This window comes from Sciurus carolinensis, chromosome 3 (assembly GCF_902686445.1).
Source record: "Sciurus carolinensis chromosome 3, mSciCar1.2, whole genome shotgun sequence".
Taxonomy (NCBI): Eukaryota; Metazoa; Chordata; class Mammalia; order Rodentia; family Sciuridae; genus Sciurus; species Sciurus carolinensis.
Window position 1 is genome coordinate 11,639,821 of NC_062215.1, and position 143,604 is coordinate 11,783,424.

The 143,604-nt window shown below is 48.4% G+C and overlaps 1 protein-coding gene across 1 annotated transcript; it reads left to right on the top strand.

Moving 5' to 3' along the window:
- The first annotated feature begins 24,015 nt into the window (after positions 1-24,015).
- Rgs9 (regulator of G protein signaling 9) lies at positions 24,016-94,059 on the top strand. The gene is made up of 19 exons (XM_047546231.1): positions 24,016-24,195; positions 36,964-37,060; positions 41,048-41,098; positions 42,688-42,794; positions 42,987-43,038; positions 43,297-43,355; positions 44,821-44,897; positions 49,405-49,486; positions 56,723-56,785; positions 64,944-64,973; positions 65,831-65,892; positions 67,647-67,760; positions 68,813-68,928; positions 72,450-72,537; positions 73,956-74,094; positions 75,986-76,071; positions 78,242-78,359; positions 91,963-92,444; positions 93,788-94,059. Exons 1-19 carry the CDS (start codon positions 24,139-24,141, stop codon positions 93,930-93,932), a joined length of 2,025 nt encoding a protein of 674 aa, XP_047402187.1. The 5' UTR covers positions 24,016-24,138; the 3' UTR covers positions 93,933-94,059.
- The last annotated feature ends 49,545 nt before the right edge of the window (positions 94,060-143,604 follow it).

Here is a 143,604-nt window from a genome sequence, read left to right on the forward strand (position 1 = left end):
GGACAGAAATTAGGTTCTTTATTTGTAACAATGGTGGTGCTGGGTCCATCAGAAGCATTCAGTCAAATCTCTGTCAGGAAGGTTGTCTCGCTGAGTTTTTCTACCAGCTTTCTGGCTGGTCCCTAAAGGCCACATTGTGACAACAGTAACTTCTGTCAGTTATCACTCTCACCCCAGTTGTCACCCTTCCTATTATTGCCTTCAAGATCTTTTTTTTTTTTTTTTGTGGTGCTGGGGATCGAACCCAGGGCCTTATGCTTGCAAGGCAAGCCCTCTACCAACTGAGCTATATCCCCAGCCCTGCCTTCAAGATCTTGTCTGTTTCACATTTGTTATTTTCATTTGATCTTTGCAACCACCCTTTTAAATAGATGGGTCATGTATTAACTTTTTTTCTCTTAATGGATGAAAATACTGAGGTTCAGAGAGGTCGAATGACTGGCTTGAGGTCACACAGTTGACATCTTCTATTGCTCAACTTCATTGAGGCGGGGAAAACCACTGGACTCATTAAGACCACATGTTAAAAGAACTTGGTGAGTGGAGGCCTCATGCAAGGTTACATGGTATTGCAATAAACTGCAATAAATAGTTACTGTATGATTGGAACAGTGAAATCAGAGGGGTAATCTGGAAACCTCTGGATTTGGTTGAGGGGAGCTAGAGAGCTGGATGCATTGAGGGGGCTCCAGATGCAGATGTGTGACCGGCAGCAGGAAGTGGCTCTGAGCAGGGTGGGAAGGACCGAGTTCACGGGAGGAAAGACTTTGGCTCTCACCATAGTTCCCTGAGTGCACCTGGGAGCTCTTGCCTCCCTCCCTTTGCTTATGCTGTGCCCTCATCCTGGGAAGCCCTTCCACACTCACCAGAGCTCAAGGTTATATTTCCAGTGACACTTCCTGGACATTCCTGCGCATATGTTCCAGCAGCAGGGCACAACGGAAATTTTTCTCTTCCAAAATAGGCTGCTTCTTTTGCATTTCCTGTTTCAGACACTGATACCAATATTTGATCAGCAGGAAACCTTGGAGTCATGTTCTCTTGCCCTCCTCAAATCCTATCCAGTTCCCAAGTCCCCTTCTCCTGTGCTTCTAGAGACCACCCCTGCCTCCCTGGCCTGCTGCTTCTGCCTGGGCCTTGGCTACATCCTGCTTGCTGTTCTGCCATCTCTGCATGTCCTCTTTGCTACCACCTACGATCTTGCAAAACAAGGCAAATTGTGATGGTCTCCTTTCCCCGAGAGCTTGCTATTGCCCCTAGAATGACCCTAAGACCTCCTGTGTCCTACACCCATTGCTCTTCCCACCCACACAAGGCCCTTTTATACCCTCACGCTTTTGCACATGCCTCCCTTGGTCTGGAATGCCCCCTTTCTCTGTGGTAGAGACGATATAGCCTCACCAAACATTCTATGTGCCTTGGGTCATGAGTGGAGGTGGTATGCCTATGTGTGTGTGTGTTTTCCAGGTTGAAGTCTTGTGAGTGCTCCATGTTTTTCACTCTTTCCCTGCACAGAAATCAGGAATGCATGGGATGGAATGAGAGGAACTGCAGCTGGTAGCAGCCCAGATTGCTGAGTCACTAGGTCAAGGGAGGGACCTGGGCATTGCTCAACTTGAATTACTGTATGCGGTAAACCTTTGTTACTGCAGCATGACCCAGTCTTTCCTGACTAATACACTCTCATTTTCTGCCAGTTAAAAGCTTCATCTTTTAAGTCCCAGCTTAAATGCTAACTCCTTCTTAAAAGCCTTCAGAACCAACCCATCCCTAGTCAGAATCAATCCCTTTCCTTTTTGTTTTCACAGTATGTATAACAACTCGTGTCTGTTTCACCCTCAATGCTTATTACTATGGTTGATTATGTACATGCAGGGTTAGTGACACAGAATGATTGTGAATACCAGAGTCAGACTGGGTTCCTGTCTCTGCCATTTATCAGCATTGGGACCTTCACTGAGTTGCTTAATCTTCTGGGAACTTGGTTCATCTTTGTCCCCCCCAGTACCCACCAGAGTACCTGATATGATAATTAACTGATAATTAATTGTTCAATAGCACCTGTTGGCCAGTCTCTGTTTTGTCTTGCAGATGGAAGTACCAGTAAAAGATATGCAGAACCAGAAATGGGGATCAAAATGCAACACTAGGAAATCAGGGCTTTTTACAACCTAACAGGTGAACTAGCCTATGACCCCGGTGAGGCCTGCAATAGGCTACAGTTTTCTTCTACGAATTAATTCCAGCTGCTGGGATGGAACTCTGAAAGGGAGGAAGGTATTAGATGCTACCTCTTTAAACCACTTTCCCTGAAGTCATTGTTTTTATGTATCTATCCAGATGATTTTATGATTTTGTTTTTTTCCCACTATTGTGATAAATTGCTTTGATTGATTTGTAGAATATTAAATCACCCTTGCATTCCTGGAATAAACCCTAGATGGAAGTTTGATTATATCTGCTGATATTTTATTTAGGATTTTGCATCTATACTCACAAATGAAAATTTTTTTTCTCTTCTCCTGACACCAACCAGTTTTCAGATTCAACAACAGCAACTAGGCACCCTGTAATTCCATCCAATCCTGACCCTGATTACCTGGAGTCAGCATCAGTTCCAATGGATTTAAGGGCTCCGTCCCACAAGACTGCCATCGCTTCAGATGCCAGTCACAAGTCCTGACCACTTGCACTTCTGAGCAACTGGCCATAAATTAGGGATTCCCATTCCTTCTCTTCAGGTTCCATAATTTGCTGGAACAACTCACAGGACTCAGGAAAGTGCTTTTCTTAATGTTACTGGTTTATCAAAGAACACAAGTCAGGGGGCTGGGGAGATAGCTCAGTTGGTAGAGCGCTTGCCTCGCAAGCACAAGGCCCTGGGTTCAATCCCCAGCACTGCAACAACAACAACAACAACAAAGAATACAACTCAGAAATGACCAACTTGAAGAGATGCAGAGGGCAAAGCATGGGGGAGGGGGCACAGAGCTTCTGTGCCCTCTCTGGGTCCATCGCCTTCCCAGCACCTTGACGGGTTTCCTAACCTGGAAACTTTCAGAGTCCCTTTATTTAGGGGTTTTTATGTCATCACACAGCCATGACTGACTAAATCATTGGCCAGAGGTGATTACCTCAGTCTCCGGCCTTCACCCTTCTCTCCTCCCTGGAGGTCAGGAAGAGGCCTGATAGAACTGTCTAATCATGCCTAGGTTGTTCTGGTGGCCCCCACGCCCCATGCTGACTACCCAGAGGCCTCTAAATAGCTTGCAGAAGTCACTCTTGTCTCTGTGAAGATTCCAAGAGCTTTCGGAGTTCTTAGAACCAAGGGGAACTCAGGACAGAGACCGACTATTTTTTGTTATGCCACATAGACTGGTCTGTGATTTTTCCTTCTTGCAATCCCAGTCCAGTTTCTACTTCTTCTTCTTTGCTATTGGGATTATATTGGCCGCATACAAAGAGTTAGGAAGGATACGTGGATTTTTCTATTCTCTGGGAGAGTTTGTGCAAGATTGTTGTTATTCTTTAAATACTGGGAAGAATTAATTGGTGAAACCATCAAGTTCTTAAATAATAGATTCAGTATTTATTGCATATTGGATAGTATGATTTTCTATTTCTTCTAGTCCATTTTGGAAAGTTACATTTCTCAAGAAATTTGTCCACTTCATTCACATTGCCAAAACGAAAAAAAAAAATTGTTTATTTCTTGAGGCGCTAGGGCAAGTTGTCAATTTTTTAATGTAGAGACAACATTCTTTCTTTTTGATGTCTGTAGGGTCTACAGTGACATCCTTTCGAATACTGGAATTTTGTGTTTTCTATTTTTGTTGATTGGTATTGCTAGGAATTTATGCATTTAAACAATATTTTCAAAGAACCAATTTTTTATTTTTTTAGCTTTCCCTAATGTATATTCATTTTCTTTTCTTTCTCTTTCTTTCTTTTTCTTTCTCCTTCCTTCCTTCTTTCTTTCGATTAATTGTACACAAATGGGGTACAACTGTTGTTTCTCTGGTTGTACATGAAGTAGAGTAGCACCATTTGTGTAATCATACATGTACACAGGGAAATGATGTTTGTCTCATTCTGTTATTTTTCTTCCCCCCCACCATCTCTCCACCCCTCTTTTTCCTCTGTACAATCCATCCTTCCTCCATTTGTATATTCATTTTCTGTTTCACTGATTTGTAATCTTTATTATTTTCTTCCTTCTATTTTCCTTAGATTTATTTTTCTCTTCTTTTGTTTTTAATATAGAACAAACCATTTTCAGCCTTTCCATTTTTGTAAGGTTATAAATTTCCCTGTATGCCTGACATTAGCTATATCCCATGAATTTTCATGTAATGTCCTTTTTTTTTGGCACTGGGGATCAAACCCAGGGGTGCTTAACCACTAAGCCACATCCCCAGCCCTTTTTATTTTTTATTTTGAGATAGGGTCTCCCTAAGTTTCTTAGGGCCTTGCTAAGTTACTGAGGCTGGCTTTTTTTTTTTTAGGAGGAATAAAAGTCTATTTGGGGGCTCATGGTTTCAGCGGTCTCAGGCCATAGATGGCCGCCCCCATTGCTCTGGGCTGCAGCAAGGCAGAGCACTGTGGTGGAAGAGTGTGGTGAAGGAGAGCAGCTTAGGACATTCAGCAGGAAGCAGAGAGAGACAGCTTTACTCAACAAGGACAAAGTATATATCCCAAAGGCACAGCCCAGGGACCCACTGAGGCTGGCTTTGAGCTTGTGAGCCTCTGGTCTCAGCCTCCTGAGTTGCTGGGATCACAGGCGTGTGCCAGTGCACGTGGTGTGTATGTGAACGGAAATATCAGATTCACTCACAAAAGAAAACCTGTATTGGTCAATACGTTTTCACAAACAGAATGTGGTACATATATTTTAAAACATAAAATTCTGGGGCCAGGGATGTAGTTCTAGTGAGCACTTGCCTAGTATGCATTAGGCCCTGGGTTGGATCCCCGGCACAGCAAAACAAACAAACAAATAAAATAAAAATGAAATAAAATTCTGTTAAAAGAAGATGAATTTTGTATCCCATAAACACAATACTGTACACTCAGATGGCTTCCTGCAGAAGCGTGTGGCTTCATACCATGTGGCCTTCATCCAGAGACCTCCCGACAGCTCTGGCTGTGACCTGGTTTCTTTCTTCTTGCCAAGATGCCCCCTGGACTCAGTTCAGCTCTGCTCAGGCGAACCCAGCCAGGGTCTCCCAGGCAGCTTTCTGGCTTCCTTCCTTCTGGAGGGACGTTCTTCCTCATGCTCCCCCACTGGGAACAACGTGCGTCTCTTTCTGTTTGTTGTTACCGGAGTTGGTCTGGAGCCCTGGTGTCCAGGCTGCTCTAAGAAGAGGCCTGGGCACAGGAGCAGGGCCTCCCTGTGACCACACCGTTTGTCAGCTGTGCTCTGGCCTCCTGCGGAGATGAGGACTGAAAGGCTCCTGACAGTGACGGCTGATCTGGCAACCAGAGCTTGCACTGTGTTTGGGAGGGAAGGCGGAACACTGAAATTGGAGCAGCCGCCATTTGCGTTAGGTTCTCTGCTGGAGTCTCTGTGCAGTGTCTTGTCTGTCTTCACAACATCCGAGGAAAGTACTGTTATTGTCCAATTTTGAATAAGGAAGTGGAGGTTCCGAGAGGTAATGTGCCTATGGATACCCAGCTGGTCAGTGCGGGGAGGCCTTGCCTCAGGTCTAACTCCAGGGCTGGCGCGGCGTCAGTGAGTAGCTCACTGCTGAAACTCTGCGCCTCGGCTGCTCCTGTTGCCCCTGGAATTGCAGGAGCTGGACAGGATCAGAGAGCTTGTCCAGCCAAGCCCCTTGTTTCTGATGAGGAGACCCAGACTTGGAGCAGGTAAGTGACCTGACCAAGGTCACACTGTGATGACAGGCAGGCCTGTCCTCACCCTCAGGTCTCTGGATTCCCTTCTCTTACTGTTGGCTGTCATTGCAGGACTGCTCTCCTACTATGGGGGACTTTGGCCCTTCTGTGTACCTGATCAATATTTTGGTCTCTGTATCCCCTTTCTCTTTCCCAGAAAGGTGCCAATCACATTTCACCTTGGACACCCAATGTGATGACTGCTTCTCTGACTCTCAAGCTGGAGCACTCAGCTCCGACCACGACCTTCTTTTGCTAGCTGTGTGTTTTTTCCCACCTCCTCTGCATTTTGTGAGAGACGAGACTGAAGGTGGTAGCCTTGACTCGCAGCCAGTCTTCCTCTGACACTGACTTTCCGAGTCTGCCCAGCAGCGCTGCACTCCAGGTCATCCCAGGCTGGGTGTGGACATGAGGCACTGCAGCTACTCTGGAATGACACTGGCTGTCACCTTCTTCAGGGTGATGATGTCTCCCCCACTTTGCTGGCACTGGCTGAGGCTGCAGTGCTGAGGCCATCGAGGGTGACTGTTCATAAAGCCTTCCTGTGAAGAACCAACCAAGCCAGAATGTCTTGGTCTTTGCTTATGTAGCAGGTTATTCTGCACAACAGTACTTTTCATGCCTTGACAAGAGTTCATAGAGGTAGCACAAAGAAAATGGTACTGGGATGGTTAATTTTGTACATCAACTTGACTGGGCAAAGGGATGCCCAGGTAGTTGGTAGAAAATTACTCGCAGGTGTGCCTGAGAGGGTGTTTCACGAAGAGATTAGCATTTGAATCCGTAGACTGAGTAAAGACAGGTCTGCCTCACCAACGTGAGTGGGCATTGTCCAATCAGTAGAGGGGACAGGTGGAACAAAACATGAAGAAAAGGTGAATTCTCTCTCCTTGAGCTGCCCTTGGACATCAGAGTTCCTGGTTCTTGGACCTTTGGACTCCAGGACATAACCATTGATAACCCCTTTCCCTGGCACCCATTATGAGGCCTTCAGCCTGAGACTGAATTACACCTGTGCCCTTGCTGGTTCTCTGGTTTGTAGGTGGCATATCATGGGAATCCTCAGTCTCCATAATCACACAAACCAATTCCCCAAATAAATCTCTTCTTTTATATCCCTATATGTCCTATTGGTTTTGTTTCTCTGGAGGATCATAAGATACTTCCTCTTTGTATCAGTGGGAAAAGCATTCAATATCTATCATATTTCAAATATCATATTTTACAACAATAACCAGACTATATACACATATACATATGAAAAAGAAAACTTTTGTGAAATAATATTTGTGATGCACTTAATTACATGTATTATATTCTAATCCATTTTATTTCACTAAAAAAAGTACTGGCCTCTACCCACCGAATTAATTTCAGGACCCCTGTTTATTATGGGCAGTATGAAAACACTGCACTATTGTGCTTGTCTACTTTTTTAAAAAATAGGACTAAAAAGCAATCTGAAAACCATATCAGACCTCCGGCACAATCCCGCAAGTACTTTTTACACCAGTCACAACAAATATTTACAAGCCTTCATGGGCTTGTCCCAGCTCCGAATTCACATGTTGAAGCCTACCTCCCAGTAACTTAGAATGTGACTGTATTTAGAGACAGAACCTTTTAAACAAAGTGATTAAGTTAAAATAAGGTTGTCAGGGTGGGCCCTAATCCAGCATGACCAGTGTCCTTATAAGCAGAGGAAACAGGAGACACCAAACATGTACACAGACCATGGGGAGACCATGTGAGGACCCAGTGAGAAGGCAGCCACTGCTAGCCAAGGAGGAAAGCCTCAAGAGACCAAACTTGATGACACCTTGACCTTGGACTCTGAGCCTACTGAACCGTGAGAAAATAAACTTCTATTGGCATTTTGTTATGACAGTCCTTACCAGTGAATACAGTGCTACTAGCCTTTGCTTATGGTCATGCTGTCCCCTCTTGGCATCCTCTCCACCTCCAGACACCCAGTTCTGCATGCACGCTTGGCCCCATGTGAGCTGGTCATCAGAGACCTTGCCGTACTACCCATGCCCACATGGAAGCCACTCCAAACAAACCAGGCTTCTCCAAAGGTGAGCAGTCCCCACCCCTCTGCCTTTGCTACCAAGGCTCCCTCTGCTGGAAGTCCCATCTCATCTTCTGAAGTTGGTAATTATCTCTTCAGCTTTTGGGGCTCACCCCAAAAGTCTTTCCTGAGCTGCTTCTGCCCAGAGCCAAAAACTTCTACTTTGCACAGAGTTTCCTTAGTAGGACTGAGACTATTGACCTAGGAAGCACTGCTTTCAAGGTTGGTCCTTGGCTGGGATTTAGGAGCTTAAATTTCTGGAGGGTTCCTTGAGTACCTGATACCAGTGGCTCACTCTGGTTAGACTGTTAGTGCAAACTTTGTGGAATATGTTGAATATCTGCTTTCCTTCTGGGAATCTGAAGGGAAGCGGACCTCCTGATACATGCTATGCAGAGGCTCTTTATACAACCAGTCCCCAAAGAAAATGCTGGAAACTATTTACAGTGAACTTTCCTGATAAACTTTTCAAACTCATCATGCTGGAAGAATGAAATATGTCCTGTTTGAGTCCACTTTTGGAAGCTTGCACCTGGTGGCTTCCAGCTTGCTCCATGTGCCTTATCTCTTCGTTAATTTTGTTTTGAATTCTTTCACTGTAACAAATGACAGTCACGAGGATGGCTATATGCTGAATAGTACAAGCACACTTCTTGAGCCTGGGGTGGAATATCCAACACACTGTCCCATGTCGTACCATATGCCTGCATACAGATTTCTTGCGTTAACACCTTTCTTTTTTATTTTAAAATTTGTTTATTTTGGTATTGGGGATTGAACCCAGGAGCACTTAACCACTGAGCCACATCCCCAGCCCTTTTTTATTTCATTCAGAGACAGGGTCTCCTGAGTTGCTCAGGGCCTTGCTAAATTGCTGAAGCTGGCTTTGAACTCTCGAATCTCCTGCCTCAGCCTTCTGAGCCCCTGGGGTTACAGGCGTGTGCCACTCACCTTGAACATTTCAATGCTGTACTTTATGTATCCCTAATCACATTGTTACAAAGGGTGTTTGTCTTATTCACCTTTGTCAGTCCTGGTTAAGCATGACACTTAGTTCTATCGCCAGAGGGATTTCTCAGGTGGCTTATCTAAACATTTAGGATCACAAATATTAGGCTTCAGAAGCTACACATGTAACCCATTGCCACAGAAGGATATGAGAACAGGAACCAGATATCCAGCAGGGCAAAAATGGGTATTTCCTTTCTAGTGAAGTTCTTGTGGCTATTCATAAAGTTATCTTTCTCTAAGTGATGGCTTAGATGCGAGGAGATGAGCTCCATATTAGGCAAATGTATAAATCAGCCTAGCTTTAAAGTCTCATTCTCGCAGGAGACTCTGTGTGTGTATATATATATTTTTTTGTTCCAACTATATGGACATGGCTGCCAGGGTCCCAGTCGTTATAAGAATCACCACCAAGAGGTCAACCCATGGCTATGACTTCCTACCAGAAATAATACTTCTTCCAACCAGATGCGGTTGATCAATCTGGGTCACTTGTACCATAAGGACAATTCATGGCAACTACATTGACATATCACCTTAATAGGTTACCAAGGGAACTGAAGAAAGTAATGGTAGCCAGCTTCCAAGATGTTTCCCAATGACCCCTGGATCCTGTATTCATGCCTTATCCCTCTCAGTAGGGCCAACCTATGGAATCACTAGGCTTTTTGGGGAAAATGATGTAAGAATTCTGAGGCTGTCATAAAAGGTACTAGTTTCTACCTCAGTCTATTTTATCACTTGTTCCAGCAGAAGTCAGTGCCATGTTGTGCGGAAATAAGCAATCCCGAGAGGCCCATGCAGTAGGAACTGAGGCATTTGCCAACAGCCATGCAAGTGTATCATCTTGGAAGTGGGTCCTCTATCCAGATCCAAGCCTTCAGAGGCATGCAGTTTCTGAGCAGGCTGGACTAAGCTTCTGACCTCAGATCTGACTTTCTCAGGGCCTATTCTACAGCTTAAGACTCTGGCTTCAATTTTTTGTTCTTGATTCTTGGAAATAGTGGTTTTCTTCTAGGATCTTCACAATTCTATGAAGATTTCCTTTACAAACCCAGTATTTCTACTTGGCCAACCTCACAGTTTTTTTTTTTTTTTTTTTTTCCATTAATTACTTCCACTGTTTTATAAATAACTGCATATTGGTAATGTTTGCTCAACAATGAAACATTATTTACTGTCTACGATGTATGTTAAGAGGAAGGGCAAGGAGGATTGACTTTATTTCCTTTACACTGCTTGTGGTACTTTTTCTTGAATGCTCACAGAACTGAAACTATCCTTACTGAAATCTGGTTAGATCATTTCTAAAAAGTAGATCTGAAATGTCTTTTAGTGCCCAGGTGACTGATTTATTTACATCAGCATTCCCTACAATGTGTTCTTGGGAAAAACATGTCGTTGAGATATTAATAGGGTGTTACTTAAAGGTCTCTGGTCAAAATGCTTGACAAACACCAGACTAAACGAAGTTAAGTGAGTACTATTACTGCTGGCCTTCACATAACAATTTACTATTGTCACTAAGTGAGTTAAGAAATTATAGTTCACATCCCAAACTTACTAGTCTCTCATTCCCCCCCACAGGAACACAGTGGTAAAGCTTGTTTATACACAACGTTCCCCAAATCTCATACGATAGTGTCAGAGGCATATCGGTTTCACAAATGAACACAGACCCACTGTCCAATCACATACGGTGGGACAGGAGGGCAGAAATGATCCTCATTTAAAAACCGAGGACGCCCAAGTTCAAAGAGATTGTGCAGTCAGCACTTGCAACAAGAGGCTTCGCTGGTAGAGAAAGAACCCAGGCAAGTATTCCAAGACTTTGCCTTCCACTTCTCTTGGTAAGAGATCTTGACTTTGTCTTCACCCTTCCGTCCCATAGGGAGAGCACTACGACCCCCTTTCTACCTATCCTCTTCCAAGGTGCGCTGTTCCTTCCCCCGCATCTTTCCAGGCTCAAAATCCTCTTCGGTTGACCTAGGTCATCTTTCTGGCCACAATTAAATACTAAAGTGCTTTTTTTTTTTTTTAAGTGGGCAAGGCAGCCCGTCTCAGATACACAAAAAATGAACCCTAAACCACATACTTTTTAAATTGAAGGATCATCATTATTTTCTGCGAGGGGTTATAAAAAGGAAAAGGGCGCAGAGTTTGGGGAACTGGAGGGCCGACCCCTCGCACCCCGGCGCCCTGGGCTTCCAGGTGACGCTCGCTGTCGCCCCGCAACCCCGCTGCGCGTGGGTCCGCGGGGAAGGCGCCGCCGCAGCTCCAGGGCCGGCTGCTGGGTCCACACCCACCCAGCAAACCCTCCAGTGCGGGGAACAAGCGCCTGGGAGAAAGCAAACAAGACCTCCTACCCAACACGGCGAACCGGTGCGGAGGCGGAGCCGGAAGTAGGCCCCGGCGGAAACTCCCCCCCCCGACGCCTCTTTCCTCTCTAGGATACGGGAGGTTTCCACATCTCTATGGTCCAGGATCTACCGCGGCGCTTTGGCGGAAAGAAAAGGGGCAGAGAAAGCAAGGGCGTGGGTCTGTCTTTCCTGGGACCTCTTCCTATCCCTTCCTACCCGTGCGCAGTTGACAGCAGCAGAGGATCAGAAATTGCTCCTATCACGATTTTTAAAAATGAAGATGCAGGAATGCAACAGGCCACCCCCAAATTCAACGGTTTTCTAATCTTTTTTTTTCTCTTACTGTGTATGCGAATATACATTTTTTAAAAATTGAGGCGAAGTCTAACTTTCGTACAACCATAGAGCTGAAATGGTCTTATAAAAAAGGTCTCACATGTGAAGCATCTTTTGAATTTGAACCCAGATGGTGCCAGATCACTGCTCTGGTCTCTTTCACGGACCCTGCCTCTTGTCCCCTAATACCACAGGCACGGACAGCACACCTGTTCTTACACTCACCCCGGCGCCCCAACTGGCTTATTTGTTAATTCAAAGGTTCAAGTTAGCCAACTTTTACATGCTCTCTTATTTTTATTTTCTGTTCTAAAATGAGGAAAAACTCTGAAAATACAAAAAAAGACCCAATTTAGCAAAGTTAGACGTCTTAAACTATGCATAGCATCCCACCCAAAAAAGAGTGATGAAATTAGTTCATTCTGGGCAAGCGGTATATAAAAATAAGCAGTCCTGTTGAGGAACTCGGTGCTTTATATCAAAAGTCATTTGTTGGGTTTACATTGTGACTCATGGGATACCAACTGTGGAAGATTTACTCTAAGTAAATGATGCAACAGAAAGGAGAAGCTGCATCTCTGAAGCAATTCTACAATGGACAACTGTTGATTTTGCTTGCCCAACATGTCACTTTTCCTTTTCCTGACTTTTGACCCTAGGATTTTTCTATGGGAAACTGGCTAGCACACAGTGCACTTTGGGGTTGGCACATGACTCAGGCTGGGTCAGTAAAACACACGGTCAGGAGCAGGCTGCAAGTGCCCCAATCCTGGCTCTGCTGCTTAACAGATGCAGGAACTTTCACTCGTTGTTAGCTTCTCCGAGCCTCCAGTATACTCACGTGTTGAATGGAGTTATGGTTTGGTTGTGAGGTGTCCCCAAAGCTACATGTGAGACAATGCAAGAAGGTTTGGAGGAGAAATTATTGGGCTATTGCCCTAACCTTAATTAATCAATGGATTAATCCTTGATGGGATTAACTGAGTGGTAACTGGAGGCAGGTGGGGTGTAGCTGGAGGAAATGGCTCACTGGGGGCATTGCTATATTTTGTATCTGAAGAGTGGAGACTCTGCTTTCTGATCACCTTGTGAACTGCTTCCCTCTGCCACACTCTTTCTCCATGATGTCACACTCTTCCTCCTCAAGCCCCAAGGAATGGAGCCAACCTTCCATGGACTAAGACCTCTGAAACCATTAGCCCTCAAATAGAGTTTTGCTCCTCTACAATTGTTCTAGTTGGGTCTTTTAGTCATAGCAGCAAAAAAGCTGACTAACACAAATAGGCACATTAGTAAGAGACACCTACCTCATATAGCTGTAGTGAAGACTGAAAGAGTTTTTTTGTTTTGGCATTGGAGATTGAACTCAGGGGTACTTAACCATTGAGCCATAGCCCCAACCCTTTTTATCTTTTTATTTTAAGACAGGGTCTCACTAACTTGCTATGGCCTGGCTAAGTTGCTGAGGCTGGCCTCGAACTTGCAATCCTCCTGCCTCAGACTCTTGAGTCGCTGGGATTATAGGTGTGAGCCACTGCACCTGGCCTATTATTGTTTCTTACCTCCAGGGCTCTGGTCAATATTTCCTGTTTCTGGCAATTTCTTATCAAATTGCTTTTCTTTACTCTTCTTTTTTCCTTCCACATATTGCAATATCAATTACTCCATTATCCTAGGAATTCAATTTAATCTTCCTTTCCTACTGGAAAACCCTGAGAGCAGGACTGTGTCTTATCCACCTTGGGTGCTGAACACAGATCCTGCTCCAAAAATAATGCTTAATAAATGTTTGTTGAAGGGCTGGGGAGATAGCTCAGCTGGTAGAGTGCTTGCCTTGCAAGCACAAGGCCCTGAGTTCGATCCCCAGTACCGCAATTAAAAAAAAAAAAAAAGTTTGTTGAACAAACTGAATACTGTCTAATACAGCAGAGAAAGTTGGATGTAACAAATCCTGATGATTACAGAAAAGGTGACCAGAAAGAACCACATGAAACTAGAAAATTTTCTTGCAAAAACTTCTTGAACCATAGGGATTGCAGACTCCAGACCTTCTTAGCCCTGGACTTGTTCCCATATGTGGTCAGATGATTTCTAGAAGCAGACTCATACCTAAGGCCCACTTTCTGAATTACTGCTTCCCTTTTCTGCCATATAGCTCATCTCTTCCAATGTGGATTGGCAGCAGAGAGAACTATTCTCTCCAGAGCCATCAAATCTACTACACCAGGAGGTCTGCAAGCCCAGTTATCCAGGTGCACAACTTCACACATGCATGGCAAAGTGGAGAGCGGTCTTAAGATCAGCAAGACACTTGGAAAGGAAAGGCTCCATAGTGGGTGCGTGGAGGCGGGGGTCAGGCTAGCTTGGAAACCCTTTCTAGTTGGTGACTCTTTGGCTTCTGATGATATTGGCAGGTGATATTGACATCTGTTTCTCTGCCATACAAAACTCCCCTGGGGCCACACCCAACTGAGACTTAAAAACTTTTTAGAGTTTCAAGAGATAGACAGGAGCATTAGTTTACAAATGAATATAGCGTAGATCTCATTTACAACTTTAGACCATGAACATCAGGGCTACGGACACCCCCAGAACCCCCAGTTCTCTGTTCCTTGAGATAACCTGTTTGGTTTATGGAACAATTCTAGCTGCTAGAAAGCTTTTGCACTGAGTCCTAATTGGTCTTTATTTATTTTTGTGTTGCTGGGGACTGAACCCTGGGGAGCTCTACCATGAGCTACATTCCCAGTCCTTTTTATTTTGCATTTTGAGACAGTTTTTTGCCAAGTGGCTGAGGCTGGCCTTGAATTTGTGATCCTTCTGTCTCAGTCTCCCGAGAGGCTGGGAGGCCTGGAGGTTTTAGGATAATGAAGATGGGTCAGTGGATGCTGAACAGGACTGGAGGCTGGGCTTAGAGGGCAAGTGATGGGAGTCCAAGTAGAGGACTAAAGTGAAACAGATGCAAAGATCAGTGGCAGACAGGGAGGAGGTCAAAGGCTTGTGAGACTCGGGAGTTTTCTAGGTGGCCCACTAGGACCATGAGATCACCCAGGAGCATAAGAGGAGGACATGGGCAAGGTGCCACTTTCCGGGGGGGAATTCTGGAGGAAGACAAATGAGAGGAAGGAGGACTGGGTGTGGTGGAGTCAGTGCATGAGCCTCCAGGGGGAAGTGTTCGGTGAGAGCAGAAGGATGATAGCAGAGGTGGCCTTGGCAAGCGTGGGGGGCTCCTAACGCCGGCCTAGAAGTCAGAGCAGAGCAACCTGCCTGTAGTGGGGGACAAGCCCAGGTGAACTTCAGAAGATCTGGTGGAACGTTCTATGAGGACTGAGAGGACCGTTCATGAAGAATGCTCTTGAGGAGAGGGTGGCGGTGGGAGGGGAGATGGGTGAGGGGCTGGTGGAGTAGGACTGGGCTGGGCGACTGGGAGAAAGTTACACAGGTCCCGGCGTCTTGCAGCCAGCTTGCTGGAGCTGACTGAGTGCACCTGTTCTCAGCTCCACTACGGCGACTGTGGTCAGCGGTGTCCCACTGCTAGAAGTAGCTACACCGCAGAAATCTGCAATGTCACAAATCACATCCACTCCTTGCTCCAAACAAAATGTGGAACGAACCCCAGAAATAACTGCTTAGAAGTCCCTGGCTTCCCCCGCCCTGGACGAAGCTCACTGACTAGGCGGGGCTGAGACAGGTGACAGAGATCCACAGCTGGAAGTTGAGGGTGGGAGACAGCTCCTGCCTGGGAAGGGAGGTTCTCCTCGGATGGTGGGCGCCACTTGGCCAGGGGTTTGAAGCAGAGGAGGCAGAGATGGGGTTTTGTTTGTTGAAAATATGGAGGAGGGAATTTTCAACAGAACACCAGCAAGAGAAAAGAACTGCAGGTGGGGAAATTCACCCCTGCTAGCGACAAGCAAATACCAAGCCTTGCTAGAAACCAGGAGTCTTCTTGTTTTTTTTTTTTTTTTTTTAATTGTTTAATTTTTTTATTGGAAAACAAATATACAACTTGGAATGGATTTGAGGCAAATTGTGCCATAAGCAGATTTTCTTTAAGTGGCTAAACAAAGTTTAAAAAGCAAGTAACAATAAAAGAAAATGTTTCTGGTACAAGACCAGCAGTACAAAAAAATAGTGTACGAGTACCTGGATAATACACCCGTTTTGCCATAGTGCAACTTTTAAGTACATATTGTTGACTGTCCATAGTCCACGCAGAGTTAAAACTGCACACTTCAACAACAACATGCTGACAAGTCCTAAAGAAAACTACTTTTTTAAAAAAGGCATAACCCAGATGTTCCCTCATTTGACCAACTCCATCTAAAGTTTGGATGTGCAGAAGGGCTTAGATATATCCAGAGTAAGCCACATGCAACATGTTACTTGATCAATTTTCTAAAATAAGGTTTCAGGACAATGACAGTAAGATAAGGGAAGAAAACATGGAGGAATGAAGTCCTAATTACTATACATGCATATTTTTTTAGGAGTCTTCTTGTTGAGATGCGGTGACCCTGTGCTGGGAAAATCAGACTGGGCCAGACCAGGAGAGAAAGAGCTCCATGCGGGAGGCAGGGGGAGGCACTGAAGATGTCTGAGCAAGGGAGGGGCGGCACAGCAGGCCTCCAGAAAATGAGTTCTCTGGGATCGTACTTTTGGAAAACTGAGATAAAATTCACATACCGTGAAACTCACCCCTTTAAAGTGCCCAGTTCAGTGGTTTGGGTCTATTCCGAGGGTTATATAGCCGTCATCACGTCTAATTCCAGAATGTTCAAGAAGCAGCCCCATACCTGTTAGCAGGTCCCCCAGTCCTTCCTCTCCTAAGAGTTTGTACTATTTTTGGCGGTGGGGGTGGTGGTGCACTGGGGATTGAACTCAGGGGCACTCAACCACTGAGCCACATCCCCAGCCCTGTTTTGTATTTTACTTAGAGACAGGGTCTCGCTGAGTGGCTTAGCGCCTCACTGTTGCTGAGGCTGGCTTTGAACTCACGATCCCCCTGCCTCAGCCTCCTGAGCTGCTGGGATTTCAGGTGTGAGCCACTGTGCCCGGCTGGGGTTAATGTTTTTATTCTCTTTGCATCTCTTGTATGTCATTTTCCTGTACCTGGCCAGACAGTTCCATTCTTGGAAAAACCAAGGGAAAAAGTCAGAAGGGGCAGAAACTTTGGAAAATCCCTTGCTTTGGAAAGCCAGAGGTATGACATTGGTTCTCTGCTGTTCTTGGCTCCTTAGAAAGATGGCGGCAGATGGGCCTGGGGTTTCAGCCATGGTGCTCGAGCAGGCCCCTCCCAGGACAGGGAGGAACATCTGCGGTTCACCAAGGAAGGCCAGCCCCAGGAAGAGCTCGGGGGTCAGTGTCAAGAGAGTGCTCAGCTGCTGTGCCTCCTGTCTAAGTATGATTTGCAGGGTGGGTGTGTTAGGCAGAAGAAGGGGGTTTTGATAAGATGAATACAAATGGGGTGTACCAAGTAGCAAATTTTCCTGGGGTCTTTATCCTGAAGTGGGTTCCTCTTGCCCACCCCCCACTCCCATCCCTCTCTGATGCCAGCGGCAGAAATGGTTGGGGTATGTCACTGGTCTGTGACATGGCACCCCCTTCCAGGGTGACTGCTGTAAGTCCAGAGGTACTCACTTTGTAGGGATCACGAAATCTCACTCTGTTACCCTTTAGAGCTCATTGAGTTTTTTTAAAATTCTTTTTAGAATATTGAAATAATGGGGTTTTAAAACAGGAGGGGGATTTCACCATTTATCAAGAGAAAAACCATTTACTAGAGAAAAACGAGAGAATCAAAGAGTTAGGTGACTTGATCAAAGTCACCCATCCAACCAATCCATAGGACAGAAAGCAGACCAGTGATTGTGTAGGAATAGAGAGGAAGGAGTCAAAAAGAGCTTGAGGACACTTTAGGGGGTAATGGATGTATTCCCTATGTTGATCTGGATTGAATGTATTGTTTTATATGGGTGTGTATAAACTTACAGAAAGGTGCACTCTGTTTATTGTATACCAGTTATATCATTTTTTTGTGGTTGGTACTGGGGGTTGAATCCAGGGGTGCTCTATCACTGAGATACATCTCCAGCCTTTTTAATTTTCTTTGTTTTTACACAGAGTCTTGCTAAGTCACCCAGGCTTGTCCTTGAACTTATGGTCCTCCTGTCTCAGCCTCCTGAGTTGCTTGCGCCACCACCAATTGTACCTTGATAAAGCTGAACTTAAAAAAATTATATTGTAAAAAACTACCCACCTTTGCAGAGGCAGAGTGGGGATGAGGACTCACGCTTTGCATCTTGAAGCCTTTACACTCCCCCTTGACCTCAGGGCCACCTTAAATCCAAAGCCTTTTTCAAGTTGTAAAAATACCTTTCCCACAGTGCTATTTAAAAAGAATTCTATACTTCCAAATTTTCTATAATGAAAAATAATTATACCCTTTTGGAAAAGTAGCAGATGCCATTCAACCTTTCCAACGTGACTTGGCCCGTGAAGAGACGGAAGTGCACACTGCTGAGCTGGGAGGCAAGGAGGGATGGCCAGGCCTGATTTCATTCTCTGTTGCTACGCTTGTCTTCAGCAATGCTTCCAAAAGCTATCGTCTCTGAATGCATCCAGTTCATTTAGTTTAGGATAAGGAAGATCACAGGGACAGCGTTTTTATTACAGGATCGTGTTTTGTGGTGGTTGCCACTAGGCTAAAATAATTTCTGAATAACTCCTGGGTGAGGAAGAGGCAGGAAACCTTCCAGAAAGTGCAATTCCTTTATTACCCTCTACATAATCAAGCATTGCGAGGCACCAGGTGTGGCGGGCTTCTGGAGGGCTAAAATAGTTTCTCTGGGGAGAAGGTGGAACTAGAGAGAAGGGTGGGTGTAGTTAGCTCTACCACCGTTTCATTGAGCTCTAGCTGATCAGCGAGCTGGCCCCTCATGCTCACTTTACGGGACATAAAACCCTGTGACTTTCCTACCAGAAGTGTTCATGAGCCATTACCTCTCTAACTGGAGCTGGGAAGAAACATTCAGCATCTGAGAGAGTTTTTCCCCCTCTGTGTGTCTTATTTATTAGAATTTCTGGTGGGGACTGTTTCTGCCATGCTGCTTGACAAGGTCCAAGCAAGGGGAAGGACTTGGCAAGGTCCCCATTCCAGGAAATTGCCTGTCACCTCTCCTAGGAATTGGGTGTTTTCTTATAATTATCATACTTATAACTATGCAACTGCAAAACATATTCCCTGGGTTGTTGTGATAAGACTTTAACCTCAATGAGTCTGCGGAGCTTGGAGGAGGATGAGGAGTGCTTTAAAAAATGTACCAACATCACACATAATAAGTCTGAGGGTACAGAGGGTGAGGAGTTCTCCAGAAAACTAGTTACAGGAATCGCTTGCTCCTATGCTGACCACACCTGCCCCAGTTAATGCTTGACCAGCAAACCAGCCTGACGAACAGGAGACTTGTTGTCCCCAAGTACAAGGACCACCCTACTTAGCTTACTAGATTGGGGGACGTTTGTGCTAGCCACCTAGAGGGAAACAAGCGAATGAGAATAAGGACCCACCTCCCACAGATCTGCCTCTTCCCTGTACAGGAGTGTACCACGAAAATGGTGAACTAACAATTAATATTAATGGTAAATAGACAAATGTCCAACGTTTGTCCTTCCTTCAAAGGTTTGGACGTCAAGGGCCACCCTGGAAATGTAGGACTAAAGAACAAAGAAACAGCATATGCAAACAAGTAGAAAAATATTATCTCAAGATCAAATGCCTTCATTGCATGTTAACTGGTTATGAGTAGTTTATGCTGGCTTAGGTCTCATATGTATTATAGTAGGTAGAAGATAAATCAATAACATAAAGAACATTAGGATAAAAATCAAGCACTCACACTGATTGTTCGGCAGTCAACAACCTAGCTTAGTTTTACCTGAGCTTGTTTAGGTAATAGAGTAGACCTTTAAGGTTAAATCAAAAACATAATAACATGAGCTAAAGATTAGTGCATGTTTTGCTTAGCAGTTTGGTAAAATTAGCTTAAAACAAAATAGAGTCATTATGCTGACAATAGGTCTGACACCGAAGGGTAAATAAAGGCCAGTAGGGTGAAAAGAGGAAAATACCTTTCACTGTAATATGCTCAGGTGAGTAACTTTAAGTAAATATAGAAAGTTGACCTTAATGTACCCGCTCTGTGTTAGACACCTGCCAGAAAGTGTGGTTAATGACAAATCTTGTGGTAATTTCTCTATAACTTGCCATAACTTGTATCTTGCTTAATCCTGCTTTACTTAATCCTATAAAAGAAGAGCTAAAATAAAATCCGAGCAGCACTCGCTTCAAGTTGCTCCAGGGGATCCTGTGGTTCCTCTGGGCCGACTCCACCCATCCTCCTGCGAACCTGCGAGTTGCTGGGGCTGCTCCCAGCAAATTTCAAATGTCATGTATTCTTGCGATGACTTCAAACAAGCCAGCGTTATATGAGTGTAAATGGGGGAACAGTATGTCCAGTGGCCAGGGAGTCAGGAGACTCTGATACCATTTCTGTCTAAGTCAGGGAGATGGCTGTTCATGGAGGTGTGGACAGTGTGTCATGGGGTTGTCCAAAGGGCCTGGGGACACAGCACCAGTGGGACACAGGACGAACAGAACGCAGGACATCTCTCGCATCCGCACCATAATAGATATTTAACCCTGTGTCCTGCCTTTTCACAATTTGCCTCCCCTGTGTCCCTTCGCCCCCCAAATCCTTTGCACTTTGCTGCCTGACTTCATGCTCCCTAGGGCTGGCCCTAAAAGACTGGGGCACCTGGGCTTCGTTGCCCTCTGGATCCAGGTCAGGGCTGGACCAAGGAAGGCACCCATGGGAGGGCAGGATGAGAGGCCGATGGCTATTTATTTCCCCAGCTTCCTTTCTGGCAATGGCCGTGCCCTTCCAGGAAGGCCACCAGGGCTCCCCCTCTGCCTCCCTGTGGGTTTGGGAAACGGCAATGGCTTCTCGAAGCTGCTCCCCTCTGGACACATCTGCAGCTCCCGAGGCTCCTTCATGGAAGTCTCTGCCTGAAAGTGGATCTGACACTTCCCTCACGTGGGAATGAACTGAGGTTTCTCCTAGCCTGAGGGGGCTCGAGGGTGGCGAGGGTGGTCTTAAGCTTTAGAGCCCGGCACCTGGCACGGTGGACAGTCGGGATGTTTGATTGAGATGCTCCCGGGTTTTAAAGGGCCTGGCTGCTTCTGGTGGATGACACATCGTTGTACCACGACCAGGTTTTATTCTGTGGGGACAAGGTCCAGAAGTGCGCTGATCGCGGCATGTCCTATTCGGGCAGTGTGACTCCACTTCAGGTCCTGAGTCACACTCTTTTTTGATGATGTTGAGGACACCAAGGACAACAGTGACAATGACGATAATGGCACGTGTGCTCATCTGAGTCACAGGCCTGGAGTGAGCTCTGTGCCCCTCTGCCTTACTGCCAGGCGAAGCTTATGGAGGCCTCATTTATACATAAAGACGTGCTCTGGTTTTAATAGTAGAGTTGAATTGAGTTTTGAGGGGCAAATTTAAATTTACCTGTGTAGGTAAATTTGCTCCTGTCAAGACACAGGACATTGCTATCACTCTAGCAAGTTCTCTCATGGCCTTCCTGTTGACCACCATTGTGTTCTGGTGTCCAGGGAACTCCCTGTGCCCCACCTTCCAGACAGTCTCATCCCCGCCTCTGCCCCTTTTCTGGTTGCTGTTGTCTGTGGGGTACCTTCACGTGCCCTCTCACCTGGTTGGCTCCCCATCTTCCTTCGAGACCCCTCCTCCAGGAAGCCTCCCTGATCTTGTCCTCTACTCAGGCTGGGTCAGGTCCTCTTCTACAAAGCCCTGTATTTCGTCTTCTGGATTCCCATCAGATTTTGTTTTATGCCATTTTTGTGCATGTATTCTTTCTCCCCTATGACACAGAGCTCCTTGGTGAGGACCGGGTCAAATTCTGCTTTAAATTCCAAGCACAAGGCCTGGCACACAATATGTTTGCTGTTAAATATGTGAATTATTTATGTCCCCACCCCACTCCCAGGACACTACCCAAACCTTTAACACTATATTACACACTGGGTCCTTTTAGTTGCAAGAAGAGACTCAGATAGGTAGACACCTTTGGCACTGGGAAGGCTCTGACCCAGCTAAGCCCAGGGGCCCTTTCCTCCTGGTGCCTCTGTTGCTCTCTGCCTCTTTGTTTACTTCCCTTTTCTTTTCTTCTTCTTTGGTAATTTATTTTTTATGTTTTTATTTTTTTTGTACCAGGGATTGAACCCAGGGGCACTTCACCATTGAGCTACATCCCCAGCCCTTTTTATGTTGAGACAGAGTCTCTCTAAGTTGCCTAGGGCCTTACTAAATTGCTGAACTTGGCCTTGAACTGGAGGTCCCTGAGGTCCTGCCTTGATCTCATGCCCGGCTGCTTGCCTTTTCTGATCGGCTCCTTCTACTCATCTTTCATTTCTGCTGCCTCCTAACTTCAGCTTGCATCTTGCTTCAGCTTCCTCTGGCCCTGGCTTTACATCTATCTGACTTGAATTGACATTTGTAAGGGAGATAATCTAGCAAGTTCATCTAAGTTTTTAGAATCTACCTCAGAGTCACATCATGGGCCAGGAACTGGGCTCTGGGTTACATGTCCAGCATCCCTGGTCCAATGAGATAAGGGTGGGTCTCACAAAACATGGTTTCTTGAAGCACAGAGCACCATAGAGGAAGAGGTGGGAAGGTCAGAGAGGCCTTCTGAGATCCCTCCTATCCTATTACTGAGCAAAACTCCTTGTATTTCTACCCCTCTTTGCTCCTGAATAATTTGTTTTCTCTCATCCTTCCTATTGGGAAAGTCACTTATCTTCTCTCTGTTTAGGATTTGTAGGATTGCGTATTGAAAATGGAAGGAACCTCAGGGGTTAGGCTTGCGTGTGGTCTGTATATCACCAGGCCAAAAGGCCAACAGGTGCTGCATGAACATACTTCTCAGAGGTCTGGTGTGGGTGGCAGGATCTCTAATCCTGCACACAGATAGACCCCTGCAGGGTCCAGGTCTTCTGCATCGGGGGCTCTGAATCAGGAGTTACCGAAAAAGCTCCAGAGGGAACAAACCACAAACCCCTTGAAATTGTCTGCAAACCTGAGTCAGCATTGCGTGTGCGCACGTAAGTGAGAGAATGTCTATAGTGCTCATCAGATTATTAAGGTAAATATTTCCCAAAAGGAAAAAAAATATGGATAACAACCCCTACTTTAAAAGGACATTGACTGACTGTGCCTTCCTAAGGTAGATCTCTACTTTCTTCCAAGTTTAACATTTTATTGTTACACTAAATGTCCACCCAGCCAGTATAAATAGGAGAAAGTGCTTTGTATGACAAAGTTGAAGGGTCTGGATTATCTAGGGATTTCAAACTTTCATTTTTCTAGAGATGGAAACACTAAGATAATTATGTGTCAGTTTAGGTCTGTCAATTGTAACAAGTGTCCCACTCTGGGTAGGGCTGTTGATAATGCAGGAAACCATGAATGTCTAGGGAGAGAGGATATATGGGAAATCTCTATGTTACACCTTTCTGCTCAATCTTGTGGTGAAGCTAAAAATGTTCTACAAATTAAAAGTTTATTAAAAATGGAACAAACAAAACAGCCTTACACTAAGAATCAAAGAAGTAAAATATAATTTTCCCAAGGCTAGACAACTGGCCCAGTAGCCACTACAGCCTTCCTCTCCCTTCTTATTTCTATATTTTAGCCAACATTTTTAGAAATTCCTCTGTTATTTGGTGTCAAGAAGTCATCACCTCTGATCTTTTTATCTGCACAAACATTTATTTAGGGCCAAGCACTGCATCACACACTTCTCCATTAAGAGGTAGGGGAATCTTTCTGTTGGATATTATTACCCCATTTAAAATTTTTTACTTTTTACCTTAGGAAATTGATTCTTGGAAATTTAAAGAAGTCGCGCACCGCTGCCTAGCTGCTTAGGGGCAACACTGGTATAGGAAAGCCTGTGTTCCCACTCCGCTTTATTGGTGATGATTTTCTCTCACTTTTGTACATAACTCCGCCCAGGTTAAAAGGCTCTTTGGGACAGATCCCCAGCTGTCACGTCCCTGACTTGCAGGTCTCACCTGAGGCTCCGCGGGGTACAGGTAGGGCGGGACGCCGCCCCCTGGTGGCAGGTGCGCGCCCTCGCAGCGCATGCTAATGAGTCCGCGGCGCCGCTCGCTGATTGGCTGGCGCGGATTCCAGCTGCTTTGCAAGTCGGCGGGTGCGAGGGAGAGTCGAGGGGCCTCAGGCGGCAGCCAGAGCTCTGCGCGCTCCCCGCCCCGCGCATCGCGGTCGACGCCCAGGCTGGGCGGGCCAGGCTGGCTTCCGAACTTGGGGCTTTCCCTCTTCTCTCCCATTTGTGTGGTGGTGGTAGATCCATCCAGGGTCCAGGATGACGATCCGACACCAGGGCCAGCAGTACAGGCCGAGGATGGCATTTCTCCAAAAGGTAAGCTGGGGCACCCACACCTGGGCCCCGGCAGGTGGGCGGGGTCGGAGTCTGGGGAGAGTCCGAGGACAGGCTGTGCAGGAGCTGGCTTTTCTTTTCCGCGGTTCGCGCGGCTTGGTTGTATTAGATGACTTATTTGCTTTGTGTGTTGCTTTTAAAGACTGTAATAATTAGGGTTTCCTGTAAACTCTTTGTAGTGGAGAATCTGCAGCCAGTTCTGATGGTCCACCGGAGGCTGGAAACAACCTGTTACTCGAGGCAGTTGAGCTGAGGCTGTGTGAGGTTTCAGACAGCCTGCCGATATTGTTGTAAGCCATCCAGATGACAAATTAACATTTTTGGGGGCCGTGTTTTTCTGATCCTAACTGCAGTATTATAAAATAAGTGTGTTTGTGTGTACGCGTAGACCATGAACATGATGTGATCGGTAGGATCTGTTTACAGTGTGCAGAGAGCCCTCGTGTGAAGATGGGCACTCGAATATCCCTCTGATTGTGCTGACAGCAGAACCAGAACCTGCTCCCGTCTGTTGTAAATGCTTTCTTAGACCAAGTGACCAGGCACAGGGTGTCCATTCTGGAAAGCACTTGGAGAGTGATGTGTTTGGGGATGAAGTGGTTCATTTTGTCCTGGGCTTTTGAGATAGCAAGTGTGGGAGGAGATCTACAGAGGATTAGATCCCAGGTCACCTGTCTGCCCTTCTGAAGCCGGTCTGCAGCCACTTTTCGCAGCGTGGTGGCCATCCTCTTAGGCTTATCCTGTTGAGTAGAATTAGCTGAATGCTTTGTGACAACCTGGGCCCTGCCCTGAGCCCCAGGAGCTAAGCCAATTGGTGTAGTCAGTGACCAACTGTTTTGATTTGCTAAAGGTGTTAAAACCTGGACCAGCCTGGGCACTCCCAGGACCATTGTCACACTTTGTCCACTGAGTGTGGCAGAATGTTGTCCTGCCTGAAAGAACCAAAGAACCAATATCACAGAGGCTCATTCCTCAAAGCCAAAGCAACTGCCCAAGCCTAGTGTCTGAGAGCCTCACCCCATCTTCCAGGTTTTATGCCAGGACTGCTTCTCCCAGGCAGGACAGCTCTGGCTTGGAGACTCAGAGGATAATTTTCTGGAGATAACTCAGCTTGCTTATCGAATCTTGGGTATTCTTTTCCATCAGGATGGAAGAGAATCTAGTAGATTCTTCTCTCTTTACCCGGCGCTTTGCTCTCCAGCCTCCCCTTCTCTACCTCTGCCTCCCCTCCCACCCCAGAGTCTTTTACCTCCTCCCCATCCCCCCACCTCCGCCCTAGTCACACCTTCCTCCACCCTGGCCTCTGCTCTCCCCCTTCCCACTCCACGCACCCCTCCTCCATGGCTTTCTGCATACAACCACTGTTTTTCTTTCCCAAACCAACAGTGACCTCTCTCACCTGAAACCCTAGCTGGCTTCCCACACTCACAGGATTCCGTCCAGCCTTCTCAGCCTGACCACTCATGACTCTGCTCTCGCCCGGCTCCATCCTATCTCCCTGGTTTTCCCTTCCCCTGCCTTCCTCCTCCAGGAGTGGACGAACGGCATTTGGAAGAGAACAGCCCCAGGTACTTAGGGGCTCTTGCTCAGTGATGTCCTCCTCTCCTCTCTGGGAGTCTGTCCTGTGCCCTTTCCTGTACCGGCCTCCTCTAAGTCCCGTCTCCCTCTGCCAGCCTCCCTCTCCTCCTCTTCTCATGCCCCACTCTCGGCCCCTCCTCTGTGAAGGTGGGTTCTGTTGACCCTCGAGCGGAGCGACTTCCTTCTCTGTGCCTGCAGACCCTGCCCCACCTCCAGTATTTATTTTTCTTTGTCCCATGCCATCAACAACCCTGTGTGCTGCATATTCTGAGCCCCTTGGTCACATCACAGAGCTCCTAGAGCAGAAGCAGGTGACAAAAGTAGGACAGGCCTCAGGAGCCTGTGCCAGGGGATTCTTAGAAATTCACCAGCCTGGGCACACCAGGACAGTTGTCACACTCTGTCCACCTTCTGGAGGTGATGGCTAGCCTTCCAGAGAAGCCTAGAGGAAAGGATTGTACCCCTGGGTGCAGGTGTCATTCCCCACTGCTTCAACACAGGTCCTGTGCTCCTGGCAGGGGACTTACATACATCATCTCATCTGTTCCATCGGACATTGGACAGTTCTAGCGAGGAGGAAGCTGAGACTCAGAGAAGTTAAGCCACCTGCCAGTCATACAGTCACAAAGTGATGGAACCAGGAAAAAATACGGGAGTGGCCACCATCTGTCCCCAAAGTGATAGGATGCTATGAAATTTCCCATGATGTAGGACAGAGTGGCAGCTGTGGGAAGGCCTGGTGCAATGTGTCTGGGGGACACAGAGCTGAGAACTGAAGGATACACAGGAGGAAGTTCCAAGCAGAGAGAAAGATGTTCCAGGCAAAGGAAATAGCATGTGCCAAAGCAGAGAAGCTTGTGAACACCGGTGGGTTGGAGGGCGTGTTGTTCTGTAATAGATGGAGTGTGAAGTAGAGGAGAGAGGGAGCGTGGAAAGGTAGGGGGGATGAGGGGGTCAAAATCTGCCCTTGGAAACTTTTAAAAAAATTTTTTATTTATTTTTATTTTTACAGACTGCATTTTGATTCATTGTGCACAAAGGGGGTACAACTTTTCGTTTCTATGGTTGTGCACAATGTAGAGTCACACCATTCATATAATCATACATGTTCATAGGGTCATGATGTCTGTCTCACTTCACTGTCTTTCCTTCCCGCCCCCTCCCCTCCCCTCATTTCCCTGTACACAATCCGAAGTTCCTCCATTCTTCTCTCACGCCCCCTCCACTGTTATGTATCATCATCCACTTAACAGAGAAAACATTCAGCCTTTGGTTCTTGGGGACTGGCTTATCTCACTTAGCATAATATTCTCTAACTCCATCTATTTACCTGCAAATGCCATAATTTTATTCTTCTTTATGGTTGAATAATATTCCTTGTGTATACATACCGGTTTCTTCATCCATTCCTTCATCTATTGAAGGACGTCTAGGTTGGTTCCACAATCTACCTATTGCGAATTGAGCTGCTATGGACATTGATGTGCCTGCGTTAGTGTAGAATGCTGATTTTAAGTCCTTTGGGTATAAACCCTTGGAAACTTTTGAAGGAAGTTTGCTTTTTGATAGGTTTGCAAATTAAGACCCCTGGTGTGAGTGAGAGGCGTGGATGAGATGTCTTCTTTTTCCTGAGCTAGGAGAGTTCACTCAAGGGGTCCTGTGCCTCCCTCAACTCCAGCCATCTAGGACAGGGTGGCTTCTCACACTGGGGAGAGTGGAGCCAGTCAAGGACCCTTCCCTCTGCGATTCCTAAGGCCCTTGCATTTGTGTGTTCATCTCAAGCTCCATGCCAGGGAGACATGCCCATCAACCCAGACGCTGCCCACCTGTGAGGCCTGGGCTGGTTTAGGACGTGGTAGACAGAGATGGAGAGCCAGCCTGCTCAGGGGCTTTGCTGGGGGCTTAGCTGATGGCACACAGGGACCATGAGCAGAGCTGAGTGGACCCTGTGGCTCCAGCATCCACGGGCTTTAGCTCTGGTGTTGGGACATATCCCTCTGGGATTCCTGGATCACCATCCCAGCTGGTTCCAGTTTCTGGAATTCACCATGGGACTGACTGTTTTTGGAGAAAGAAAGAAGCTTTCTGTTAGATGACTTGACTTCCCTGTGTGGCTTCTGACCTTCCTTCCTTCCTTCCTTCCTTCCTCCTTCCCTCCCTCTCTTTCTTTCTTTTTTCTTTTCTTTCCTTCTTTTCTTCTTTGCTTGGGAAGGAGGAATATTGGCTATTTTGCTGAAGAAGGAGGCACGCTGCGCCACCTGGGAAGAGAGTGGGATCGCTTGCTCGTGACCTTCTTTCCTTCAGTGCAGATAATGGGGCACTGATGTCCTAGGTGTTGAGGACACCGAGGAGGTTAGAGTCTACGGAAATTAGGAGAGAATTACATGCACCACAGCAGACACTGTTGGGGGCTCCACCAAGGCGTAGAGGTCAGCACCACCTGGAGGATGGGAATCGTAAGGGGACTTGCAACTGAATTGAGTCAGGAAAAACTCGTTTTTTTTTTTTTTTTTTTTTTTTGGTGGGGGGTGGCTGGGAAGATGAGTGACATTTTAGGCAGATACAAAACACAAATGTGTGAAATAGCCTGTTGGTTTGGGGGACTGCTCAGGGTTCGGGACAGCTGACCCAGAGAGGGCAGAGAAGTGTTTGGGCTTGATGGACAGCAGAGCTGGTAGGTAAGAGGGGCCCAGAACTGAAGGGCTTCTTATGACACGCTGAGGATTTGATGCTTTCTGTGCTTAACTAGAAGCTGTCTGGTGGAACCCGGGATGAATATGATGAGGTGATTTACATGCCAGAAGGATGATGCTGATGAGAGAGTATGAGGCTGCTCAACTCTGGATGTACCTTTGAAAATGTCAATATCAGGTCCTTAGAGTTTTGGATTACCCTGGCCTGGGGTGGGGCTCAAGCTTTGGCCTTTTTGGTACTGGGGATGAACACAGGGACACTTCACAACTGAGCGACACCCCCAGTCCTTTTTATTACTTTTTATTTTGAGACAGATTTTTGCTCAGTTGCTTAGGGCCTCACTAAGTTGCCGAATCTGATTTTGAACTCATGATCCTCCTGTTTCAGCCTCTCTGGGATTACAGGTATATACCACTGCACCCTGCAAGCACTGGTCTTTTTAAGAAAGCTTCCCAGGTAGTCTGAAGTGCAGCTGAGATGATACCCCTTGGGCACATTTGGCAACGTCTAGATGCATTTTGGGTTATTACAACTGCGGATTTCATTGGCATCTAGTGGATAGAGACCAGGGATGCCAATGTCCAAGAGTGCACGGGATGACCCCCCTGCAAAGAGGGATCCTGCTTAAAATGTTGGTGGGGTGTGGTTGAGAGCCCCTGGGCCAGGGGACACACGGGAGGCTGGAGACAGGTGCCAGTGAAGAGGCAGAACCTGACAGTCCAGGAGCGGGTAAGAAGGTGTCCCACTGAGGCAGGATTGAGTGGGAAGAAAAGAGATGTGTGGGATACAAAAGCAGCAGCAGAAGTCGCCCATCGCTGTTCTTGGTTGGGATCATCACACAGGGGCTAGGGCACGGTGCAGGTGTCTCCAAGACGCTGGGTGAGCGGACCACTGGTTGCCTGTACTCCTTGTGCTGGGCTTATTAGAAAGAGAAAACCTTAGCCAGGCGCGGTGGCACACACCTGTAATCCCAGCGGCTCGGGAGGCTGAGGCAGGAGGATTGCAAGTTCAGAGCCAGCCTCAGCAACAGTGAGGCACTAAGCAACTCAGTGAGACCCTGTCTCTAAATAAAATACAAAATAGGGCTGGGGATGTGGCTCAGTGCCCCTGAGTTCAATCCCGCTGGTACCCTGCCCCCCCCAAAAAAGAAAGAGCACACCCTCCTGTTAGAACCTGTGTTGTGAGGTCACTTCCCCATCTCAGTATGGGGAAGTCATGATTATCATGGTTCCCCTGGGAACCTTCTCCAGCTTAAAGGAAAATTCCAGCCCTTGAGATATTCTGCAGTGAGTGACAGCTTCTTAATTCGAGGAGCCGCGTGGGTGTGGTGGGTGGGATGTCAAAGCCATCGTTTCTGATCCCTTCATGATGTTAGGGTCCCCAGCACACCTGCAGTCACGCATCTAAGAGAGGAACTGTGGGGCTGACATCTCCCCCTCCGCCCCCCACGCCCAACGCAGGGTCAGACAGGGCTCAGGGGTCGTCTGATTATGTGGCATTTATGTGTTGCCTGGGAACAGGATGGGGCTGATTCTTCATCTCCTGAGGAGCCGGGAGCTGATGTGGCTGGGAACAGGGGCACTGATGTTCGAGGGTAGGGATGGCCATGGCTTGCTCTCTCATCTCCAGTGGGATATCCACAGGACACAGGAGGCTGGTGTGAAAGTTTGCAGCAGTTTGGAGCCGAAAGACAAGGAAGGGGTTCTTACTCTCTGAACAACATGGAAAATAGCTGAGTCTGTCATCTCTGTGAGGGGATGGAAGAGAGTCTGTATTAGTCAGCTCAGGTTGCCATAACAAAGCAACCCGGGCTGGGTGGCTTAAACAATAGAAATTAATTTTCTCACAATTCTGGAGGCTGGAAGTCTGAGCTCAAGGTGTGGTAGGGTTCTTTTATGTGGAGGCCTTGCTCCTTGGTCTACTTTCTCTTCTTGCTGAGTCTTCACCTCATCTCTCCTGCTAGTGTCTCCAAACCTTTATTGGATTAGGGCCATCCGTAGGACCTCCTTTCACCTTACTTACCCATTGAGAGACCCTTTGTCCCCAAACAGTCATATTGAGGTACTGGGGGGGGTAAGGATTTCACCACATGAACTTGCTGGGGCAGTGGGTGGAGACACAATTCAGTGTATAACACTGAATTAAGTTAGAATCCTGCTATTTCCTGAACAGGTGATTGGAGAGACCCCTCAGAAGAATTTGCATCCAGAAAAGTCGGAGGAAAATTGATTGGAATCCTAGTGGGTTGAGCTCCCTCAAAATGTTTCTGAGGTCCATGTGAGGCCCCCCTCCCACACGGCTTCTTCTCTCTGTTAAGGGTGACATACCTGCCGAAAGAAATCTGACTCCTCTCATTGTGTTTTTAAAATAACTCTCATTATTCCTCCTCTGAAGGTTATTTTCGAACTCCTTGTAACAATTGTTTTTAATGCAAAGACAAAGAATCAAATCTGACTTTCTCTGGAGAAACTCAGGTTTCTAACTTATAAGGTGGGATTCTATGTGGGCCCGGTATTTCCACGAAATGCTGTCATTTCACCTAATAAAAATATTTAACAGGAACACAGCCTTCCTTCTGGCAGTTAATGTGGGGAAGGGGAGTCTTGGGCTTTGATATTAGAAAGTCTGGGACTTCTTGGAATATCACATAAATCCGGGACTCGCGGTTGGCTAGTAACTCTGAGAAGGGTCACTTCTGCAGCCCTCAGATTTAATGGGCTTCCAGTCTGCTGTCTCCGCTGTCCATCCCCAGGAGCAGCAGCCTCCCAACTGCTCTGCAGACCCGCCTGTCTCTTTGCTTCTCTGTCTGCTGCTACCCCGCAAGGCAGACCCATGACTTGGGACTGTGCCAAGCTCTGACCTTACAGAAGGCTAAGGGCTGTAACTTCCAGCGGATCTGAAACGAACATCCTCTGTTCCAGACAATTCCGTGAGCCAGGAAGGTGTCTGTGCAGATGAAGCCTGCAGTCAGTCTTGCTCAGGGAGAACCTGATGCTGCCCGGGTCTTGCTGGGCTGGCTGAGTCACTGAGTGTGTGCCTGGGAACAGTCTTAACTGTGCACCTGATCTCAGCCCATTTCCTTGAGATTGTGGCTCAAATGCAAATGCTGGTTTTGCATTGAAGGCTGAACTAGTACATCCTACCCTTCAGCCTTGATTTGGGACCTTGTCCCAAGTTCCTGGAAAGGTGGAAGCCTTCTAGGTACGGGAGTAGGCTGCACAGGGAGAATGTTTGCAATTCAGGGCTTCCTGGGATGACCTTTACCTTCAATCCAGCTGGGTCAGTCTCTCCTTTTAAATTTTAATTTCAATTTCATTTTATTGTGGTAAGGCCACGTAGCATGAGAACTACCCTTTGAAGAAATTTTAAATGTACAGTACAGTATGATTAAGTACAAGTATTATATTGTACAGCAGATTCCCAGAACTTATTTGTCGTGACTGAAATTTTTATATCCATTGATTAGCAAGTTCTCATTCCCTCGCCCGACAGCCCCTGGCAACCACCATTCTGGGAATTTGCCCGTTTAAGAAACGTCATAAAGTGGAACCAGGAGGCCTTTGTCCCTCTGGGTCGGGCTCATTTCACCTACTAGGACGACCTCGCGGTTCACGCGTAGTGTGTATGGTGGAATGTTCTTCTTATGTGTCTCTATCTGTCCACGTTGTCTTTGTCCCTTTGTCTGCGGACACTTAGGTGGTTTGTGAACAATGTTGCAGTGAACCCCGGGGTGGGGGTGGGCAGACCTTTCTTCTGGTCCTGATTTCAGCTCTTTGGGATCTAAGCCCAGAGGCAGGATTGTTGGATCTTTCTGTTACCTTGGAGGTGCATCCGAACTGCTTCCCACAGTGGTGGCCTCAGCTTCCCTCCCACCCACGGTGGACGGGGGTTCCCAGATCTTCTCTTCACCTGTCTGCCTGGAAGCTCAGGCCTCTCCACACCGCCCCTCCCTCGGAGGGCAGCCCGGCTGTCCAGCTTCTCACCTCCACATGCTCTTCTGGGGTCACCGGACCATCCTCCTTTCATGGCTATTATGCCCATCGGTGCCTTCTTATTTCTTGGCGTATATTTTAGTCTGTACTTGAAATCTCATAAATCCTTATTTCAGGCACAGCTTGGTCCTACATGCTTTGAGTACTTCATTTCATTTAATCTTCACAACATCCCGATGATATTGTAGGTGCTATCGTAATCTCCCTTCGACCTGAATGAGTCTTAGTGGAATTTACCTGAGGCCTCTAGCTTCTAAACCTGGGCAGAGATTTGAACTGAGCTCTCTCTGCATCCAGATCCCTCCCCCACCTTTAAAGGCATTTTATTTATTTATTTGCAGCACTGAGGATTCAACTCAGGGGCATTTTACCTCTGGGTGACATCTCCAGCCCTTTTTATTTTTTATTTGCTCTTTTTTAGATATCCATGATGGTGTATTTTGATATACATACATACATATATGTATACATAATATGTATTATTCATGGAGTTTAACTTCCTCCTCTTGTGGTTCTACATGATGTGGAGACCCCTCATTTTATATTAGTTAACTCTATTTGTTTTCAAGACAGGGTCTCCTTATGTTGCTCAGGCTGGTCTCAAACTCCTGGGCTTAAGCGGTCTTCCACCACGGCCTCCTGAGTGCTGAGACTGCAGGTTTGCCACCATGCCTGCTCTCTGGATCTTCACGTACCTGTCTGCAGCCCTCTGAGGACTGCGAGTGTGCCTTCCACCTTGCTCTGTCCCCCACAGTGCGGGGCACTGCGTACGTGCTCAAGTACCTGTTTTTGGTTGAGTAGCAGAGCAGGGTTTTTATTCCTAGGCATCTGGACACAGCTGCACAGGGAAGTTTCAAAAATACACTCATCATATGAATGCTACTCATGTTTGCTTTGCGATGGGATCTTGCTAATTTGCCCACGCTGGCCTCAAACTGGTAATCCTCCCTCCTCAGCCTCCTGGGTAGCTGGGATTACAGACATCTGTCTCTGTGCTGGGTCTGCTACTGTAACAATCGTAACACTGACATATGTGTCTCCTTATGAAGTATCTATCTTTATGCTTACACTGGTTGAGCATCCTTAACACAAAAATCAGAAACCCCAAATGCTTCAGAAATATTTTGAGCACCAGCATGATGCCGCAAGAGGAAAAGTCCACCCTGAAACTTGTTTCATGCACAAAATTATTAAAATACCATATAAAATCCCCTTCAGGTATTTGGATAGGGTGTGAATGTGCCCCGTATATACAGTTTTGTGTATGAGGCGTAAATGAAACCTAAGTGAATTTCATGTGTGTGTTTACCTGGGTCCCATCCCTAAGACATGGCATGTATGTGCCAACATTCTGAAATTCAAAATAAAAAGAGATCTGAAATCCCAAACGCTTCTGGTCCCAAGCATTTGGATAAGAGATAGTCAACCTATCTTTATGCATATATAATATATATTTCTCCTTATAAAATGTTCTTATGTAGTTAATCAGATTCTAAGGGATTATAAAATCGTATCCACGAGTGGGATATGTATTATGTATATTTTTATGGTGGAGGAAGGAGATTCAGAGGGGTCACTGTGTTGTCCCAATCCTTCAGTTAAGAGAAGAAACTCCCCTGGGGGTGCAGGACCCTGGGGTTCCTTCTCTCTGGATTGCAAGCACCTTCGAGCAATAATAGGCCCTCATTCCTTGTAATGGGCCGTATGGTGTTGGGGTGCTCTTTTATTAAATGACAGGAGAATAATGACTCTATAACCAAATCAGTTAAATTGAGGGGAAGCAGGTCCATGAGGAGCTGTTCTACTTCGGGTAATGGCCAGGATGTGGACAGGCTGGTCCGAGGCACAGCCCTCCCTGCGGCTATGTCCAGCTGTGCTGGTGCCCAGCCTCAAGAGAGCTCTGGGCCCAGGGCAGGCAGGCAGTTCCTTGTTCCCACTTGCTGGCTCCGGTTCTGAGCCTCTGCGCCTGCTGGGACCCCCACCTACCCTCCTGCCCCGCTTCCTGCTCACCTCCGGAGGATTCGCCTGGGGAATGCCGCCCTCGCCCCCTGCTGCGGGTGCTGCTGATTCCGTGGCCTCACCTTCATAATCGCGTTTCCCGAGCTGTCCTGTCTTCCTGGTGCTGTAGGCCTCCTTATCCGTGGTTTCGCTTTATTGGTTGTTTTCCCAGTAGCGGGATTGAACTGAGATTTCACTTCATTCCATTTGATATGCACAATCGACCTTGGTCTGAAAGAACTAATGGAAAATTCCTATTTTGAGAGAAAAGAGAAAGAGTGAGAGCACTCACATAGCTATTAGTGGATTGTTACAGTTGTTATTAATCTCTTGCTGCATCTAATTCATATATTAAACTTAATCACAGGTGGGTAGGTATAGGAAAAACCATAGTGTACATGGGGTCTGGTACCACCTGCGGTGTCGGGCATCCCTGTGGAACGTGTCCTCTGTGGGTAGGGAGGATGACGGTCCTGGGCCATGTGCTCTTGGGCTTGGGGACCAGACCTGCTTACCTTTGGATTCTCAGAGTCAGCCATGGCTGTGCCTGGGTGTTGAAGAACTAGGACCATTGCCAAGCTCATCTGGGGCAGGGGGTGTGGACATTCTATTATTCATGGGGACTCCCTGAGGAATGTCATATCTGTAACCTCTGCAGGCAAGGCTTTGTCAACCTTGGTTACAAAGTACAAGAGAAACACCCAGGTTCTCTCTCTTGAATAGTGTGGAGCATCCAGTTTCCTTTAAAATATCCTCCAGTTGATTTTATTTCCATTTAATCTTTTCAAGTGGAAGATCTTTTTTGATAGTAAAAAAAGTTTAAATGATGCTGAAGATAATCAGAGCTGTCCTTCTGACTGACCGATGTCTTGGTTGGAAGAAGTTACTGATTTTCTTGGGCTCCCACCCTCTCCTGAATGTTTATGACCTGTAATTCCTGGTTTTGACCCTGGTCCTTCCCAGCTTGGGGCAGCCACTTCCAGTCCCCTGTCAGACACTGTGGTATCTCAGGGGTCCTTCACAACTCGCACACCAAAGCCAAAGCATGTGCTTCTGGAAGGTGTTCCTTTTCCTCCTTACCCCTGCCCTTCCTTGTTTGGCCTTGCTGGAGTAGAACCAGGGCCTCGCTCCTGCTCACCAAGTGCTCTACCACCAAGCCATCCCCAGTCCTTCTGCATTTTCCATTTTGCTGACTGGCCACTCCTGTCCTTTAAGTCATGACCTTGGCTTTGTTCTCTGCCACTTTCACTGAACGGCTCGGTCGCTCACAAATGCAGCTAATGCTCACTTCACGAGGGTTCTGAGAGTCCTGCCTCCTTCCATCTCGGCCGCTGCTTTCACTGACTTATTAATTCATGCCTCGGCTGTTTATCGAGTGCCCTCTGTGTGCCAGGCACTCTTCCAGGCACTTGGAATACAGTGGCAAGCGACAGCAGACTAAGGACAGGTGCTTAAGGAGCTCACTTTCCAAGAACAAGGGATAGGCACAATAAATGATTTAATAAATAGGCAAGTCACTTTGCAAGTTAGATGGTGAGCTCTCGAGGAGCAAGTGGGGGATCAAGAGAGCCAACGGTGGAACTCAGGGTTGCAGCTCTGAGTGGGATGGTCAGGGTGGACCTCCTGGGGACATCAGAGGAGAAAGAGTGAGATGAGTAGATCTTTTGGGAAGGCTGGTTCAGGCAGTGGGAATAACAGTCAGAACAAAGGCCCTGTGGCAGCCCGGGAGCATGCTTGACATTGTTGGAAACAGTAAGGTGACCAGTGTGGAACGAGCCCCTGGGGAATGGTAGGACAAGAGTCAGAGAGGAAAGGACATCCCAACCACATAGACCAGCAGGGCAACCTTGTCATTCACTCCAAGAGAAACGGCCATGGCATTGAAATGGCCAAGCAGCGAGGTCCATGGATTACCCTGATTGAACTGGAAGGCTCGCCTGGCTGCTTTTCCAAGAAGAGACCAATTGGCAGGTGGCAGGGTGGAAGCCTATTATTTTATGCCTGGACCGTCGCAGTAATTCGAATGGATCACCCCACTTTTGTCCACCTTGGGAAGTGTCTTCACATCTCAATGTTCTTCCCTCTGTCATGGTCACATTTCCAGAATGCTCTCTGGCAATTGCTGCTTGGATAACACCCCCACGTGAGTGGCATGTGAGGCCCGCTGTGATTTGTCCTGCCCCTGTTCCCTGTCCCTGTCGCTCATGGGACACTCCTGTCCTCCGTGCTCTCACTTTCTCTCCAGCAAAAGCCATTTGTGTGAAGGCCCATCTGTTCCTAAAAGCCTCCCAGAAGCTCCAAGTCAGAGCAAAGCCCCGGCCCTCCAGCCGGGAAGGTATCTGCATCTGTGGGTGCCTGTGTTAAAGCTGCTCCGTGCCCTCCAGGATCCTGGGCCAGATTGGAAGCCTCAGGTCCTCCTTTGTGTCTTTGGATCCTACTTGATGCCACGAGAAGCTTCTGAAATGACTTCTCCTATTCTGTCTTGCAGATTGAAGCACTTGTGAAGGACATGCAGAACCCAGAGACGGGGGTCAAAATGCAGAACCAAAGGGTCCTGGTCACCAGTGTCCCTCACGCCATGACAGGTGATATAATTCATGACCTAATCTTGGCCTGGAACAGACCCCACCAGGGGTTGGCAGACTCAGTCACGCAGGCTAACTGTGGCCCTCAGCTGTATGTGTAAATAAAGTTTTATCGGAACACATCATGTCCATTCACCTGCACCTTGTCTACAACCACTTTTACACTACAGTGACAGAGTTAAAGTACACAGCTATGCAGAGACCATATTATGACCCACAGAGCTGAGGTATTTACTGTCTTGCCCTTTACAGAATAAGTTTTCTGATTCCTAGATTACAGTTTTCCTCTCCAGAAGGGTTAGAGAAGAAAGGGGAAAGGACTCCGTGGGTCACGTGAAGCCATGGCTCCCAGGAGGTCATTGCAGAAAGCTTCACATCAGTTTTGTGTTTGCTAGCTGTTGGTTTTATTTTAATGAAATCAGCAGGAACAAAAAAGTGCCATTTGGCAGAAAAAAACAATGACTTCTGTCTTGCTCACCCTTCCCTACCTTCTAATTCATACTCGGACCTTCTGAAGTGTCCCACAGGGATGGAGCCGCTGTCCCCTCTGTATGTGAGTTCCAGGGCCTGCGGAGCGTTGCAGGATATTGCATTGGAGGATCTGGGCAGGAGGGAGGCCTGGACCAGTAGAATAGTGCCTTTCGGCTACTCTGTTCCCTGTGCTTGATGACCTTGGCTTTGCAGAGATGAGTAGGTGTCACACTAAGGCTTGATGCCCGAGGAAGCACAAACCCGGGACTTGCCACCCTGCCGTGCTCAATGTGAGCCCTGGCTCCACCTGCCACCTGGTTGTGCATGTTTCACTCAAGTGCCCACTCTCGTCTCTCCTTTCAGATGGCTTGGAAGAGGGGTGCCCCCGCCAGCCTGTGTCATTCAGGTTTTCTTGGTGCAAGCAACAGAAGATGGAAACCTGGCTTGTTGGGGGGAAAGGGGAAGTGATTGGAATACCCCAGGGCAGCTCGGGGAGAAGAGGAAATAGGTGGGAAAGTGGGAACCAGAGCAGCTCTGGGCATCCAAAGAGCAGAGACCAATGGGCATGCTTTCCAGGGCATCTCTGCTCTTCCCCATCATTAAAGGGGCAGCAGTGGCTGTTGTTCTTAGCCTCTCCCTGACCCTAGCCTCTCCCTGCTTCCGGTTGTCATGAACAATATCTGGCTTGAATTTATTAATTCTGAACTGGGGGTGAGGGTACTTCAAGGAGAGGCATCTTGTCTTGCTCATCCGGGTACTCTCAATGCTTAGCAAGGCCATGGTTAAGAAAGCTTTATCCATGTGTCCATCGATCCTGGTCCTCCTGTTATGGGGCACAACTTAAGAACAGACCAATCACCACTGAGGAGTCCAAATTTGAGAGTCTTTATTAAGCTGGCCGGCTGACTGTCTCACACAATGCCCCCCCAAAATGGCTATTGGGAGAACAGCCCCAACCATAGAGTTGTAGGGGTTCTTATACCAAAAAATCACATCAATCATAAGTGTCTGTTGCTATGATTTGAAATTACAAACTAACATCCTGAGATCATCGACAGAAGTGGAAGTGGGTCAAAATGACCCTTACCTAGGTACAAACTAAAAGAATGGTTACTAACGTCCACACAATCACTGTTCACACGGTACATTGTTTAGGAGCAATAGGAATCAAAAGAGAACAATTTTTGTTCTCAAAAGAATTGTCATTTTGTATTGCTAAACATGTCATGCTAAGTAACTGATGGTGGGGACAGAGGTGGGGTGTTCCCATGGGAGAAGCTTATTTCCTACATAACATGGAGTCTCAGAGCAAAATGGAGTCTGTTCAGTCATTTCCCTATAACATTCTCATGGAGCCAGATCTGTCAGCCCATCACAGAGCTTTTGCAAAGGACCCTGACACAGAGTCAGGCCCCCAGAGGTTAGATCCTTCAAGTGCCCTGCCAGCCCTGTAGCCCTAGTTTGTTATCTTGTTCGAAAGCAGTAGTAACCAACCTTGTCTGAGAATGAAATGAGACAGTGCTGTGCGAGGGCCCAGCAAGTGGCGGATACTTGGTGGGTGGGCCCAGCTCTGGCACTTTCCTGCGCCGTGTCTGTTAGCACTTGCAATAAAGTTCCCTTCTGCATGGGACCATGGAGACACAAAACATGTCAGTAACTGGTCCCTACGTCACTAAGTTTGTTCATGAGTGAGCTTGGATTCGGGTCTGGCTCTTGGACTCCAAAGTCCCTTTTATCCACCGTAGGTGTCAGTAGGTCTTCCCTTCCTTACACGTGGGCACGCTTGGTTTCCTGAATTGTGTTAGGCAGTCACCCACCCTGTCGTGTTTTCCCGTGTTCCTCCTGCGGGGTAAATTCCAACATGTGGAAACGGAATGCAGGAAGGAGTCCTAGTCCTGCTATATAGTAGCGCCAATGGCAGCAAATGGCCATCCAGCTTCCTGGGTAGAGCTGACCTGGGGCTTCCTGGAGCAAAGGCGCTAGCAGCAGTGTGATCAGTCGGAGGCTGGTGGTGCCATAATCTCATTGGGTCTATTTTGGGAAGCAGTGAAGAGGATGAGAAGCCTAGGCTCTTGGTGGAGAGAGCTGATCAGTCTGACGTTGGCCCCGTCTGCCTCTCTGGCTGCACATCACCATGTAGCCTTAAAACAGAGGCTTCAGGGGAACAGCGACATGTCCAGCCTAGGATTTTAAGTAGGATTTTAGATGAAGACTTTTTGCTAGTAAACAGTCAACCAGGGGTGAATCAAAGCTCAGAGTCACAGCAGGGGACGTACTGAATGCTGTAGTGGCAGTTTGTGGGCACTGATCGAGAAAATGGCTGGACATTGGTGACCCAGGTTGGGGACGTAAAGGGAAGAGATACAGGTTGTGTGCACCCAGCCACAGTGAGGGCTGTGTTATCTGGAGATGAGCCCAGGAAGTAAGTGAGTGGACCACATGGGCCTCCCTGGAAGGCTCCAGAAATGTCTCTCCCCTGCCTCGGAGGAGAGAAGCGTCACTTATGACTGTCCAGCCACAAGGAGGCAAGCAGTGGTGTCTCCAGCTCTGGCCCTCTTCTTTGGTGTGTTTTGTGCTGGTTCCCATGCAGGCGGGGACCCTGCATGGCCTTTGGAAAGCAAAGGAGTCGGTCGGAAAACGTGGCCTTTGGTGTTTGAGAGAGGACCTCGGAGTGAGCTCCCTTCCCCACGGGGAGCATTCTCAGCTTGTGGGGCCAGAGAGCCCACACTGAGGACCAGGCTTAGAGCTTCCGTGGGTCCTGAGGGTGGAACCAGCCTGCCTCGGCCATAGATAAGTCTGAGCCCTTGGGGGCACGTCCCCTCCTGGCTCCTCTCGCCCCTGCCGGCCTCTTACACTTCCTCTTGCGAGTCCTCGCGCTGCGTTTTCCCCATGCCAGCCCGTAGGGTCTGCAGCAAGAGTACGAATGGAGGCCTCGTACTGTGGACCAAAGACACAAATCAACCTGTCGCTGAAAGAGGTTCCCCTCTCCCACCCTGATAAAGCACCTCCCTGATAACCCAAATGTTGGGTGGAAATTGAGAGTTTTCTGCCTCCTCCACCTTGTGGGGTGGAAGAGCCAGCTGTGACTTCGGCCCCCCTTCTCTTCCCATCTTTGGTTCTGTTTTACTTCCTTGTGTCCAGGCTCCATCCAGGGCCCCTCCAACAGCTGACCTGGGGTCCATTTTGCTTTTCCAGCGTTCAGTCTCAGTCTGTTTGCTGTCTGGTTGACGAATGGAGGGCCGTGCCCAGGTTTTTTAAGGTAAAAGATAAGTACAACGACAGAGGTTAACCGTGAGTGTGCGAAGGGCAGGTGAGGCTGCAGATCTGCAGCAGTCGGATTGTGATAGCCCTGGACTGCAGGTTTCAGAGTTGGACTGGACGTGCAAGTGGGGTGGGGGACCATCACAGCTGAGCCAAAAGGGACTGGTCAGGCAACCTCACAGAAGAGGCCGCCATGGCCTTCCAAGGATGGGTCAGGAGGCTGTGACAATGACCGGATACTTCTCTGCTTTGCAGGAGGCGATGTTCTACAGTGGATCATCCAACGCCTCTGGATCTCCAGCCTGGGTGAGGGTTCGTCTTGCCCTCAGTTGTGGCAGACTGCGTGCCCACTGCACCGCGGGGGAAATGAAATGGAGGCTTTGCCCGTCTCTTAAGAAACATACACCTTAGCTGGACATGGTAGCACACGCCTGTAATCCCAGCAGCTTGGGAGACTGAGACAGGATGATCTCAAGTTCAGAGTCAACCTCAGCAATTTAGTGAGGCCCTAAGCAACTTAGAGAGACCCTGTCTCAAAATAAAAAATGAAAAGGGGCAGGGATGTGGCTCAGTGGGTAAGCACCTGTGGGTTCTATCCCTTGTAAAATTGGAGAGACATCACTTCCATGCATAAAATAACCAGAAGCAAAATGATAATTTAGGGACAAAATAGTTCTTACATACAAGATATGTAAATAGTGGGAAGCTGGGAAGATCTAGAAAGGCTTCCCAGAGCAGGTGCTACATGCCCCTGGTCTGGAAAGAAGTGATGCTGATGAATTGGAGGAGAGCTAAGAGGATCTTCCTGGAAGGGGAGCCTAGCAGCAGCAATGGTGGAGGAACAGAACAACCAGGAAATGGAGGGGTGTTGAGTGGGACTCGGGAGTGGTGACATTAGCTTGCTCTGGAGGGTGGTGACAGGGTGGGAGTTCACTTAGCAAGTTTGCAGATTCCGAGTTACCTGAAGATAAGGGAGAGGAAGCCATGGGCAGCTTTTGAGCCTGGCAGTGTATCTGATAAGTATACTCAAGTTGGGATTTTGGGGAGTAATTCGAAGGGTGGATTGGAGCTGAAAGAATCTGGGGACCAGATTTCACCCTAGAAAAAAGGCTGTTGATAAAAGAAGGAATGAAAACTCAGGGTCTGGTATGTGGGAGGGAGTGGGACTTGCAGAGTGAGGGCTGGAGAGGAAGTCATCCCAAGTCTCGAAGGATAATATGGGATGCAGGTTGGGGTCCTGGGCAGGGCGGTCCTGGAGGCTGGAGGGATACATTCCCCTCGGGAGGACAAAAAGCTACCTGCTTCTATTGGTGTTTCTGAGAAAGAGTCAGGAAAGCGTTCGTTTGATTGATGTCAACCCAGAAACAAACTTTTGCCTCCAAAACAACTGAAGTGGGGTGGGAATTAAAATGAGGCGGGTAGAAGTGGAAGGATCTGGACCTGGGATGCAGGTGAGTTGCTCTTGACAGTGAATGTGCTCCCCTCCCCCTCTTCTCTTTGATTGAGGAAGTGTCTGTTGGTCAAGCAGAGACATTTATAACCACTCACGTGGCTTTTTCTAGATCCAAGGAACCTAGAGATGCTTCTCCAGGGCTCAACCATCGTCCCCAAGTCCCCTGAAGCAGGCCACCTGGTACCTCTTAACACCCAGGTTCAGTTCTTCCCAGCCAGACTTACTGAGTTGTCCTGCGGACAGGACCTGGGGATCCTCTTGGCATGTTCCCCAGCCGGTGCTTGTCCAGAGTCAAGTTCAGGAACCACTGTCCCACTCCTCAGATGCAGCTCTGTGAGGACAGGGCTCTCTCCTGGAATTTGGGGTGCCGTGAGGGGGTGGGACAATGAGCTCTGCCGTTAAGCCCTGCTTGTGACATTGCATCTGAATGGCTTCTCTCCAGAGGCACAGAACTTGGGGAACTTCATTGTCAAGTATGGCTACATTTACCCTCTGCAAGACCCCAAGAATCTCATTCTCAAGCCTGACAGCAGTCTTTACAGATTTCAGGTGAGATTTGGCCTTGACATTGGGTGTTCATGGGACTGAACTTATTTGAAAAGATACTTGGTTGGCCTCATGTCCTCACAGTCAGGAATGTAGAAGTGGCGGAGGGTTAGGGTTAGGGTTAGGGGGATAAGGTGGTTTTGTTTGTACCCAGTGGTGAAGTGTGGTTTCCCTGCTTCTTTTTTTTTTTGGTAGACGCCGTATTTCTGGCCCACACAGCAGTGGCCGGCTGAAGACACAGATTATGGTAAACACTTCACCCCCACCTTTGCCTTGGGGTGTCCTTGACACGCTGCTTATTTACTTGCAGCATTCTGTGACATTTGTCGTTATCACGACTTTCAGTGAGCTCACATCTGTACTGGGAGTGTCCCCCGGGGGCAGGGACTGGGTCGGCTGAATGTCCTCTCCAGCACTCTGAACACCGCAGCCTCACACAGAGGAGGCTGCCAAGGGAGTTTTGAAATATGGTGGTGATGGAAAATGTCATTGTTTTCTTTTCTAGCCATCTATCTAGCCAAGAGAAATATCAAGAAGAAAGGAATTTTAGAAGAATATGAAAAGGTACAGAAATATAGAACTCTACTCAAGTAGAGCTCGTTATAATTGAGTGGAATACAGTACTAAGCTTTTTCCTCCTCTTCCTCACATTACTACATCCATCTGTACCCTCACGATCCATCCATTAATCCATCCATCCATCCCCCCATCCACCCATCTACTTGCCTGCCCATCCAATCATCTTTCTACCCACCCATCCATTCATCCACCCATCCCATCACCCATCCACCCATCTATATACTCACCCATCCGTTCATCTATCTACCCATACCTATTCATTCATCCACCCACCTCCATTCCCCACCCATCCATTCATCCATCCCCCCCTCTCCATCCATCCATTCATTCATCCATCCACCCATCCTTTCATCCACCCATCCCACCATCCATCCACCCATCCATCTACTCACCCATCCATTTATCTACCTATACACCCACCATTCACCTTCCCACCCTCCCACCCATTCATCCAATTCATCCATCCATTTATTTGTTTAGAAGCAGCTCAATGAAGTGAAGTCTTCCCATATGGAACTTCAGTTTCTTCTGCTATAATTCAGGCCCTTGACTGAGTGGCCACTGGGCACATGGGGACTACCCCCTTCATTTTGCTTATCCTGAGACAATATGACTTAATTAATTATATATAATGGACAGCCCTTGATTAGAACATTTGGATCCGAGTTTATGATGTGAAAACAGTAGTGTAGACTTTTCTTTTAGGTTGGGTGAGTCAGATTTCCCCCAGAACACACCCTAGTCTTTAAAAGGCTAACACTTCTGGCATAGGGCAACAATCTTCCTGTTATAATTCTTTAGAAATTATATATATATATAATATATATAATATATATTATATATATAATATGTAAATATAATACATAATTATATATATATATAAATATATATATTTAAAATATATATTTAAATATAAATATAAGTATATATATTTAACATATATATATATTTTAAATGGTCAACATCATATCAATGCTAGGGCTTATCTTTGTGGATTTTTTTGATATTCCATTGTGAAATATTGAGTCTCCATATTCTTCCCCTTCCCCAGGTTTCTTTCTAACAGATTTGGATCACATTTATTTTTAAAAATTTTTTATTTGTTTAAGTTATTTATACATGAGAGTACAATGCACTTTGATACATCGTATACAATGGAGCATAATTTCTCATTCTTCTTCTTGTACGTGGTGCAGAATCCCACGGATCGTATAGTTATATATGTACACAGGGTAATAATGTCTGATTCATTCTTGGGTCATGTTTAGTTTAAACAAAACCCAACCCAACTGAGAACAGCAAGGCCTGTTGTGGAAGCTTTTGCGAATCCCCTGGAATGAGCCTGACAGCTGGCCTGCGGTCCCAGGGAGCCCGGTGCTATCCTCCTTGGTTTGGGGATGTTTGCCCTGTTGCACGGGCTCACTGTTCTCATTTTCTTTTCCTTCTCTAGGAAAATTACAATTTCTTGAACAAAAAAATCAACTACAAGTGGGACTTTGTCATTATGCAGGCCAAAGAACAGTACAGGTGAGAGGAAGTTCGCATCTGACCTCCAGGCGTCTCTCTGCCCTCCTCGCTTCTGTGTTTCCTTTCATGAAAATAAACCTCTATTGGGCATTTAAGTGCTGAACGCTGGGCTAAGCATAGGGAGTAAAAGGTAGCAGCCTGGTGGGCCCGGCAGATGGGAGGTTGTGAAACTGCTGTCCCCATGAAGGCCACGGGCGGGAGTTTGCAGAGCGAGCTGCAGAAATGGCGTTCCACCCCATAGCTGCAGACACTGTGTCCAGGCAGAGGATGATGATGGGGACCGGAGAGCACAGGTGGGTGGGAGGAAGACAGAACTGGAGGCTGGAGGCAGTTCCTGTGGCAGGAGCAGAGGGTAAGGTGTGGAGAGGGCGGAGGTTGGCGAGACACTGGAGATGTTAGCAGGAGCGGGTGGTGAGCAGGCTTTGCACTGAGGGCCACCGGGCGCTGGAGGGGGACTTTAAGCAGGAGATGGGACGTAATCAGGTTTGCAAGCTAGAACTATCCCTGGGCCCCTCGAAGGTCTGGACTTGCTGGAGCGTGGTTGGCTGCAGGGTGCAGAGCTGAATTCCACGCAGCAGCCCAGGCCTCGGAACAGCGATGAGCATTGTTAAATGGCAGCCCTGGTACGGGCTCCCATGTGCCTCTTGTCCACCTAAGAATCAGAGCTGAAAGTTCCCTGGAGGGCTCTGCCTTGTCAGGGACAGCCAGGTGGACATGCTGGGCACAGTGAGTGGTGGAGGGGCGTTTTCATCAGGACGGGCTTAGACTATTATAACAAACAGCCCCAACTCTTCAGAGGCTGGAGCCCGCAGGTTCGTTTCTGTTCATGTCCACCGTGGCTCAGCTGGGGTCTTGACATGCCCTCCCTCGGTGCAGGACCCACTCGGAAGGGGCAGCGCCCTCTGGGCCTGTGCGTTGCTGGAGTAGGGAAGGGAGAGCCTGTGCAGATCAAAGTGACACCTGTCACTGGCGCTCACCTTTCAGTGAGCAAAACTGCTCAGATTCAGGGGCCAGTGAGTGGGGACATACAGTCCTGAGAAGAGGGAGGGCCAAGGAATATCTGGTGACCTGAACTCATGATTGTCAAAATGTGTGAGTCTGTTGGCCCAGGCTCACTCAGCCCCGTAGGTCTGGGTCCTGGGAAGTCTAGACTTATCCAGTGCTTGACTGCGTGGTAGAGACCTGATTTTATGATGAAGCCTAGGAATTGGAATGACCATTAGCATTGTCGCATGAGAGAGCCAATCCAGGAAAAAGTACGCAGCCTTATGGTAGAATGGCTTTGTTGGCCCCAGGGGCCTTCACCAGAGAGCTGTCACTGTTTAGACACAAACATGTCTCAACCTGGGTGCATCTGAGATAAAACAACGTAGGAACAGCTTTCTAATCTGTCACCACTAATATTTGTTTTCAAGACTTTGGTGAGGTCTTGGTTGTTGCCTCATCTTACGCTGGCGTGGGGGAAGGCACAGAATATTAATTGTCCCCCCTCACCCCTACAGGTGGGGAAACTGAGCTTACAGAGGTTATGAGGAGCTGGCTAAGGCTCTTGGGGAGGTCATGCAGTGGTAGAATCTGAGCTAGTAGGACTTAATTCCATCCAGTGCACCAGCTCTGCCCTCGGAGTGGCTTCTGTCCCTCCAGCCCCTGCATACCTTCCTGCACCTCTCAGCTTTGAGCAAGACAGTCCCAGCTACCCCGAGGACCACCAGCCCTGATGTAAGCCTTCCAGGGAGCTGGAGGTGCCCTCGTGGCTTGGGGTTATTCTCAGTAGCACCTCCAGCCACCCTGCAGGCCCTGGATAAAGCTCTGCACACCCAGATTCCAGCATTCATCATTCTCTGCATCCTTCATTTCTAGGTACCGTGGAAGGAGGCTCTTCTCCCCGGAGGCTGGCTTTCCCCCACTCCTCATGGCTTAACTCCAAGTCTGCTTCTGACTTCAGATTTAGGGTCTCACCTTAGAACTGTGTGGTCTGTGTAGGTTGGCATGCGAGGTGGTCACTTTGTGATGTAGGCTGAGCCCTCTCTTCCGAGTTCCAGACCCAGCGTCCAGCTGCCTAGTCAAGAATTCATTCTTGCCAATCCTCAAACCCAAGTCGTCCGTATTTGAATGTGTCTTCCTCTCACTTGCCAAACTGCTTCCTCTCATGTTACCCACTTCTGTATGAGGAACCTTCATCCACCCCACTCCTTCCAGAAAATGCCTAATGTCCACTTTTCTGTCCAGTTGCCTCCTCTAGAAGAATTCCTTGAGCTGAATGACTCCTGTCTGCCTCCACTGCCCCTACCCTAGTAGGACAAAACTCACCATCAGCTGGACCACGGCTATAGTCTCCCTTCTCTTGGTCTCTTGGATCTGCCCCTCCCCCCAGCACCTCTTTTGGTGCTGGAGAAGCAACCTGGGCCTCACACACTCTAGGCAAGTGCTCTGTCCACTGAGCTACACCCCCAGCCTTGTTCTCATTCTTGAAACCCAGATGGGATCATGTCATTTGACCTTTCCCTTAAGCTGCCAGAGAACTCTCACTTCAAATGTCTCTTCCTCAAAGAGGTTTTTCTGATTAGCAGTTACTCAGCTCATGCTAAACCAAGCAGCTCAAAACTGCAACATTTATTTTATTGTCTTTGTGATTCCCATAGGTCAGGAATTCAGGAAGGACATTACTGGGTGACTCCTCTTCGGTCAAATGGCCAGAATTGGGGTCTAGCTGTCGTTTCCAGCTGTCGTTCCCTGCTCTCGTTCCATAGCCTCTGGTCTCTGTGTGGTCATCTGAGCTACTCACAGCATGGCAGTGTTGGAGCAGTGGATTGCTTACAGGTGGTGGAAGCTTCCAGAGCTTCCAGTCCAGTGAGGAGGGTGGTGGCTGTCTCATCTTTTGTGGTCCAGCCTCAGCTATTATACAGCACCATGCCTACCTGACACACTATGTTGGTCAGAGCCATTGCAAAACCCACCTGGCTTCATGGGGAAGGGATGTAGATGCTTTTGTCTTTGAAAGGAGTATCAAAAATTGTACACATATTTAAAAATCACCACAGAGACCACCCTGATTCTACACTGTATTACCCAAATGTTTCCTTGTAGTATATCATGTAGTTTGCAACCCTGTATCTGTTTCTTTACCCTTTGTGTAATCTTTAGACCAAAAGCTACTCAAAAGCTGAGACTCTGGCTCAACAGCATTCTCCCAGAGCTGGGTACATGGTGGTAGATCAACAAATACATGTACGAGTGAATGAATGATGAGGCAAAATGCTGTTGCTAAAGAAAAATCCTAATGTGACCAACTGAAATCATTCCTAGTTTGCTGCCTCCCTTGGACTCCATCTATCTCCACTCTCCTCCATTAATATCAATCACAGAAAAGCAGATGAGCAAAGCCAGAAAGGACCATGAGTGTAAGTCAGAGACTGTTTCTAGAACCGTCCAGCATCACAGAAACCCCATAGTGCCGCTGGCTGTTTGGGGCCATCCTCCCAAGGACAGGAGCTAGTTAACCTGGTAGAAAATCTAGTTAGGTTGTCAAGGGGAAGTGGGGGAGACACTGTTTATATTTAATTTCCAGAAGAGGTTGGCAAAACAGCCCGCTGGAATGGCGCTGCTCACCCATCTGGATCTCTGGATGCTATTGTGTTGCGCACAGCACATTCACAGGGAAATAAATCTGCAGGCTCCGACGTGGAGAGGGCACATGCGTCATCTCACATCGCCTGGAAAACAAGCAGTAATGGATGTGAGCATAGCTCACCGCGGAAATGGGAGCGGGTAGGGCCCCCGGCGCTAACGAGAGCTCCTTTGCTCCTGACTGACGGAGGAAAGCCCAGCCGTGCTACCTATCCGCCATGGGAAAGGAGGGGACTGAGAGGGAAGAGGGAAATGACTAGCCTTTCCCAATCCCAAGCTGAGTTCAGGAAAAGCCTGAGTTCTTCTGAGTGATCAAAAAGAACAGATCAGTCGGGAGGAAAGAGGACTCTTCCAGGCCAGCCTTTCCCCTGGTTGCTGCCAGCTTGTCCAGATGGTGACCATATTCTTTACCAAAGCAGGGACCCTGTAAGATGCAGGGGGTCCCTGGCGGCCCAGATGCTCGTGTGAAGTCCGTTTGATTCTAGGGCTGGTTATGGCAACAAGGTCCATCTGATTCCAGGCCAGTGCCGTCGGGGAGAGCTGGACCCGGGCCTGACTCTGGGTTCAAGTCCCACTTCGGTTACGTGCTGACGGGCTGGTCCTGGTTGGCTGTTCGACTCTTCTTTCCTTCAGTTCCTTGCATTATGAAGCCAGAAAAAGTCACTGAGAGTATCAACCAGAATCAAACGAGTTCGTACGTGTAAAAGTGGTTCGAATGCCCGAGTGTGAGATTAGTGTTTGCTATGTTTATCGTCATTGTGGCACATGTGACTTATTTGCACAAATCAGGTCAGCAGACCAGGACATCAAGTACATGGGACATCACGGACTATAAGATGTAAAGTATTACTGGCCTTAAACTTGGCTTCTGGTTTTCCAGGGCTGGAAAGGAAAGGAACAAGGCAGACAGGTATGCGCTGGATTGCCAGGAGAAGGCCTACTGGCTGGTGCACCGGTGCCCGGTGAGTACCGTTCCCCGTCTCCTGCCAGGGGCCTCACCCTCTCTCTGCCCTCATCATGCTCCTCCCTACCCTGGGTTGGGAATTGGGTCGCCAGGAGGAGCTGCTTAGAGTTGGGTGAGCCTCCAGGTGCCACCTGGCTCGAAGAAGACATGGCCTCTGTCGGGGGGGCGGGGTGGTAGGTAGCAAGGGACTTGAATGAATGTGTCTCTTGCGAGGGCTGGGGAATTTTCTTTTTTTGTTTAGGGTACCATACCCTGGAGAAGGAGTAGGAGAAGAGAAACTTAGAACCTAGGTCCCAAAGCAGAAATCTAAAATTCTCCGAGACTGGAAACTGCACAGCCAACACCATCCTGGGTGTCTCAGCTCCCTCTCCTCCTGCCTTAGATCCAGGCCCCAGCAGCTGAGATGGGACAAGAGAAGCAGTCAGGGTGTGCTAAGTCTGTCCTTGCTGGAGCACTTTGCTTTCTTGGCTTGGGACTTCCAGCGACCCACAGAAACAAACTGTCCATAACTCCTGTAACTGGGAAATGGTAGCCTCACCCCCCAGGCAGAAAGAGCAGCCTGACTGTCACCTGCTGGGGTTAGTTCTGGTGCCTCGTGCCCTCCTGGGTCAAGCTCAGGTGCTCCTTCTGGGTGGGAAATGTGAAAGGGATTCTGGAAAGTCAAGAGCTCAGAACAGATGTTCTCCCTCCTCCCCTGTCGGTTTCCTGGCCTGCCGCTGGGTATCAGGAGATTTTAGAATTGCAAAGTGACTTGGGTCAGGCATGGTGCCAAAGGTTATGGATTTTTTTTTTTTTAACATCAACATCATCATATTTTAGATGTTTTGCTTAAATTTTTTTTCTACATTTAAAACCTCTTTCCTTTAAGGTGCTCCGTCTGTAGGGGTGTGGGTTTGGCTGTTGTGTTGCTGAACTTAAGTTCCTGGGGTTTATCCCGCGGCAGCTGGTATGGTTTTGCTTTGTTTTGGGGACCTTCTCTAGAGAACCAGTTTGCAGATGGCTGGCACAGGCCCCTGGGGACTGGGTGAGCACAGGGTTCTGGAGACCAAGACACCAAGGACATGCCTCCTCACGGGTGGCTTAGGAGTGCGATTGTTGTAGGAACTGCAATGGCAGATGTGCCTTAGCTTGCTAAGGTGTCCCCATGTCCAGCGGCACCTGGAGGAGGGAGCCCTGCTCCTTGCAGGGTGGAGAATGATTTCTGTTGTACATGCAGTGACTCCATGATGTAAGATTGCTAATGTCTATATTTCTTGCAAAGCGACAGCCTGGCAGTGCATGTAATCTGTCCAGGATCCCTCTCCTCCCCTGTGTCTGCATCCAAAAAGTCTATGGGAAACCAAGTGAATAATAGATCACGTAGTTTCTCACCAATTCTCCTGGAGTAAGCCCTCAACCTCCATCAGGCAAATGGCTGAGCTGAGTGGTTCTTTGCAGCATGACCCAGAAGAACATAAATATGACATAAATATGTGGCATGTCTATATAACCACCCCCACCCCTCCCCCACTTCTACCACCTTGCCGACTGTCCCCACTTACCTTCCTCGGTTCCCCCTCTTTCTCCACCACCACCCTCACCACAGTTGTCATTGTCATTGATGTCATCATCAGCCCTGATCTGATCCGAGCTGGGTGCTGTGCTAAGTGTTGTGCATTCACTCTCTGCTTTAATCCTTGCCGCCGTGTGTGGAAGGCAGCTTTCTTTCCCATTCTACTGAGAAACGGGCTGAGGCTCAGGGGGGTTGCTAATTTTCCCATAGCTACGCAGCTCATGAGTGCCAGAGGCTTGGAACCCACACAGCTGTCAGCGGATCCTCCCTCTTGGTCCGGATGCCCCTTTGCCTCTCATGACAATGTCACATGCTATTTGTATGCATTTTGGTGTTTTGTAACCTCCTTGGTCATGGGAATGCTGCCTGAGTTTCTGCTGCTCCAAGAAGCATAATGCCCGGGGTTCACATGTGCCCCGTTTCTTGTTCTTCTTCTTCTTCTTTTCTTCCTCCTCCTCCTCTTCTTCTTCTTCTTCTTCCCCTTCCTTCTTCCTCTTCCTCTTCTTCTTTTCTTTTTTTTTTATTGTAAACAAATGGGATACATGTTGTTTCTCTGTTTGTACATGGAGTCAAGGCATACCATTTGTGTAATCATAAATTCACATAGGTAATGTTGTTTGATTCATTCTGTTATTTTTTCCCTTCCCCCCCACCCCTCCCACCCCTCTTTTCCCTCTATACAGTCCTTCCTTCCTCCATTCTTGCCCCACTCCTTAACCCTAACCCTAAACCTAACCCTAACCCTAACGCTAACTCCTCCCACCCCCCATTATATGTCCTCATCCGCTTATCAGAGAAATCATTCTTCCTTTGGTTTTTTGAGATTGGCTTATCTCACTTAGCATGATATTCTCCAGTTTCATCCATTTGCCTGCTTCTTTTCTTTTCTTCTCTTCTTCTTCTTCTTCTTCTTCTTCTTCCTCCTCCTCCTCCTCCTCTTCTTCCTCCTCCTCCTCCTCCTCCTCCTCCTCCTCCTCCTCCTCCTCCTCCTCCTCCTCCTCCTCCTCTTCCTCCTCCTCCTCCTCTTCCTCCTCCTCCTCCTCTTCCTCCTCCTCTTCCTCCTCCTCCTCCTCCTTCTTCTTCTTATTATTGGTACCAAGGTTGGGATCCAGAAGTGCTTAACCACTGAGCCACATCCCCAGCCCTATTTTTTTTTTTGGATTTTATTTGGAGACGGGGTTTCACTAAGTTGCTTACAGCCTTGCTCAATTGGTATGGCTGGCTTTGAACTTGTGATCCTCTTGCCTCAACCTCCCAAGCTGCTGGGATTACAGGTGTGCACTACCACACTACCACACTAACCACGCCTGGTTTCTCTTCGACGGACCAAGTTTGGAGTGTGACTCTGAGGTACTTGGAGCAGTCCTAAAACACCCCGGTTGCAAAACTACTCTTCACATCTGATCTCCCTCAGTGCCGCTGCCTGGGGCTGAAACTGGGCCAGTCGTCAAAGATGTGGCCGCAGTGCCTCGGGCCTGCCCTCCTCGGCTCCACCTCCTCAATGGCTTGCGTGGAGTAGACAGTTTTAGTCTGAGGAGCATCTCAGTCCAGAGCAGAGCAATCTGTCTGACAAGCCCAGGGAGCCGGGGATCCTAGAGTCTGTCAAGACTGTCTCCAGGAGACCCAAACAAGCATCAGTTCAGTGGGACAAAAGCCAGCCACAGCAGACTAAGCATCTGGCTCCGAGGATGTTGAGCAGGCTTTCTGCAGACCGACCATAGCCACCTGTTGAAGAGTGTGACGCGGCCACTCGTTCATGAATCTGTGGAACCCTCACTGGGTCCCACCTCTGTGACAGGGAAGGAGTGAGGTGCTGGGCAGACAACAGCAAAGCCATTGAGCACCTGCTGTGTACACGCATGCAGCTGTCGGCACAGGTGGTCTCCTTCACAACTGGCCACCATGCTGTGGAGCGGGAGTATCATCACCCCATTACTCAGATGAAGAAGTCAAGGCTTCGTTCAGTCTGCTCAGGACTGGGATGTGAATCCATGTCTGTGGGATGGCAAAGCCCCGCAGGCTGCTACTGTCTGTGCCCTTCTCTATCCACTCAAGGACCTCAAACTCCTAGTCGCTGTCACACGGGTGGGTAGCCTTCTTCTAGAGAGGAGACCCAAGAGCCAAGGAGGCACAGCAAGCGGTGATTGAGTTAAGGGAAGGGGGAGGAAGGTCTGTGGATGCTCCATCAGGAATGGCATTGTTGGCAGAGGCCACCGTCAGACCTGGGAGATGGTAGTTGAGTCTGATCCCAATTCCTGTTCAGAGCCCAAACGTCACCCATGAGTCAGCCTCCTCGCGTAAAGGAAAATGATGTTCCTCTTTTGTTTTTCACTCGGATGGAGTGAAGGATAGAGATGAACACGATGAAATGCAGGTAGAGTTCTAAATGCACACAGAGAGAAAATGTTCTTGCAACCAGTCATTTGGAGGGCCTCCCCGGATATCTTTGCCATGCCGCCCGTGTGTCTTGAGGCTAGTTCGTCACTCAGGACTGGTTTGTGGACCGAGGCTTCTTTCTGGGGGTGCAGGCCCTACATCAAGTGGCCACCTGTGTGAGTTTCAGGTGAACTGACCCTTGTTTCAACCACATGCCCAGACACTTGCCTGCTAGAAAAGGGGCTGTCTGCCCTCCGTTTCCCAATGAGGTTGGGCTGAATACCCATGAGGGGGAATGCAAAATAAATCGAGGCATTTCCAACATCACGATGGTGATGGAACATTATGAAGCCACTCACATGACATTTTCAAAGGCCATTCAGTGACCTACAAACATGATCTGACAGATCACGTTGTACTATAAAAACAGTATGGAACGCTCCATATACTCAGGTCCTTATCTTCGAAAAATCAACACGTACTTTGTGAACGTCCAGTCTATGCCAGGTGCTTATTAGGCGATGGGGATATTTGGATTGTGAGCCAGAAGAGACATGGCCCATGACCTCGAGGAACTTATTACAGTCTGGCGGAGAGACAAAGACTAAAACTATTATATAAATGAGTGAGTAATGTACAGAACGCCCCGGCAGCTCGTGGGAGGCAGGGACCCTGCAGCAGATCGGGGTTAGGGAACACCTCTCCGTGGGAGTGACGTTCAAGGCAAGATGAGCTTGCAGCAGACTTCTCTAACCCTTGAACCTAAAACTCTCTCCCTTTTCCAGTTTCATCCCGTGTTTTATTTTGTTTATGTAAATAATTTGGCTTTTCTCTCCCATGCATCAAAATGCTTTAGGAAAGAGAGCGATGACCAGTGAAGGAGAGGAATACCGGAGAAGGGCCAAGAGTGACATGGTGGAGGGTCACCAAGCAGCACACTTCAACTCGGATGCTCAGAAGCAGTTGCTGCAAATGCAAAAGTCCCTCCCCGAACTTGGTCCCCAGGCACTTAGCAAATTGCCTCTTTTGTTCATGCCCAAGGGATGTAGCTGGGGTGGCAAACCCCGGTGTTCACAGGTTAAAGCCGGGGAGGCTCACACGTCTCCAGGGACCTCTGCACGTGGCACCCGGGCGGAAGGCATCTGTGTGCCTCCTTGTCTGCAGGCGACATACTGCAGGGGCTTATGGGTTGCCCTTATTTCTTGACACTGAGAGTCAGCTCTGACGTATCGTCACTCACTCTCCCTGAAGCTGCATCAGCAGCTCTGGTGACCATCACGGCGGACCAAAGACGGCTCCCTGAAGAACGAGTGAGTGAGCGAGTGAACGGATGAGTGAACGGAGCGAGCAAATGAACGAGGCTCAGCGTCTCCCACACCAGCAAAGGCAGAAAGGCAGCCCCCGGGGGCGTTTGAAAGCAAGGTGCTGGGTGGGACCACCCGCAGGAACAAGTGAGACAAAGGAGGCTGCTGCCCAGGAGAGGCTAAGAAGGGGCAGGAGCTGGGGCGGCAGGACGGCCAGAGGAAAGCGTCTGGATGTCTGGTGGAACTGGCGAGGGAAGCTGAGGGGACTGGACCTGGATGGGCTGGTGGCGTAAGAAAGTCCGGAGGTGGTGGCAGGTCTGACTGGCTGCCCCACCCAGGCCCTCGAGGCACCCCCACGGCAGATGAAGGGGGCGATTCTTAGACCCATTTCAAGGTGTTCTGATGGCCACGCTCCCCTCTCCCCTTCCCCATAGTGAGGGCCGCTTTATGCCTCTGTATTGTCCCTTCGGGCCACTTGTCACAACTGCAATTTGTTTTTTGGGTGATTAATTACTGTGTGGCTTCTATCCCCAGGACCTCTGCAGATGCCCCCAAACCAGGGATCTCACGTCCATTCCCCGGCTCCTCAGGGCTGGACACAGCGTCCAGCACAGAGGAAGGGCCTTGTGATTGTTGTGGATGGAGGTCCCCAGGGTTCCCTTCCCTGCCCTCCTCCCCACCGTTTCCTGTCTCTGTCTCTGTCTCTCTCTCTCTCTCTCTCTTTTGCCTAGGCTGTTGGCCCAGCATTTGCCTCCATGGTAGCCTGCTAGGCTGGACCGCCAGATTTAGCCAATTAATCACAGGGTGTATGATTAAATTTGAATTTCAGATAAATAGCACATAATTTTTATATAAAATATATTTTACATCAAAACGTATTTCTTGGAAAATCTATTTGCTGTTTTCAGCATAGATATACAATAAGTATAAAAAGAAGGGGACTTCAATCATTTGCTGTTTGCTTGAAATTAACTGGGCATCCTAGGTTTTAACCTGGCAACCCTACCCCAAGCTAAGAGTGTTCTTGATCTCAGAGGAGGCTGAATCTGATGGAGGAAAAGCTCAGTGGCTTCCCAACCCTCTCCTTCAGTGTAGGCAGCCTGGTTGATAACATGTGCTGAGTACTTTGTGGGTGCCTGGCCCCAAACCTGCATAGAAGCGAAGACCTGGATTGCTGACCTCAAGGAGTTGAGAGAGGCCAAGTGAGACAGGCTGCGGAGTTGGGTTACCTGGTGGAAAAAGGAGCTGGCAAGGATGGCAGATCCAGCTTTGGGCCACATCTTTACATACAGGATCTTAAAATGAACACAGTCCCTAGCTCAGTGACAGTAGCCCTTTGCTGACAGCGTCACATCCCACCTTGTTAAATCCTCCTGAGAACCTTCCAGGTAGGAGGCATCCCCTCCGTCTCAGATGGATCAGTGAGTGCAGAGAGAAGTGGGTTCCAAGATCTTTGGCACAGCTGGGAAGCAGCAGAACTAGGATCGGAACCCAGAGGTGCCTGACTGAAGCCGGGACCCTCGTAAAGCAGGGCTGCGTTACTGCTCTTCCCTGCCCGAGACGGAAAGTAGAGTGTGGAAGCAGCCAGGAGTCCCGCGTATTGATCGCTGCGAACTCTGACTGGGCTTGATCGTTACCTATCGACCAAGGATTGTTACCTATCCATCCATCTACCCATTCGTTCCACTATGGTGCTGGAGATGCCATCCGTCTGTCTACCTGTCCATCCACCCACACACCCCTTCTTCTGTTGACCCATTCGTCCGCCCACCCACTGGCCCATCCGTCCTTCCTTCTTCTCCCTTGGGCTCTGGGGGTGCTGAGGTGGCAGAAGAGGCTCTCTGGCCACCCGAAGGCTTCACACACCCACGTGTCTCCCCTGCACTTTGCCACAAGCCCCCCTCAGCTCAGCCTCAGAGTTGGCAGCGTGGTCAAGACCCTAACTTAATTAGGAATGGGGGACTTCCTGTAGTGATGCTTTCCTTGTTTTTATTCCATTCAGCCGGGAATGAACAACGTGCTGGACTATGGCCTGGACCGCGTGACCAATCCGAATGAAGTCAAGGTAAACCAGGTACGCGTCTGCTGCATCGTGGGTGGGCCGAGGCCAGGTTCTGAGGCAGGGCAGGTGTCCACACGTCCGTTCCTACCTGTTGGGGCAGTGCCATCTTCCCTTTGAGACCCATGTCTCTGGGGCACCAGGGTCCAGGGAGAGGGGAGGTGTGGCCAGGGTCCTGGGTAAATGGAGGTGACACTTGGAGAGAGGAGAGGGTGCAGAGTATGGGTCAGAGCAGGTGGCAACTAGATGACTGGTTTTCCATCTTTTGTGAGTTACTTTCCCCTTTGAAAATCTGCTGAGAATCATGAACAACCCTGCCCGAAGAGGCACAGACAGACATTTTCCACACACACTTTCTGTTTGGTGACCCCAAGAAATCTATAGATCCCTGGCTCAAACCCCTTAAATCCCTTGTGGATTTAAACCTTAAGGTCCACATGACCGGGACTAGAATGTCACAATTTCTTTCCTATCCTAGTGGGGAATCTTCCAGAGGATCTCACCTTTTTAAAAAGACCGTTTCTGACATAATGGACGGCCAATTTCCTATAATTTTTTTTTTTAATTGAAAGAAGCATAATTGTGTCCTGTTGAAAGGATGTCACCGTTGACGTTTTGGGCCAGATAATTCCTTGGGGGAGTTCTGTACAGTGGGGGATGTTTAGCAGCATCTCCAGCCTCTGAGAACGGGATTCCAGCACCTCCATCCCTCTACCGCACCCCAATCCCCGGTCCTGACAACTAACACTGCCTCTAGACACAGCCCAGGGCACCTGGGGAGGGAGTCAGGATGGCCCAGGCGGGAGCCAGTGACCGCCGCAAGCCAGCCCAAACCCGTTTAAACCTGTCTTGGACGGCTTCGTGGCTTTCTGTCCAGGCTGTCCCTGGGCAGCAAGGGCAGCGCCATGGCAGGCTTGTGCCTCCGAGCACAGGGCCGGCCTGGCGGGAGGTGCTGGGAGAGGAGCAAGGCAAGAAGCGGAAGGGCAGGTGGCGGGGCAGCTGCAGGAGAGTGTCACCAGGGGAGTCTTAGGACCCCGGTCCGCAAGTCCCAGTGACCCTTCTCTGATACCCCTGTGGCCCTGCCAGCCTTCCTCCAGCTGGCCGTTCCCACGGCAGCCTTGCCGGTTCCCCTCGTGAGATAGCAGCTCGCTGCTGGGGCCTTGTCGGCTCGGTTGCCACGGAAACAGAATCACCCAGTGAAATGCAGAACGGGCGGAGGCTTTGCCTTTTCTGTGTGGATACGAGGCTGCTCTGGAAACCTCTTCCTGTGGAGGAGGGGGAGGGCGGAGGCTCCGACATGGGTGGGGACGGCACGTGTCTGTGACAGGCCCAGCCGTGGGTGGGTGGCGGCGGGGAGGGCACCTGAGGGGCCCAGCTGCTCCACCCTGGGAGCTGCGGTCGGGCGACTCCTGAGGATCAGGGCTCAGGGGCCATCTGCACCCCCTGAGGGGGCGTCCTCAGCCTCCCAGGCCAGGCAGGAGGGAGGGAGCCGTGGCTCTCGGATCCATTTCCTGCTAGCTGCTGGCGGTGCCTGGAGCCCAGAGCCAGAGCGCGGAGGGTGGGCTCACAGCCTCCCCTGCCGCTCACTCCTCTCTCCCTCTCTCTCCCTCCAGCTCTCCTTCTCGGGTCTGTGCTCTGGGCTGCTGTGGAGTAGTGAGAAGAACGAGCACCCACTTCTCCCGCCAGCCGGCCCCTCCGCCTCCCTCACCAGCCTGTCCGTCAGACCCAGCTGTGCAGGGCCTGGGGCTGGTGCCGGCAGCAGGCCCACCTCCGAGTGTCCCATGCCCCCTGTTTACCTGCCCTGAGAGGAGAGGGTGGCTGAGAGGGCAGAGTCCCCACCAGCTCTTGGAGGGCCGAGGTTTTGTGTTTTGTGATGGCGCCTGAGCTCTTTAGAGGAGAAAGGTGGCTTCTGAGAAGGAGCAAAGTAATGAAGAGAGACCCCTCGTCCTAAAACAGAGGCAGCCCCCCTTCAAGCTTGAGAAGGAGGCAGCGAGGCTGGCAGGTGTCCAGGGCCCCCGTGAGCCACTCCCTCGGGCTGATGGCCTCTGGCTGGCAAGGCTGCCCAGCCCTGGGAGGACCTGGTCACGGGCCTCCCCTCAGTTAAGGCAATGGGGTGCACAACTCCTCACTTCCCCTTATTTCAGAGGGGATTTGGCCCCATGGTGCTAATCCTGAGTGGAGGCCAGGCACTGACCTGGCTGTGGGCAGTGACGTGCCCAGGGCTGGCCCCTCCTCCCCACCCTCCGCCCCAGGAAGGTTGCTGTGACAGGGTTACCGCTGTCACCTAGCCATGCGGGGTAGCACTGAGTGCTGAAGATCAGGTGAGTTGGAAGGAGCCAGCTCTTCCCCGCCCTGCCTGTGTGCTCCTGGGCCAGCTCGGGAGCTATTCCAAGTCTCAGTTTCCTCACCTATAACATGGGGACAACCCTAGTTCCTTCCTCAGAGGCCTGGGCAGGATCATTTACATGAAGTGTCCAGAAAGGTCATCGACAGGCTTCACAAACAGTAGCCATGATTACCAGAACCGGCGCCGTGTTATGAAGGAGATGATGGATGGGACCCTGTCGACCTTTGACCCCATTTGGGAGGCTGCACTTACCCAGTTTCCTCTTCTGTCCTTACACCTCCTCACACCTCCACTCTGATTGGAGGAAGGGAGGGAAATACACAACGGTTTCAGCCTCTCTGCCTGGTCTACTAACCAGCTGCTGAGCACAGCGGGGGTTACACAGGCGTGCACAGGGGTCTTGGAGTATCGGGAAGAAATACTAAATACTGCAGAGCCTTCCGTCCAGAGCCGTCAGCGGGCAAAGCCCCCAAGCGCTCGCACCAGTAGGGGACAAACTGCTTTCTTCTTGTGGCCCCTTTTGTGACCGTAAGTATTGGAAAAAGAGCAACTCTGATGACCGATGTTTGCTGATGGCTTGCTGGTTTGAGGAAGGCTTCTGTCCACCCTCGGAGGAAAAGAACGCGGGAGCATCCCTGTTGGAGAAGAGAACTCGTCCAAGGACGCAGCTCGGAAACCGTGAAACCTGCATGCAAACCCTCCCCATCCATATCCTACCTGCTGCTTCCTAATGCCCATCGTATGACTTTTGCAAGCTTGGCTAGATTTCGTTAAGTCCATTAAGGGAGGTAATGCCAGCTTCATTTTCCATATGACAAAACTTGAAACAGAGAGGTTTAGCCCTTTGCCCAAGGTGGCCCAGCCAGGATTTCAATTTAGATCTTTCAAATTTTTCCAGCTCAGGCCTAAGTCTTGCAACCATCGCTACTCCACAGGCAGTGACCTGTACCATCCATCATCCAAGGCCCCATGCAGAAGGGCCTTGCATGATTCAATGTCTGTCACTGTCTTAAAGTTCCTCATTCTGTTTTTCTGGAGGAGGGACGTGCGTTTTCATTTTGCACTGAGCCCTACAAATTGTGAGTAGTTCTGTCTCCACCTGATCAGGAAGTACCTTGCAGGATGGGATCCTCACTTCTGGAACAACTGTCCCTCCATTTTCCTCTGCTTTACTTAACGACTTCCTTTTCTGGATTTCCCTGTGTGTAGCTTCTGTGCCTCTCTCTGCTGTCCTTCCTCAGGTTCTTCCCATCTTGCCCTTGGTTCTTGAAGATGTCTGCCTGGCTGCTTCTTCCCAAGTTCCTTGCTTGTCCTTCCCCTGGGCTCCCTGGCTCCTATCTGACAGGGGCCTCAGGGCCTCTCAGGCATGGCCCTGACCCGCTCTTGCCCTGTGTCAGTTGTCACAACCTCCATCCTGGCTGTGACCACAGAGCTGTGTAAACACGTCTAGATGTGTCCCTATTTGGGAAACTCCACAAGTGAAAAATAACAAGTTGTTAGAATTCCAGGAATGCAGGGCACGCCAAGATTCCTCCAGCAGAGTGGATTCTCAGTGTGGCAAAGTGTATCACTTCCCCGAGGAGTAAAGCAGGGGCCTCGCCGCGGGGGCAGGGGGCATCTTCTGAGAAAGGAGGGGTTTGGTGTGAAATTCCAGGTGGAAAAATGTTTGCATCTTCCTATTACATCACGAGGTGGTTTTCTTTGAATTGCATAGAATTGGGTGTGGGTGGGTGCGTTTTTAATAACTTCACTTTAAAATAATGTTTCTTATGACCTTTGACTAAGTAATAGTGAGAGTAGGCTTACGAGATTTAACAAATAAAAACAGAGGTTTCCCAGTTAAATTTGAATTCCAGATAAACAATGATAATCTTTTTAATATAAGAATGTCCCAACCATCGCCTGAGCTTCCTGTGTTCACCTTATAATGAGGCTCACACCATACATGTGCGTGATTGGCAGCAGTATGTGAACCCTCATTAATAGCCCCTGCGGGTTGAGTCTTTGCAATTTGCCAGTCACCTGTGCATATTATCTCACTGAATTCCCTTTTTTCTTCCCTCTTCCTCCTACAAATGAGAAATCAGAGGCTCTCAGATGCTAAATAACTCATCCGAGGTGACAGAGCCAATACGTGTTAGAACCAGAATTTTAATCTTTGACCCCAGAACTCTTTCCCGAGCCATTCCTCATCTCACAGATAACATTGTCTCTCCATCTTTTAGAAAAGTCCAGTTCCCCGTATGGTCCCAGGACCTCTCCCCCAGGGTAGAGATACCTGTGTGCCAACCTGTAGGAAGCTGACCCCACCGACAGCTATTTTTGAAGCTAGAAATAGAAGCTAAGGTTCACATGGACAGTCTAAAATGGAGGCGCTGCAGCCTCAGGTTCAACCGAAGCCTGTTACAGGTTGAGCATCCCTCACCAAAAATCTGAAATGCTCCTAAATCTGAAGCCACCAACTCAATGACTCAAATAGAAAAGTTCATATCATAAAACTTTGTTTCTGCACAAAAGTATTACTTATTGTTTTTGTACCCAGGGGCATTGAATCATTGAACCACATCCCCAGTCCCTTTTGCATTTTATTTAGAGACAGGGTCTCATTGAGTTGCTGAGGCTGGCTTTGAACTCACGATCCTCCTGCCTCAGCCTCCCAAACCACTGGGATTACAGGCATGCGCCTGTGTACCCGGCTTCTGCACAACATTATTAAATATATTGTGTAAAATTGCCTTCAGGCTAGTGTACAAGATGTACATAAGACACAAATGGATTTTGTGTTTAGACTTGGGTCCCATCCCCAAGATAGCTCATTATATACCTGCAACTATTCCAATATCTGAAAAAATTTGAAATCTGAAACCCTGCTGGCCCCCAGGCTCTGGCATAAGGGTTATTCAAGCTGTAAGAGAGAGTCTGGTTCCCAGAAGACAGCTGGTAGTTCTGGAAACCAGAAAACAGAGCAAACCACAGCACGAAAGTAGATTCCTAAGGAGATAATAGAAGCAAATAAAGTCGATAAAAGATAAAAAAAAAAAAAAAAAATCTGAAAACTGAAGACTGAGATAATGGCCCCCAAAGCAAAGAAATCCGTGAGGCCAAAAGACCAGGAGAGGTGGAGGAGGAGAGGGGCGCACGTGGCTCAGGCTTGCAAGAGCACGGCGACCTGCTCTGTCCCGCTGCCTCTGTCTGCTCGGAGCCCTGAGCTCCAGGTGCGTGCCCGGGAAGCTGGTGGATCCAGCTCTGTGAGGAGGGTGTTTATGCCGCTGGCTGCGGAGCATGTGGCCAGCCTGATATCGATCTTTACTATCATTAGTGTTAATTAAAGAGTGTTTCCTGTGTTTTTGTCATCGTGTGGTTGGGGCTCCTGCCTTCTTTTTGTTTTAATTTTAAGTCAGATGACGGGACACTCATTCCTTCTGCAACATTCTCCGCTTCAGGGCAAAGAAGGAATCGGGGAAGAGAGCGGGCTCAGCTGGAGAGTCCACGGGCTCCATGATTCTGTTTCTCACAGATCACTCCGCAGCTTTGCAAAGGGCAGAGCTGGGTTTGAACCAGTCAGTCGCCCACCGGAAGATGTTGAGGAAGTCCCCAGTACCTCTGATAGCCTTTGTTTTTCTCAGCTGAACATCAGTATAAAAACCATCCCTCCCCTGAGCTATAGCAGAACACCCAGTTGTACAAATTGCTTTGCAGCATTTGCTAGTAGTCATGCAAATGTCCCGCCTGCCCTTTGAGCAGAGGTCATAGATCATTAGATACTCCTGTGAGTAATCCATTTCTGCAAGACTCTTAAGAGAAGGATCTGATTATATCAGATTCGATAGCTAGTTTATTCTGGCCCTTTTCCTACCTGAAATTCATGTCTTCTAAAGTAGGGCCTTATATTGAAGAAAGAATGGAAGCATATGATAAGTGCGGTTGCTAAAATATTTAGATCATTTGGGGGACTGTTTTCAATTTTTTTATTTTTTATTTTTAAATTTGTTCTAATTAGTCATACATGACAGTAGAGTGCATTTTGACACATCGTACAAAATGGAGCACACCTTCTCATTCCTCTGACTGTACATGGTGCTGAGTCATACCAGTAGTGTAATCATACGTGTATATAGGGTAATAAGTCTGTCTCATCCCACTATCCTTCCTACACTTACACACCTTCAAACCCCTCTGCCCAATTCAAAGTTCCTTCATTCTTCCCTACCCACCCCCCACCATTACGGATCAGCATTCACTTATCAGAGAAAACATTTGACCTTTGGTTTTTTGGGTTTGGCTTATTTTGCTTAGCATGACATTTTCCAGCTCCATCCATTTACCTGCAAATGCCATCATTTCATTCTTCTTTATGACTGAGTAATATTCCACTGTTTATAAATACCACATTTATCCATTCATCTGTTGAAGGACATCTGGTAGGTTCCATAGTTTAGCTATTGTGAACTGAGCTGCTATAAACATTGATGTGGCTGTTTTCAGATTTTTTGAGTGGAAGATATCCCATTAAGCTTAGAGAAAGTTCTTGGTTTTCTAGGCCTCCAACCATGCTAAAGTCATCATTTATTTGATATTTGTTGAGCATCTCCTTGCATCAGATGTTATGCAAGGGAAGATAGCCATGGTCTCTATGCCCTTAATAGTGATAGTTAAAAAAAGAATCAAACAAATATTTAATTGAAATTTTCATGGTGCTGTGAAGGTTAGGATGTGCGAGAATCAGACACCAACTTGAGCTTTCCTCCCTACTCCCCTATTGCAAAAAAAGATTTCCTGTGAAGGGCAACTACTTAAAAGCAGTCCAGGGAAGCAAAGAGAAACCCAGCTGGTTTAGAAAGCAGAGATGAGAACATGACTTCCTCCTCCACCCCTTGTCAATGGGCTCAGGAACCGATGCTGATTCTGCCAACTGGCTGAGGAAAAGCAGCGTCCACCTTGGACTACGGACATGACTCCAAGTGAAGGTCTGGTTTGGTTCAGTGGCGTGGACGGCAGCATCCTGGAGTGAAGAGGTTCAGCTTGAAGTGAGCACTAAGCAGGCGCGGACACAACCAAATGTAGGAAGACCAAGACTGGAATGACCACTGTACCCGTCCTCGAAGGAGAAGCGGCCCCAGGGCAGCCTGTCCCTCTCGGGTTGTAGGAGATGCTGTGATTCAGCTGGAGACAGATTTGCACGATCCCCGGAGTTTCTAGGAGGCTAAGTGTGGGGACCTTATTGGAGTCATTCTTTCTCTGCCTTACCTCAAAAAATCTGGAGAGAGGACACCTTTCAGCCCTTGCCCAGCATGAGCTCGCTTTGGCAGCTTCATTGAGGGGTGATCTTCCCACATTGTAGCTCAATTCTGGGGCTCAGTTGGCAGCGGACACTGAGTTAATTGTGTGCTTTAGTTTGGGCAATGAATCTTTTTTTTTTTTTTTTAATTCCAACTTGCAGTGGTTGGTCAGATTGTTATGAATGGAGAGAATGGATCTCACTTTTCATTCAGAACTGTCCCTTCGAGAAAAGAAACACAGCCACGGTCCTTGCTAGTTCCTCCTTCTCCCTTCTTTATCTCCCACTTTCCAAAATGACTCTACAGAAGACGCCAACCCCAAACTGAGCCCTTGATTCATCTTGGATTCTAGAAGAGCAGCATAAAATCACAGTGGAAAATGATATTCCTTCCCTGGCCTTGAGGTTGTTCTCCAGTATTTACATAGAATAGGGTGGATGGTTTTCTCTTGGGGAAAGGTTTTTATTTTTCAGATGGGTATTTGAACTTTAATGATTTAATGACTTCGGTTTAATGGCTTTGTTTCTCTGTTTTACAGAAACAAACAATCACTGCTGTCAAGAAAGAGGTAATTAGTTTCCTGGTTCCAGTGAAGTTTGGTTTAAAATCTTCCTAACAAATTATATGTACTTTGGCCTAATGCTCTGCACTCAGTAATGAAATGAAAACCATGTGTAATGTTCAAACAATTGTTTTCAAATTAATGGACAGCACAGAAGGACAAAGGAGCTTTTGTAAGGTCTGGCTGGGGCTGAGGCTGAGACTCAGGATTTGAAACACCCCTTGAAGTCACATAGCTGAGGGTTGGCCAGAGAGGACTGTGGGAGTGAACGAAGCAGAGCGTCCGTATCCTGGCCGTCTCTCTTACAATACAGGGCCTTCCAGAAGCTATCCACGGTGGTGAACTACCTATGTTGGCAAATTTTCTGTCCAGGGCCCACGATTGAGCCCTGGGAAGCACTGACCATTGAGATGGGCGGTGTAAAGGGATAGTCAAATGGGGACCAGGGTGGTCAAGGAGGGGATGGCGTGCTGGTGCTAAAGCTGTAGAACCAGGGCCCTGTGGTGGTGACCACCCTGCTTCTATCAGCCAGAGGCATTTGAGGGCAAGCCAAGCATCTTTCCCGGTATCTTAATTCAAACGCTCCTTGAGACACTTTATTTTTTTTATTTTTAAATTTTTTTCCCCAACTGGTGCCTTTGCCCAGACCAACACAGAGTGGGTAAAGGAGGCCACTGACTTGAAATTTGGGGGTCACCTCTCTTGGGTGGGGGTGGACTGAGCCCTTTTGGCACTGAGGTGACGGGTTTAAGGGAACAGAGTGGGATGAATGGCTTCTGGTTTCGGAGCCAAATGTAATGTCCGTGTTGGTGACCCTCCGAGGCGAGGAGTTGGACGTCTTCTAACAATTGCGTCTCTTCCAGATCATGTACTACCAACAGGCCTTAATGAGGTCCACAGTAAAGTCTTCAGTGTCTCTTGGAGGGTAGGTCCCCCCGGCTTATTGGTCTTTGAAAAACTGGTCTTGCAATAGATAGACAAGAGGGGAACTTCCTCTTTAGATCCTAAAGAATTGTAAGATACAAGCTCAGTCTCTCAGGTTCAGTTTCTAGTTCTTCCCTCAGAATAGATCTCCGGGTCTCATGCGGTTCGGGTAAATCAAGGGCGGCTGAGGTTCTGCCACTGGTGTGGCTGGGGAGGTGGGAAGAGTTGCCAAGGCCAAGCACTGGGCCTGTGGGGACCGAAAACTGCCTGTGTTCCCGTCACCACTCACTCGAACTTATTAGGGATGTGTACGCCGTATTTACCGGTTCAGCGTGTTGTTACGTGTCCACTGCTAACCTTAAAATTCAGCGTGCATAGATTGGAAATTTAAGTTAGATTTGTTGAACTATCAGCCTACCTCACCCAGTTCTGCCTGGGGAATTATCTGGGAGACACGGAAAGGTTTAAGTGCCTCCCCCAATGCAAGAAGTCATCCTCTTGAAATACAGAATTAATTCTAGGAATATCTTGGTCAGTCTGAGATTTTCCTGTGCACCTGGAAATGAGCTTGGTTTATTTCTGTTGATCATTTTTTTCTGAATATGTTAGACTCCAACAATGGTATGGGGCACCGTTGGGACTGAAAAGGCTGCATTTTTTCCAGTACCCTCCTTTTAGTGTGGTTAGGGGTCAAGCTCTTACAAAAATCTTCAAACATCTTTCACATCTTCTCAAATTCCTAGTTGGCATAAATTCCACCTTCCCTGGGAAAATGTCCCGTGACCCTACCCACATTTTCAGTGACTTCTGTCTGCTGCTGTTGAGTCCTGATCATGGGTGGAGACAGCACCCCTGTGTTCAGTGGGCTCCATTTTGGGTTAGGATGAAAATCATTGCTCTGTGATAAACTCAAAACTATTTACTCCGATGCTTCAGAGACCAGTTTCATGAAACCAAATGGGAAGAAAATTGAAAGAGACATGAATACTACTGGATACTTCCTACACCCACTTTCTAATTTTAGGAAACTTGTCTCAGGGTCTCATTACCAGAACTTTATATTGTTAGTGTTTGGACCTGTGGATCAGTCTTTTTGTCCTTCCAACTGATCCACTGGTAGTGTGATTAAAGAAAAAGCATCTTGGAAGGAGGAAAGCCAGAAGGCTTAAGTTCTGCAAACCCAAGACTCTCAGCCATGGATCCTGTTCTATCAAAATCCATAGCTACGGGAAGATTTTGAAACAGGTGACTTGTATACACTTCTGGGTGCAGGTTTCCCTACTTCTCAGACATTAGGAAATATGTCAACTCAGGCCATAGGTTTTCAAGTTCCCAAACCTAGGCATTACCCTGACAAAGAGTAGAATCCAACATGGCGGCAGAATCTGGGCACGTGGGTGGCAAACCTCATGCTTCCAAGATGGAAGCCAAGACCTGGGCAGACTGAATTAGCACTGAATTTTAAAATAGCCTGATGAAATGTGAAGAGGTCATGGTTTAATGGTCTAGGGACAGAGAAATAATAAAGGATCTGGATTGGGAGACAACACCTCGTTTCACAGGTAGACTAGGGACAGATATTGTCAAATACCTGCCAATCCCAGCAGCTATTAGAATACTCTTCTAAGAAGACAGTAATAAGTGTAGAACCAAACCGATATAAGGAAAGAGGAAAGGCTGGTCAATCCACCTACACATTGCTTTACTCTTTTGGTGTTGTGCTTCTAGGAAATCGTTTCTCTGTTTGCTTTTCAGGATTGTCAAGTACAGTGAGCAGTTCTCATCTAACGATGCCATTATGTCGGGCTGCCTCCCTAGCAATCCTTGGATAACGGATGACACCCAGTTCTGGGATTTAAACGCCAAATTGTATGTCTTCAATATATTGGGATTTTTAAAAATTGCTTTCAAATTGTAATTCACATGTATCTAATTTACCGAGAATGTTATAATTCAATGATTTTTATTATATTCATAGAGTAGTGCCATCGTCACTACTAGTGATTTAGAAATATTTTTATCACCCGAAAAAGAGATGTTGTACCCTTTAGCTATCACCCGCCAAGTCCCCAACTCCCAGTCCCAGGCCATTCCCCTCCCATCCCCCTCTGGGGTTGGGGATTGAACCCAGGGCCTTGGGCTTGCAAGGCAAGCACGCTACCAACTGAGCTACATCCCCAACCCCCTTCACCACCTCTAATCAACCTACTTCTGTCTCGGTAGAGGGATTTGCCCGTTCTAGATATTCCCATTAGTAGAGTCAGCAGTCCGTGGTCTTTTTCCGTTAGCTTGTTCATGTAGTGCAGTGCTTTCAGAGTTCACCCCCTTCGTTTCTGTCTGCAGCCCCGTGGTTTTCACTGTGCAAATGTACTACCCCTGTCCTTCACCTGTCTGTCCCTCAATGGACTCTTGGGCTGTGTCCGACTCTTAGCTGTTATGAATCATGCCACTGTGAACTTTCATGGTGTTCGTGGTAAAGGGGCAGCTGCAGTGGGTGACAGGTGGCTGGCTGGCAGCTGTGACTGTAGCATCCATAACCCAGGCTACTCTAGAATTCTCTCCTGGCTGGGGTGGCAGCCTGACCGTCCACTGGCTGGTCTTCAGGCTGTCAGGTGGCCTTGGAGTAGACCTGAGCTCTCTCCGTGGAGGCTAGCGGGGAGGGCCTGGTTGTGCGGATGCCACCGTGGACAGCACCCCCACCTCTGCACTTGTCTGAGGGGGCTCGTCCAGGGCTGCATCTTCCTGGCGAGTGAACACTTGGGTTAGTGCTTATGCACTAACTGGGGCTGGGAGAGGAGGACTGGGTCCAGCCGTGGACCAGGAGACCCACGGAGAGTATAAAGCCCCTGATTGCCACTCTGGTACCCTTGGCAGCCCTGCCTCACATGGAGTGTTACATCTATAAATCATTGTCCTCGCAGGGTGGAGATCCCCACCAAGATGCGGGTGGAACGATGGGCCTTCAACTTCAGTGAGTTGATCCGAGACCCCAAGGGTCGACAGAGCTTCCAGTACTTTCTCAAGAAGGAATTCAGTGGTGGGTATCTTTCCTAAATTTAAAATAAAAAGTTGACTTTTAGTAACGCTTCTTGAAGGTCTAGCCTAGGGTTCTGGACTTTTTCAGGGCACGTTTCCACAACTCTGCTACCGTACCCACGTAGGGATTCCCTCTTTACAGCTTGCAGTCATACCTGGGTCCAGGACCAGTTCCAGGCCTCAAAGAGGCCCCACAGTCTGGAGGGATAATCGTGTCTCCTCACCAAGTTCGCATTAGCTTTTTTCACATTTCCGAGGGCTTCATCCTGAAGTACAGCTTTCCGGGGATACTGAGGGAATGAGATGGGATGTAAAACAAGGGAGGTTTACCTTTTTCATCCTCTAGTTTGGTGTTTCTTTAGCCCAGGTCTGCAGCTTTGATCCACCAAGGGGATATTTTAAAACATATCTTTGCCAGATCCCACTCCCAATTAGATGCCTGTCTAATTGGTTTGGGCTGCAACCTCTGAAGATTGGGAAGCTCCCCAGGTGATTCTCATCTGTGACCGTGATTGACAGCCGCTGCCCCTGCTCCTGTCAGGGCCTTAGCAGTGTGCAGATTGTAATGAGGGGTAGGACCACATTTTACACCGCAATTTCTTAAATATAGTGTACTGAGGAACATCTGGGAAAACCAAGAGGCCAGATTAGAACCAATTTCACCAGGCTGCACATTCAATTGGTTTCACCACCTTCACCGAAATATTTGCTATTATGGGATTTTGTTTTACTTACTTGTGAAGTCGCGAGCCCTGGGAGCTTCATGTCTTGAGTCTTGAGACTCAACTGCTTACCACCCAAAGCCTGCTTGTCTGTGGGGTTGCTCTGGAGACAAATCCCACTGGACATGCCTTTGGTCTGTTGAACTGCCTGATGCAGAACATTACATTATGATATGGATTGTTTAAAAATTTTTCTCCCTAATCAAGTCTAATTGCCATAATAAACTCCAGAAAAGGTGAACGGAGGAGAGCGCTCGTAGGGCTGGCTGGTGAATAAGTGGAAATGGTGCCATCTAGTGGCAAGGTGATGAACTACACCTGAATGTAGTTCCTTTGAATCAAATTTCCCTGCATTATTAAAACCACCTTATTGTCAATCTCTTTATGAGATGCCCAAGGGTTGACGTAGGAAGAGAGAAGGTGAATAATCAGTTTTATCATTTAATTAAGAAAACAATTTGAGATATGATCCAAATAACATGAAGTTCACCCTTTTATTTTAAAAGTATAATGTTCAGTGGTTTCGAGTGTATTAACTAAGTTTGTGCAGCCATTCAAACTAATTCACTAAACCAAAAAGAAACCCCTTGCCCATGAGGAGTCATTTCCTATTCCTCCCTCTCCCCACTGCTCCAGCCTCTCTCCCCTCACCCCAGCCCTAGACAACCATGGATCTATGGATGCCTATTCTGGGCATTTCTTATAAACAGAATAATAAAATATGTAAAATTTTGTCTTTTTCCACTTATCATAGTGTTTTCAAGGCTCATCCGAGTTGTGGCATGTAATGGTGCTTTGTTCCTTTTTATGACTGCAATATATTCCAATGTGTGGATAGACCATGTTTTATCCATTCATCAGTTAATGGATGTTTGGGCTATTTTGACTTTTTTTTTAGTTCCAGATATTGCACCCAGGGGCACTTAACCACTGAACCACATCCCCAGTCCTTTTTATTTTTTTATTTTAAGACAGACTCTCGCTCAGTTACCTAGGTCCTCACTAAGTTGCTGAGGCTGGCTTTGGACTTGTGATCCTCCTGCCTCAGCCTCCCGAGCCACTGGGATTACAGGCCTGCACCACCGTGCCTGGCTGTTTTGACTTTTATCATGAATAATGCTGCTGTGAGCACTGGTGCATACACTTGTGTGTTTATTTATTTTTTTGGTATTAAAATATATATAAGTGAATCTACCATTTTATTTCTGTTTTTCCAAGTTATTAAACTTTACCATTTAAACTATGATTCTTAAGCATATAACTTAGTGGCAGTGAGCACAGTCACATTGCTGTGCAGCCGTCACCACCACCCACCTGCAGAACTTTTTCATCCTCTCAAGTGAAACTCTGTCCCCATCACACACTGAATCCCACTCCCTCCAGCTCCTGGCACCCACCATGCTTTCTGTTGCTTTGAACTCGATTGCTTTAGGCACCACATCAGTGGACTCACTCAATATCTGTCCTTTGCACCTGGCTTACTGCACTAGCCCGATGTCCTCAGGTTTCTCCACATTGTGTCATGTGTCAGGACCCCTCCCTTTTCAGTCTGCTTCCTGAGCGATCCCCTGGGGCATGTGAGGACCACTCTCTGTCTATCATTCCTCCACCCATGGCTGTCTGGAGTTATTTTCACCTTTGGCTACTGTGGGTAGTTGCTGAGTTCATTTTAGCCATAAACCATTAGCTGTCCTTTGCGGTGGGCAAGATGGTCCCTCGCAGTTGGTGTCAGTTAAGAGCATGGCTGGCCTATGATCCTGGCGTACAGAACACCCTGAAGTTCATGCCGAAGAGGAAGGACCTGCGTGGAGTTAAGGGACAAACGCCAACTGCTTTAGAATTGTGCGGCCTTTCCCAATCTGAAATACCTGGGAGCTTAAAAAAAAAGAGCCAGGAGAGGAGAGGAGGGGGTCTCTTCCGTTTCCCTGTGCCGAGGCCTTCCGTGGTTGACACACACGCACACGCGCAGGCAGGCACGCTCTCACAGGCTCTCGCTCCTCTGTTAGTGTGATCATCTTTATTTCCCCAGGCAAAAAAGTCCCCCTGGGATCGCTGCATCCACCCGTTCCCAGGGCTTCTGGTGGACAACTGGCGAGAGAACTTGAAGTTGGGAGGAGATTAAGGGTTTCTAGGGGTCTGGTTTTTCTTCTGGGCCAAGAGGATCAGAGTCCCCTGGGCTCTGGTGACGCTCAGTGGAATCCCCCCGGTGGCCAGGCCTTCCCTGAGGGTCAGTCCATCAGCATCATGCCCGAGTGATGTGAGGGCTCTGCAAGGACCTTTGGGCTGGAACCCCTGGGAGGGGCTGCGGAGGTTGGTGTCTCCACACACAGTCAGACAGGAGGCGAAGTCATGCAGTCACTGAAGGCAGCCGGGACGTTCAGGAGGAAAGTCTATTGTGTAGTGACATGTGCTTCTGAGCTTCATCCCTCGGCCTTGCTCAGGCAGTGTTTGCTTTAGGCAAAATGTGGTCGTTTCTGGGGGGCTTTGTGAGCTGCAGCCTGTGCACTGCGGGAGGAAGGAGCAGCCCCCACAAGGCGATGGGCTGCCCGGAAGGTGGTGGGCGCTGACCTAGTGTGTTCCAAAAGATGCCAGCAGCCCGAGCCACAGCTGGTTCCAGCTGCCGTCCCACGCGGGAAGGCAGGTGTGGCTCCTCCCCCCAGGAGTATGTCACGGAAGGGTGCTCACCGCACTGCAGAACGGAGCCTGTCCCAGCTGACCCATTTCTTTGATGTCCTCCTTTCTTCTCTCCACGGGGTGCCCATCTGCCTTTCACCTGTGTGGACCCTTCCACTCTGTGCAGGGGAGAACCTGGGATTCTGGGAAGCCTGTGAGGACCTGAAGTATGGAGATCAGTCCAAGGTCAAGGAGAAGGCGGAGGAGATTTACAAGTGAGGACCGGCTGGCTGGTGGGGACAGCCTTCCTGGTGTGGGGCTGGGGTGGAATGGGAGGTCCCACACCGGCACCTGCTGCCTGCTTCTGGAGGCCAGGGTGCCTTCAAAGGCGGCCTGGGGGATGGACATGGGATCCCCGCTTCCATGAGAATGTGTCCACAGGCTAAGAAGCAAGCTGCAGGCGTCCAGTGCAGGACTCTTAAACTGACCCTCGTCAGTCTCCTTGGGTTGTATGTGTGACTTCCACTCCTCAGCCTGGCCGTACCCTTGTCCTGCTGTGGGTACCTCCTGCTGGTCCTCCTGTATGCGCCAGGCACAGTGGGCACCAGTCTTGGGCTCTGAGGGCCCAGTGGTTTTTGCTCCCATTCACCACTATGCTGGGCTTCCCAAGGCCAGTACTGCACAGCTAACACCAGCCCTTGGCAGCCCCAGACCCAGGTGCTGGTCTTCAGGCAGCAGGCCGGACGGCCCCTCCCCTCAGAGACTCAGCCTTGGTTCCTAAGGCCTCAGGTGGGACCACCTGGTGTTCGGAGAGACTGGCTGCTCTGTTCTCCTGCAGGTTCACTGGCCTCCCCCAATGGGAGGGGATCTGGGGAGTCCGAGAAATCTCTGTGACAGGCTTCCCCAGAACAATGGGCTCCTAACTGTGTTCAGGACACATGGATAACTCCTAATGCCAAAAATGTGCTGTAGGGGAGCAGCAGCCTCCAACTGCATCAGCCTCCTTCCTCCCCAGCCTCCTTTCTCCCCAGCCTCCCCACTTACGTAAATATCTGTTTGAATTCCAAATGTTTAATGCACACTTAGGAGGGAGGAACTCATCCATGTGAATATTTGCAACCTGTAACTACTGAGCATCAGAAGTAGCAAGGAAGCTCCCTGTGCCCAAATTCCAGGTAGAACCACAGGACTTAGAAGGTAGGGCCAACTTTGGGGTCAGTGGCCAGGCCACCCAGATGGTCACACCTTTGAGAGCTGGGAATAAGGGCTTCCTCCCAAGTCAGCACTGGAGATTTATCACCAAACCTGTTTAGGCTGGGACGGGGAGAACAGAACACCTGTTTGGAGGTGTCTTGTCCTGGTTCCAGGTTGGCCCTGGAATCCAGGTGAGTCAGGAGGCAGAAGGTGCTAAATTGGAGGTGGATTGGCCAGGGCCTTCTCTGCCTGGGCTGTCCCTCCTAGAGGGCAGGGACATCCAGCTTAGATTCGCTCACTCCCACTTCTGGCCTGGCTGTTTTGTTGCTTCCAGGAAAAGTTGCTGGACCACCTCTTCGAAGTTCAAACTCTTTAGTGTTTTCTAAAAAACAAAACAAACAACAAGAGGAACCTCACCTGGGGAGCCCGCTGTCAATCTGTCCCAAGCAGCTGTGAACTTGGTTGAGCTACTCTTGTGACGATCTCCCTCCTTCCCCAGACTGTTCCTGGCCCCAGGAGCGAGGCGGTGGATCAACATAGACGGCAAAACCATGGACATCACAGTGAAGGGGCTGAAGCACCCCCACCGCTACGTGCTGGATGCGGCGCAAACCCACATTTACATGCTCATGAAGAAGGTAGTGGAGTCTGGCCGAGGTCGGGCAGAGGCCAGGGAGCACCCTTCCCAGCCACCTGGGAGGCTCTTTAGATGACGTGAGGATATGGCTTTGCTGGTGGTAGGAGGCAGGACTGTCCATTGGGCTGGGCTGGACCCTCCCTGAGCCCCTGGTCCACTGGCCAGAGAGGACAGCTGTAGCAGCTGTTTGCACTTATGGGTTCCTTGTTCTGCAGTAGTGAGATAGGTATTATTAATGACATTGAAAATGACAGTTTTAATATGATAATCACTTTCGAAGCCTTACAGGTGTAGCCAAAGCGCAAAGCAAGAACTTTGTTCTCCAGGAGATTCCCGAGGGGGGCTTTGCTCCTCCAGACCCAAGGTCTCAGCAGAGACGGATGGGGGGTGCCAGCTCCTAGTGTCACCGAGTCCAGATGCTCCTGGTCTGTGTTTTGGGGTGGTGGCAGTTCTCACGGTCCTGGGCAAATAGAACACGTGGCAGGTTTGGTGTCTAAAAGGCACAAAGGAGGTGTGATTGTGGTCAGACCCTGGGGAATTCGGATCGCCTCCTGGATAATTAGTGAAATGCGAACATGGTAGGACTTTAAAATAAAGGGACGTGAGATAAGATCAGGCAGAGGCAGGGCTGGAGAATTGTCTAGTTTGGCCCATGCTTGGGGGTGGGGTGGGGAGGACTGTTGGTCCAGGAAGGTCCCACGACAGCCTTCCTCTGAGCAACTGGGAATCCCAAAAAGGCTGTCTTCTGGTGCTTCCATCTCCCATTACGGTGACTATTCCTTTTACGGCAAAGTGCCTGGTCCCTTGTCGAGTGGTCGGAACTGGTGTGAATGGTCAATGTTGCTTGTTTCCCTCTATTTTTTTTCTAGTTGGTCTCTGATTGTGTTGTGAGGAAACACATTCACGCTCGAAACAGGTCCTCCTTTAGGATTCCTGGCGGGCCACCGGGGCCATCTCTCGTCACTTTTCCATCACTGCGGTTTCTCTGGGTTTTTCTTCCTAGAAGATTCACAGCACATGGTTTCTTTAAAAATAGTCCTCCTTAACGTACTTTGAAGTGTGTCGATTCTTAAAAATGTGGTTTCAAGAGATGCCCGGGGAGGCCAGCTCCCACAGGATGGAACGGCGTCCTGGGTGGCTTAGGAAATGAACCACGTCTGTGCTCATTGGTCTCCACACCCCCACAGGCTGCATCCTGTGGTGACCAGCAGGACAGGACTCCATGGCTCCATGATCCCTATTTCTTCCCAGAACTGTTCCTGCCCCCACTTAGTCTTCGGAATAGCACCCTTCAGTAGACCACCCCCTGCTCCCGGGGTTTTGCAGTGGGCTTTGTCCCCTGTTTGTTACGGCTGAAGCTTTGGGCTGGCTCGAAAGTAGCAACGTCCCTGAACCTGCCCAAGGCCCCAGGAAACACCCCTATGAGAAGCGTCTGAGTCTTAAACTCTTCCTTCTTGTCTTTTCTTGCTGTCAGACCCCAAACACAGGGCAGAAAGGGAGGCTGGGGGGCCTGGAGGTGGGCTGCATACCGTGGCTACTTGCCACCTTTGGAAGATGCTGGGCAGGAGAAGTCAGTGTCCTCTGGTTCACTACATGGTGATATTACAGGAGGTTCACAACAGGAGGATATTAGCGAGCGGGGTTAGAGACAGGTTGCCCCGTCCTTGGGGTTTCTGATTAGGTAGGACTGGGGTGCACTGGGACTGTGCGTGTCTAGCAGGTTCTGGGGTGAAATGGATGCTCCTGGTCTGGGGCCCACACCGGAGGGTGGTTCCCCTCAACGCCTCCCTGGACACCTTGCATTCAAAGGGATTCGCTCGAGAACGGCGAGTGTGTCGTGTGATGTGGTCAATCCCCTCTCATAATCACTGTTTTTTTCTTGTTCCAATTAGGATTCCTATGCTCGCTATTTAAAATCCCCCATCTATAAGGAAATGCTGGCCAAAGCTATTGAACCTCAGGAAACCACCAAGAAAAGGCAAGTGGAGCTGTTTGTACCTGCTGGTTGCCTGCTGTTTAGTTTAAAGAGGGGCCTGGGTCTCTTCCAGCCAAATGGCTACCACAGAGACCTTGGCCTGATGAAAATATAACGGTCTGGGAAGGATTGCTTGGCAAAGGGGCACCTCGTTGGCTTCATTGCACCCTGAAATTGTTCCAGCGAGACTCCTTAGTAATTGCCTCCAGAAAGCCTTGTTTTCCTAATGCCCGTGCCAAAGGGTTCTGATTATCACATCAATAATCACCCTTATCACCAATAAAAACATCTCATTGGTTTTTTTCTTTTTTAAATTGCTCTACTTCTCCATCTTCAAACTGATCCCTGAGAATTCACAAGCTACCTCCTTGAGTCTGTTCTCTTTGAAGACTTTAGAAAAGCGAACTGAGCCCCGAAAGAAAATGCTAGGCTGTCCGGGGAAATGAACAGTGACACCCCAAGTGTTCCTGCTGTCTCCAGGGATTACTGTTTTTAGAAGTTCATTAACTCATTCGTTCTCACTTTCCTTGTTGGGACTGTGGATCATTCCACCTTGTACAGCCATCAGAACATTGGATGGTATCATGTTTTCTTAGGGGCAGATTGAACTCTTTATTGGGGGAAAAAAATACCCTACTCTTTGAAGATTCAAACGAGTAAGCAAACGAGAAGTCGTGGGACCCTGGCAGAAGTTTATCAAAACCCCGCCAGCCATGTGTCCTGTCCCCCATGGTTGGTAAATTCTGCTTGTCCGGTTAGCTCACCCAGGGTGCTTGTCCAACTCTACAGTCAATTCAAAAGGGGTCATTGGACCAGAGTCTTTATCAAAGAAACTTAAGAAGAAAACACCCCGACATGGTCTAATTCTTGAGGATAATGGCCTCGTTATGACCTCCAGGGAACGGAGGGCTTTGTGGTGCTGTTTTACATAGTAAGGAAAGGAGTTCAGAGTCCCTGGGGACTTGAAAGCTTCTCCTTTAAACCACAAGAAAGGGCCAAGTCCCTCCAGAAGTTCTGCCAGAAAGCAGTGGGGGAGGAGGAGGGGGTTGCGCACACTTCTCTCTCCAGATATTTTAGAAGCTGAGGCACACATGAGGATTCAGCTGGGCTCCTTCCTCTGCCACAGCCTGGGCTTTGAGTGCCTGGGGCAGGACGGTCTCTGGGGGAGCACTTGGCTTTGGGGTGTGGTGCTCTGGGAATGTCGCCCTCACCGGTTTTAAGTGAGAACGGCCTGTGAGTGCTCGTGAACAACGCCATGAAGTTCAGCCTGTCCCCAGGCAGGGACTGCGCTGGGTGTGAACTGGTTCCACGACTTGCAGGTGTAAGACGTTGTCTTAGAACTTACTCTTTCCAGGACGAGGTGACCCAAGTTCCAAGCCTTCCCCCTGGAGGACACCCAGAGCCAGGCATCGTTTCCTGGCAGGGGTGCTGTCCACCTCCCTAGGGTAGACGGGAGAGTTCTAGGGGTTTCTCCAGTCCCAGAGATAAGTGCTCGGTTCCCAAGCCCGTGTGGCCCTCGGAGGCAGGTGTGTCATCCGCTCAGCCTCCCCCGCATCACGTGGACACCTGGGTCCTGGTCCTGGCTCCTCGGGGCATGATGGAGAGTTTGGTCCCAGGAATCCCCTGACTGGCTTCTGAAGTTTCTGACTCATCCCAGGACACTGTGCACGAACAGGGCACCACCGACCCAGAACCCCCGTCAGGCCCTCCCCTCTTTCTCTGCCCACTGGGATTCTGCTCTCCTGGAAAGTCCAGCTCTCTTTTTTTCTCAGAATCTTGACTTTTGGAAAAAAATTGTCCCAACTCTCCCCGGAGGCTGGTTTTCCATTACCCAAGCCCACTTGGCTCGCTTTTCTCACGAAGATCTTACTACAGGATGTTAAGATCACAGGTCGATTTATGAATGTGTGGAAGGTGTGTCATTTTTACCAACCGAAGCATCTTCCTCGTGTCTAACCTAAAACCTGGGAGCAGGTGGCGATCACCCTGGTCCTGTCTTCCAAGTGAGGTGAAAAGAGCTAAGCTTGGCCATGACCGAGGACCCTACTTAAGGTTCACTGGGAAAATGAGGGAACAAATCCAGATTCTGGCCTTCCAGCCCCCAACTCCCACCCGGTGTCGCTGGGCAAGCAGTGTGGTTTTCCACCAACCACCCATCTGTCCTTCCTTCCAGCTCCACCCTCCCGTTCATGCGGCGTCACCTGCGCTCCAGCCCGAGCCCGGTCATCCTGAGGCAGCTAGAAGAAGAAGCCAAAGCTCGAGAAGCTGCCAACACGGTGGACATCACCCAGGTCATGAGCAAACTGGACCGCAGGAGCTTACTCAAAAAGGAGCCTCCTCCAAAATAAACCTGTGAATCCTGGGGTTTTGGGGGGAAGGATGCACTTGGGAGAGGCAACCAAAGAAAGGTAGGGTTGGAGTCTAGAAGATTCTGCCCCTGGCAGTGTGGTCAACAGGCTTATCCCGAGTCCCCTAACTTCCTTCATGGTGGACTTCCTAATACCAGAGTCACCTAAGCTTGTTCTACTCCAGTTCACCAAGGGACAGTGGTTCCATGGAGTGTCACCTGATGCAGTTGCTGCTGCCCACCTGTCTGACCTTGGGCAGCCCTCGTAATGAGAACCATAGGGGAAACAGGCTGCTTGGTGTACCACCATTAGCTTTGGGAAACTAAAAAAGAGGAGGCTTCTCTCTACCCCTAGGGTATAGTTCTTTAAGGGACATTTATTTAAAATGGCTTTAAGCAAATGAAGCTCCTTATCCCAGCTTTCCTGTTTAGAGTCTGCCTCTGAAGCACTCTGAGATCTCTCCAAGGGCCAGTGGCAGTGTCCCCAGCAGAAGCACCTCCCTTGGCTCCTCTGTGACACCTGTCTATAAAGGCTCTGCTGGGACCCTTCTGTTGAACTTGTTCTTGGCCACAGTTGCTTGAGGGTTAGTAGCAACTGTGTCTCCCCATCTTGTATGTGCTGTGGGAATAGGTAGCTTATAGGAACGAAGGACTCAGGCAGAGCAAGGGTGAAAAGACTCTCTGAGGAGCATCTGTTCAGCTAAAGAACAAAGCATCTGATGTTTTCCTTCATGAGCAGATGGATGGTGGACATCTGTGACATTTGCAAGATGAGTTAGGATCAAATATAATACTTTTTAGGCTATGTCTAGATGTCGATGTTTCCCTCCTCTATTGCTATAAGCTAGGCCAGTTCTGTGATCAAGGCTGGAGGGATAGGACAGTTCAAACCCTGACCTTGTGAGGTTTAGAAAGTCATTCTTGGAAGTTAGGCTTACCCCATATACCTGTATGCAAAAGTGAGAACAAAGAAGTGAGCAGGAGATCAGCCTCATACAGCAGGAACACTTACTCAACACATTTATTGAGCATCTACTGTGTGTGAGGCATTGGTGAACAAAGAAGACATTGTTCCTCTCAGGGAGTATAGTCCAAGACTGACAAAAAGCAATTAAACTATCAGGTAACTGTTGCTGTGTCACAACCAATCGGAAAACTGAAGTGGCATGGAACAATGTGCTTGTTGTTCATGCACACGAAGTCCTCTCTGTGGCCGTTGGTCTTGGCTGGATGCTCGCATGTCTGGCAGTTGGTCTACAGTGGTCTAGGCTGGGATGAGTGGAGTGAGTCTGCTCTGCTTCACTTGCCTCTCATTTTCCAACAGCCTGGGCTAGGCATGAGCCCATGGTGATGGAAGGGTTGCAAGGGAGCTAGTGGAAACATGAAAGGCTTCACATGGTCTCTTCCTCCTCATCGTATTGCCCAAAGCAAGTCACAAAGCTGGACTAGATTTAAGGGATGGGGAAATAGACTCATAGCAAAAGTCAAAGTCTCATAGCAAAAGACGTGGATACAGGGACGTGTCAATAATTGGATCGTCATTGTAATCGATAACACAAATATATGATAAAAATTTGTAGGCTGTATTATATAGGAAAGGGATAGGGAGTTGTGAAAAGGAATATGGGGTGTGTACAGACTGTACCAAGGAAGAGGGGACGTGTGAGCCAAGATCCAGAGGTGGGAAATGGCTCAGTGTGAACTGAAAGGCCAAGTGAGTGAGACTGGTGGGTGAAGAGGACACAGTGCAGCCCAAGGTGAGGGTGGTAGGACCAGGTTGCTGCAGGCCAGTGTGAGGCATTTGTGGTCGGTCACTGGTCTCTGTTGACTACATGATTCCAAAAAAAGAGGGGAGCTTAAGCTTCCCGATTTTACTAGTCACAGATTAGTTCACACTCTTAAAGAGCACCTAGGAATATCCTTTGTTCATCTGTCTTTTGAGGAATGCTGGAGTCCCCCAGCTCTGGAGGGTATCCCTAGAAGAAATTTCATGAGGGGAGAGACCATGTTTGTCTCACTCACCACTCAGAACCTCATGTCTAACGCCTGACAGGTTCTGCCCAATTATTACATGGTGTATGTATGGATGGGTGTATGAATGGATGGGTGAATGGATGGATGGATGGGTGGATGAATGATAGATGATGGGTGGGTGGATGTGTGGGTAGATGGATGGATGGATAGATGGATGACTGGATGAATGGATGGATGGATGAGTGGATGGATGGATGGATGGATGGATGGATGGATGGGTAAAGGGATGAGTGTATGAATGGATGGATGGGTGAATAGATGGGTGGATGGATGGATGGATGGATAGATGATGGATAGGTGGATGGGTGGATGGATGGATGGGTAAAGGGATGGGTGGATGGATGGATGGATGAATGGATGAGTGGATGGATGGATGGATGGATGGATGGGTAAAGGGATGGGTGAATGGATGGATGAATGGATGAGTGGGTGGATAGATGAATGGGAAAAACCTTGGATTTGGAGAAAGCCTCCTAAGCCCTGGTCCTGGGTCTAATTCTAGCCATGTGGTCTTGAACAAGTCACTGAAACTCTCTGCTCTCTCCTCATTTGTGAAAGGGGGATTGATGCAAGATTTATGCTCAGAATAGACTTTATAAATTCCAAAGGGACACAATGAATGGGGCACCAATTTTACTTGAAGATTTGGGATAGGAAGAAAGTCAGGTAATTTTTTAAAAATTTTATTAAAACAATCATGAATATGTTATGAAATAGAATGCAAAATGTGCATGAATTTTTTAGGATAAAATTTGAGACATCAAAGACATTTCCTGCTGGGCTGTGGCATGTTCAGGCTCTGCCCTGAGATGCCTGGGGGAGTCTGTTCACCCAGCCCTCCTGCCATTTGGCCTAGTTTAGTGGGGAAGTTTGGGAAGCATGAAACTAGAGGATATTTGCTGTCCTTTCTAGTTATTCCACATGAGCTGAGATTACACACATGGCAAAATGGTGGTCAGGATGGTGGAGGTATCAGATACATAAGTTCTTCAGACCTGAGTGTTCTGTTCATCTTTGGTTCAACTACCATCTGATTCCCCATGTTTGTGCTTTGTATATCTCTCATTCTCCAACAGATTACCATGTGCTCTGTGTCTGGCATGTGGTAGATTCTCCCTACATGTCGATTGAAACCTACTCCATGTCAGACATGCAGGATCCACAATCTCATGAGAGACACAGGCTTGTAAGCAAAGTAGGTGATCATTCTTTATTAGATGCATGAAAAAATAAAGGTCTGATTATTCATGAAGGAAGAGTGCAGGATCCACAGCTTCACTCCTGGTGGCAGCAATTATGTTCCACAAATGTATATTTAAGACTACTTTTGTATAAGAATCAGTGAAGGGTTCTAGGGGTAGATACAGAAATGGATAAGGTGGTCTCTGCCCTTCAGGGACTGACAAAGGTGTATGGATGCAAATGGCTACAGCTTGACTCCGAGTATGTTTGAGGCTGGGTAGCGTACCACACTGGAGAGGAGCCCAGAGTTAGGGGAGAACTGCTTGGCTTGGGAGATCAAGAGAAGCTTTGTGAGTGTGTGTCCTCAGTAGGTGGAGCCTAGGCAGGGCTGTTGCCGATCTAGAAACATCTTGTGGGATTAGGAAAATGTGCTCCCTTCAGCTAGACATAGTCCTATAATACCTGGCTGGATTTCAGGCCTGGCTGGTCCCTGGGTCAGGTGTCCTTAAACAGGACACAGCTTGTATAACTATTTGGTGTCCCAGAGCACAGGGTCCATGAAGTGAGCCTGGAAGAAGAGGTTGAAGATGTACCATGCAAGGTCACAAGCAGGAATGTGGACTCTTTTCTGTTGCCTGTGAGCTAGTTGGGAAGGGCCTTAGTCTTGAGACTAGAGCTGGGATGTAGGAAGTAGGTCCTGGCAGCTTTGTAGTCCTTGAGAATCAGTCCCCACCTCACCCCTGTCAGACTCTCCTTGTACCCTGCTCATGACTCTGTGACACTGTATTGAAGCAATCTGTTTATGTGTATTTCCCCCACCTTCTCACTGGGCTGCAGAACTTGTGAGAAGGAGAGATGTCTTGGTTTTTGTACCCTCGGGTTAGACAGTGTGGCACTGCATCTGATTGATGAGCTTCTGCACACTGAAAGATGAGGAGTGAGGACAGAAGATGGATTGAGAAGCTGTTACTCTGGTCTCCACCAAGGGGAAGGTCTGGATTAGGAGCATGGTGGTGGCTCAGAGAGAAGAGGAGACATGCCAGAGGCATAAAGGATAGGATCTGATCAAAAACTGGATTATGTGGGAGAAGAAATTGAAGAAGACCCACAGACTTTGAGTGTCCAAAGGCAGAAGTGACTTTAAGAACAATGTAGGCTATGGAAAGAGGGCCAGATTTGGGGGTAGTGGTTAGGGAATGCACCAGGAAAATCTGGAGTTCCAGACGAAAATGTATGTGGCACTTAGGGAGTACACACTTGCCGAGACCTTCTGAACCACATGTGGTAAGGCTGTAGGGCCTCTCAAAAAGGAAATGATGACTCCTAGCTGGAGCTATTGAGGAACATCTTGTGGGATTAGGAAAATGTACTCCCTTCAGCTAGACATAGTCCTATAATACCTGGCTGGATTTCAGGCCTGGCTGGTCCCTGGGTCAGGTGTCCTTAAACAGGACACAGCTTGTATAACTATTTTGTGTCCCAGAGCACAGGGTCCATGAAGTGAGCCTGGAAGAAGAGGTTGAAGATGTACCATGCAAGGTCACAAGCAGGAATGTGGACTCTTTTCTGTTGCCTGTGAGCTAGTTGGGAAGGATTGAATGGAATTTTCCAGATGGAAGGCAGAGAGTTATGGTTAATAATTATAATCTTCTTCCTTCCAGAAAGGATTTGAGGTAACTTATAATATTATAATATCATATGATGGAACTTCTAAAAAGATGAGTAGAAAACCAATTTTTAAAAGTAAGACTTAATATACTACCTTGGATGACTGGGTTATCACAATTGAACATTACATTTTTTTAAACATTAAGTTTTGTTCTGAGTTTTCTGATAATTACCAAACAATGTCATAGAATAAGGCATTCACATTCTTCTTGACCTAGATTCTTCTCCCCTCCAGGTCCCAATAGGCAGTTGAAAATGTGCTTCTGGAAGGAGATTTTTAAGCCATTCCTTTAGGCATGAAGGATGCAGAACTGCACGAAAACATCAAGTTTAATTTAATCAAATTTACATTTTAGTGGAGAGAGACAGAGAGTAGATGATAGGTAAGGGCTTTGAAGGAAAAGAGCACTGGTTGGAGGGATTCTAATCATGAAGAGGGAGTAGTGTTAGATGGAGTCATTTACCAGGAAATGATGGTTGAAGATGCGAGAGTGGACAAGAATTCCAGGGGAGAGGGTGGACAGGAAGAGAAAAGAAGGCTAACAGGACATCTTGGGGGAGATCACAGTTTAAAGATACAAGGGAATAAAGAGTTCAGAATGGAGCAGGAGGGGGTTAGAATGGGGAGCAGATGCAAGGGAGTGGTCAACAGTTATGGCACAATAGAATTGTTGTGCAGAGATAGTTGGTCCTTGTTAAACATTCTGTGAGTCCTTCCACTTCCCAACCTGCCCTGCAACTGGGTGGGGTCATGTGACCAGTCCTGGCCAATGGGCTGTGTGGAGGCCAAGAGCCGGTGTTCCACCTCATCCTGCACTCTGCTGTGGACTTGGAGACTACCTCCTCTTCAACATAGCATGGCAGTGAGATACAGGAGGCCTCCTGGCCTGTGGTGGACTCTGTGTGGGGAGGAAAAAAGACTCTGCTATTGTTAGAAGTCACTGAGAGTTTTGGCGCTACTGCAGCCTTACCCTCCTGTCCTGACCGATCCAGGAGTGGGATGTTTTGAAGACTGGAATGAGGCTGCTGAATTGAGGGGGTGATTTTAGTGGAATAGTGAGAACAAAACCCATATTTGGGGGAGAATGTGTTGGAGGTGAAGAGCGAAGTTGGCGAACGTAGATTAGCATTTTAAGAAGTTTGGGGTGAAGGTGAGAGGTGTAGTTGTCACCTAGATGGTAGAGGGTTGAGAGGAGGCATTTATAAAGGACAGGGTGAAGTGGATGTGTTTGCCAGTTGAGGGGTGAATCCTGGGGAGATTGGGAGGTAGGAAAAGGAATGATTGATCAGGGAGAGGCTGGACGAGGCTGGAGAGGTATGATGATGGTCTTGGAAAGAATGGGTTCACTGCCTGATATCACAGCTCAGAGAAAATTTGGGGTGGAAGAGGGAAACCAAAGGCACTCATTTAGGGTGAGGTCAATTTTCATGATAAATAGAATTTGCAGCATTTGGTGAGAGCATGGCTGGGGGTAAGCTGTGGGGAGGTCCTTAACACTCTATGGGGGACAGTGATGATGTGATGTTGAGTCAGATGGAGGTAAGCAGAAAGGTCGTTGAGTTCAGAGGTAAGAAGTGTACTGTCTTTATCCAGAATCTTCTGCATGTTTGAAGGTGAGCAAGAGAGTGAGCCAGTGATGTTCCGGGATGCTCGTTGGCCAGCCAGGTAGCATTTTGGAGAAACTTTTGGAATTCTCAGAACTTTGACTGTGGGAAATGCTGGGGAACTTCCATAGGAATGAGAAAAGTTTGGCCACTTTCAATGCTAAACTTGAAGAAAACCACTTGGTATTAGCTCCCAATCAGACCAGTATCTTGCACAGGATTCATTGGTCCTTAAATATCACTGAATGAACAAATCTCTGTATTGTGGTTTGTGTATTTTTGATTTTTTTTTTTTTTTTTTTTTTTGTGGTGCTGGGGATCGAACCCAGGGCTTGCAAGGCAAGCACTCTACTGACTGAGCTATCTCCCCAGCCCACTGTTTTTGATTCTTGAAGCTAGAGGATATAAGAAGAGTTATTTCTTAAACCCAGTGCGTGTGGACTGCCAAGTCAGGTGGACCTGGTTTTGGTATTTACTAGCTGTGTGACTTTGACCTTCACCTTACCTGCAGTTGTAATTTCTCTTAGAGCATTACTGAGAGTAGAGTGTCTGGCTCAAAGTGGGTGCTGAGAAATCTCTTTCTGACTCCCTTCCTGTCTCCCCTTTTCTCTCTTTCCTGCTTGTTCTCTCCTGCCTCTTGTAGACCACCAAAACTGTGATCCAGAGTTCTAGCTTCTGTGGTTAGAGGGGACAGTTTTCTTCTTGTCCCAGCCATTCAACATTCAATAAATATTTTAGCACCTGTTACATGCTCAGCATCCTGCCAGGTGCTGGGGTCAAGGGGAGAAGGGAGAATGACCCATGGGACCCTTACAGTCAACAAAAAACACAATTGAATTAGAGTATCACCAACTGAATTATGGGAAATCCCATTGGTGCTTTGGGTGAGCAGAGCATGGATCACTAGCTTGGGGATGGAGTGAAGACCAGGAGATCGGAGAGATCTTGGGGTAGTTGGTGTATGTATCGGGACCAATGGTCAACTTGGAGCACCCATCCTGGAAAGCTCTCTACAGCTCCTAGTGATGCAGGACTTCATGCATTTGTGTTGTTTCACTGTAGCTCCACTCCAGGAATCAGCTCTTTTCCACTCGTAGTAGCAGGGGAGTGCCTGCTCCCCTACGTAAGAGTCCACCAGTGTTCTACTCTCTGATCCTGGAAATAACCAGGAAATTCTCATGCTTGATAGCAGTGGAGCCAAGGTCCCTGCCCAGTTCTGAGGTTTTACAAGAGCATCCTCAGCTGTGGCCAGAGCTCTAGCAGGTGGCAGCGGATCCTGCTAACTTACTGTGAGTTAAACCTCACAGTAGCTCCATAAGGCCCATGTGGATCTTAGATGACATAAAAAATGGTATTTTTTTGGACACTAGTATTGACATGCTTCCATCATTGGTATAGCCTCTATTATGCCATGTGTTTAAACATCTTCTTAATTCCTTAATGACATCGTTTAACCACATAGCAAGCCTCTTTACCCTTGGAGTGTACATGCTATGCTAGAATATAAGTTATTCTACAAGGTACTAGTATTCCCTTTGTAGAATTCCATTCTCTAGCTGGACTTTTGGGGAAAAGACTGTTTTCATTATGAATATTAAGTGAAAACACAAGGGGTAAGGAAATAAGGGTAAGGTAATTAGAACCTTGTCTGGCATATCATAAATGCTCAATAAATGCTTGTGGTTATTATCATCACCATCGTCACCATCACCATCATGGTCAACTTTCTCATCATCATCTCACCTCCCTCATCACCATTCTACCATTATTACCATTGTCATTATCACCACCACCACCGCCATCATTGTCACCTCCATCAACATCATCATCACCATCACTACCATCAACACCATCATCACGATCACTACCATCACCATCACCATACTGCCATCATTACCATTGTCATTATCACCATCATCACCACCACTATCAACACCCTCACTTTCACTTTCATCATCACCATCACCATCATCATCGTCCCCATCATCATCACCACCACCATCATTGTTACCGTCATCACCATCACGACCATCATTACCATTGTCATCACCATCATCACCATCATCATCATCATCATCATCATCACCACCACCATCATTGTTACCGTCATCACCATCACGACCATCATTACCATTGTCATTGTCATCATCACCATCATCATCATCATCATCATCATCACTACCACCATCATTGTTACCATCATCACCATCACCATCACCATCACCATCAGCATCACCATCATCACCACCACCATCATTGTTACCATCATCACCATCACGACCATCATTACCATTGTCATCACCATCATCACCATCACATCACTACCACCATCAGCATCACTACCACCATCATCACCATCTCACCACCATCATCTCAGCACCGTCATCACTTATACCATTGCCATTGGCTTCATCATCACCATCATATTTGTCATTGCCCTCTCTAGAAGCTTTATGGTCCTCGAGTAAGCTTGTGCTTTCTTCTCCCCGTCAGTGTTGTCTAACACAGTGGCTCATTCTCCACTGTTTAAGGATTTCCCAAGGGAGATTTAAAACATTGTGGTCCCAAATCATTTTCTCTGCTCCCTCAGAATCTCTCGTTACCGCCCTCTGAACCCTCCAGGGAATATTAGGATATATTCAAGGTGAGGGGGGTTTGATGTCATGCCCCTGTCTGCAACTTCTAGGGGAGGACTGACCAACAACAGCACAGTGACTGGTCAGTCCTGAAGTCTGAGTTTTCGTGGCCAGAGTGACGTCACTTCCAACTGGGAAGTGGGCCAAGTGGGTTGAGTGGCAGAGACAGCATGGTTTCCAAAGTGGATTTTTCCCTGTGTAGCCAGTTTTGCTCATTTGCTTTTGGAGAACTGGGGATGGGAAGAACGGGAAGGGTCTGGAAGGAACTGTGTTCCCTGCATGCTGAATCTGAGTGCAGCCCCCTGCTCACCTTCCTGCTCCCGGGAAGGGGGTTCGGGTGGCCTTCATGTTCTTAGTCAGTTTCTGAGGACAGAAAAATGAATTGTATCTCTCTGCACCATCTGCTTTGCCTTCTGTGTAAACATTTGTGATTGTGATTTCATATCAGTGTTCCTGCTTCATCTCATGCTCCTCCCCTCCCTCCGTTGGCTCCCTTGCACAATAAAAAAGCTGGACATGATGAAACAAAATCAAGCTCTCCTTTACTTCATTTGTGTCCCATCACATTCCATCGCCATGCGTCTTGCATACCATTGCTGTGCTGCCTCGCACAAGGGTAGGCGGGGCTTGAGCTGGAGGGGCTGGGTCTCTAAGCACAAGCTCCGGCCTCTGTGGAGGGGCCACGGGAGAAAGTCATGGTTCCATGGTGGAAAGGGATAGAGAGAGCATCCTGCTAAAAACAATGCGGGCCCACTAGGCTAATGGCCATTGGCCTGGAAGAAAGGACCACCTCAAAGTTGGTAAGTGCAAAAAGATAGTGACCACCTTTCTTACCTGTCTTGCCATTCTTTCTGGAAATCAGGAGGCTCTGGGAGGAGTGGGGGTGGGGGAAAGATGGAGAAGGGGTAGGAGGACAGGAGTGAGCATAGACCTGGGGGAGGGTATGTGCACAGGCTGATCCTGTCCAAAGCTTGTGATATTGGTCCAGTTGCATTGTTTGAGCCAGCTTTTTTGCTGCTATGACTAAAAGTCCTGACCAGAACAATTATAGAGGAGGAAAGGTTTATTTAGGGGCTCACAGTTTCAGAGGTCTCAATCCATAAGAGGCAGGTTCCATTCCTTGGGGCTCAAGGTGAGGCAGGACGTCATGGCAGAAGAGTATGGCAGAGGGAAGCAGCTCACTGATTATCAGGAAGCAGAGAGGAGCTCCACTCTCCAGATACAAAACACATACCCCATAGCCACGCCCCCAATGAACCACTTCCTCCAGCCACACCCACCTGCCTCCAGTTACCACTCAGTTAATCCCATCCAGGATTGATCAGCTGATTAGGCTGGGGTTGTAGCTCAATCATTTCTCCTCCAAGTCTTCTTGCATTGTCTCACATGTGAGCTTTTGGGGGACACTTCAACTAAACCGTAACATACATCATCTCCATGAGCCTCGGTTTTCCTATCTGTAAAGTGGAATGGCAGCCTGGGGTGGTAGAAAAAGCAGGCATTCGGGTCACACAGACCTACGTTCAGCTTCTCATCGAGTCATGGCTTCAGTGCTCTGTTACTGCGTGACAAATGACCATGGACAAAAAGCAGCTGTCCATGGGAGTCATGGTGGGTGTCTTCATCCAGTGAGGCTGCTGTAATGAAACACTGTAAGCTGCGTGGCTCAAAACCACCAGAAATGTCTCCCAGTTCTGAAGGTTGGGAAGTCCACAATCAAGGTACCGGTGGGTTTGAAGTCCAAGGCCCACTGTCTGGTTCGTACATGCCTTCTCACCATGGTCTCATGTGGTGGAAGAGCTGGGGTCTCTTTTATGAGGACACCAGTCCCATTCCTGAGCACCTCCCAAAGCCCATGTCCTAATACCATCATCACCTTGGGGGTGAGGCTTCAAATAAGGATTTGGGGAGGACATGGACCTTCAGACTGAATGACAGCCGAGTTCCCAGCTCAGGGCTCCCATACCAGGCTGACCAGCCCTTAAATGGAGGCTCTGGGCAGAATCCTCTTTCTAGTTCATTCATGTTGTTGGCAGGATTCAGGTCCTCCCAGTTCCAGGCCTCAGGTCCTCGCTCTTGGCTCTGGAAGCTGCCCCCATTCCTTGATATGAGGTCCTCCATCTTTAAAACCAGGAGCAAGAAATTCTCCTTCCTTAGACCCCTATCATGTTTTGAGCCTCTGACTTTTGCTTTTAGACTCAGGTTTAAAGGGCTCGTGTGATGAGGTCAAGCTCAGTGGACACTCTCCCTTTATAAAGGTCAACTCCGCCCTCTCACACAGCCTGACCTCAAGAGTCGCCATCCCATGGCACTCACAGTTCACACGCACACTCAAGGGCAGGGGTGGGAACTTTGGGGACCATCTTAGAATTCTACACGCCGTATTCACTTACTAGTCATAAGTACCTGGGGAGGGTCACAGACGCCTCTGGGTCTCCATGTTTTATTCTGTAAAGTGGGGTGGACATAGAGTCATAGAGTAGCCAGCACGTCAAGTCGACGCTAATCAATTATTCAGCTATAGTGCTTCACCCAACAGCTGTCTTCCAAAACCTTCATCAGGGTTCAGCTTTGCCCAGATTGCTGTCACGATCTTAGCAGGCTGGTTCCCAGGTGGAGATGCAGCCCTCTGTAGCAGGACAGGGTTGTTGGACGCTTAGTGTGGAGTTTCTCAAGCTTACTGGGCAGAACAACCTGGGGCTAAGGGGAGAAGGTTCTTCTCCAGAGTGGCGCCTTTGGTGGGGCTGGCTGGGGCTGGGGTCTGCGTTCATACAAAGAGCCCTGGGTGCACATCCAGTCCATGTCCCCTACTGTCCCTACAGTTCCTCAGCTGCTGCTGCTTCTTCTCCTTCCTCTAAGATCTTTTTCCCTGACTTCTTGAAGCATGAGTTTCCTTATCTGTACAATGGGGATGATAATGGTCGCTTCATGGAGCAGTTCTGGGGAGTTAACGAACCATCCACACTTGGGGTTGAGGTGCTAGGCCCAGGGCCGTGTTTGCTGTTTCCACCGCATTTTAGCTATGACGATGATCATTATTAGTATCATCATCAGTGGCCCCAGCCTGGGCCTTGACTCTGGTTCCTGGTCTGGAGTGTCTGGGTGGTGGGGCAGCTTCCCAGCTCCTGTTCAGAACAGGGTCCTCCCTGAGCTAGAGGGAGCTGGCGCAGGAGAATGGAGACGCCCAGCCCACTCGGCTCAGCTCTTGGCCGGCCCCGGGCCGTTCTCTTCCTTTAAAAGCTGTTCTTGGGCTGGGGAGATGGCTCAGTCAGTAGAGTGCTCGCCTTGCAAGCACAAGGTCCTGGGTTTGATCCCCAGCACTGAAAAAAAAAAAAAAAAAAGCTGTTCTTGGGTGGGCCTGCCCTGCCTGTTTCAGGTTGGGCCTGGCCTGCTCAGGTGACCTGGGAACCAGACCTCGCTCCACAGAAGCCAGATATCTCAGCAGCCTCCTTCAGTCACAGGGACAGGCGGAGGAGCCCTCTGAGGACGTCCATGTGGCTGCTTCGGTCTGTTCTTCACTATGGTCATTTCCAGTTCTCTCTTGGAGGTGGCGTTGGTCCAACTGTCCCACAGACCCAGGACTTCCGTCCTACAGGGCTTTGATGTGGCGCCTTCGGGAGGAGCCCAGCAAGCCCAGGCCGATGGGCCTGTGTGTGCCGTAAAGGGAAGGGAGGTCACGCAAAGGGCCTCGCTGGAAATCCTGATGTTCATTTCCTTTTTTCAGCTTGGGCAAAAGCTCCTTCAGGCTCCCCGAGCTGCGCGTGTGCCCGATCTGGTCCTCCTGCCCAGTCCCTGGGAGCGCAGTGCCCTTTCTTCTCAGAGTCCCTCCTGTCCTGCAGGACCAGCTTCCTTGCTGGCACACCCAGGCCCTATTTCAGCCTCCCTGCCCATCTGAGGGGACACCAGGGGAGATGCTGGGGCTGGACCACCCCAAAGGCACGGTCAGGGAGGACTTGGCAGGGCTGAGGCCTGGAGGGGGCAGCCGGGCATGTTCCAGGAGGACTGCTGCCACCTCCACCGCTCTGTTTAAGTGTTAAGTGCCGCCAGACCTGAGGCTGGGCCAGCTGGAGAATGAGCGTGGGAGACGGTGGCCAGGGGGCCTTGGTCATGTGGGGGCTGGACCTGAGGTGATGGAGACTTCAGTCTGGCTGCGCTCAGGCATCCTGAGCCTGGAGGAAGGTGGGATCGTGCCTGGGAGACAACTCTCTTGCCCTGGGGACAGATCTTGGGGGCAGGAGGGCCTTATATGGCTGTACTTCTGGGTGACGTAGGTGACTCGGGAACCCTTCCTCTTCCCCAGGAGGCCGCCGCACCAGGCCTGCCCTCTTGCTGTTGGAGTGGGCTGTTAGCAGAGGGCAGCTCAGGGCCCTGGTGGCAGGTCACACAACTCACCGCTGAACTCTCTCCTTCTCTCCTCTGCAGCCAGGCCAGCACATGGCTCCCAGCCCTCACCTGGCTGTGTACACTGGGACCTGCGTGCCCCCTTCTCCCTCCAGCCCCTTCTCCTCCTCCTGCCGCTCCCCCAGGAGGCCCTTCCCCTCGCCCAGCCGCTTCATCAGGAGGCCCAGCAGCACCATCTGCCCGTCACCCATTCAAGTGGCCTTGGACAGCTCCTCAGGCTTGGAGCCCAAGGGGGAGGCCAGCTGGTCAAGTGTACAGCGCGGGGCCCTCGTGGCTGAGAGCAGCGAGGCCGCCATCGACGGCCCCGGGCTCCGCAGCCAGCCCAGGGCCCTTCCCAAGGCCCGCGCAGCCCTGTCCTTCAGCAGGTTCCTGAGACGAGGCTGCCTGGCTTCGCCGGTCTTTGCCAGGTTCTCACCCAAGTGCCCTGCGGTGTCCCACGGAAAGGTGCAGCCCCTGGGGGATGTGGGCCAGCTGCCACGGCTGAAACCCAAGAAAGTAACAAAGTAAGCGGAAGGACTCCCGCCTGGCGCGGCGCCGCGGGGCCGTGGTGCAGACCGAGGCTCCACGGCGTGACTGTGGTCTGGGGTCGATGGGGTGGGTAGCGCGGAGGATCCTGGAGAGCGGACACCACGAGCAGGCTGCTCACGTCCCTTGGTCACTGGAAACTCTCCAGGATCTCAGTCGAGCTCTCCCTCCCTTTTCCTGAGAAGGAGAAAGGACAGGGGTCTTTCTCAGCTTCTTTCCCATTCGCGTGCTCCCACCCAGCCTGCCCGTCCCAAGCATGTTAGTCCAATTCGTCCACTGCCTTTGGAAAGGGCAGTAAAGGTCTGGCTGCAGTGAGGACCACAGCTGGTGAACCCTGGGAAATGGTTCTGGGGCTCCCACCGCCCCTGCGTTAGGTGCCTTGGTCTCCCACCCCAAGGACAGCTGCCCGCCCATTCCTGCATCCACCTGCGCGCTCGCTTAACCGGGCTTGCAGGGATCCTCGTTCCGGCAGTCGGTGGTTTCCAGAAAACAAGGTGCCCAGTGTCCTCCTGAGCAGTGGTCCTTGGACACCCCACTGCGGGAGGTCCTGCAAGCTTGACGTCCCCGAGACAGCCCATCAGATGTGAAGCCACGGCTCAGAGCAGGGCTGGATGGTTGCTGACCAGGGGCTAAAGCAGAGAATGGCAAAATCAAGAATCAGCTCTGTCCCTGTTGGGCTTGGAGAGTGGTCAGGGGCAACCCTGAACTGACCATGATGCTCTGGGCGTGATGAAGGAAGTGATAGCAGAGGTCTTCGGTCTCCACAGAGACCTGAGAAGCGTGGCCTCTGCTGAGCAGTGTGCATGGGGGACAGTGGGAAGCGGAGGTCGTTGCCCTCTGCTGCCCGGTCGCGTGGGGAGGCAGGAGGGAAGGTGGCTCTGTGGCCTTGGGAGGGGATCAGGCGCCAGGGTGTCTACTGATTCTTCCCAGCTGGCCCTGCTGAGGGAATGTCCTAGCTCAGCGGCCACTCACATGTGACATGAGGCCTTTAAATGGCTCTCTTCTCAGGAGCCATCAGGTCCTCAGAAACAATTTAAAATGGTTGAGAATTAAGTCCTGGTGTGTCCTACAAGAACATCCTGAACTCATCAAAAACATGCAAATTCAAGCCCCTTGAAAATGAAAATCGAACATATTCAGAATCATCTTTAATTCAGCAGCAAAGTAGGAATCCCCAGTCAAGGGATCCCTGAGCCAATGGCTGCGCATGTGAAGTGGGGTGAATGGCCCCTGGGCTGATCTTCTCCGAGACTGTCCAGAGCACTTGGGGACGAGTTTTGCTTCTGCCCTTGGATCACTCATTTTCCTTTTGTGCCTGAAGCTTTTTCCAGATCAAAATGGATGTGCCCATAGAGAGTGGACTCTGCCTGATGGACTCAGACGACACTGGAGAGTCTGGTGACCGGGCCACAGAAAAGGAGGTCATCTGCCCTTGGGAGAGCCTGGCGGAGGGGAAGGCAAGCTGAGCTGGGGCCATGCGTCAGGAAGATGCTCCTGGCAGACACTGCTGGACAGGGCCACGGGCATGCTTGCTCTCAAACCAAAGTGCATTAGGATGGCATCTGAGGGCAGAAAGTCCAAATGAGATGGAGTGTGGGGAAGAGTGCTCTGGCTGGCTCCCAATGGCCAACCCCTTCCTTTCCCCTGACTTCCCTTTGCTTGGCCAGAAAGGCATGTGGGCCAGAAGATGTCCCTTGCTGCCTTAAAACCAATAAAAGGGTAACTTGGAAGATTCTCTTGGATCAAAATGTTAGCATGTGCCTGGTTTAACTAGTTATTCATGAGCCATAATTTACAAGTTAAGCTCATGTCTTCCTGAGTTTTGTGGACAAAGGGACACTGAGTGCCTCCCGAGAACTCTCTCCCTGTCCAAACTGATTGGAGCATGATGCTTTCACTAACTGCACTCCAGGAGTTGGGGTGACCCAGAGAGTGGCATCCCACAGGAAGTGGGGAGTGGCTGAGGAAAGATACACTTCTGAAGTTCAAGATCCTCCAAGAAGCTGACACCAAAATGGGATTTGTTGGGGGAAACACCGTGGAGGATAAAGGGCAGGAAACGGAAGAGCAGAGAGGGGGCCTCAGACTGTGGTGCAGGTCTGACCTCTAGGGAAGGAGGTGAGGCTAGGGAGAGTCTCAGAGGGCAGTTCAATTTTGGCCAGACTGCCACTAGGGCATTCTTGAGTCAAAGCCATCATCAAGAGGAGTCCTACAGGTCCTGACTTGGTACAACCACTGTGCATGGTCACTGGATGGGAGCTCCCATGGGAAGCTGGCCATGGCGGGAACATTCGCTGGGGGTCCCACCCTGCACCAAGGCCATCCATTCCCCTGCTCTCTGCAGGAGGTGCTCAGATTGCTCCTCTTCACATCCATTGTCCCAGGCCAGTAGGCAGTTCTGGAGGTGTGGGCCTTGGTGTGCCCTTCCTACCTCTTCTCCCAAGTACTCATCCAACAAGTAGAGATTAGTTGATCCCCTACTGTGTGCCCAGCACTGTGCTAGGTGTAAGGATGTCACTGTGAGTAGAATTCCCATGGAGTCTAGTGGCTCTCAACCAGGATGATTTTGCTTCCCAGGGGACACTGCACCATGTCTGGAGACATTTTTGATTGTCAAGACTGGGATAGGGAGTGGGGGTATCATGTGACATCCTGTGAGTAAAGGCCAAAGGATGTTGCTAAACATCCTACAAACGCCCAGAAACCCCACAACAAAAGATTATCAGTCCAAAATGGAGTCACTATTAAGAAACCTAGACGAGAGGTTACAGATTATATTGTCTTTGGTTTCTGCCCCAGTTCTGAAGCATTACTGTCCCAAAGAGTCCTGCTTAGATCACAATTGGGTTGGACAGTGGGTTGATATTAAGAGGTACTTGGTTAATAAAACAATTCTTAAAAGTTGCATGGAGAGTCCTTGAAGGAGAACAAAATTCCATTAGTTTGCCAAATCACTCATTATGTTCCTCCCCTTTGACCCTCAACTGCATCAGAATTCAGTTAGTAGATAAGAGCCCCCGACTTGCTTTTAACCTCTAACAGCTTATCTTGTTTATGCCATAAATACTGGGACTGCTAAATCCTCTCTCCACAGGGCAACCACAGATGCGTCAACACTTCAAGATCATTGCTCCATTTAGATTCTATGACATCTACTCTATTGGGCACACATAGGAGTCATTCATCAAGGGCTAGGGAGACTTTTCTTCCAGGAAATAAGTAAAATAGTCTGGGCCTTTCCTGAAAGGGGAGTGTGTTGGTTAATTTGATGCCTTTATTTGCAAAACTGATTCAAAACGAGATTAAAGATGAAGCCAGTTCATATTCTTAGTTACTACCAGGCAATATGTCAAGAAATAAGGAAAATCTCATCTCTGGATTTGGATACTGGTATTCAAAGGGTTCTCCTTCTAAGGCCCCAAGGTCCTAAAGAGAACTAAGCTCTCCTAGTTCCCAGGCATCGATGGCACCATTCCCAAGTCACAGGCATGAAGTAGCAATGCTTTTCCATCTCATGTGGATATTAGAATCCACTGGGGAAACTTGAAAGATTCAGGACTTTCTAGGTCTTTCCCAGGTGATTTAATGTCCCGATGAGGTTGAGAACCGCTGCCCTGGGGTAGGGATCCAAGCTGCTCACCACCCACCACACCGATGTCCATGCCCAGGACGGAGTGGCAGGAAGGTAACTGCTGCTTAAGTTCACAGCCCAAAGTGACTTGCAACATTTCCACTGACCTCCCATTGGTCAGCACTTGGTCACATGGCCTCACCTAACTGCAAAGGAGGATGGGACATGTAGTCTTTAGTGAGGCCCACTGAACTTCAGGAGTTTTGAATACCAGGAAGGAAGATGGAGAGAATTGGTATTGGTGGACACTTGTTCTCTCCCACTCTGGAGTTATTCCACAGTCTTGTAGGGTGGGACTGAGAGTATGATGGGGACAGGAGAATACAGGAGATGGTACCAGTTAGTTTTTGTTTGACCAAATATTTGGTAAATGCCCCCAAAGGCAGCTATGCTCTTTTCCATGGTCAGATGACTTTTCACTCCCTCAAACCTCAAGTGAGGTACTGGGAGTAAAGGTGCTCCCTACATGGAGCTGCTCTTCTTGATCTGAAGCAAGCTGGGAACTTGGATCTGACAGTCCTGGGTAGAGCATAGGGTGCGGGATGTGTGAGCCCCGCCTGGGGGTTAGTTAGAAGCACATGGAATGATGTTTTGCATATACGGCCCCGGAAACCCGTCACTTGTGTGTTAGTCAGTTTTCCATCGCTATGATCAGACAAGAACAACTTAGAGAAAGAAAAGTTATCTGAGCATGGTTTCAGATGTTCAGTCCATGATTGACAGACTCCATCACTCCAGGCCTGAGTGAAGCAGAACATCATGGCGGAAGAGTGTGGTGAAGGAAAGCCCACTACTCAGTTCCTGGCAGCCAGGAAGCAGAGAGAGACAGAGATGGAGGCTCCAAAGGCAAAATATAACCCCCCAAGGCAGGTTTCCAGTGACCTTCTTCCTCTAGTCACACCTCACCTGTCAACAGTTACCACCCAGTACAGTTGTCCTTTTCCATTATTAATCCATTAAGTGGATTAATCCACTTAATTAATCCACCCACAACTCTCATAAGCTGATCATTTCACCTCTGAATATTCCATCATTAATAGGAGCTTTGGGGTGACACTTCATATCCAAACCATAGCACTTAGCTTAAGAGAGGACAAAGCACCCCGTCCTCGTGGGTGAGTTTGTGAGAGGGACTTCTGGACCCCCACCTGATCTAGGCTGCCCATGTGAGCCAGCACCTCACTTCATAGGGAGCAGATGGTTGGCACCTATTGTTTATTCTCAGCTTCTGGGGTCACAGCAGAAATGGAGGCAACCAGAATCCCATTTTAACATTCTATTACACTTGTCAGAGTCCCCCGAATGTGCTTATTTTCCTTCTCTTGACAATCTACAAGCAGAGCAAGTTTCTCCCGGGGCCTAACGTGGTCACCCCCACCTTGTCCTCTGGGGTGGGGACCCTGGTGGCCCACGTAGGGTGGTGAATTCATTGAGCCTGAGAGGTGGCCGAGCTGCTCCTTGCTTATTTGCTAGGAAAGGAAAGAAGGAGCATCAAGGAGCCTGTGCTGGTCAAGAACTGGAGGAGTCCCTGGGTCCCCAGCAGGTGGACTGGGCAGGTGAGGGAACATGAGCCCTTGAATTCCTGACTCGAGTCCCAGCCCTCCGTGCTGGGGAGTCGCTTCCTCCTCACGCTTCACCAGAAGAGGGAGTCCGAGGCTCACAGATCCCCAAAGAGAGGCATCTGGGATCATCCCTTAAGAATTCAGAGACTGTGCTGGGAAGGAAGAGGGACTGGAGAGAGGTACTTTACTCTTTGGAAAGCTGGGTTGGGGTGTGGGTGACAGTGAGAGGGACGGCCCCCTGCTGCGACTTTGTCCTGCTGTCCTCAGCCCCCAGAACCCCTGGAGCTGCCCAAGGTGGGGACTCATGAGACGGGGGCCTCTGGCTGGCCTTGGAGCTGCCTGCATGGCCTTGAGTGACTGTGGGGGCCTCCCGCAGGGCTCTCCTGACCACTGTGCACAGATGGGGACCAGGCAGTGAGATTTTATCCCTGGTGGCTTTGGGTGAAGGTTGACTTTGCAGAAAAACTTCAGCAGAAAGGAAACTTCCTCCTTCCTTCCCCAGTGGACTGTGGCCAGCAGAATCCCACCTTGGGGTGTCATTTCTTCGTATCCAGCTCTGATGCCTAGCACCGGAGACTGATGAATCCTCATTCATCTTTGACTCCCCAGCCTGAGGGGTCCATCAGCTCCTCCGTGGAGAGGCAAGGCTGGAGGGCTGGGGCATCAAGAGGGGCCAGGCCAGCACAGGGGGGTTGGAGGGGGAGCCATCAAGCTTATCAACTTCTCAGTCGATGGGAGGGACCCCCATATGATGGACTGAGGGAGAAGCAGGCTCCTGGGAGCATTTGGAACTGCCCCCCAAGTAGGGGGAGTGTATGGACACAAGCACCCAGGGCCACATGGGCACACCCGCCTGCGCATGCGTGGGAGGCCACATGGCACGTGCATGGAATGCTGTGGACATGGGCCTGGGCTGGCTGCGTGGGGACTACTCAGGCTCCGAGACAGCAGTAGCTGCCTGGTGAGGCTGGGAATCAAGATGCACATGGGAAGCATCACCGGGAGGCACCTGAGAAGCCTGATGCTGTTGAAGAACATCTGCCCCACGATCCAGTGTTAAGGGACCAGTGAGCTCCGTGTGTGAGCCGAGGCAGCTAGGGTGCCAGGGGGTCCAGCCAACGTGACCAAGGTCATGCTCTGGGTTGGGCCTGGGCAGGTGACAGCATGTCTCTCCACAGAACCTTTAGAAAAGAAACTTTTTCATGGGCCATCTGCTAACTTTCATTCCCTTGCCTCACCCATAGGTAGCCTGGGAGTGGTCTTGTCCTGAAGGACTCAGTCTCAGGGAGTCAGGGATTTGCACACCTGCAGCTGACAGACTCACATGGAAACACACCTCTCAAGTTCCTATCCGTCTCTCATTCACTCCGGTCCTGAGGTTCAGCAACCCCACCTTCGTTTTACAGGGGTGATTTCCCTCTTTCTTTAAATTTCAGAATCTAAAAATAGAAAAAAGTGCAAAGAATAAAAAACAAACATTGATGGACACATCACTTAAAATTGGCTCATGTTAATATTTTGCCCTAATTACTTCTAATGCTTAAAACAAAGATAAAAGGTTATGTCTGTTTTCCTCCCCTCGTTCACCTTCTGTCCTGTCTTCTGTCAGCAATTTTTTTTTTTCCATTAAATGGCCGGTTGGATTTTCCAAGCCACATTTGGTCTTTGTCTTCCCACTTCCACTAGACTCCCCCTTTTCTTCCTCCTTCTTCCAACCATTAAAAAAATGTAACCGCTATCATATATACAATAAGGGGTTCATATCCAATATCCAGGTTATATAAGGATTTTTCCCACCAGCAACAATACAAATCAGATGAATGAAAATAGGCAGTGGACTTAATGGTCACTTCTCCAAAAAAGATGCACACGTTGCCAGTAAGCACATAAAAAGATGTTCAACATCACAATCGTTAAGGAAATGCAAATCAAAGCCACAGCTCACACCAATTAGGGTGGCAATTATAAAAACAAAACAAAACAGAAAATAAATAGTATTGGGAAGGATGTGGAGAAATTGGAGCCCTTGTACATTGCCGGTGGGAATGTAAAACGATGCTTTACTTTGGAAAAGCGTATTATCAAAAGATTAAAAACTGAATTATCAAATGATCAAGCAATTTCATTTCCGGGTAGGCTCCCCAAAGAACTGAAGGCAGAGACTTGAGCAGATATTTGTATACCTATGTTCACAGCAGCATTATCCACAATAGTCCCAAACTGGAAGCAAACCAAATGTTCAGTGATAAAGGAATAGATTTTAAGGGTGGCACAATAAAATATCATTCAGTCTTAAAAAAGAAAGGTAGAAAGGTCTGACATCCTACGACATTGCTGAGACTTGAAGACAATATGCTAGGTAAAATGAACCAGTCAAAAATGTACCAATACCATGTGATTCCATTTCTATGAGAGTTTTTTAGTCTTTTGTCACTTAATCTGCAGACCCCCAACCACTGAAACCAAATTGGTAGAGGGAAATGATTCTTCTCTCCCAGTGTATCCATCCATCCATCTTATTTCCTTTCATTCATCCTTCCATCCATTCTTCCATCCATCCTTCCATTCATCCTTCCATCCATCCATCCATTCTTCCATCCATCCATCCATCCATCCATCCATCCATCCTTCCATTCATCCTTCAATCCATCCATCCATTCATCCATCCATTCTTCCATCCATCCATCCATCCATCCATTCTTTCCTCCATCCTTCCAATCATCCTTCCATCCATCCATCCTTCCATCCATCCTTCCATCCATCCTTCCATCCATCCATGCATCCATCCATCCTTTCATCCATCCTTCCATTCATCCTCCATCCATCCTTCCATCCATCCATCCATCCATCCATCCATCCATCCATCCATTCTTCCATCCATCCATCCATCCATCCATCCATCCATTCTTCCCTCCATCCTTCCATTCATCCTTCCATCCATCCATCCATCCATCCATCCTTCCATCCATCCTTCCATCCATCCTTCCATCCTTCCTTCCATCCATCCTTACATTCATCCTCCATCCATCCTTCCTTCCATCCATCCTTCCATTCATCCATCCGTACATCCATCCATCCATCCATCCAAGTTTCATGGAAGGCATACAAGGCATTTGGTAAACTTTCATGAATAAAGTCAAGCCCTACTCTCATGAACCCATAGTTTGGACAGGGAGCATATTTTTTTTTAAACTAACCATTACAATACCCAATAGTAAGAGGGAGTGTAGAGGGTGACAGTTAAGAGCCCACACTCTGTTATCACACTGGTCAGATCCAGGTTCTACCCTTTCCTAACTGAGTGACCTTGAGCATCATATTGAAACTCTCCAAGCCTCTATTTTCTTATACATCAACTTGGGACTGGGTCACACTGCCTCCTGGGGTTGTGTGAAGATTATGAGCTATTTATGTAAACAGCTTTGACCTATGCCTGGGACCTCCTGGATGCTTGATAAATATTCGCTACTTTAATGTATAGGGTGGTATTAAAACAAAGAGGAGCCTTGAACAAGTCTCACTGGCCCCAGGGTGTGGCTGTGTGTGTATACTGGGGTCATGGGTGGGCAACATCAGTTTCTTTCAGGAATATTTAGTAGAGATGACCCTAAACATTAGAAAATTATCTAACTTAACCTTCTGCAAGATAGTACATTGTGATAAATCATCCACGTGAAATGAGAAGGCACAGAATGAAGGAGACAGTTGTCTCTGGAGAGAGCTAACAAAGTATATTCCGGGATCCAGTTCCTGGAAGTTCAGAAATTGGGCCTTGAGAAGATGAGCAGAGAGCAAAGTATATTTGGGGCCACAGGGAGATGTGACTATGTATGGAGGAGCGTTAGCTTCCCACCCGGGAGGCCCAGGCACTCTAGCGAAACCCTGAGCTTCTAGTGTGTGTATGACTAATTCTATATTAGAAAGTCCTGGATCACAGGCTTCTCAGCTTTCCTTACAGAGGTCCCAGCCTGCTTTCCTTGCTAACTCTCCATGTCTCCCCTTTGTTCTTTGACTTCATGGCAAGGAGAATTTGGAAGCATGGCATTAATTCATTTGGGACCACGCCTCTTGTGTTAGCTTTCTGTCTCTGTGACAAAATACCTGAGAAAAATCAACTTAAAGGAGGAAAGATTTATTTTGGCTCCCAATTTCAGAGGTTTCAACCTATGATTGGCAGGCTTTGTTGTTTGAGGACCTGTGGCAAGGCAGAACATCATGGCGGAAGGGCATGGTGGAGCAAAAATGCTCACCTATGGTGGCTAGGAAGCAGAAAGAGAGAGAGGGGTCGGGGGCAGGGACAAGATATACCCTGAAAGGACACACCTTTAGTGACCTATGTTCTTTAATAAGACCCCACCTCCTAAAATTTCCACCACCTTCCAATGGTACCACCAACTAGGGACCAAGCCTACAAAACGTGAGCCTTTGGGGACATGGGAGATCCAGGCCTTCTGGGCGGGCCTTGGGCACTGGGTCATGGTTATTGAATTCTACTTGTTCAACTCATTTCAAGATATTTCAACAATAGGAACTTCTATAGGGCAGATATGAGTGACATCTACAGCCTCCTCTATACAGAGCCCAAGACAGCACCATGCTCAGCTTGGTGACAGTGTTGACTCATCTGTTATTAAGACAAGAATTCCTTGGTTATACAGCACATGTCCAGATGGATGCTTAGTTGAGGCTCATACTTATACTTTGTTACTTTACCTTTACATTTCCTCAGAATCTTCAGCGTTCTTGTTGAAACAGGAGGAAAAAATCAAAGACTTCTTATCAGTCTGAATTTTTATGCCTTTCTTTTAATCCGGAAAGGTGATTTACCGAGACAAGAGTCATACTAGATTAGAGTGAGCCAGAAGCCCAAGAATTGGGGTTTTACAAGAACAGGAGAGCTGGGTGTGATGGCACACAACCTGTAATCCCAGTGACTCAGGAGGCTGAGGCAGGAGCATTGCAAGTTCAAGACCGGCCTCAGCAACCTAGTGAGACCCTCAGCAATTTAGTGAGGCCCTGTCTCAAAATACAAAATAAAATTGACTGGGGATTTAGCTCAGTGGTTAAGCACCCCTGGGTTAAATCCCCAGTACCTACCCTTTTCCCCTCCAAAAAAAATAGGAGAGACACACAGAAGGAAGAAGTACGCGTGAAGAGGGAGGTGGAGATGGGGGTGACGCAGTCACATTCCAAGGGACACAATGACTGCTGGGCACCATCAGAAGTTGGAAGAGGCAACAAAGGACCCTCCCCTGGGGCCTTCAGAGGGAGCATGGCTCTGTGCTTCCTGCCTCCAGAACCGTGAGAGAGCAACTTCCTACTGTTCCGAGCACCTGGAGTGGGGTGCTCTGTGAAGCAGCTCTGGGAGACAAACGCAGCATTTGCATACCACAGTCGCTCCTTCTCCAAACATCAAGTTGTTCTGGATTTTTCAGGAAAACAGTGTTGTATTGAACATCCTTGTACATTCCTCTGTATCTTCCCAGGACAGACACTACCCAGAGGAGTCGCTGGGTTAGAACTGTGCATGCATTAAGACCAATCCACCATGCCGGATTGCCTTTCCAAAAGCCTATCCTCATTGAGGTGACTCCCACCAAGGGGTGCATCGGGTACTCGTGTCCTTCCAACCCGGACAGGACCGTCACTAATGCTTCCTCATGGCCTGTGCTAGGTAGGGTTGAGTGGATGCTTCCAGAAACCAAGAAAGCTGGGTTCCACTCCGGCTGCCAGCTCCTAACCTTGGGATGCCAGTGAAGATGACCAGAGAGACTACCAGGATGTCCTCTGTGCTCTCCCAGCTTGCAAAGGGGACCCAGCCTTGACGAGGTTTTCGGTGTGTGGGGAGGGTGTCACTGTTCTCAGGGGTCCCAGGAGAAAGCTTAACCCGAAGTGAGAGAATCTTCGTCATGACATCGGCGATACTGCACTGTGTGACATTTCAGTATGTGGTCTCTCTCTGAGAGCGTGAAGTCGCTGGGACTAGGAACAGTACCGTCGTCATCTTTGCATCCCGGGAGGGGATTGAATCCCAGAGAAGTGGGAGCTCTTTCAATCCCTTGTTGGGATTCTGCCCTCGAGGCTGCTGGTGCCCCTGCATCTTCCCCAATAATGACTTGTCTCTGAAAACTTAAATGACACAGCTCCTCTGTCCACTCAGGTCTGAGGATGTCAGCTACTGGGGTGGCCGTCCTGACCCTGGAAAATGCTGCCGGGGTCTCCCGCACACTCTGGCCCCTCACTGTGGGGAGTCCCACCTGGAGGGGCTGGCTCCAGGGTTGCTGAAGTAGAAGAGGCAGGTTCTGCCGGTAACTGCTTAAAATTCATGTTGCCATAGCAGCGTGGCATTGGGCCACGGGTGATCCTGCTGCACAGAGCTTTGATCTCAGGGAAGGCAGGGCTTCTTTTGCTCTTTGGCTGGTTCTAAGGGGACACTGCCTTGGGACCAAGCTTTGCCTTTGCTCCGGGGCCTGGGGATTGTCCCAGAAGCAGAAAGCTGAGGACAGAAAGACAGAGAATGAGGCCCTCAGAAGTCGACTAAGCCCGGAGACTGCGATTCTAGTCTGAGGGAGTTGGCTGGAAACCCTAAGGGCAAGAGCTCTGGGTCTGAAGAGAGCAGTCAGCTGGAGCCGTAATGAGGGGATGCGCAAGGGCGGACCGACTTGAGAGAGAAGCACAAACGAGACATTTGTGTGTGTTTTGGTTAGCAGCGCTGGGGAGGAGGGCGGTTTATAAATAGATGCGGGCTGGCTCAGCGCATCTCAGCACTCTTAATTTCAACACTCGTTATTGAGGACCTACTATGTGGCTGGTGCTGGGGTTGCAAATGGCTCTTATGATTTCAGCCCTCGAGGACTTTCCCGGCAGGCAGGGCGCTAAAGCATTCACCAAGCTGATACAAAGGGGAAGGTGATCAGTTGCTGGAGCAAAGGGCACATCAGAGGGGAGAACCTCCCCCCACCCGGGTGCAAGTCATAGACACATTTCCATCCAACCTGAAACGGCAGAGCGAGGGGCAGAGCTCGGTGTGGTCAGAGGATAGAGAGAGGATGTGTTCCAAAACAACAGGGAGCCCAGTTTATTAAAGAGACAGTAGGGGTTCATGCTGTAGTTCGTTTACCCCAGAGCTGAGCCGAGGACCTAGGAGATGGGGAGCCGGGGACGGTGGGTTGGGCATGACTGATTGGAGCCACATTTTAGAAAGAATGCCTAGGGGCTGGTGGGCAGGATGTGGGGTGGATTGAGAAGCAAAGTGGAGGTAACTAAAAACCTCCATAGGATGGAAGAGGTAAGGGACCAGGGTGACATGAGAGGGTGTCACGCACAGGGTGTCCTACATAGAAGCAACAGCACTGGGATTGGAAAGGAGTGAACCGTCAGAGGGAGATGAACAGGGCCTGGGGCACCACTCAGGGGAAAAGAGAGGCGGCGTCCACAGCAGCTGGGACGTCGAAGCCCCGGTGCTGCAGAACACTGCCACTGTTCCGAGGGACCAGGAAATCAGGAGCAGGAGAGGAAAGCCGCTCCCTCCGGACAGTTCTACTCCGGTAGGCATGGGGCTTGGCCTTTCTTCTACCACTCAGCGTGGGAAGAGGAGCAAGGGCTTGACTGGAGGACCCAAGCGCTGAGTCAATCAAGGACGCAGGGAGGAAGACGGGCGGAGAGGGAGGTGTGTGCCTGGAGTCAGGTGGGTGGCTGGGGAAGACGTCTCCAGGAAGAGGCCGTTGAGGACAGGCATTCAGGGCCCGAGGAGAGAAGCCACTGAGGGGTCTCTAGCAGTGGAGCATTGTGACCTGACCTGCCGGAACTCATGCCAGCTGCTCCTCTGGCTGCTGAGGATGGAGTGCGGAGGCCAGGCTAGAAGCAGGGCGACCACTAGGAGGCTCTCAGATCCCAGAGTGGGAAATGATGATGGGTTAGGATGGGGGGGGGGGGGGGGGCTTGCCGTGGGGGTGGGAGCAGGCGCAGGTTCTGGAGATGTTTAATGTTAGAGCCCAAGGGATTCCCCATGGAGATGGGATGTAAACCCAAGGAAGGGCCAAGAGTGGCTCCGGATTTTTGTGGCCAAAGAAACTGGGAGAACAGCACAGCTTCTGTCTGATCAGAGGACGTTTCAGAAAGAGAACTCAGTGGAATGGGAAGATCAGAAGTTTTCTGATGCTTACAGATCTGTTAAATGCAGGGCCCATTAGATCCCCAAGGCGGAAGAAGTTCGTATTTGAGTCCATGGCTCGTGGAAGTTCTTTGCACTGGAGCTTGAAGTCTGAGGGTGAGTGTTGACGGAAAAAAGAAGAGGTCCCAGGAGGTCCTTAGGTGCCATTGAGGAAGGGCCAGCAAAGAACGCTGGAAGGACCAACCAGTGAGGAAGAGACCCAGCAGAGACCCAGCAGAGATCACATCTGGGAAGCCAGGGAAGAAAGCGTTTCACGGAGGGAGTGGCCATCATGGAGGGAGTGGCCATCACGGAGGGAGTGGCCAACTGGGCCACCTGCCGCGGATGGGTCACAGAAGGTGTGGACGCATTCTCCCTGGCTTGAGCGACCTGAGGGCTTCGGTGGCCTCCGTAGCTGCGGTTTCATTAAGAGGAGGGACACTCCATGGGCCATTGAACTCTGGAGTTCAAGAGGGTAAGTAAAAGAGAAATCAAAGACAAAGAAAAGTTTCCAGAAGTTTCTTTATAAAGAAAGAAGAAAAATGGTACAGGCGATCGCTGGGGAGCGGGGCCAAGAGAGATTTTTTGTTTCAAGGTGGAAGAAATAAGAGCATGCTTCTAAGTTAAGGGGAGACATCCAAGAGTGAGACGGGAGAAGGAATACGAAGAAGGAGCAGAGTCTGGAGCCATGTCCCTGCGTGAGGAAAAGGGCCGAGAGCCTGTGTGCCAGGGGAGGGAGGGCTCCTGTTGGGGGCACCGGAAGCCTAACGAGGGAGAGGGCAGACGGGGAGGGGAGGGGGGTGGGCAGGGGTGCAAGGGAGGGCTCCCTCCTGATGGCTTCTAGTTTCTCAGAGAGGAGGTGAGGGAGAGATGCCTGGAGGAGCAGGGAGAGTAGCAATGTGGAAGTCACTGAGGGGACTTGGGGAGAGCATGGGCAAGGGGTTACAGAGGTCCCCTGAGAGCATTCGGGACTGGACTGGGGTGAGAGGGCATGAGTTTGCATTCTGTGGTGTAAACTGCTGCATGTCGTAAGTTCTCATGGGCCAGCGCCTGAGTTCCACTGCAGGAGTCCCTCCTTATCAGCAGAGGATGTGTTCCAAGGTCCCCAGCGGGTGCCTGAAAGTGTAGAGAGTGCTGAACCCTGTATATACACACACCTGACATGGCTGTGACGAAGTTTCACCTTGTCACTTAAAGGAAGCAGTTGACAGCTTGTCTAAACCATCAGCATCCCTGCTCTCACACTTTGGAGCCACTATTAAGTAAAATGAGGGTTGCTTGAACCCAAGTATTGGGACACTGAGACAGTGGCTCTGATCACCAAAAAGGCTATTAAGTGACCAACTCAGTCACTTAGCATAAGCATGGATAGCATATACAGCGTGGAAACTCTGGACAAAGGGGGATTCACACCCCAGCTGAGATGGAGTGGGATGGTGTGAGATTTCGTGAGGCTACTCAAAACAATGTGAATTTTAAAACTTATGAGTTACTTATTTCTGGAACTTTCCATTCAGTGTTTTCAGATCACAGTTGATTGCAAGTAACTAAAACCACAGAAAGTGAAATCACAGATAATGGGGGAACGAACCTAACTACTGTGTCCAAATACATGTCCTAGAGTCCTAACTCTATGCAGGATGACTATAAATATTTGACCTCATAATCATGTTTTGGTGACTTTCAACTTCATTTCCTTTCCCCAAGGTATAGTTGAAATTCTCTCTCAACATCACCCTTATGTAATATATAGGGAATAAATCAACTTTTTCTTCGACATTTCTGTCTACCTGCTTTGCCCACCATATGTGACGAAGGACACAAAAATAATAAATATTATTTTTCTTGCTCTCATACATATTTATGGTTATTTATATTTCATCTATATCTCAATGACTCCTCAACTTTATAACACCAAACATCTTATTGGATTCCACTCACATATAACAACTTTAAAAGGAATTAAGAAACGGACTTTATTTACCATTCATGAGTTCCCCCACTTCATTAATTAAAAACCACATAGCTCCCAATCAGCTGTTTTGATTCCTAGATCTTCTGACAGTTTCTGGATGCTTCAAGTCATTTATATGGCCAGAACCTGGTGTGAGAAATGGAACGACCAGGGATAGATCTAGAGGGGGTACAGCCAGACTCTGAGCGCTGTTCTCAGTATGAGATTTTCTGTGAAGACCATAGAAGGACATCAAAGGATTTTAAATTAGGGAAGACATGGAAAGATTTCTATGATGGAAACTCTCTCTAGAGCAATGTGGAAAATGGATGGGTTGGACTAAGGAGTGGCATGGAAAGAAGCAGAAAGGTTTGAGATTGACAGGACTTGAGTGACCATTTCAGTTCAGGAGGGGGAGAGCTGAGGATAAGAGAGCAGTGTTTGAGGGAACCAGAGTCAGGCCTGGAACATGGCGAGTGAGGTCATCATGAAAAAAAGGAAGTCTACCACAAAGGAAGAAGCGGTCAGCCCCAGGTGGCAGGAGGAACACACATCTGGGAGGAAATGTACACGCCAGGGCATACATTTAGTCCCCCAGAGGCCCATGCCTGAAGCTTTGATTGCACACCAGATAAACAAGCACCCATCCCTTCCCTGAGGAACTGAGTTTCTCCTTAGGGAGGAAGACATGGGAATAAATAAATGGCAATCCAGTGTATTGTTACACAAGTATAGATGAAGTACAGTTTGGTACAATTTCTTCAAGTTATATTGGTCACATATATGACATTTTATCGAAAAAATTTTTACTAGATTTTTCTGCTGACTTTACACCAAATACCATATTTTACTTATAGCTAATTTTGGTATCGTCTTTGTGACATTGCTTTGCTTTGAAAATTTAACAATGCAATAGAGTTGGAAAAGGAGGAAAAAGGTATTATTTGTATATAATATGACTGTAAATATAGAAACCCCTATCCCCTAAAACTATTTAAATTAATTACAGAATTTAGGAAGGAGATTAAAGTCAGAAATTCCAAATTGAGTGACTTTCTGCTTTGCCAGTTAGGTAGATTGGTCACCTCTCTGAAGTTCTTTCTTCCTTTCCTATTTTCATTGTAATTTTCTTTTTTTTAAATTTTATATTTTTAAATATATTTTACTTTAACAATGTTCTTTATTCACATTACTTGAAGTTATCGTCTAAAGAATTTTCATTTCCGCTTGAAAGACTTCCTTTAACATACCTTACAGGGAAGGGCTACAAAAAACTCTTACCAGCTTTTGGTTAACTTGCAATGTTAACTATTTCTTCATTTTTGGAGCATAGCTTTCGCTGGATATTGAATTTTTGTTGTCAGTTTTTTTTTATTCAGCACTTTACATCTGCTATCCAACAGCCTTCTGGACCACATGGTTTCTGATTTAAAAGTCAGTTATTAATCTTATTGAGGTTCTCTTGTACTTTGCTGCTTTCAAGATTACCTTTTGTCATTGATTTTGACACTTTGTAAAATACATTGTGAAACTCTCAGTCTTTGTTATAATCCGTGAGCTTGGTGAAATGTCGATGCATGTCTATCATCAAATTTTGAAATTTCACAGTCTTTAATTTTCTTGAAGGCAACATATGCTCTACTTCCCACCCTGTGGGCCATGTGACTTGCTTTGACCAATGGGAACGTGAAAGAAAGTGACCAAGTGACAATTCCTAGTTGAGATCTTGAGGCACAAGCTTCTCATCACTCTCTTGGAGCTTCTACCCTCCACCAGGAAAAGAGTGGATCTCCAGGAGAAGAGTGGATCTCCAGGAGAAGAGTGGATCTCCAGGAGAAGAGTGGATCTCCAGCAGCTTCTGAATTCTGGACGGTGTCTGGGAACAAAGACTTAGGTAGAAGACCTGAACTTGTCCCAGAGGCTCCAGGCTAGCTCAATCCAACTCCAGACGAGACCAAACAGACCTACAGAGTGTAAAATACGTGTTTGCATGTGCAAATAGTGGTGATTTTTTAGAATTGTTGGTTTTTCAGAATAATCATAGCAGGACTGCAAAACTCCTGACTTGGGCTGAGGATGTAGCTCAATGGTGCAGTCCACGTGAGAACAGCAAGGAAAAGAAAATTTACTCACACTACCAGTAATAACCAGTTAGAAAATCTAATAGTAGAATAGATTATATTTACAAGAGCTTGCCAAACCCAATTCTTGGGCATGACCATGATGAAAAAGTCATAACTACTTTCCTATTTAATTGTTTAAAGCTTTTAGGACAAAAATGCATAGATGAGAATTGTAAAAATATTTTGAAAAGGAGTGGTGATCATGGAGGCTGGCTCTTCCAGATGTTAGCACAAAGTTAAAATGTTAGGAAGATGATAGTACTTGTACAAATTAAATGGCAATTCTGTAGTCAAATACAGTTAGGGGAACACCTAACTATAATTTAACTGAAATATGCAATAAAAATATTTATTTTAAGGGGTTGGGGCTGTGGCTCAGTGGTAGAGTGCTCACCTAGCATCCGTGAAGCCCTGGGTTCAATCCTCAGCACCACAAAACTATAAAATAAAGGTATTGTATCTGCCTACAACCAAAAAAGGAATTTTTAAAAGAATATTTATTTTAAAAATTAGCTGAAAGGGTGATTATTTAGTAAATGGTGCTAGAATAATTAGTTTCATTTAGAAAAAAATATTTATTTACTTATTCAGCTCACACCAAAGAGCAAATTAAAATCCAGACTAATGAAGGAGTTAAATGTAAAAATTATTCACATTTCAATAAACGAAACTATGGATACTTTAAAAAATTTTAGGATGGGAAAGAACTTTTTACAGTTAAACGTGTGTAAGTGAAATAGTGCCAGAAAAAGTGGTTGTTTATATGGGGGAAAATATTAATCCTAATGACACATTGTGAACAAAGTCAACTCAAAATGAATCATGACTCTAAATATAAAAGTTAAAGCAATAAGGATATTGGAAGAAAATGTAAGAGAATATCTTAATGATAAAAATACAAATATTTTTGGAAGAGACAAACATTTCTTAGTACATAGAAAATCCAAGCCATGAAAGGAAAATTGATAAGTTGGACTCTATCAAATTTAAAAACTTGAGCTCATCAAAAAGACAATCTCAAGAAAATAAATAGGCCAACCATAGATGGAAAGAAAACATTTGCAATGTTTTGTCTGACAGAGCTCAGAAATAGCTCCTCCTGCAACTCAGTAGTGGAAAGATGAACACCTCAATCAGAATGGGCGAAAGACCTGGAAAGACACTTCAGAAATTAATTTATACAAATAGCCAATCAGTAAGTTAAAACCACAGTGAGGTGCCATTATAGACATCCTAGAATGGTCAAAATGAAGGAAAAAAAAAAAAAAGCAGTTGACAACATCAATGTGGAGAGAACACAGACCACTGGAACTTTCAACTGACTGTGGGAATGTAAAGTGGTCAAACGTTTTGAAAACCGGAAGTTTCTTAAAAACGTAATCATATACCTGTCTTATGAACCAGCGATTCTACTCATAGGTTTTTGTTCTAGAAAAATTAAAGCATGTCTTCCCCCAAAATGTTGGTTCAGAATAGGCTCAGCGGTTTGATTCACAACAGATCTGGAAACTACCCAGCTGTCTGTCAATAAGAGAATGGATAGACTTTGGTATATTCATACAATAAAATATTACTCAAATGATAAAAAAGGAATGAGCTGTTGGTATATACAACAGCACCGATGAATTGCGATTTGAATTTAGAGCTTTACAATTTTTTTCTTTTTTAAAAAAGTAGAGCTTAATGGTTATACATAGTAGCTGGCTTCATCTCAGCAAACTCATATGCATGGAAATCGATTTCAGTTCATGAGCCCCTCTTTCCCCTCCAGCTTCCTTTTTTTAATTTCGTACCCAGTAATTCTGCATCTAGGAGTTTAGTTGGAGGAAATTATCTGAAATGCAGTGTTATTTACTAAAACAGAAAACCCCAACACTCTAAGTTATAGAGAAGGAGAATGTTTATGTGAATCGTGAAATTTCAGTAATATAGCCATTAAAATGATGTTTATGAGCAGCATTTAATGACATAAAATGCTTCTAACATGGTAGATGAAAATAGCAGAATATGAAACTAAATAGGCAATATGCTTTAGCAATAGAAAAATGCAAATAAAAACTGAACCTTGAGATATAGTTCTTTGGGTGGTTTTTCTGGAAAGCACGCATTATTTCCCCAATACAGTGTTTGCAGATGGTCCATCATGGGTTGAATTTGGCTCATGATCGTACTCGTTTGGCTCATTGGCCCCCCCACATATTTTGTTGGTGCATCATAATTGTCTGTAGCAGTGGGATTTGTCATTACATATTCATACATGCACATGATGTAACGATATAATTTGGTCAATATTGTTCCTAAATATTTCTCCTTCCCCACCCTTCCTCCTGCCTCCTGGTCCCTTTCCTCAGCTCTGCTGGGTTCCTTCATTTTCATGAGACCCCCCTCCATATTTTTCCCTTTTTCTTTCTACCTTCCACATACAAGAGAAAACATATATCCTTGACTTTCTGAGTTTGGCTTATTTTGCTTAACATAATGCTCTCAAGTTCATGCAAATGACTTTCTTCCTTTCTTTTACTGTTTTAAAATACATTTCTTTTTTTCCATATATTTTTATTGGTGCATTACAGCGATACATATGGTGGGATTTGTTGTTACATCTTCATGCATGCACACAATATGACCATATGATTTAGCCATTGTCATTCCCCAGAATTTCCCCTTTCCTTCCATGCCATGTAGTCCCTTTCCTCTATTGACTCAGTTTTTTTAATAGAATAAGAACTTGTTTGCAGTGTTCCGGTTCCCAGGTCCTCTTGAACATTAGAAGGTCTGACAACAGTGTTCCCACATGGCAGTGACTGATTGAAGGTCAGTGGTGGCTCCCTTAGACAGGAAAAGTGTCCTCTAATTATTTTATTTCTTACATGGTGCCTCATTTACATTGCCCATCTTGCCCCTGTGGGCATTTGATCATGCAATCCCTGATTAAACACTGAATTTAATCCTTGGATTATATCAGACCATGACAGAGCTCTTTCCTTCAACCACATAGCTTTGGCTTTCTGCCAGTATCTTATGGAATTCATTACTAGGACTATTATAGGAAATTGTTGAGGATGTGGTTCTCTATAATCTACTGGGCAAATTTTTCTCAGGGTCCCAAAATACCTCTGCTTCTCCCAGGCTGTGATTTTTTTCTCTTTCAATTTCATGAACATCATGAATCTTGGCCACTCATGACTGCCTAGCACTGGTTGCTGGAAAGTTTAGAGCCAAATCTTCCATAAAGTACAGTGTCTGAGCCAGACAACATAGAAGTGTATGCACAGAAGAAGGGATAGAAGGGACATATGTTAAAACATCAATAGCAATGTCTTAGGCAGGTTCCCCAAAAGTAGACCCTGAGATGAAGATTCATAAGCAAGTGATTTTTAAAAGTGCTTCTAGGAAAAACCAGTCAGGGAGAGGGGAAGAAGCCAACAAGGGTGGGATCTCAGTACCATGGACAGTAGCTTCCGTCTCTCGCAGGGTAACCCTGGAGTGCTACACTTCACAGGGTTTTGTCCTCCAAGCATAAACTACCCAGCTGCTTACACCTCTCTGCACGGTTGGGCAAAGCTGCACCAGGAACCGGGGGCATCCCTTCCAAGAAAGTCTGGTGGTTAGAGACAAAACCACACTGACCCAGAAATAGAAAAAGGGACCCCAGGGACCTGAATAGAGCACCAGAGTGTCCACTACCCAGTAGGATTCTGTGTGATTTCTACACTTTTGAATACATTTTTGTAATGTTCAAATTTTCTTTGTAATGGACATAAATGATTTTATGATAAAAATAAAGAGTAAAATAAAATGTTAAGCCATCCCTAGACCCCGCATCTTCCTGTAACCACGACTCTTCCTTCTTTCCCTCTTTGCTAAACTTCCCTTTAAAGAAAAATTTAAGATAAATTTGATTCACTTTTCTTGCAACAAGGACCACACCTATTTACTGCAGAAAAGATAGAACATACAGATGAGTAAAAAGTAAAAAACAAAACCCTCTTGAATCCCACGGCCTGGAGATAAACACTGTGCTCACTCTCAAGAATATTCTTCTAAGTGTATGTGTCAAATCATACATGGGAAGATATTGTAAATGTCTGCTTCTAAAATGTTTAAATAGACTTCCGAATTTCAGAATAGTTCTGTATTTATAAAGAAGTTGCCACAATGGCGCAGAGTGTCCCATACACCCCTTGTTCAGGTTAATACCTGCTTTTCCCACTCACCTTCTCATGTATACTTTCTCATGCTAATATGCTTTCCATCTTGACATCATGTTTAATAATGAGATCGTATTCTAGTAGGGATGCAGTGTAATTTATTTAACCAAGCCCATTTTGTTGGATCTTTGGGGTGTTGCTAATTTCTCATTTTATAAGTGTTTCTTAAAAGACTTCAGAGGTAGACTTGTTTGGTCAAATTGGAAGAAAAATTTTCAGGCTCTTTAGCTAGTCGATTATTTGTCTTTCAGAAAAATACTCTTGGAATAATATGAAACTACTCATTTCAGCTTTCTCTTGATCTCTACTGCTGTGCTCTTTGCCTAAAGCACACTCATCTACAGTCTCATCTCCACTCCCTGGTCCCAGTACTTCCAACCCACATGGCCTCCAGGATGGGTGTCTAAAAACATAGGCCCTGCTTAAGATCCTTCCAGGGCCACACTGACTATAGGATGGAGCCCAAACTCCTTGAATGGCATCCAAGGTCACCCTAAGCTGGTGCCTGCTTTGTTCTTCCTGGGTCCCTCTTACAGCTTCCCTTCTGTTCAGGGAACAAACACCTGCTTGCATTCCCTAAACCTGCCATGTGGTTCCATCCTTCTAGAACTTTCCTGAGGTTCTTCTTCCATTCCACTGGCTTGAGAAACACTTCTCCATTCTTCTAAGTCTTGTTTCAAACATTACCTCTAGGAAGATTCTCTGTACCCCACTTTCCTCCTCCCCTACCTGCTTTCTCTTCTGGGTCCAACTAAGTCCAAGTCCAGGCTTATACTTCAGTTAAAGGACACTTTAAAAATGTACCTTCGGTCTCTAAGGTGGTAACTAAGGGGGAGAACAGATGTCCGGTTAAGAGAGTAATGGAGTGATCTAAGCAAGAAGATGTGAATGGGATGGGAAAGGAGGGATCAATTCTGGACACATTAGGGAGGTGAAATCAAAGCTGGGTGACCAGTCTGAGAGACAGTGAAGGCGAGTGTCAGGAGGACTGTGGACAAGTCCTCACTTCCAAACTGGTGCAGACCAGTGCCATATTGGTTTTTGGATTGCACTTTTTGTTTGACTTTTTCTTCCTACCAGATAAACACTCTGAGGACTTGATTCCCCATAGCACCACGCACTCTCCAGTACTCAGTAGCTGCTCACTGATCCTCCATGGCTCAGACGTGGTGGCTTCCAATTCTGCTCACATTCAGCTGAGTAGCCAGTTCTAGGCCAAACGCCATGCTGGGCTTGTTGACCTACATGATCTTGTCATGCCAACACAACAAATCTGCAAGGTCATCATAGTAGTAAGTTTTACATGTAGTTAATATGGAGCTTTCAAGAACAGTCTAGAAGATTTAAAGAATATTTTAGGGGTGTGGATGGTGACTCTCCCATCTTTATCTGCTAGAGAAGGACACGTGAACTCTCTTGACTGCCATCCACGATAAAGAAATATGGCTGCATGGCAAAGCTGAGGTTGTTGGAGCACCATTTTTCCTCTCGGCCTACTCCAAGGTCACCATAGTGAGCTCCTCTGTACTCCGTCAGCTACCTGTCTCTCTGCCTGAGAGCATTCTCTGGCCCTGGGGGCATCCTTAGTCTACATCATAGACATCCTAAAAGTGCTAGGGAGCAACAGAAGATGAGGGCTTGTGGGCCAAGGCTCCAGCTCCTTGCCTGAAGGATAGTTCTGAGGCGTGATCCACAGGACCTCACCCAGGGTTCCCAGTGGGATGGAACTCCAGTGGCCTGCAGTGGTGGCCCCAGCACCAACACCCAGTTTGGTTTTCCTCCCTTCCTGCCTCGTTTCCTCCACTTCCTCACAGTACTTTCTAGAACCATCCTCCACCACTCAACAGGGTAAGGGGACAGGATAAGATACAGTGATCCAGTGTACTCATCTGAATCAAAAGTTTCAAGGAACGATATTCACCCTGATACTGTCAGACCCCTGGATCTGCGGATCCCACCTCTGTGGATTCAGCCAACCTTGGATCAAAAAAAAAAAAAAAAAAAAAAGAAAAAAGAAAAAAGAAAAGAAAAGAAAAAAATGCACCTGTATTGAATGGGTACAGACTTTCCCCTTATCATTGCTTCCTAAACAATACAGTATGAGAACTATTTATTTAGTTTTCCATATTCTTATTGGTACATTGTAGCTGTACATAATGGTAGCACACGATATAACAATAGAATTTGGCCAAAATCATTCCCCAGTATTTACCCTTTCCTTCTCCCCCCACCCAATAAGATCTATTTATATAGCATTGACATTGTATTAGGTATTAAAGTCATCTAGAGATGATTTAAGTATACCGGAGGTTGTATGTCAGTTCTATACTACATCATTTTATGAAAGGACTCAAATAGATCACAAGTCTCAATAAATTTTAAAAACTTGAAACCATATCAAGTGTATAAGGGATCTGAGCATCCCTGGATTTTGGTATCCCCGGGGGTACTGGAATCAGTTCCCTGCCAGTGCTGAGAGAGCACATCAAATGCTCCCTGACCTTTTCTCTTCTCTTCTCCTCTCTTTTTTCTTTTCTCTTTCTTCTCATTCCCTCCCCTTCTTTTTCTTTTCTTTCTGGACACAACCCACTAAATCGGTGAGATGACCTGCTCATGGGTCTTAGTCTGCAGTTTCAAGATCACCATCCCGGAAGGCAGGCGTGTTAGGACAAACCGATCAACAGCCGATCTGTTCCTGGGGGGCGCAGCGAGCTGAGGTCAGCCGGAAGGGCTTCAAGAGGCTGTGGACGCCTCCATTTCATTGAATTTCAAACTGACACTTCTTGTCGAGGGCTATTTCATTGGTCCCTGATGACCATTTTGGCACAGAGCCCAATGGAAACAATGCCCCCCTTTTCTCTGAACAGTCCTTCGGGTCACCTCAGAGAAGACCGGGGCTGGGAATTGAGGGTGGAGAGAGCAATTAGGAAGGAGGAGGAGGAGGAGTGGATGTGGATTTTCAAAGGTCAGCCCGAGTATGATTAGTGAATGCCTGGAGATTTATTCCAAGTGCCTTTCCTGACTGGAAAAACAACAATAAAAGAAGAAGAAGGGGAAAGAAAAAAAAAAAGCAACCGAGCCTACAAGTGGGGTAGAAGTTGAAGAACACTTTAATTCATAAGGAAGAGGGCTTGAATAATTGATGCTGCCGCCATGCCAAAGATAATTTCAGCTCTCTCTCTATCTCACAAAGACATTTAGCATTGATTGAGATCAAAGTACCAGGCACCCCTGCCGCTAGGCTGAAAGGCAAAACTGGCAGCGGCCTTTCTCCGCTCTGATAATGTCGTCTTTATGTAGTTAATAAACTGCACACTTCAGTCAAACTATATCATTACAGAAGAGTTAGGGAGCTAATAATTTAAAAGCAAAGAATTGCCTCTGTTCTTCACTTTGAACTAAACAACATTCTGTTGAATGAGGAGGACATCAAAGTCTTGTCACTATTACCAGTGTGGATCGAGCAGAAGGCCTCACAGAGTGGGTACTTCAGTCATCAAGGGGGGAAGAAGAAGAGAGAGAGAAAGGAAGATTAAAGATATTGGCTTATCCACCCAAAGGCGGTTCCAGGTGTTTTCGTTATTATTATTTGTACTGTGCTAGCATCAGGTGGCTCGCTTATCAATGCGTGTCCTTGTGAAGCGGATGCAGGGGACGGAATCTGGCTGCTCACTTTTCACCCTGGCCCAGTCTGAACTTTGTTTAACCGTGTCTCTGAACACCTTGGGCCCGCCTGCCCGCCTGGCCACCTCTGGCCTCCCGGGGCCTCTGTTTTCCTGGCCTCTCTGTGTGGGTGGTAAGGCGCTGCCTCCCGTCTCCCGGTACGGGCTTCTCATCTGACAGTCCGTCTGCTCCTGTTTGGACTCTGAGACTCCACCACTCGCTGGGTGGGGGAGATGCAGCCAGCTTGAGGGGGGGTTTCCTGGGGCAGAGAACCCAGTTCCACTAGCCCGCACCCCCACACCCCACCCTGCCTGGGCTGTCTGGTTTTAGAGTGACAAGAGATAAGGCACTGTGAAGGCCTTTCCCCAACCTCACACAGCCAGGGGAGGGTTCTCAGGACGGTTCCTTAGAAGGGGGGATGCTCATGCAAGTGAATTATTGGGGTGGGGGTGAGGCTGTGGGGCAAAGCAACTCCCCCAAATCCTGCACGGAAGCAAAGGAAGCAAGATAGACAAGAAGCCAAAAGGATGGCGTGGCTGGGCTGCAGTCTGGCCTTATCTGACCCCATGAGAGCTACAGAGTAGGCCTGCTGCCCAGAGTGGTCCCCCACTGAGGCCCGGGGCTGCTTGTGTCCTACATGAGTCAGCCAGTGGGTGGACTGACATTTCAGATATGTCCCGCCTAAGTGGCTCCCACAAGCAAGGACAATGTCTGGTGACAACGAAGGGGGTGAGCCCTTCGCAGTCAACACTCACAGAGGCTGGGAGACCGGTGGGTCGTCCTGCAGAAGGTGGGGGACTAGGCTGGGTAAAGTGAAGTCCCAGACGTCTTTAGGAAGTGTGAATTATTTCACCCAGCAGGGGTGGTTTTTATCCCGAGGAAAATATCCGGGATTTGTAAGAAGTCCCATCGTTCCTGTTGTCATTCCCAGAGTCTCTGTCGCCGGTTCTTGAACGTGGATTTGCTGAGCACTCAACGGTTTGGTGAGGTATCGCAGTGTTTTATCAGTCAAGAAACGGAGGCTCTGAGGGTCCTCACCCTTCTTGCCTTGGGACCCACAGCATGGGGGACTCGCATCCAGGGATGTTTATGGAAATGCTAAGTATGGTAATAAAGATTCGGAAACAGTCTGTCTTTCCAACACTGGGCAGAGTGAGGCGAATCGCTGCCTCCACGGAACAGCATGGTGGACTGTTAAGGAAAATGTTATATGACCCAGGGACGGGTCCACGGGGCGTGGCTCAGCGGAAAATCAGGCCACAAAGCTGCATTATACTGGTGTGTGTGTGTGTGTATATGTGTGTGTATGTGTGTGTGTGTGAGTGTGTGTGTGTGTGTGTAGACAATATTTTTCAGACATTAAGGACATTGTTATGTCTGCATTTCCTTCTGTCCTCTGAGAACCCTCTTCCTATCCCCCAGCCTCTCTGAATGAAAGAAAGCCCAGCTCTGGTGCTTTTGGTCACTTGGGAGGGAAGCGGAATAAAAAACAGGGGCAAAGGGAAGTTGCCGGTGGAGGAGCTGGGGCAGGGCACCTGGGCTTCCACCCCTGGGCACATCTGGCCCCAACCCCTCTCCCTCTTCTTCCAAGATGGCGGACTGAACTGGAGAGGCTCATGCCTGGCGGCAGCGCACCTAAATCCAGCAGAGAAGACAAGGTGCATTAGAGGAAGTGCCGATGGGTTTCTCGCCCACCTGAAGCTGTGGACTGGGGTTTATGCCCATCGCAGGTGTCCAGGAGAAGAGCAGAGGGACAGAGCACAAAGCTTGACTTGGAGCTTCAGAGCTCCCTTCCTGGTATTCTCCAGTGTGTTTCACATTATTTGCAATAAAACATTAATTCAATTCACTTTTCTATTTTTTTTTTTTTTTTTTTTGCCGTACTGGAGATTGAACCCAGGGCCTTGTGCTTGCGAGGCGAGCACTCTACCAGCTGAGCTACATCCCCAGTCCTAAAACAATTAATTTTAAAGTTTGAATTATAAGGTTAATTTGAGATCCTCCCCACCCAACCATGGCAGCAATGCTGGCTTAGGCTTATTAAGATAGCTTAACGTGGCTGCCACCCTCGGGCTGCCACTCTGTCCTATCCCATGCACTCCTCACAGTTACCTTTGGGGGAGGGACTCTCATTATTGCATTTTACAAGTAAGACATTTGAGGCCCAGAGAAGCCAAACAACTTACCCAAAGTGACAGAAATGCAGAAATAGCCTGGGTGTGTCTGACTCTAACTCCACGGTCTGTTCCCTTCACCCCACCGTCTACCAGGGGAAATTTCCCTGCCAAATAATAAATTAGCCAGAGCATCTGGGGATGGAGTTGGGGACAGCAAAAGAGCGCAGGTGGGAACAGAGCCAGCCTCACCAATGAAGGGAAGAGCCCATCCAGAGGGCTGGCGGTGTGGGACCCAAGAACACAGCTGTCTGCACAGCATGAAAGACAGTTGTGCCATTATGGATTTTGTTGATGCAACAAGGAAAGGATTCTTTTTTTGGAACGAATGGAACTGATATTTAAAGACACATGAATCACATCAACATTGATCTACTCAGTGTACTTTCTGAACCAGGCAGCAACCAGGGTATAGCCTGATGGATTTTCACCAACCTAACACGCCCAGGTAACCAGATCCCAGAGTGGAAGCAGGCATTTCAAGAAACTGCCCATCTTCTCTTCATGGTTCTTTCCTTGGCTTCTCCCACCCCCTCAATGGTACCTCTCTCTTTCTCTGCAGGCCTCACTTTTTGGTGAGAGAACCCAACTGGACAGCCAGGGCACTTGCTGCAGAGCTGCCTGTCAGTCAGCGGCATCAGCATCCCGTGCAGCAAAGCAAGCAGGCGACCATTCCTGGCCATCTTGTTTGGAGGGGGACGGTGGGCGTGGAAGAAGCTCAGAGACACACAGGTGCTGCTTCAGGAAGTCAAGTCTTCATTAGGCATGGATATGGCAGTTTAAATTCGTCGGATCAGCGGGGCCCACGGGGAGAAATGCATGGCAGAGAGAACTTTTGAGAGACAATTGTAGGTTCAGAGACTAGTCACATTTTTTATCTCATTTCTGATAAGAATCACGAGAAGGAAATAGAAGGCTGGGGATGTAGCTCAGAGGTAGAGCACTTGCCTAGCATGTGCAAGGACATGGGTTCAATCCCCAGTACCACCACCAAAAAAAAAAAAAAAGGAGAACCGTGTAGTGTATTTTCATTTTAGAAAGGAGGAGATTGAACGCCAGGACATTTCAGTGACTCCTGTAATTTGCATCCTACATATTATAGAGCTGAGATTTTTAATTCACCCCATCATATTCCTTTATTCATGCCAGAAATATTTTTACTGACAAATAAAAAATCGATATATTAATGGTGATCAATAGGATATTTTGAAATATGTATACATTGTGGAATTGCTGAATTGAGCTCCTTAACATATGTATTACCTCATTTTTGTGGTGAGATCACTTAAAATCAACAGCCTAAGGAATTTGCAAATATGCAATACCTTGTCCTTGATGATACTCACCAGGTTGTACAAAAGATCTCTTGAACTTATTCCTCTGGAATCACTGAACTTTTATATTCTTTGATCAACATCTCCCCGTCCCTCTTCATCCTTGATAACCACCATCCTATTCTCTGTCTCTATGTGTTTAACATTTTTAGACTCCATATATAAATGAGATGAGATCATACAGTATCTTTCTTTCTGTGCCTGGGTTATTTTACTTAACACAGTGTCCTCTGGGTTCATTCATGTTATATGGAAAGATGGGATTTTCTTCTTTTTGAAGACTAAATAGTATTCCTCTATGTATATGTACCACATTTTCCTTAACCATTCATCCATTGATAGGATGACTCCCTCTCTTGGCTATGGTGAAATGTGCTGCAATGATCATGGGAGTTCAGACATTTCTTCGACCTACTGATACTTTTTCCTTTGGATAACTACCTAGGAATGGGATTGCTGGATCACGTGGTTGCCCTACTTCAAATTTTTTGAGGGACTTCTATATTGTTTCCCATAATGACTACACTAATTTACATTGGCTCCACTTTCCCATCCTACCAACAAATTGTTGTTGTTGTTGTTGTTGTTGTTTGTCTTTAGATAATTGCCATTTTAACAAGTAGGACATGGTATCTCATTGTGGTTTTAATTTGCACTCTCCTGATAAGTGGTGTTGAGTGCTTTTTCATGTACCTATTGGCCATTTGTGTGTCTTCTTTTGATAAATGTCTACTCAGGTCCTCAATCCATTTTTTAGTTAGGTTATTTGTTTTCCTGCTCTTGGAGTTGTTTGAGTTCTTTGTATATTGTGGATATTAATCCCTTATCAGATATCTCATTTGCAATTATTTTCTCCCATTCTGTGGGTTGCCTTTCACTGTGTTGGTTGTTTCCTTGGCTGTGTAGAAGCTTTTTTTTTTTCTCCTTGTCTATATTTGCTATTATTACCTATGCTTTTGGGGTTGGTCTTATCTCCCCGAAATCATTGCCCAGGCCAATGTCATGGGGCTCTTTCCCTTATGCTTTCTTCTAACAATTTATAGCTCCAGGTCTTATGTTGACATGTTTAGTATTTTTTGAGTTAATTTTTGTATATGGTGGGAGATAAAAGCTGAAATTCATTCCTCTGCATGCGGACATCCAGTTTTCCCTATACTATAGGATTGTCTTTTCTCTGCTTTGTATTTTTGTCATCTTGGTGAAAAGTCAATCAACCACATATGTGTGGATTTATTTCTGGGCCTCTGTTTGTCCGTTTGTCTATTTTTATGCCAACACCATGCTGTTTTGATTACTATAGCTTTAGAGTAGATTTGAAATCAAGCCTTGCGATGCCTCCAGTTGTTCTTTTTAGTCAAGATTGCACTGCTTATTCAGGGTTGTTTTTGTTTGTTTGTAGTTCCACACAAATTTTAGGATTTTTTTTTTTACTTGTGTGAAAAATATTATTGGAATTTTAATAGGAGTTACATTGAATCACTTTAGGTAGATATTTTAACAATATTATGGCTTCCAATCTGTCTACATAGAGAATTTTTTCATTTTTTTGAGTAGTTTGCCATTTCTTTCATTAGTTTTCAGTGTAGAGGTCTCTCACACTTGGGTTAAATTTTCCTTTCTCTCTCTCTCTCTCTCTCTCTCTCTCTCTCTCTCTCTCTCTCTCCTCTCTCTCTCTCTCTCTCTCTCTCTCTCTCTCTCTCTCTCTCTCTCTCTCTCTCTCTCTCTCTCTCTTCCTTTCTTGCCATTGTTGTTTGCAATGCTGGTTGAATCCAGGGCCTCTTGCATGTTAGGCAAGTCTCTGCCACTAAGATGCATCCCCAGCCCCTCTTGGTTTAATTTGTTCCAAAGCATTTGTGACTTTTTGAAGGTCAATATGTCCTTTGGAGAAATGGGGCGGGGGAACCCAGGTGTAGCCTGTGGCAGAATAGTTCAGTTGGCAGAGTGGCCAGGAGGCCTTGCTATGTCCTTGATCTCTCTCCTCCGGACACAGAACCTTTCCGGTACAGGCTGAATTACCCCTTGCCGCCTTCTCCGTCAGTCGCACCCCATCCTGGCTTGACCAATCAGAATAGGACTTCCAATCTCCCGTCACAGTGATTGGCTCAAGACTAAGCACCTAACCCGAGCCAGGCCTGAAGAGCCTGCTCGGGTTGAACCATGAAGATCCTCTTCGTACTACGATCATTGGCTGAAGGGACCAAGTCAGCTTGGAGCTACTTGGTGCTCAGCACCTTTGTAGAGCTGCATGTGCAAGAACCTGCCTGAGAATGAAGCCAAAACTGCAAAGCTGAGATGACAAGATAAATTTTCTCTTTAAAAAGAGATTTTGATTAATCCATACTAATTGTATGTTATTAATGGGATTTGATGTAATAGTCCCATACAAATCCACCTCCTCCCGCCCCCACCAAAGTAAACTTCCTGATCACCTTGTTTATGGACCTGATTAAAGCTATGCACAGAGGCAAATTTACCCCTGGATGTTTTCGTTTATAATGTCAATAAATTCTTTTTCTTTCTTTCTTTTTTTTTTTCCCACAGTGCTGGGGATTGAACCCAAGGCCTTGTGCTTACAAGGCACTGTACCACCTGAGCTGTATCCCCAGCCCACCAATAAATTCTTTATGGGAAGTAAGCCAGGTTGAATTAGCTTCTTGCACTTGTGAACAAAATTGTCCTGATTAACACAGTGAGTTTCTTATCTAAGTATTAACAAGGAAAAATTGAATCAGAAATTTGCAGTGTTCCCCTTGGAAGAAAATTTCAAGTTTCCAGGGACATGGAAGCATCAGGTAATGTAGGTCTTCCTCTTCCAGAAGGGACAAAGGAGCAGCAAGAAACAACCCGACGGCTAATGAGACCCTTATGACTGAGGAAAGATGGGATACCCTGGTGGGTTCTGCTGCTTCTGACTCTGCCTCTGGTCAGCATCAGTATATTTTCTTAGTCTGCTCAGGCTACTATAACAAAATACTGGAAACTGGGTGGCTTATAAACAACAATATCTCTCACAGTTCTGGAAACTAGGAAGTCCAGTGTCAGGCACCAGCAGATTCCGTGTCGAGTGAGGACCTGCTTTCTGGTTCCTAGATGGCGCCCTTTAGCTATGTCCTCACATGGTGGAAGGGGAAAGGAGCTGTCTGGGGTCCCTTTCATAAGGACATGAATTCTATGCACCAGGGTTCTGCCTTCCTGTTCTGATCATCCCTGAGAGGCCCCACCTACAACTATGATTGGTGATTAGGGCTTAACATATGGATTTGGGGCAACACCAGCATTCAGACTATAATGAATGAGGAACTCTGAGCCGGACAGAAAACATTTTTCAAACCTAATAGAGTTTCCATCCCTCCCTGGATTTGCCTATTAATTAAACAAATAGATGTTGAGTGTAATTAAGTGCTAGACATAGGGCCTCCTGTGAGAGAGGTTTTGAAGTACCAGGTCAAGGTCAAACTAACAAGCCACTTCCCCCACCCCCGGAGGCCAGGGCTCAGCCAGGGCTCTTTTCTATCTGCAACATGAGAAAATCTAACTTAGTTACTTGCTCATTGCTTTGAGCGCTAATACTGGATGATTTAATCTCTAAAACGAATGATACCACAGAGCAAGATCTGATTCAAGTTTCTCATGTCTGGAATGAGAAAACTCAAAGCTGGGAGTCTAAAGGGTTTGCTCAAGGACCTGATGTCCCTGGGGATTCCATTACCTGATGCTCTGATGGCTGATGGGAGAGGACAGAAGAAAGGTTGTGGGCAGAAGGCACAGGTTATGGGTCACTGGTCTGGTTAAGACCAGAAGTAGTCAGTGTGGTCCTGCGGGCACCCACCCAGGCACGGGAATGGGGAAAGGAAGGAGCTGGGCACAGAAGAGCTGCCCTCTGGCTTGGTTTCCTCTCTTCCTGACTTCTTCCCTCTTTCCTCCCTCCCTGCTCTGCTTTCTTCCTCCTTCCTTTCGCTCCCCCGCTCCCTCTCTCATTCTCTCGCTCTCTCCCCACTTCCCATCCTCCCTCACCTCCTCCCTTTCTTTCCTCAGCAGTTGGAACACAGCTCGTGTCTGGGTGGACTGCGGAGGGAAACAGGCCCAGCTGCCTCGCAAGACTGCATTTCTGAGCAGAGACCCAGGAGCATGTGAAAAGCCTGCCCTCGGCAGCCGCATGGGGGGGCGCCAGGCAGCTCTGCCCAATAGCAGTTTCCCTGACTTCTCTTTTCCAAAAAGGAAATTGCGGGCCCTGTTACTGCTTTGCTGAGGACCGGGGATTACGGAGCTTAAACTCTCTCCTCCGAGCCATGTTCAAGTTTTTGACTTAAAAGGGAAATGTTTCATTTTCGGCCAAATGCATCCCCCTCTTTCCCCCTTCCTGGAACCAGAACAAAGCAATTCAAATCAGAAAACAGAGGGAACTCCATGAGCCCTGTCCACAGGGACCCGGCTCCCAACTGGATCCCACGGAATTTGATTGAAGTGCAACTGAACCCCTCCACGTTTGTTCAAATGACATTTAAATAGAAATGTTTCAAATCTCTGCCAAGGAACTGCCCAGGGGGTGGCATGGGATGGAGTGGGGCCCTCGCTGCTCTGCGGGCTGCTGTGGGGCCAGACTGCAGGGGCGGGACCCCGGCCAGGTTGACCCAAGCCCCACTCAAAGGAAAAACAGAGTGGTGGGAAAGGAGAGCAGAGGAGAGAGGGGAAGGAAGGCCGGCGGAGGAGGGCTCCCCGGCAGGGTTCGCACGGAAGGTCTCACAGGAAGGAGGCCTGAGACGCTCGCATTCTGCCCTTCATTATTTCTTTTTTTAAACTAGAGAAATTCGAATCCTAAAAGAATTCATGATCAGACCACAGTGAGGTTTCAAGTCTTTTCTTTTTCTTTCCTTTTTAAAAATTTTTTGACTTGTCACCCTGTTGACATCCTGACAATTCCAAAGGTGAGGCATCCATACTGCTGTTGGATGCTTACCAGTTGGTTCACCTGGGTTTCTTGGGGCCATTGGATAGGACTTGATTTGAGGTTTGGGGCTGAGGATGTAGGTGTTGCTTTCCTTACCCATATAAGATCAGGGTTTTAAGATGCTATTGGTACCCATTCCTGGAGATCTGGAAGCATCCTGGGGAAGCCCAACAGGGAAGAGTCCAGGACTCATCCTCCACTGGACTCATCCTCCATTGTTTAGCTGTTATTTTGTATAAAATCACCATTCATTCCTAAAGAATAAGTTTGTTTTAACGAGCTCATTTGCTTTATAAGTGATGTTCTATATAAGGAGAAATTGAAGCTTTATAGTTACCTCACAGTTCACAGGTTGGGGAATTTGCTCTTGGGTGTGGAAAAGGGGTAGCAAATCTCTGGAGTCTGTGTCTCCAGGTCCTTTTCTTTGCCTTCTCCATCCTGGCATCTTTTCTCCTGCAAAGTCTGACACTCAGCCTCAGAATCCTTCTCAACACCATACTTTTTAAGAAGCCACTACCAATGTGCAGAAGTTGATCCATAAGATAAATCCATTTCTTTCCTCTGCTGAAGATTTCAAGCTTCTAGAAGATGGGGGGTGGTGGTGTCAGAGGCTGCTTTTGCTCTTGTTCTGAGCCTAAAGGCAACAATGAAAGACTTCTAAAACTTGGGATGGATTCACGTGGCCCTGCTTTAATTAGGTTATTGAGGGACCTAGGACTCATAAAACCCTGAGAAAGCTTAGTATTAGTGACCTAACAATGTGAGTCTCTCCCACATTGAAAGTATGAACACAAGTTGTATGGGAAGAGCAGCCCAAGAGTCACGGATGGTTAGCTCTCCTGCTCACTTGCAGACATTTGCTTTTATCTTAGAGAAACTCACAAATCAGCAGGAAGTGGTCAAGCAGAGCACAGTCCCTTCATCACTGTGTCAACCAAGAAGTAGCTCTGAGGAGTCCCTTTCCTGAGGACGCCAAGGGAAAGTGATGGCTCATGAACTGGCAAAAGACTTGAGATATGACGGAGTCATTCATTCACTGTTACTTGGCTAATTACTGAGTCCCTGGAACTTCAGGAATCATCTCCATTTGCAGATGAGGAAACTGAGGCCCACATTAATGAGCATTCAGACATAATTAAACTGTTGCATTTGTTCATGATGTATCAATTACATGATTGTCCAATACATAACATACAATACATAACCTTGGTCAATTTTCAAGATGGTGGGTGTAACCCCAAATCAAACTAATTGTGCATCTTGACACTTTTAGTCATGGATTAAATCGGATGGAAATCAGTTCATTCCTCTGCAAGTGGTCATGGAATAATGGATAGGCAAATATAAAATGCTTCCCTGGTGTGCTGATTTGGATAAAAAGCCCGTGTCATTCAGCTGTCATTATAAGTCACAGCTCTATCAACTTTCATTAGCCTGTGTAGAGCAATTGGACTGACACTGTCCTGTTTCCATTTTCAATGTGCTACAAAATTTCTTTATCTGCCCACAGGTTTTCTTCCTTCCTTTTTCAAAGTAGAAGGACATGAGGTCAAAATCCCAGCTTCCCTTTTTGTTGGGATTGTCAAGCTGGTCCTATAATTGATATGGAAATGCAAAGGATCCAGACTAACCATCTTGAAAGAGAAGAACAAGGTTGGAGGTCTTGCACTTTCCTGATTTCGAGATGTGATACAAAGTGATAGTGATGAGGACTATGTGATCAATGGAATAGAGTTGAGAATCCAGAAATAAACCCACATGCTTATGATCAATTCATTTTAGACCAAGGTGCCAAGACAATTCAATGGGAGTAAAGAACAGTTTCCCCAGCAAACGATGCTGGGTTAACTGATTTCCATATGCTAAAGAGTGACATTGATTCTTGCCTCATACCACATACAAAAATTAACTCAAGTGGATCCAAGATGTAAGAGCTAAAACTTTCAGAAGAAAACATAGATATGAATCTCCATGACCTTGTCTTAGGCATTGTTTTCTTAGATATTGGTACAAGCAACCAAAAGTTTTTAAAAAGTTAAGTTGAACCTCATCAAAATTAAGTGCTTCAAAAGAAAGGCCATTATCAAGAAAGCGAAAAGACAACCCACAGAATAGGAGAAATTCTTAGCAAATTATAGATCTACAAATTATGTATTTGGGAAAGGTCCAGCATCAGAATTCTTACAACTCAAAAATCAAAAGACAAAAACTCAGTTTAAAACATGGGCAAAGGATTTGAATAGGCCTTTTCCCAAAGAAATATACAAATGGCCAATAAGCCTTAAAAAGAGGCTCCATAGAGGCCCCACAAAACATAACTCTTGCTCAAAAGGAAGTAAGAAATAGTTTGTTCTGAGCCAAATAGGAGTTATCAAGACCTAGGAACATGGATTTGATTTACCCAAAATAATGTGCTTCTCCATGAAAGAGGTTACATGAACTTTCATAATCACAGAACAAAAGAAAATCACACACCAATGCATTTGCCAAATATACTGGCGGGGGTTTCAGGGCAGGTGGGCTACAACAGAGCAGGGAAAGTTCCACAGGTTTCAGATGTCATCACACTAGGGTTTCACTAGATTTGGTGGAGGCTAGAGGTCTGTTATGCTTGGCAACACATTCCAAGGATTTTACCTAAAAATTACGAGGATGTTAGACGCAGAGGTTGGTAACAAATGGTTATTGCAAGGGGCTAAAGATAACTCAAAATTATTTTGGCTCTCCAAAATTATTTTGGCCTGTTCTCTCTCTACAATCATAATGTTCTAGTCAGGCAAGGTCACAGTCTGCAGACTTTTTGGTACATACTTGACTGCTTTAGAGAACTTCAACTCACAAACATTCCTAGTCACTACAGAAATGCAAGTAAGAACCACAGTAAGCAATCTCTTCAACACATTAGGAAGACGAGTAAAAAAGGTGCACAGTAACAAGTATTGGTGAAGATGTACGTTGCTGGGGAGTGTAAAGTAGTGCACCTACTTGGGAAGACAGCTGATTCCTCAAAAAGTTAAACATGGAGTTTTTGTAGGATCTAGGATTTCCACTTTTAAAAGGTGTGTCCCTGAGAGAGTGGAAAGCAAATGACCCCACCAAAACTTGAACATGAATGTTCATTACAGCCAAAACGTAGAAGCAGCCCAAATGCCCGTCAATGAATGAATGAATGAATGAAATGGGGTATAATCTACAGGAAGTATTTTAAGTCATAAAAAGGAAATACTGATGCATGCTAAAACTCAGATGAACCTTGAGAACATTATGCAAAGATAAAGAAGTCAGACATGATGGACGAGGTATTATATGATTCATTCCATAGGAAATGTTGCGAAGAGGCAAATCCATAGAGACTTAAAGTAGATTAGTGGCTACCGAGGACTGTGGATTAGGGATGAGGTAGAGTGTGACTGTTAATGGGTATGGAATTTCTTTCAGGAGCAATTAAAATATTCTGGACTTAAATGGTGGTGACAGCTGGACCACTTTGTGAATATACTAAAAACCGCTGAATTGTATACTTTCAATGGATGGATTGAGGGTATGTGAATTATATCTCAATTTTAAGAAAAGGACACAGAGATGAATTGGGGAATGTATTTATAGCACTAACCAGGGCCAATGAGATTCTCGGAGGCTTCTAGACTCATTTCTCTTGGTTACTCAAGGGTTTTCCTTAACCATTAAATATAAGTGGGACACACAAGAGGTCACTTGTCCATAGTCCCCTTGGCCCCAGCTGGAATTTCCTGGCTGGGTAACGTTAGTCTGGTGATGGATATCTTATATTCTCTTATGCATGTGGGTGGTTCCGAACAGAAGAAGGAGCGTGAGCTACAGATGCAGAGTTGTGTGGAACGTTGGTTCTGCCCTTTGCTCGTTGGGGCCTTTGGGCAGGTTCCTGCCCTCCTGGGCCTCAGTGTTCTTGTCTGTAACTTGGGTTGCAGGAAGCCTCGAGGTGAGGCTGCAGGCTCATGGTACCTTCTCCTTGTCTTCCCAAGGCCGCAGCAGCTCAGGGTTCATCCGTGAGCAAGCACAGATGAAAGCCGGTTGAATTGCCTCTCCTCCACGTCCTCACCCGGGTTCTGTAAGAGGAAGGTAATTTGGCCACAGCCTAATCCCTCAGGCCTAGGTTTGGAGGGCAGCTTCCCCTGAACCCTCCAAGAATGCTCACAAGATGGACGGCCAACCCCCTAGAGAGTGCCCAGGCCCAGGCGCTCCTGCTGCTTCCTCTCCTCCCCTAGAAACAGTAGGACTGCTGGCTAGACCCCTAGGTACCTGCACTATTGGGCAGTGTCACCTGACTACCCTGAGGGACTTCCTGCCACCCCTCCTCAATCTCCAGAGAGAGCCCTCAGCAGAGGCAGAAGCGGAGTCAGAGGCTGCTTTCTGGAAGCCAGTCCCCAGCTCCCGGCCCCTCTCCTCGCTCTGACCCGCGAGCTGGCTTTCATTCTCCCTCTCTCTCAAGCTGCAGAGTATCTCTTCCTAACACTTGTCAAAAATTAAAGCGAGACCTGCTTTCAAATGTTCTGCCTGTACTCCCCGGCCAGGGAGGCAAGACTGTCTCCAAAGAATTTGCATTTACATTCCAAATATGCACTTGTGCTAAGACGAAAGAATGCCTCCCCTCTCAAGCCGCTTCCGCCTGACCTCTAGGTTTCCATATTTTCAACAGAGTGTCAGTTGACGACCCGACTGCTTTCAGAAGGAGGAGGGGAGCGGGGTCCTAGGTGTGCACCCCGGATTGCGAATTGGATGAGAAGACCTAGCTCAGGGCCAACTACTTCATCTTTTGCTTTCGCCCTTTATTTAATTTTTTAAAAAAAATCTCCGCTGAAACGCTTTTGTTTTCATTGATAGCTTTTAACTTCTGTTTTGGTTAAGAAGGTCAACATGAGGCTTCTTAGGAATGAAGACCAAAGAGTCTGTATTTCCTAACACAGAAGGATCAAGCCAAAGGGTCCTGCGGGTCCCGCTCCATCTCTGGCCCCCAGCCTAGGTCCCACTATCCCTGCAAGAAGGGGATCTGGTCCCAGTCCAATCCCCCAGGTTGAGACCTTCTTGTCTGGGGTCCACACCCCATTAGCCCCACTAGACAAAGAGCAGAGGTGACTTCGCATTGCTTCGCATCTGCTCTTTGTCCCCTAAGCAATGCAAAGTCAGGATCCAACACCAGCTGGATCCTGGGCGGGGGCCACCTCACAGGGAGCCCTGAGCGGCGGTGAAGGGCGCAGTCCCTGGCGAGGCCAGGAGGGGGGTGTCTTGTGTTGCAGAAGTCCCGTCAATCACCTGCCATCGCTCCTTAGCTCTTGATCCTCCTCCCTGGTGAAGCAAGGCTCTGACCGGCTCGTGTGTGGGGTGCTCCACGTCCCTGCCTGCAGATGAGCTTGTCACAATAATCAGCGCTGCCCCGGGGCTGCGCCACCCAGCTCTGTTTCACTTAGAAGTTGGCCGAGCGGCGGGATCTTGTGGGACAGCTTCACTCAGCACCCAGCAGGCCTGTGGGCACAGGATGGGGGCAGGTTTACACAGATGTGGGCGACTCTGGCACCCCGAGCAGGTGTCCGCTAACCTCACTCGGACCACCCTCCCGGTGAAGAGACCCCCTCGGGCTGGAGGTATGAGAGGCCAGGGCGTGGAGTGGCCTTCAGCGGGAAGCCCGCTACCCGTCTGTCATCCACCAGCTGGCTGGGGCGAGCGCCTGGCCAGATGCCGGGGACTGTGACTTGGGGTCCAGTTTGGGTCGAGCACTTGGGTGCTATGCACGCGGCTGCACTGATTCAGGATGGGCACCCCCAGAGGTACTGGCATGCCCCCTTACACACAGGAAACAGGCTCATGTCAATGACATGTCAGAGGTCACAAAAGCAGCAGGGTGCAGCGCCAGGCCTGACCGGAGGTCCTCTGAGCCCTCGGCCCACCCTGTGACCACTGCCCCATCTGCAAAAACAGATGGACCTCCTGTGGGCTGAAGAAGTACCCAGCCCCCACCGGGTGCTTCAACTTTGGTGGGGGGTGGGACACAACACCTTGTCACAGCATTTTATTGTCTTTTTACCTTCTCCTCACAGATCCCTGGTTGGGCATCTCCCCCCAGGGACCCTACCAAACTTGTGGGCAGCCCACCTCCAGGAAGGTGCAGGTGACCCTCGCCCCCTCCACAGAACCCGCTGGGACTTAATGCCCTGTGAACCACTGGGACTCACCCATGCCACAGAGGAACCCGAGAGAACAGGTCCCCTCAGAGCTTATGGAAAGGCTGCTGGAGTTTGGCACTAGATTCTTGGTGCTCCGAGGCAGCTGCCACCTTAATGGCGGAGGGGAAGAAAGATGTCTGAAATCGCTCTGAAGGGTGATGTTTTATGTTTTTAAAAAAGTCTAAGGATAGCCGGACACAGCGGCACACACCTGTAATCCCAGCAACTCAGGAGGCTGAGGCAGGAGGATCACAAGTTGGAGGCCAGCCTCAGCAACTTAGCAAGGACCTAAGCAAGTTAGCAAAACCCTATCTCAAAATTTAAAAAATAAATAAAAAGACCTGGGGATGTGGCCCAATGGTTAAACACTCCCGGATTCCATCCTCGGAAGCAAAAGAGAAAAAAGGAGTTTAAGGCTAATTCCATGCCATCTCACCACATATGTTTCTTTCTTTTCCTTTTAAAACATTGCCCTCTTAACCTTTTTAAGGGTCCGATTCAGTAGCACTGAGTACAGCCACATTATTATGTACCCGTCTCCACCATCCATACACAGAAGGTTTCATCTCACAAAACAGAGACTCTGCACCCACTGAACCCTAACTTCTCATTCCACCACTTTCTGACTCTGTGACCCTAGCCGTGTACTCTTGGTGTGAGTGGACTCACGCAGGTATTTACCCTTAATGATACTCAAAAAGGTGTCTGATAAGGGCATGTGTGTTAGTGCCTGCGAGATGACGATGAAGGTGGTGACTGGTATTTTTTTGTACTGGTGATGGAACCCAGGGGTGCTTTACCGTGCTTTACCCAGCCCCAGTCATTTTTATTTTTTATTTTGCGACAGGGCCTCCCCAGGTGGCTAAGGTTGGCCTCAAACTTGCATAGCCTCCTGCCTCAGCCTCCTGAGTTGCCAGGGTCACAGGCGTGCACCACCCACACCAGAAGTGAGATGATTTTTTTCAGTTCACTTAGAAATGATTTTCCTCCTCCTCAGGCTTCACACGTGTCCCAGAGTTCTGAAGGGGCGTGTTCTGCCCAGAACCACCCTTATCCTGATCTTCAGGTCTGTGGCTGAGTCTGTCCTCCCCTGGCCAAACTCTTCCTCCCAACGCGACTGCTTCCTTCTTGGATGACCCACAGGTTCTTCCCAGCAGCAACCCCCAAAGTTACTAGATATGCCTGCAAATGACTGAGTCCCTCAGCCCCCACTTAGTCCCACATGGATCCAGACACTTGGGAAATAGGGTGTTGCACCTCAAGGTGCTAAGAGCACCTGGAACCCAACTCAGAGTACTTGCAAAGTGTACTTGCAAAGTACCCATTTCCATTTTCCCTTCCTGAGTCGCACTTCTACCCAGGATGCTTGGCCTTTGCCTTGGGCTGCTAGAGATGCTGACTCCAAACCCAGGGTGCGTCCGAGGTCTGCTACCGATATGGCAGGAGCAGGAGACACACACTTGGGCACCGGGCAAGTCCTCCGCCTCCAGGACAGGGTTTCCAAGAGACTTTTTTCTTCTCCTTCTAGAGAGTCTTCAGACATTTTAAAAACCAGTTTTATTAAAGTGTAATTGACATACAATAAACTGCACATCAAATCTGCAATTTGACAAGTTTTGACCCAGATATTTATATTCACAGTACCACCGCCACATCCAGAAAGCGAATCTATCCATCTCCTCCTACATTTCCCTCATGTCCCTTGGTCATTCCTTCTCTCCCTCCTCCCCACACCTTTCTCCCCAGCTAATTTCTGATCTGCTTCCCATCATCATAGATTAGTGTGCATTTTCTAGAGTTTTCCATGAGTGGGTTTATAAAGCATACCCTCCTTTTGGTTCACTTCTTCCACTATGCAGTTTGAGATTCATTCATGACACTGAGCGAACACTAGTTCATTCATTTTCATTGCTGACTAGTATTCTGCTGTATGTATATACCACCATTTGTTTATGTATTCCCCACTTTTGGATATTTGGGTTATTTCCAGTGAATCAGATTGCTAATGTTATTCAAATCTACTGAATCCTTGCTGATTTTCTGTTTGTATGATTGATCAGCCATTGAAAGGAGTACTGGAATCTCCAACTACGAGGATAATTTGCCCCTTTCTCCTTGCAGCTCTGTCACATTTCACCGCGTGTGTTTCGAAGCTCTGTTGTTAGGAGCGTGAGTGTTGAGAATGGATTACTTCCTCCTTTTATCATTATAAAAATGACCTTGTCTCAAGGTCCACATGCCATCCTGGCCCACAGGAAACATTCTGGGTGCTTGGTTTGGTTTTACCAGTGGAGAACGAGGGGACGCAGATCCATTCAGGCCCTCATGGGAGGTCCAGTCACACCCCAGCCTGGCCCATTCTGAGGGACCATGGGACATGCCATGTCCATTTTCCTTCCTGTGTTTGGTGGCGGCCATGTGCATGGCAGGGAATGGAAACATTTTGGTTTATTGCTGGGCACGGTCCCCCACCTGGTGAAGACCCAGTGGTGGTGAAGAGGTCACAGTGACCTGGTCTAGACTCTAAATTTATTTTTAAGAGACAATTTTGAACCAGGGCCCAGGTTGCTCAGTGTGTTCTGAGACGGTGCTAAAAGAGTCTACTGTACAGGGGCAATGTCCCTAGGTTTACAGTTTCCTGACTAATTCCACCATAAACTTAATTGCCTTTTCTTTGGCTTTGAAGCCCAAAGCCTCCCTTGGCACAAGACTCCCTCCCACACACACACCCAGACTCCTGGCAGGAAGTCATGACTCAATATCCAAGTGCCAGGGCTCCTTGACTCATTCTCCAAATGGTAAGTTCGGCCTGGCCCGGAGCTGGACTGTCCCTCTTCAGGAGGTGAGGTCAGAGAGGAGCCAGGTGCCAGCAACAGGCAGCAGCCTTTGGAAGCCAGTGCTCCCGAGCTGCTACTTTCCACCCGCGGTCCCAAGTGCTCTCCTGAGCACTAGGGATCCCAGCTCACCTCCTGCTCCTCCAAAGCCCAGCCCTCCAGGGGAGTCGCGCCCCGAATCCTTCTTGAGACCCTACCTGAACCTTCAGACTTCAGACTTCTTTTTATTCTCCCCGCATCCCTGAGAGCCAGGAGGCCATGTACGGAGGCCTGGGTGAAGGTGATCCAGGGTCCACAGCCGGTATATAGAGGTATAGAGTCAGTGCCCAGAGTCGGGTCATCTGATTCTAAGTTCAGGGCTGGTTCCATGACGCTTCCCCGGGCCGCCATAACACATAACCACCAAGTTAGTGGCTTACAACAACAGGAATCTCTTCTCTCAGAGTTCTGGAGGCCAGAAGTCCAAAATCAAAGTGCTGGCAGGGGAGGTTCCTTCTGGAGGCTCCGGGGGAGAATCCGTTCCATACCTCTCTCCAAGCTTCTGGCGGCGGCTGGCCGTCCTTGCTCCCTGGCTTGCAGATGCGTCCCTATGAGCTCTGTCTGTCTTCACCTGAGTCTTCACAGGACCTTCTTCTCTGATGACAAGGAAGTCGGGCAGCTGCAGGCGTGACGGGAAAGGTAGCCTAAGAGGAAGGAGGATTTAGCATGGAGGCCTCTGGGCTGAGTCCTGCCCAGTGACTTCACTTTCTCCTTTTTGAGCTTCCCCTTCTGCAAAATGCAGACAGTAATGGCCTGCTCCTGACGGGGTTCTTGTAAGAATTAAACGTGTGTCAGGTGCTTCGCCCGCCTCAGCCTGCGTTAGCCATGCAAGAACGTGATGGATAAAACGACTCCCAACTCACCGTGGACAAAACCCGCCGCTGCTGTCACGGTCAACACCACCTTCCGCAACTGGCCATGCCTTTCTGGTCTCATCTCCCTCTGTTCTCTGCACTGCAGCTGCCCCGACCTCTTGGCTGTTGCCTGCTTCTGCCCAGGGCCTTTTATTTGTGGTTCTCTGCTTGGCCACTTCCCCTCTGCATTTCCGCCAGGCTTGCTACTCAAATTCTTCTCTCTCTTCATCTGATTGAGACCCTCCCTGATATACCCATTTAAAAATGCCACCCCTGACTCTCCCTGGGTCCCTCTGGCCCCCATGCGCTGCTTGATATGTGTTTATTTGTCTGATTTTTTTCTGTCTTACTCTGTTGGAGGGCAAGCTCCCAGGGACTCTGGATGACTTGTTGCTAAATCTCTCACGAGCATGACAGTGATTGGCAAATCGTAGTTTTCAGTAACTATCTGTTGCATGACTGGATGGATGGATGGATGGATGGATGAAAGAAAGAATTCAGCTGGTCTGTCCCAGGTGGTGGTGAGGTTCACGTCTCCAGCCTGGTCTCGTCAGCCACCTTTTGAGGAAGTGGTTCAATGGGTGGACAGCAAGGGACATACGCATAGTGGCTTTGCTGGATGCCCTGCCAACTGAGACAGTGACAAAATGACAGTGAACCTGGACCCTACATACTGTGCACTGTACACAGGGCCTCGATTCACCTTCCCATCTCCTTTAACCGGTAAAGAAACAGGATCAGAGAAGGTGTCAGTTGCCCCAGCTCACACGGTCCATAAGAGTTTGAAAGTCGGATCAACCCCTTTTCTGTCCGTCCCAATGCCTGCCTATTTTCCACAACCCGAGCCGGGGTCTCCCTCAGCTTTCATTTCCAGAGGAGGAAGATACGGGTGAAGATGGAATTTACCCCATCAGGGGTCTCCAAGAGAGAGTCTCCAACCTTGGCTCCCAGGAAAGGGGTCCTGGCCTCTGGAATTCTTGGCAAGCCATGAACTGTGCCTGGATCCTCCTGTCATTGACCTTGAAGAGTGTCTTTAGAAACTCTTTTAATCTAAAACACCCTGCAGCTTCCAGCCACCCACATCCTCAGTCATGTCGGCAGAACCTTCTCCTATTTGACATTCCTTCCCGGAGTTCCTGACCCCGGCATTCTCCAGAAAGCTCTCTTCGGCATTCCTGCCTCTGTGGTGAGTGCAGCAATGGAGAGGGAGGGGAGGGGGTTGGAGGGACCGGAAGACTTCAACTGCTCCACCGGGGACTAGGAACGAGGTGCCTCTGCAGTTTGGTCTTAGAAGAGCCATCTCTAGAAAGTTTCCAGAAGTTTCCATGAAGCGTTGGTGTCCTTCTAGAGAGGTCTGGAGTCAGGAGCCACAGGAAGGTGCTCAGTGTATGCTAAGTTCAACGTCAGAGGCGCTTGGCCCACCCACTTCGCAGGCCAGCAGAGTCCTCTCGCCATTGTGGGTGGGTCGGCAGTCTGACGCTGGGACTCCCATCTTGGGTCTCCATCCATCATTGGTCCCTACTCTGCTTTGGCACCTCCATTAGAACCAAGTTCAAAGCGTCTGTGGAACCAGCATACAACTTGCTCCTAGCCCTGGACCCTCCCTGCCTGCCTGGAATATCCCTTCCAATTCCCCTGCTATCTGTTGGCCAAGAGCTAGCTCAGACCTCAAGTCCACCCAGAGCCCTCCCAGGTCAGTCTGCGACTCAGCGCCTTCCAGGTCACACCCCGTGAGGAGCCCACGGGAGCCCCAGGCAGACCTGCAATGGAGCTCCCACCTGCTCAGAAGCCAGGGGTCTCAAAGCTCTCGGGACCACCCGGCTTCCCCTCCAGCCTCATCTCTGCTGCTTCAGTCCTGAGGAGATGCTACGGCCTCTCTGATCTCCTTTGGCCCAGCCCTTCCCCCTGTACCCTGGGTCCAGTGGTGCCCCCACCCCAATTCACATCCTTCCCAGAAACTCAGAACGTGACCTTCTTTGGAAGCAGGGTCCTCGGAGATGCCATGAGTTGAGACGGGGTCATACTGAAGTAGGAGCCCTCGGTCGAACGTGTCCAGCGTCCTGGGCAGAGGGGACCCAGGGGGAGGTGGCCAGGTGAAAGGGAGACAGAGACTGGATGGTGTCGACAGACTCAGGAACACACAGGACTGTCCATGAGGAGGCCCGGAAGTCTCCTTCCTTGGGTCTTTGGAGGGAGCAGGTCCTGATACTTTGATTTCAGATTTCTGGCCTCCAGACTTGAGAAGGAAAAAATTCCTGTGGATTGAAGCCTGCCAGTTCATGGTGCTTGGTGACAGCAGCCCCAGGAAACTAAAAGTACCCCCCACACACACCACAGACGTGTCTTCTCCACTTCCTCGGCCCATGTCCACTCCATCTGCTGGGGGCCGTCCCTCCCACTCCTCCTACAGCCTCCCCACGGTGGACAGTCCTTCCTGATCGTCACCCCAAACCAGGTCAGGATCTCCCGCATGCGTCCCATTTTCTTCTCTCATGGTGATTTCGTTTGCTTGCCCTCTGTCCCCACACCTCCACCAACTGCACCCGGAAGTGGCTCTCTGAGCCGCTCCAGGCGGACTGAGCGTATTTTGCAGGACATCGACTGAGAGCTGCCCCTCGACGCTTCTGTCCTTGTGCTAGAGGTGAGCTCAGGTTTCTGCTCAGATCCCCGCTCTGGCCTGCTGGACCCATCCTCCTCTTTCAGACTTCGACAGACGCTCACACCCCCAGGGATGGAATCTGGACTGGCACCGAGGGACCAGATGATGACACAAGTCAATGGAGTCAGCTCAGCTCCTGGCGGAAGGAACTTGGATCCATGGGACACAGGACAGGGCCCGGCAGATAAATTCTCTCTTTCTATTCGGGAGGCACTTCCTCCCTTGGAGCCATTCTGGAGAAATCCTGCTGGCCCAGCCTTGCCCAGGCTTCCGGGGGGCCTCCTGTCCCCCTCTCTCCGCCTGCACTGCCCTGGGCTTGCAACTCACAAATAAAGTGCTGGGATTTTTGTCTTTACCGCAGGCTTTGCTTTCTGGAGGGCGGGGTGGGGTCCTAGCAGTGGTCAAATAAGATTGGGAAGAGACACATCCTCCACCTGGGGGGAGGTCACGGTGCAGGTAGACTCGTCAAAGGCTCTGAGAAGTTCCGCAGCGAGAAAGATACCTCCAACGCCTTCTAAGCCACGAACACTCTCTGAACACTTAATTTATGACACATACGATTCCAAGCACTTTACATCATGGACTCTGTTGAAATTCCTGCTACAACCCTCTGTGCACGAATTCTTGTTTTCCATTCCACAAAGGGGAACCGGAGGCAAGGAACACTGAAGTAACCCGCCACTCAGGTAGCCGGGGCAGAAGGCCGGCTTCTGATCCAGGCATCCTTGGCCGGCAATCGCCAAGCGAAGCCACGCATGCGCTTGGCTTTAGCTGGGAATGGCCCCACCCCCTTTTTATGATGGATCGTTTTAATTCCTATCACCTGTTAACAACGACCGAGCTGCTTTACTGAAAACGGTTTGCTTTAAGTTTATCTTGATTTCCTGCAGAGATGTCGGTATGGCCAGCAGTGATCTTTCTGCCCTTATCCGTTCAATCCCCTGATGAGCTCACAATCTTGCACTACAGTAAATATTTGGAAGAAGGGAAGGAAGGGGAAGAGGAGGGAAAGGTTGTCCTTATTTAAAAAAAAAAAAAATGAAGACCAAAGGACCTGTCTGAAAAGAACAAGGGCTGGAGAAAAATTCAGTGGCATTTTTGATTCCTGGTTATGGCCCTCAAGTTGAAAATGAGACCCTACTTCTAGGACACACATAGTCATCAATCTACTTCTCTGTGACTTCTAAATCTGGGCATGGCCAAGTAGGAAACTTGAAAAGGCTGTTATGATGAGAAGGCATGGTCTCCCGGTTTCTGGGAGCAAAGCCCCCATGTGCAGTTGCATAGGTTGTACACTTCACGACGCAGGGGGAGCTGTTCGTGTCATCCTCCACTGAACGGTTGCCCTGCACGGGAATCACATTGTATGGTGACTGCAAGGCTGCGGTTTGGGTGGGGTGGCGTGAGGGTAATTGCAGGACTATAATCATTACAAACACAATCTGGCTTATCTGAGTGGCTCAGGGTGTAGTCCATGCCATATCACAAAGCACCAGGAAGTTCTGACACTGGCGCCTGGCAGCCTGCCCTGTCTGAGGCGGCCTGGGCTGTAGGGGGCGTGTCTGCAGTGGCATGGCCCTGGCCACGTGGCTCTGAGCACCCAGGGCCTCCAGTATTATGGGGAGCTCCGGCTTGCTCCTGTGGATCTTTGTTGTGGGGACAGCCTGTCTGATGTAGGCTCCTTAGCAGCACCCCTGGCCTCCACCTGCAAGATGCCAGTAGCACCCCTTGGCCCAGGGTTGACATGTGTTCTAAGTATAAAACACACACCAGGTTCCAAAGTAGAACGCCCTGCAATCAGTATAAAGCACTGATTCCGGGTTTCAGTGGGATTTGGGATCTCTCGCGCTAATCCCTTAGACGCCAACGTCAGCTTCACTTTTTTTTTTCTTTTTCTTTTTGCGGTGCTGGGGATGGAACTTACAGCCTTGTGCTTGCAAGGCAAGCACTCTACCGACTGAGCCATCTCCCCAGCCCTCGTTTCGCTTTTTAAAATGGGGCTGGCGGAAGACTCCAAAGGACCCCTGTGCCTTGAATGACACTTCCGTTGGGCAGCCCTGGGGTGGTGTGTCCCCACCTGCATTCAGTCCTTCAGGCGACCCTGAGAACCTGCCTGCTGGGCCCGCCTGTCTTTCCCCAGCCCCACCTTCTTGTCCCCCTCTCAAAAAATGTCCCGCATTTGGGGCTGGAGATATAGCTCAGTCGGTAGGGTGCCTGCCTCGCAAGAATTAGGCCCTGGGTTCAATCCCCAGCACCGCCAAAAAAAAAAAAAATTGTCCCACGTTTGAAGTTCTACCCTATCATAAGCATCAGGGAGAAAGGGTCGTGGCTGGCCTGTCTCTCCATACCAACTGGTCACACAGGGCCCCTGCCACGGGCACCTGCTTTGTTGGTGGGGTTGGTCCTGGGGTCCTACATTGTGGCCGCCCTAGAACGACTCTCAGCTCTTCCTTACGCAATCTCCCACTACTCCGATCCCCCTAATTCCCTCCTTAGGAAACTCCACCACTGCCTCGTGACAGCTGGCAGAAGCCCAGGCTCCTCAGCGAGGTCTTCAAAGCCTGTTGCCACCTGGCCACCACCCACCTTTGGGAGGCCTGTCCTCATGGGCTTTATGTCCTCTTACAACCAAACGGAGCTGCTTCCTTCCACTGTCCTCAACCTGGGCACCCTCCCCTCCACATCATTCACCCATTAAGACCCCTTTACGTCCCTGCTACTCCGGGAGTCCTTCGGAGTTTCATGGCGACCCTGGCAATGGCCACTGGGAATGCTCATCCAGTTTGTCTTGAGGAAACTCTGGTATCCGGGGTTCTTCCAGGATGAGAGCACTCCTTCCTCTGATCTTTCTGCGTTTGGCTCTGTACTCCGGCAGCTCTTTGGACCTTCTGTAAAGAGCTGCTCGGCGACTTTGGGAAGGACTTGCCTTCCATGAGTAAACTCACCAGGACCACTAGCCAGGGGACTCCCAAAGCAGAGTCCCCCGACTCGGCCCAGAGATGGCCGTCATATTGAAGCTTCCTGCTGGTTCCTGAAACCTCGACACTGCACCCGGCACATGGGGAGGTCATGGATGCTAGTGCGTTGGATGAATGAAGAATGAGGCCCCCAGGTAGGAGAGCGAATCAAACAGGAGCGGGTGGGGGGCACAGGGCATGCGCTCCTTGGAAGCCACTGTCCGCACTGCCGTGCACAGTCTGCCGCAGCTCCGCCGTCCTTCTCTGAGGGGGAGAGAGGCATTGCCCGCTAGGTGACCCCAGTCCATGGCAGGGCAGGTGAGGAAGGTCTCCCTGGCCGCTTCGGGGTTGGGGATTTCACAGGAAGTGGCTATCTTCCCTTCCCAGACCACTGTACAGCTCAGCATGTGACCTGGAAATCTACGTCACTCAACAGAACGGTGCTGGCTCCCATGAGGGTCGCAAACCCTGATTCTAAGGAGGGAGGGAGGCTGCAGGCCGAGGAGAGGGGCCCTCCTGCCTGGCACGCTCCACGTCCATCCGCCGGCCAAGCTGGGGCTCTTCCTGATGGACTTTGCATCCAGCCACCCTTCGCTTGGCTGGAAAGGGCTCTGCCCAGGACAACCTGGTCAAGCTGTGGCCAGCCTCAGGCCGTGGCGGGTGCTCTGCGGTCAAGGTCACCCCTTCCCTTTGTCCTCTGTCCTCAAGGCAGGATGGGAGGAAAGACAAAGATCCTTCCGGGTCTTCTTGGGGACTGGTCTGATCTGGCCAGAGAGGGGGAAGAAGGACAGAGAGGGAATTCTACCCACGGTGCTGCCCACCAGGCCTGTGCGGGATGAGGACCCCTCAGGAGCCTGCTGGGGCTTTCTGGGCCCTGTGCTCGGGCAGCCAGCAGGTGTCTCTCTCACACGCTGCTGAGAACACGCTCCAGAGTGAGCTGGGAAAGGCCCCCTTCCTCCCCAGGTTGCCAGGGATGCTCTGAGGGTCCCTCCCGCTCAGCCCTCTCGGGAGGAGGCGGAGGGGCACTTTAGGGGTTGGGAGGGGGCAGAGACCAGGGAGGCCAGACAGCAGTGGAGGGATGGAGGGAAGGGGAGAGTGCAGGTGTACAAAATGCAGAGGGGCCTGGGAGGCGAGGAGTCCCCAGAGGAGGGGAGGGGAGGCGAGGGAGGGAGGCGGGAGGCAGCCTTTCCGGGGAGTTAGGTGCACAGCCCTTGGAGGAAGAGTAGTTTGCACCCCCTAGTTCTTACCAGCTGTGGGGCTTTGGGCAAATGACTCAACCTCTCTGTTTCCTTCACTGTTCTGTAAAGCAGAGATGCAATACCCCATAGGGTTGTAGGGCCATTTAAATGAAAGTCCACAAGAATAATTCCTGTGGGCTCATGCACACAGTCACTTAGCTCTTTCTTAGGAGGAGACCGGGCGGTCAGGAGAGGCTGGTGGGAACCTGCATGTCCCTCCACTACCAACCTTTCCCTGTCCCACTGAAGTCGCTGCAGTGGAAGCCGGGTCTGTGCACATCAGCAGCACATGTTGTGGAGGTGCGTCCCTGGGGTGTCCGAGGAACAGGAAGATGTTGGGGTGACGCTGTCATGTTAGTGCATGACAAGGTGGGGGGGATGGAAGGCAGTAAATGACTGTCACCGTGGAAGAAGGAACGGGAGCACCCCCCACACACTAGAGAACGGGCAGCTGGCTTCATGCTCGGGCAGCTGGCTTCATGATGCAAGAATGGATCACAGGCGACTGGGGACCCTAGGGTCATGTAGCTGAGGGACTGAGAGCTGCAACACCTATCATGACCACTGGCTGTGGCTGAGGGGCCGGCGACTTTACCCCTCTGTGTCGG

Bases quoted from the DNA above. Each gene is read 5' to 3' on its own strand.
- Rgs9 (XM_047546231.1), top strand. From the start codon at position 24,139: ATGACGATCCGACACCAGGGCCAGCAGTACAGGCCGAGGATGGCATTT. The intron at 37,061-41,047 runs GTGATATAATTC...TCTGCTTTGCAG, and splicing joins TGTCCCTCACGCCATGACAG to GAGGCGATGTTCTACAGTGG. The intron at 72,538-73,955 runs GTGAGGACCGGC...CTCCTTCCCCAG, and splicing joins AAGGCGGAGGAGATTTACAA to ACTGTTCCTGGCCCCAGGAG.